This window comes from Scomber japonicus, chromosome 7 (assembly GCF_027409825.1).
Source record: "Scomber japonicus isolate fScoJap1 chromosome 7, fScoJap1.pri, whole genome shotgun sequence".
NCBI lineage: Eukaryota > Metazoa > Chordata > Actinopteri > Scombriformes > Scombridae > Scomber > Scomber japonicus.
This window is the reverse complement of record NC_070584.1, coordinates 26,736,059-26,840,206: the sequence shown is the minus strand read 5'-3', so window position 1 is coordinate 26,840,206 and position 104,148 is coordinate 26,736,059. Positions and strand designations below refer to the sequence as shown.

The window sequence follows — 104,148 nt, the reverse complement described above, 5'->3', positions numbered from 1 at the left end:
AACCTTATATATTTCCACCATTGTAGCAAATAATCAAATATTCCATATTTGACCTCTTAAGAGAAAGAAAAACATGTTATGTCGTGTCGATCACGAACAACAGTGAACAGGAATGAAGTGAAACACAACATTTTCCAATTTACTTACCAATGTCCCGCTGCAGGTTAATCAACTATTAATTGCATCCACCTGCCAGAACCAAGCACGAGCGCTGAGTTCAAATCTCTCCTTGTCTTAATTAAAATTCTTAACTTGATTTAATTGTTGTCTTAAGGCTCATGGCTGAACTAGCTACAAATCGATTTGACTTTCTATAGTGTGTGCTGTCTTGTCAGTGAACTCCTGAGACGGTTTGTGAATGGCTCAGGTAACGTTGAAAAGACAGTGTGACGTCATTTCACTGCCTAGATCCTATTGGCTGTTGAATATGTCTGTCATGCCCAGACACACCCACCCATTCTTGTAACCCATGGTAACCAAACATTCATTGGCACACAGGATTCAAAGCTACTGTGGTTTAAAGTACCGGTAAAAATTTAACATTTTCGTCTATAAAATATAGCTGTAGCGTTTAGAGACCGCAACTTCAGCACGGATGTCGATAATATTAACCTCAGATAGCTGCACCATCGATTAAAATGACTTAATAAATAAAATATTTAGCCTAAAAGTGTTCAGTGGTTAACTACTACAAGCTATTTCTGCTACATTGACTTTAGCTTACCGTAATGTCTTTTTGTCATTAGGTCAGCTTTCAGCGAACAAACCATACTTAACAACTGAACAAAGGTATGCACAATTATGTTATTATGACCAGTAACTACGAATATTTATTTAAGTACTGCACCACTAAAATGTTGAGGTGCTTTAATGTCACTAGTATTTCCATTTGTGCTACTATGACATCCACTGCACTACATGTCAGAGGGAAATATTGTTGTTTTAAGTTACGTAAAGATGAAACAAGTTGTTTCCAGCGTGGTTTTGATGTCTTACAAAAAGCAGTGTGTAGTCAGTGTCACATTTCAGATGTCTATAAGTTGTTAACAGCTTCACCAAATATTGATTTTACATTGCAAACTATTTCAGGTTAGAGAAAAAGTCCAATAACAGGAAACAGATTTGTGTATCAGAACTTTGTTTTTTCTTCTTTCCTCTCCCATTAATCATCTCATGACCCTTCAGATTTATCTGGTGAACCTTTGGAGGGCCCCTTCCCCTAGGTTGAACCACTGGACTAAACTAACTGTATATAAAGTAGTGTAAACTAGCGCCACCTCCAGCAGCTACAACAGTAACATGCTGCTCTAACACTGATGCTTCACTATTCATAATCTAATGATGTCATATATAATAAGTCAGAGGGACCAAACCACTACTTTTACTGTAATACTGCATACTACATCGAGCTAGTAATACTTACTTTTACTGTAATACTGCATACTACATCGAGCTCATAATATTTATGTACTTTTACTGTAATACTTTAACTACATTGAGCTAGTAATACTTATGTACTTTTACTTATTTCATGCAGCACTTTTACTTGTAAAGGGTTACTTTTTAATTGCTGTATTGGTACTTTTACTTAAGTACAGGATCTCAGTTCTTCTTCCACCACTGATTATAATTAGTTTTATGTATAGTTATTAGACATTATTTTGATATTGAATGTTGGAAAGTAACCAGCTTAAGATAGCCAAGTACTTTGACTCAAATACAGTTTTGAGGGGGGCTTTACTTCTTTCTTTTTTTAAAAGGAAATATTGCACTTTTCATTGTATTGGATGATTTTAACAGCTATATTTCTATTTTCTGATTATAATGTTAATAAAACATGATTGATTTTTTTTTATCTTAAATTACTCAATTGTAGTGCATAAAGTAGTTTAAATGAGGTAAAGGAAATTCTGCTTCACCACAAGATGTCGCCACTTGCATTCATAATCATTTTTGGTGCACTGTTACCAGGCACTGCACTGCATAGACCTGGTCGAGGAAATAGAAATATATGGATATGAATATGTATACCATGGTGTTTGGATTAGAGTAACAAAGCACAACATGAAACTTCCTGTTTATGGTTTATCACTGTTTCATAAGAAGGTTAGGAAAACAAGGGCATATGATTATTAATTTATTTTCATGTGCATTTGAGTTGCATATATTTGAAAATTAAAGATAAACTAAAGTGTTGTTCAAAGGGTTTGAATCTAGCTATTCTCTCTCCCTCTCATTAATGAAGCTACCATAAGAGCAAGGATGCCACCTAAGAAACCAAAGAGTGCAGTCAACAGTGCAGGCAGTAAGAAGAAAGATAAAGGTGAGTGTTTGAACACTAATTCATGCATATTAGTCTAATGGTGAGACACAGTTAATACAATGGACTCTTACTTTTTATTTAGACAAGACGGCTCCGTCACCTACACCTTCGGAAACTCCAGGTAAGAACATTATTATTATAATTATTATTAGTAGAAGTAGTAGTAGTAGTAGTAGTAATGGTGGTAGTAATAGTAGTAGTAATAGTTTTTGTAATGGTAGTAGTAGAAGTAATAGTTGTAGTAGGTATAGTAGTAGTAATAGTAGAAGTAATAGTAGTAGTAGTAATAATAGCAGTAGTAGTAGTAGTAGAAGAAGTAATAGTAGTAGTATTAGTAATAGTAGCAGCAGTAGTAGTAATAGTAGCAGCAGTAGTAGCAGTAGTAGTTGTAGTCGTAGTAGTAATAATAGTATCTATTTACCCATTAAGAAAGGGACAAAACCAAGAATAATATTTACTGTGAACTTGGAAAATTCAGATTCATATCAGCTTGTAACTTTTCCAAACTGTTTTTAGTAAGAACTGGTTGGTTAACTACGTTTAGATTTGTCTATAGGCCTGTATCAATGAAGGTATCAAATATCTTATGTTATCTATCTATGCAAATTTAGCATGACATTATCATAAGATCCATAATTGCCTTCATTTGTTTGATAGAGCAGGCAACATGCACCACGAGATACATACATATATACATTTTAAATACCTTAGGAACACATCCAGGTGGAGATACAACTCATAAAATCTAAAATATACCAAAAAAAATGATTTGTGGAAATATTTACTTATGTGCAAATGAGGTCACTAGTAACATCAAAGTAAATAAAAAGAATAATTTTCACATCTTATTTTCCATTCCTATGTATGTTTAAGAGTTAAGGAAAGACATTAAGATTTGCCTAGATAATGTAAGACATTTAAATCAATCTTACTTGCAGTCATGTAAAAGTAATGGCTGAAACTAATAATCAAAGGTGTCTTTGAGGAGTCAGGAAAACTATATGCATTCCTCTGATGTGCTCTTTAGTGTTTTGTTGCATACTAGCCTTTGGACATGCTTTCTACACAGCTGTGGATCCTATTGTCCGCAAGGTTTGGTTTACTTTCAACATACCAGCCCTGAGAGCAAGCTTTTGGTCAAATGCAGGTCACCAACATTGTATCTTTTACCACAGATTAGGTAATTGGCTTTCTTGAGGGAGATAAAAGAGTCATCACATTCAGAATGAGTCTATTTTTATACATGTATCAATTTATGTAATACATTTCCACCTTTTAAATCCAGCACTATGATGAATATTGAAATCGTAAATTATTTTTTGTCACTTCGGAGGATATTTGATACATTCCCTGGAGACTTACCCTGACGTTAACCTAAACCTGAACTTAACCTAAAACCTTAACCTTAAGGCTTGACCCTCAAATCTAATGAATTCTTTAATGGGAACCAGCTTTTTGTCGCCGTGTAGGAGTGAGTCACTGGCAGAAATATTAAAAAATTGTGCAGGTTTTCTTCACTCCTGAACAGCTTTCTCATGATATCAGTGATAGTTAATCTTATCAAGTTATACAAGTGATTAAATTCTTCACAAGTAAACAAACAGGGCCAGAATTGTGATGTACTGAGGTTAAGTATTAATATCCTACAATCATGAGTGGATTATGTAAGAATAAAGAGGCCACAATTTAAAATACCTAGTCTATAAATGGTTTAATTACATTCTTGTGGGGTTATGGAACATTGCACATTACACTCTCTCTTTGTCTCTCAAGCAAACATTTCCCATGCATTAAAAAATGCCAAAGTTGACACATAAATCTGTGAAATGAGGGGTGTGAATTTCCACTACAATGATGTGGCATGAGGCCTAAGTGGTGTGAGTGAAAAAAGGTTGACACACCCAACTGGGAAGTGGTTACTTAAGCTGTACTTGAGCATTCCCTGTGTCCCCTCAGCAACCTTGTGGGAAGACTTTGAAGACATAGACCACGAGCAGGATGAAAACTATCATTATGTGGAGCCCTGTTTACTGTACAGCATCCTGGACTGAGCCTGGCCCTCAGATATGGAGTCTGCATAGATTGTTTATTAAGAAAAAACCTGGTGGTGGTGCTGCAGTAGTAAAAATCCTGGTTATATATCTTTAACTGAGCAGTTTATGCCTTGATTTCATGCATTATTAAACTGAGTTTCTTTTTAAAAAGACACTGTTTCACTTACAAGTGTTTGGACATTGCAGGTTTCATATTCACAAGGATTTCTTTTCATCCTTCGATATTGTGGAGCGTTCCACCCTGCAGGGAGGGGCAGCCGAAGGATCAGAGGCATTGTAGTGTGTTTGATCAGAAAAAGCAGAGGCAAGAAGTCTGTGTCATGGTCTGTAGGTTGGGTTGAGTCACGAATCCATTGTGTGAATATCGCTATATTAGTGATGTTTCGGCTCTTAGATGTGGCATCTTTCCCTATACATCATCTCTGTATCTCATTTTTTTTTTAGCACTGTTTTATCTATTTCTGCAACGTTCTCTGCTCTCTGCAGTATAGTAATTCATGGCAGTCATATCTCACTATATGAACCCTGTAATATGTGTAACTCTGTCTCTTCTATTATTACTGTGTCGTTTTTTTTGTAACTTCACATGCGTCTTTGGGAAGACAATCTAATGTAAGATATATTATTTTAAATGCAGGACATAATCAATACTATCTTTTTAAATAATCTTTTGCCACCTGCTCATTTGATTGGAGGAACAAACTCTATTTCACAAGATGCAAAGATGATGACAGAAATGTGTTGTGTACAGTCTGTGGCACAGACAGAGCTCATGGGCGTGACAATTAAACACGTAGTTTATTATCACCACTGTCAACAGTGTGCAGCACCAACTCTCCTGGTATCTGACAAGGAGATAATTATGTCTCTATTTCTGGACATCGCATGTTTGATTTATGCATTGTTATCCCACTGCATATTTCTTGTTAAATTATCTCTAAGAATCATTTTTGTTTGACTAAGATTTATCTCCCCAGACATGGAACATCTCTAATTATTCAAATGGTAATCTTGCTTTTATTGTTTGAGTTTGAATTTATAAAGGAGCAAAAACACCAACCGAAATAGCCCTACAGATTAAATGGTTAGAAATGGGAGTACCTTTAATGTCCTAAAAGTGACCAAACTAAAAAAAAACAAGTTGTACCTACCAAGTATTTTGTTCAAACCAATAAAATACAAATGTAATGTGATTTATTGGCCTTTGAGCTTATAGTATGTTCATGAAATTCATCATATTAATGTATAATTTGATCTGTTTTCCATTTTTCTCATCTGCCTTGATTGCTCACCAAGGTCATCCTGAGGATATCTTCCCTATGGTCCTGACATCAGCCACCCAGGAGCTCTTTGATTGCCGGGCTGATGAGGATGTCACAGGGGACGACCCTTACAGGCTGCTGAGAAAAGACGACATAATACAGGACATGAAGACCAGAGCTGCGGTGTCCGATTTCAGCCCCGTGAAGGCGATTGTGCTGGTGAGGCTGATCCATTGTCGTACAGATCACTCAAACAATACACCCAAGACACTGTGATGATGCACAGACACCACGTTAAGAGCTGTGAGAACGCACAGAGTAAACAGTTTCACCTCAATTCCCCCCTCGCTGTCTGATCTAGATTAAATATACGGCCTGCACCATTCACGCCTATTCTATTGCAGCACATTACTCTAATGAGCCCAGAGAACGCCCTGAGGGACCCATACAGACTCTGACTGTTAAAGCCCTGAGAAATTTCAGCTCTCTACTTGAGTGACTAAGTGCCCCAAGTGACATGTGTGGTTGGCTGCCTTTTTCTTTGTTTCACGTCCAAGATCCACACCTCCCTCCATCATCCACTATTCCCAATCAAATTATCGAAGCACAGAGTTTCCCTGTGGTCGCCAGAATCAATTCGCCACTTGCACTCTAAATGAATTTTGTCGTGAAAACAACAAAAGGAAAATAAACTGTGTTATCTGATGTGAATCTGACACTGCTATCTGTTTTCCCTGTTGACAGGATTACCCAGAAGATGATATCTTGCTGGTTTATGACAGGGACTTCACCTATGGCCAAAGCTTCTACCTGGTTCTGACCCCAGAAGCAAAAGACAAAATCCTTAATGTAAGCAGACGGTCATTTTGATCATGAAGGTTTACTTTTATTTTTTCTATAACCTAATTTGTGTTTAAAAAAGTGTAACAGTAGGTTTCTGCAGTGTACTAAATATGGTCACATGGCATTTTAAGTTTTAACTAAGTCAGTATGAACTTATGAGCACCAGTACTTGCCCACATTCCTTCCAAAACTGATTGTGGTAAATATTTCTGTAGGCAGGACTGTTTTCTATTATTTATTTTCCTTTCACTGGAGGTATGTACACTATTTTATCACTTATCTCTAACAGTAATGGCTAGTATCAGGGGTTATACCATTTAAAGTCAATTTGCTTTGCTGGCTGGCATTTTTTTTAAACTTTTTGCAATTGGTTTAAATAAACGACAAAAGAAAGAATCTTCCACTGCCGCTCAGACATAATTTTCGTGACCTTGGAAAGTGTGACTGTGCAGGAGGTTGAGCTATCAAGTCACAAAGCCTTATTAACTGACTTTATTGTGTTCTCTGTTTTCTATACTGTTTTGTCTTGTAATTATTTCTGTGCTCTGCAGCCCCCAGAGCCAGAGACAGCAGAAGTGGAGGTTGTGAATGAAGTCTATAAAACCCCAGAACCAAAGGATTGGCTATCTCTTGGCAGTGAACAGGAGATAGATGAAGAATCCATCAAAGAGACAAGAGAAAAGGTACTGCAGTATGTAAAAAAAACACATAAAATATTCATATTAAATCTGACATTTTCTCCTTCACCATTGCCCTTCCACAACACCACTGAGACTATTCTGTCTCCTCTTTTTTATCAGATGTGGTACAAGTTGTCCAGAGTGCGGAGGAAGTTTGGAGCACCGGTCTCTTTTTCAGACCGCAATACTGCAGATGTTAAGGATGGCTACCTGGAGTGTGCTTCCTATCAAGACAGCCGATTCAGCATCAAGCAGATGCAGAGGGACTGCGGGATGCAGGCTGTTCCTAGGTTTCGGAGCAGCAGTGCTCAGACACAGTGGTACAGTATGCCTGCAAATGAGGACACACAAAATTGATTTGTTCTACAAGGGGGGGAAAGCAATTAACAGTCTGTCAGTGTGGTGAAATCATTCCTCCTGCTAAATGCTTTAAGATAATGAGAATGCATATTAAAAGACTTAAGACAAGTACTTGTAATTCCTGTCTATATGTATTGTACTTAAGTAATGAATATTACTCTCTTTATTGTCTCAGTTGTACAGTAACTGCATCTACTGACATATTGTGTTGTGACTCTTTCCTGTCTAATTTACAGGAAGTTTCTGAGGAATGTCTTCATGCAGTATACACCAAGAGAGTTTAATGAGGATGAAAAAGAGAACATCCTCCAGTCTGAGAGTCTGAAGAATTTTTGCAAAGCAGTGACCCCCAGGTAAAAGGAATATTTCAGTGATTGATGGTGTCTAGTTTCTGCTTCCTGAGGGAATATATTATTGTATAAAACTGAAAGCCAACTCAAACTCATACATCACTGGATCAGCCTCAGGGTACTGAAATCAATCCATTATTACCACTGAAGGAGCATGAGTGTATTCACAAGAATTGTTAGAGAGATATTTTTGTTAACCTTCCTACTGTACTGTATTTGATGTTGCTATAGTTTTATTAAATACTCAGAAGTTTGATAGTTTTAATGACTTTGTTATGTCAGACTTTTAGACCAAGACCTTTACCTTTATGTTTGTGTTCTTTTGTATCATCATTAGATATAAGAGAATATCATGAGCATTAGAGGACTTGGTAGTGGTGCTGTGGAGAGAAACAAAAGAAGAAGAATAAATGTTTTTATAAAAAAGGTTTTCCCGTTAAAGTTTTACATAAAAAATGTTTTGCAGAGTTATACTAGCCCTTCAGCAAGAAGAGATCATGAATGTGTTCTTTGATGACTGGAAGGCTCTCGGGACAGAGGCTGAAGGCAGTGACTGGTCTGGGAAGGTTTCTGAAGGCTTGATGCTTTATCAGGCCTTCACAGTTCAGAAGTACTCTAAGGACAAGAAGATCAGCAGCATGAATTGGCACCCCACCATCTATGGTACAATTCAAAATCTTACTCAAGGAGTAGATTTTTTTCATTTTCTCATCAAAAACAGTGACTAAAAGACTTTGTACCCTTCAAATCATCTGATTGTTTTCTTTCTGTTTACAGTGAATGAACATTATATGATAGCATTGATGTGATAGCAATATCACTATAGGTAGTCCATGCTCTATAAGACTACACCATGTTTTCAGTCTAAAAGCAAATGAGTTGAGTCATGATACTTTGTGCAGGTTATACTGGCTGCACACATAGAGAGGATGTAGTGTATATAAGATCATGGTCATAGGCCAATACTGACAATAAGCCAATAGTAATAATAAAGGATAGCACGGTAATCTCTAACTATCCTCTGTTGTATAATCAGTAATGCTTTGTAATGTTGCCCAGCTGTCATCACTCATAAAATAGACTTCCAACAAGATCCAGAGGGATAAGGCGAGTGTCATAACATATGATCAATGTGGATGTACTTTTTTGAAGTGGAGATCAGAGTTCATCTACCACTTCCTCAATCATCAGAGTCAAAGAGGCTTTATAAATATATTTGACATCTATTTTGTGTTTGTGTTGGTTGGATATATTGTATGATGTTTTTTTTTTCTTTTGTGATGTGTTAGGTGTGATTGCTATTGCTCTGACAGAGAAAGAGGAGGAGCGGTTGAATGAGACCTTTGCCGTCAAACCATCTCTCATTCTCTTCTACAGCTTCTCCGATCCCGCTAATCCCCAGGTATGGAAAATGTATGAGAAGGTGCCTCTAAAATAAGTGGAGAAGTCACAAAAAAGATTGTAAAGACCATATTTGTGTGTGTGTGTGTGTGTGTGTGTGTGTGACAGTTTACAAGCTAGTTCTCTCCCTTCTCACCTCGTATCTGTTTGAGACACACTTTCACAAGAAAACGTTGGAGAGGATTAGCTCTACGCTGTCATCCAAAACCATTATTTGCTCGAGCAAAATTTGAGAGGATATGTTGATTTGACCCAGACACTCAATCAATATCTGAGCTGCTCAAACAGAGCTGCTAAATCACTCAAAAGTAATGTGAGTGCTGCATGATATATGCCTTCTCTGGTGCGTGTCATGCTTGGGTTTCACTGTCTGGTGGTGCAGTGATCAAAGTAGCAAAGGATTCTGTGTAAAGGAAACCAGAGACATTATATAGTTGAAATAAATATGTGTGTTTGGTGTAGGGAGGAAAGTGCTGCAGTCCAGTCTTAAAGCTAATTTTAAACTGAACATGATGCTGAAAAATGACTTCTCTGTAATGCCACTCCTGCTCCTCCTGGGTCTTTTTTCCCCTTATGCCCGATGAAATGGAATCTATTGTATGTATTTGGTTTTGTGGTTTAAAAGTTAAACTCTGTATGGAAAGACTAGAATAAATAAATACACGGGATGGCAAACATCCAGTACATGGAAATTTCTACTTTGAAGTGTAATATTTCTGCCCTGCTTATGTGGGTTTTTGTGTTGTTTGCAGTTGCTGCTGGAGTGCCCAGACGACATTCTTGCCTTTGAGTTCTGCCCCTCTGATCCAAATATTATCGTTGGCGGCTGTGTGAATGGCCAGGTGCTGACTTGGACTCTGCTCTGCATCTCTGCTTGGCTGGCTCTGCTGTTTTTTGCCTTGTAGTTTTCAACTCTGTATCCTACTACTTCCTCGATCATCTATTTCCTCTCCCATGCCTTTATTTTAAATGAAATATGTTTAGAAAGATAAATATGTACTTATCCTGTACCGCTCCCTGTTATTCCGTTTTTTTGTTTTTTTAAACATTTGAACAGATGGATTTGGCTTTGCACCACCACACTCAGATGTTGATTTCCAGTAATTGATTTTGTGTTGCTGTTGTCTCAGGTTGTGTTATGGGACATTTCTGCTCACGTCACACGACTACAGGGAACACAGCCTGGTGGTAAAAAGCCGTCTGTCAACACCGACACATTCGTAAGTACCCATATCCTGTCTCTCATCTGCACAATATTGATACAATAATACATGGTGTTCTGTATCTCTGCTGGTGAACTACATGTGGTATCAGTTACTGAAATTCTTTTTCTAACGCTGATCTCACATTGGTTTATTCAAGTATGGGTCCTCAGTGTATCAAAGGATGAAACATGTTTTCTGTAAAGACAGGCTGTACTCTGGTGCTGTATGACAGAGTGAGATGATGATACGTTGACTACTGACTTCTCTCCTCATTCTCACCCTTTCATTAGATGGGAATGTAGTGGCCTAATGTTTCTCTTCAAGCTAGCCACAGCTGTCAAAACTAGCTCCACAAATGTACTAATGCCACAAGTAATTCCAAAAGCAAGTTTGTATCATTACATGACCCTACTGCCATAGGAAAGCAACCAATTAGAACTCATACAAACACCTCAATCTGACTGAAGTGATCTAACGGACTAAAAAGCTTCTTCTTAACACAAGACTGACACTTCAAAGAGGCTTTCTCTTTTGGCTTAAAATCATAGTAACTAATATTTTCATGGCATATCTGCCTCACTAAATGGTACTCTGTAGACTAATAAAGGAAAGGTGTAGGAAGTCAGAGGTAATGATACGTGACTGAAACTAAGCTCAGATTTAAACCACAACACAGCAAGAACATTAAATCCCCCGCAGCCTGCTTAGACATCCGGACCAAATATTAAACAAGTTCTGTCCCTTAAAGCTTAACCTCCACTGACACCTTCCACTCAGCTGCTGTATTTAAATAGACACATATGCCCCCATCATCCTACCATCCATTTACTTTGTGTGTTTTTATTGCCTCTACAGTGGAGCAGCTGTCTCCATCCCTCTCCCCACTACTTCCTTCTCTTTTGCTTTGCACTCTCCCACCTTCTGTACCTCCCTCTATTCTTTTTGTCCTTGTTTGCTCTTCATTCCCCAGAGTCAACAGCAGCGGCTCACATACTCCAGCTGTTACACAAGCGCTCCATCGTCCACACTAGTTTGTCCCCGGAGAAGATAACACACAGGCAAATCAGATCACTGCCCTCCCTTGTGTTTGCAGCGTAAACAAGGTTTTATTTGGGTGCTGTGAAAGCTGCACTACACCGGCACCTGTTGATAGCTTATCAGATAAATGAAAAATTAAAATCCACCCATGTGGATTTGTTTGCTGTTCACACCATGATACATGACAAATCTAACCACAGGTTTACCACACTGCTCACACTCAAACCTTTTAGCTCGATTATATCTTGTTGCTAGTAGGATGACAAGTAAGTGCACCATAGTCAGTATATCATCCTACATGGCAGCAGCACTGCTCTGTTCATGTTTTAGGATTACTACATATTGGAAAATGGCAGGAGCGTTTTAGGATAGATGTTCACCACTGTATAAAGTCTTTGTATTTAGATTGAATTGTCAGAGTTTACTGTACATGCTGTGCCTTTTGTGTCTGACCTCCCATCAGGACCTCGATGACAACAAAGAGAATAAAACTCCCGTTGTGCGCTACTGTGCAGTGTCTGCCTTAGAAAGCAGCCACAAAGCACCAATTACTGATGTCCAGTGGCTGCCACAAACGTTTGAGGTACAGGACACTGAAGGGCGAGGGAGGGGGTGGTGGGTGGTGGGTGGAGGTTGTAACGACTGCATGTGTGACACCAAGAAGGTAGAACAATGATGATTTGGTTTGTTATTTCTTGACATTTTCCATCAGGAGTACAATGGGTTGTAGCTGAAACCTTCCACAAGGTTAATCAATGTTTAATTTGGCCTATCTCGATTAATAAAAGGTGTTATTGTATGATTAGTGTACACAGCAATACTTTCAGCAAAACATTTGCTTGATCTCAGGGTTCTTTATCATATCTAATGTAAACACTGTTGCATAGTTTCTATCATACCAGAAGCAAACGAGAGTAGATTTGAATCCTTCACACCTGAGTCTCAAATTGATAGTAAGACATTAACCCATTAAGTGTCAGGTCTCATATTGCCCTAATGATTTTGCTATCTAATTTTGCTATATTGAGTATACCTGATTAAGGTTAAAAACCACTCGATTGTAAACAGCTCTAACAGGAAGTGAACTATTAGTTGGCACGATAAAGCTGTATAAGGTCAGAGAACAGGCAATGAAGGTGAGAATACAACCTGTTGAAGCTGTGGTGACAGGCATAAAATGAACTAACTGAATTGGCAAAGAGGGACAATGTGTGTGACACTGCCAGAAAGAACAAAAGTAATAAAAAAACATGCAGTTGGTCATAGCTCAACAACTCAACCACCACAAAAAAAATGCCTATTTATCATAGCCTCCAGATGTTTTTTGTACTTGTACTGAAAGACTTTCCTGTTCCTGACAGCTGCAGACAATCATTTCTGTGGTCCAGTTATTTCCTCCTAATAGCAGCCTTGCCCAAAATAAAATCTTTGAATGATCTGTACATATAAAAATGTATTTTGTGTGCTTATTGACCTGAAGTGATATTTGCTATGGTGATTGCCAAGGAGATTTACATTTTACAGTCCATGGCACACAGGCACGTTGCAGAGTATGTCTAAAATCTTCTTCTTCAATAAACAATGAATACATTATAATTCTGGTTTCCCAAGGGTGCCTGTCCTTTGTCGCTATAAAGCTGACTGTAATAAATCACAACCACCTCTGGCACTCATCTGGATGAGTAAAATAAGGCAATCATCAAAGTGCTCCCGGGGTACATTAACCTCTCATATATCATCACAGGAGCCTCACTCACTACTATCAGCTCTTCACAATCTTAAGCCTGTTAGAGATTTGTTGACTTTGAGACTCTCTCTCTCTCTCTCTCTGATTAGGTGACCAGGACGGGCTTACCGGTAGAGAACAAGTATAACATTTCTGTTCAGGTTGTCACCTGTTCCCCTGACTGGTAGGTCTTATACAGAAAATAGTTCAAATTACAATGTTAAATGTATTAAATGCTATCAGCTTGTACCCAATATAATCAAGTGATGGCAGATTTTGACTTACAAAGCAGACCTATTTGTTTATATGTCGACCTCTCCACTGATTGTTATAGTTGGCTCATAGACTGCCAGCTTCAGAGCTCCTGTCTCGTCCTTTTTTTATTACTCTTCCTGTTTTCTGTTGACTTCTTCTTGTCTTACTTTGGGATTTTAATTTGCACATGCACTTTTGAAGATCCTCTGTGCATGCAACCTTTGTAACCACCAGCATTAATGTCACAGAAGTTCAAAAAAAAGTCTGGAGAACTTATTTTAGTCATTTCTAAGGACGTGATAATTGGCTCTTTGTTCCACTGTTCCACTTGCTGTGACTGTGAATAGAACATCTGCCATTGCATTGAATCTGTCAGTGGACTTAATAGCGACATGAACAAAAACAGCAGACTGGTTGAAAATCAATGGGATAGACTTGTGTGTCTTACCCTGCTGAACACACTGTGCCAGGTACACATATAAAAGCTGTGAAGTCGATGAGTATTTGACTGCACTGCAGACAGAACACCTCTATTGATGTTTTTATCTCACACACAAAAACATGTTAGTGAATTCTTGTTTTATAGTCTGAAGGATTGCTTCAGTATAAGTAAAAGTATACACCAAAACATGACAGCATTTTTGATTTATGGAATTGTTTCAGCATCTATGCGAATGTAAAAACACTGCTGTGTCTGTTTTCTATGTTTGAACTGTAATTGCAGAGTGTTTTCACCTCACAGCTCATATACCAGATGTTGTCATTGTTAATGAAACCAGTGGTGTTTGATTTGGAAATGTCTGTGTTTTTTTCACTACAGTCGGCAGTCGCTGTTCCTCACTAAATATTTGAAGCACCAGTCCCTAGCAGATGCTGTGCTTCTGTAGTCATACAGGCTGCTTATTTATATATTTGGTAGTCTGGGTAATGTTATTGATTGGTGTTAAAGGAGCTGCAGATTAGAGAGAGACACCAAAGAAAAAGCTTTTAGTACCACTCTCTGTCTCTGCAATTCTTGGCAGTCACCACATTTAGAGAAGATTCTGCTTCATGTACCTTTAATTAGAACGTGACAAAGCCTGCAAGTCTACAACAGAATCTGTATCAGTCTGGTTTAAACATGAATATGTTAAGATTGAAGTTGAATTTTAATTTTTTGTTTGATGTTCATTTTTCTTTCTGTCCCTACAAAGCTCTTTAATGTTCTGGGATGTCCGTGCGCCAAAACTGTTGGGCCATTCAGCATCAGACATGAAGCAGAATGTGGATCAGAAGCCACAGATGTCAACTTACAGTGTACCTGACACTTTCAAGCACTTGGACCGGACATGGAAACCACTGTTCAGGGTACTGCAGGGATACTAAACTCGTGATTTGTGGATACTGTATAGTTATGAATGATTTTTTTTTTCTTATAGCAGTATCTGAAATATATGCTTTATTCTGTAATATTTTGATAGTTTACAGCACACCAAATGGCCATTTATAACATTATTTTCAATATTAATAGCAATTCTCTATGTACTGCAACTGCATGTATTTTTATGTAATTTAATGGGGCTCAGCTAATAATTCATCTGTGTGGTTTATTGAGCGTAACTTATTATGTGTTAATAAAAATGATGTCAAGTCTCATTCAGTTTTCCAGATGTCAAATAAGGTTTTCTTCTCTGTCATGTGTTAGGTTTCCCTGCCAAAAATCAATACTAGTGGTGAATACGCTCCTTTGAAGTTCAGCTTTGAACACTACACTTGTAATGGAAAGACAGGTACGAACACAGGTGAGGGATTTTACCCATTTCAGCTGCTTTAATTTATTTGTTTCTGTCTGTGCGACAGACAGCAAATGTATTTCACACATTTGTGTAATACATTTATGATAAAGCTATGTAGTTTTGTGACAGTTTTGTATTGTAATAAAAACAAACTCAACAATTTGTAGATTTAGAATATATAAACACACAGACAAAACTACAGCTACAGAAATATATTTTAAAACAAAGTTGTAATACTCATTTTAAGGGTGGTGTCAAAAAACTGTCAAAATTGCAGAAGCCATAACTTTCCTCGAATGTAGCTGGCTTACATAACTGCCATGCTTGGTTTTGGGTGCTTTATAAATTACAGTATGACACACAAGTGAGAGGAAAGCTTAATATTTAAGCAGATGAGACAGAAAACAATATTTGGTATCTTTCTTTGTTAGAGGAGGAACAAATTATTACATTACAAATATAACTATCTCCTGTTTGATAGTTCTGAGACTGACTTCTTTGTTTGTCTTGGATTCTTGAGTCCTGCTATGGATGGTTGAGCACAGTGATCAGTGGGGCAGTGCTCGCTCGCCCCCCCCAGGTACTCTCTTTCTCTCTGTGTTTCTACCTCTTCTCTCCTCTGGTTTCATAGCACTTTATTAAGTGATACGTCCAAAACAAGGCCCTCATAGTTGCAGAGCATTAGCCTTGGTGACTGTCAGCTCTTTGCAATATGCTGCTCAGGCTCCTGAGACCAGAAGATGATCATGTGTGTCCTGGCTGGTCAAGAAGAGGCCTGTCTTTGTCTGGCTGAATAACCACAGCTTTGGTGGTTGGCTGTTATAGAATTAATATACTAATTAGCTGAGGCAATAAATCCACTATGTTTATCAGTAGCCCTCAGGCATCCTGTTATTAGGTTTTCAAGAATCCCTGTGTGATTAATAATTTGGTGCTGCGTAAGATTGACTCATATTGATTGAGGATGCCCTCTACTGTCTGCCTCTGAGCACCTTAGTCAACATTTTGTTTTGAGACTTGTGCTAGGTCACATTTTCCACATTAGGCTTTTATAAACAATGAAGGGGAGGGGAGAATCTGTCTGCTGTCACTCCTGATCTCCTGCTCCCTGATCACTAAAAAGATCCGCTGAGTGCATGCCTCATCATGCTGGCTAGCAACAGAGGGTTAAGTTAAGTAGGTAGGCCAACGCTCTCACCATGAAGACTCTGAAACAGCAGTGACAGCAGCATTGGAGGGGCCACCAGGCTGTAAATAAAGAAGGTCCTTAGTATGGGCAAACTCAGATGCCAATACATCCACTCTAAGAGCAATGGTTCATTGCATTTCTTTTTAGGGTTGTAGTGTCACCCTATGTGTGCCTGTGGTGCTTAGAACCTGAAAAGGGGCCCGAAAGAGGAAAGCCAGACTCAACAGAAGTGTGTCTATGTTCCCACAGCCCTATGTTCCCCCATTTTAATAAAAAAAAAACTAAAGCTGAATTTCACCTGTCTTTCAAACATTTCCATAGATGAAAAACAACAACACGCTATGTGCATTAGGGAATGGCCCTACCTGTGCTTTGGGAATGTAGGCCTTAGGAAACATAGGGCCTAATTTTGATGAGCGGAACATTTCTTAGAAATGGGGGAACATAGGACTGTGGGAAAATAGGGCTGACCCCGCTTCAGCAATGCAACGAGGCAAAAGCACCTCAGCAAGCCTGGTCGGTCCAGTATAGAAACCATTAGTACAAAACAAACACATTACATAAACATGTATAGAATGTCAAGTATAAAATACCACAAGCTAATACAGCACACAATAATAAATCACCCGCAATGAGCGGGGGCGCTAAGCTAAGTATATTAAGCTAAGCAGATAAGTAAACAAGGCACACCCATTGGGGAAATAAATGTAGCTACCTATCTGGAAAAGTTCACTACTTTGTAGTTGGGGTGTAGGTGGATATGAGGACCCATTATGCAGTCTCTGGAGGACAGGACCGTAGCTCCAAACGATGGGTTACAAGGCTGCTGGGATATGTGGTTAGATCTGATGCTAGCTAATGCAAACGACATAAACGACCTGGGCGGTTAGGCGAGAAGATGAAAAGGAGATGATTGCTGGGTGCCAGGCCCCTTTATGAGGTTGCTTGCATCACCCAGGCTGACTTTGTGGATATACCGTCTGGCCTCCTGCGCTTTCATGCAATGCACGTCCAGGTATTTCATACCGTCTCCGGTGGACAGGAAGAGTGAAATCGATCTGGAATAGTGTCTACATCTGTAGCTGCTCTGTCTCATATCTTTACACACATCTTAACCTGGGGAAAGTGGATTTAGAAGATTTGTGATTGGGTAATCTGATCCAACCTTTAAGAGCTAATCTAACAGAGAATTCTAACAGGCTGAGACTTGATTGGGAGCAGCCCACTGATAAAGGGGTGTGAACGGATAGTCCTGTACTGTCCCTGACAGATAGTTGGGCTTTTGTGATGGAAAGGCCTCTTCCGTCACTACCAGCCTCTGCGTCCTTCTCCCTTTCCATCCCTTTCTCTCCTCAACCCTCAGTTTCACTTCCACCTCTTCTTCCTTTCTCTCCGACTCCCCTCATATACTACCTTACCAAGCCATTCACCTTGGCTGTACCCATCATCATCTCTCTCCCCTTTGTCCTCCTGTCTTTTTGTTCATGGTCAGATTACACAGCAGGGTGAACTAGCCTTTTGCTGAATTTTAACAATGATCTTTTTTGGGTTGTTTTTAATTAAAGTTTGTGATTTTTTTCTTTGGTAGCGAGTACTGCCAAAAGTATGTGCTAATGTATGTGTTTTTAGTGAATTATATTGATTATTATACTTGGAAGTATTAAAATTGTTTTATGTGAAAGCGTATTGTAAACTCTCATGCTTGTCACTGATGTGGATCATGCTACCTTACTTGACTTGCTAAAAAGTTCCATGTATCTGTGTCTAACCAACCTAAGCTAATTCCCCTCACCACATCCTTTCCCTTGCTATTTTCACTGGCAGAAGACGCTCAAGAACATGATGACAGCTCAAAAGTAAATCCAGACTACAGCCAGCTCCGAGCCCCCTCAGCTAAAACACTCACGCCTCTGGAAGATGTCAATACCAAGCTTTATATTGGAACAGAGGTAAAGAAACATCAAGCAGCATTTAACTTCAGTACAGTACTCAACTGCTTCAGTTATATGACTTTAGTTAGTTTTCCCTTTTTCACCACCAGCCTATAAAAGTTTTTTTCATTAGATATCAGATAATGGAAAATTCACACCTGGGAACTGTTGTTGGCATGTCTTTCAGTATCATGACTGCACTACAAACACTTGGTTTAAATAATATACAGTGCAACTATAAATGTACCAAAATATCACTTCAAAGTTAAGATACATCTTTTACATTGTGTTGTACAAACACATGAACCATTTCTCCTCCTAAAAATGTTGAACAAAGGAAAGATGTGGTCGCCAAGCTTCACTTGACCAGTGCATATATACCAGTGCATATATAACAGCACATCTATAAATAAAACTAGGGAGAAATATACAATGTGTGCAGGTTTATTCCACATTTGCTTGTATCGTGTCCATAATGTAAATATTTTACTGCCAGGATGGGGAGGTTGTTTACACTGACTGGAAACTGGAGAAAGACGATTCTGGACGGCTGCACAGTGAGTACTCTGGAGTGCCATTATCAAAGAACAGTGTTATACAGGTTGTTGCCTGTTAAACTGCATATCATGTGTGTATACTTGACTATTGATCATTTTTCAAAGCAGACCTGAATGCGGTTTGTTTTAGAACTTCAACCACAATAGCAACATTTTCATCAAAGTCTCGACAGTAATAGATTTAATCATAAAGATAATAAAGTCCAAATTATCTAAATTATTTTAATAACCAATGTCACCTTAAGTCAACCTCTTGATTTGGCAGCCATGCTACACCATAAGAAGTATAGTTTAGAGTTTGAAGTTTGTAATTTACAGTGACATTGAGTATTGTTTCTCATATTGCTTCTGTGTCCACTATCAAATACAACAGTTCACCTTCCTGTCTCTCCTCTCTCCCAGGCGCCAAGCCCCTCCACTGTTTTAGTGTCAATCACTGTTTGGTGAATACTGTGCAGAGGTCGCCCTTTTTTAAAGACATTATTTTGACTGGACCGTCGCCAGCTGGGAGGTGGAACTTTGCCATTTGGAAGGAAGGCATCATGGTAACAGCACCCGTTTATTACAGTAGCTGTCAAAAAAACATGAACTGCAATAAGTAATCTCTCACTGGGCATGACCTGTAAAGCCTAAACCTATAAAGTGAACAAATATAAAATTTAAATCACATTTTCTGTTAAGAAATGAAACTACTTTAGATTTGGACTTTAGATTTGATCATTTTACATAACAAAATATTTTACATGAGTTCTGCTGTGTGTCTAGTTGATTTGATTTGAAAAGATTAAAAAAAACAGGAAATCAAGCATATGCTAGTGTTTCAACATAATTTCAACCCATAATATTAAATAAATACCACACTAGATTTAATACTGTATCAAAGACACTATATTCATCTTCTTGTAAACTGTGACTTCCAGGACGGTCCCATCATCTTGTCACCAAACTCTGAGTACATGTACACTGCAGGATGTTGGTCTCTGTCCCGACCAGCTGTCTTCTTCATTGGGAAAGAGGACGGCAGTATTGAGGTGTGGAACCTGCTGGAAAAGACCAGTGAACCTGCTCAGGTCCACGCACACATCACAAACGCCAAGATAACCTGCATGATTCCCTGGACTGGCTCCTGTGAGTTCCTGGTATATTTAGTAGACAACAGGGCAGTAAACATACTTTATGCGTGGCTCAATAAAGCAGGAATGACTTGTTTCAACTCTCTAGTGTTTGTGTTTTATACTCAAATCAACCATATCAAAATATGTTCACCTGAAACTTCTACAACGTCTTGTAATTTCTGCCTGGACCTCCTTTTCTGTTTTATTTATATTGTCACAGCCTCAGTGATAAATTACTTTCCAAACCATGAAACTCATTTCCTGTATTTTTTTTGTGCCTACAGCCAAGCAGCACCTCCTGGCTGTGTCTGATGACCTTGGGATGGTCCGTGTTTTTGAGATCCCGAGGACACTTTACATTCCCTCCAGGAGTGAGGTGAGGCGATCCAACCGCCTCCTGTATACTCACTTTTAAAAAGGAGATAATGAGTTGTCTGTTTCCTAATTACTTTACCAAAATAAATAATAATGTAACCTTGGTCAAGGTCGAGAAATTGAGGTGTAGACACATCTTAGAGATGTAAACATATCCAGCACTGCAGCATACGAGCAATAATTACATTTTTGTGGTGGGTTTCTCATTGCTGCCTTGATATCAAGAGCGTTGATATGAAGCTGTTCCACGTATAAGGATTCCTTGTTATAGGCACGTGGTCACCAAACCTCCATCATTGTTAGAGAAATTGTGATTAGGGGTTATTGCCTTGTTCAAAAATATACCTCATACATTAGAATTGTTGACCAGACTTTCTCTTTTTGTGTGCAGAAATTGAGTACAGGGAAATACTTTGAGCTAGAAGAAGAGAGGTTGCTGGATTTTATGAAGAGGGACGAAGCGTGGGCAAAACAGAGGAGAGAAGCTGAAGAACTTGCAAAGAAAGCGGTGAGCTGTGGGTTCTGATTCTTTACAAGCTTAGTGCGGTCTTTAGAGCCACAGAAGAAGGTTTGTTTATGGAGGGTTGTTGGTTTGAATCTAGACAAGCAAAGGATTTTATAGTTAACTCTCCAACCATTGAATGAGACCTCGTGTCCTCAGTTAATCTTACTGACAGCCACCGGAGCTGGTGAACAGTCCTTTAAATATACAGTGTGACTCACAAATGGCTTTTATTGACCTAGTTAAAATGGTGTTCACCAGTCCAAAGTTGACACTGTAGAAGCTGGAATAGGCCCTCTTTCTTTCTCTTTCTTTCTACACCTCTCTCTCTCTCTCTCTTTCTCTTTCAGTCTCTCGCTTATTCTCTCTCTCTAACCTCATGTTTAATTCATTCAGAAGGGTTATTTGATCCTGGGCACCAGGGAGAGTATAGTTATTGATAGCCAATGCCTGGCAGTATCACTGTTAAGTCTTTAAATGACAAAATCATTTACTTAAATCTTAGACTGGTCATAAGAATAGATATCAGTTATGAATACAGATACTGTTTTGATTTGCTTGTTATTCTCTCCTTGCTCCTCCAAATGTCCACAGAATTCCCACATATGGTGCGGTGTTAGTTTCCAGCCACTGTCGTCATGACAAGGACAAGTCACTTCAAGAATTCAATACAAAATATTGTTTTGCTGCATTGTCTGTGTGTGTGTGTGTGTGTGTGAGCCTGTGAGTCTGTGAGTCTGAGTGTGTGGGTGGGTTTTGAGATTTGCTGTGTATCTCTTCTCTTTGTAACTACAATGAAATGAAGTGATCACAGAAAATGATCTTTTATCAAACCCTGCTTTAAGAAAAATGTTTTCCTTGGAGCAAATTTTACAATATTACAATACAGTGTTTTAATTTGTACATTTTTAGCTTAGCAGATAAAAAAAAGCAGATGCAACTGCCAAATGAACCAATGAAGAAGTCTGCTTAAATGGACAATAATTGATTTATATTTGATTGATAAGATTATAAGACCTATGCTTTTCCTGCTGCTACCAAAAGTTTCCGTACTTATTTCCTTGCTTTTTACGATATGCAGTTCATATCTGACGTTACTGTTTCAGCTTCAAAGAGGGGAAAACATCATATTTTTGGATAAGGACAAGTTTCAGAGTTGTGTCTTGTTTGCTTAGTATTGTTTTTCACTCTAATTCTTCTTTGGTTTTGTCCCCCAGGAGCTCGTCAAGCCAGAGAAAACCCCCGAGGAGAACGAGGGGGAGAACAAGAAGATGTACAATGATCACCTGACCTTGGAGGAGAGCATCCTGAAGGGCATGGGCCTGCTGTCAGCCAACACACAAGATACCTGATATCACACACACACACACATATTCATTTCACATAAAAAATGTTTATCAGTTTTATTAATACATTTGATCACCTGAACTGTTTTTTTAATGAAAATACTATCTGACATTTGTCACATTAAAGTCCCTTTAAAACAACATTTTAACATAATTTATCATAACTATGCATGATTAACTGTTTCTACTCTAATATAAAAGTTGTTAACTAGTTATATATTTAAAATGTGAAACTTGTGTTGTTATAATGAATAAAATAAAACTGGCTCTTCCATCAGTATTCAGTCCTTGGGTTGGGCCTTCAGGGTCACCAATAGATTTATTTCATCCACCCATCTGAGATCTGGTTACTGGGTAATGCCATCCATTAGCGCCCTCTTCTTCACCGCTACTCCCTGAGGATGCAGTGTGGAATACCTCAAGGATCTGACCTTGGCAGGGCGTAATTTCAGGACTCTTTAATTTCATGATATTTATCTATTGTTGTTGAAAAGCCCTTCAGTATAAAACATAAGTGTTTATGGCTAATCTCTAATGCTGCTGATAAACAAATGAAAGAAAGCACAGAGTTTACACGTCTTACCTCAGTGGTGTTACACAGACTAGAGACCCTAACCCTTTTCACAGAAGTCACCAACCGTGACGTCGAAAAACTAATAATGTACAAATCTCTGTAAATCATTAAGATGATTTTGGTCATTTTGTGAATATGTCTAGACCACATTTTTCAAAGCTGCATCGATCAAATTTCTTATACAAAAATGGCTCAAATGACTGCGTTTGTATTAAAGGGATCACTTGAGATTTATAACCCAAGTATAATCCCCCCTGCTCTGCAAATGGAACACTTTAGCCTCTTTCAGCTCATTGTTTTGGTTTTTATGGCCCATTACTCCGCTCCCATCAGCTGGCAGGCAGGTGTTTGGGGCAGAAAAGCTCAGATAAACCAACTTAACACAAGCTACTCCAAATCTCAGACAGATAAATTTAGCAACTAGCTGCTTAAGGGTCACATATTTCTATCAGAATTAAGCAGAGCGCCAAAGAGACCAAAGCTAGAAGATATGTGAATATTAGCCAGATTGCTAGAAACACAACTCCAAATGAATGATAATGTTTCACAGTACATGCTGCATTTGTAAAAAGGAGCTATTTGCGAACATGTTTAGCAACTTTATAGTATGATAATATGTCAGTGTTGTGTTAACAGCTTTTTCTGCTGCATGTGTTAGATTACCAGCTTTCCAACATGATCCCAGTAATTCTAATGAGAGGATTCTTATCTTTTTATTAGTACTAAGTTTGTTTTTGAGTCAATACCCCCACCTGTCATTGGCCATGGTTTTCACTTCACTTGTGAGATTTAGTTGGCTTGAGATTGCAAGGACTGCTACTAATCATGTGGCCTTGAAACTTTGTAAAAGAGGCTCTGAAACGGTTAGTGCCAAGAGGAACAAGGGAGCAGAGGAGGACTGAGCAATGTACCGTTCACACTGACAAGTAGCCCTGCAGCAAAAATGCAGTTTCCTCTTTAATTTCTTTTCACCACAGAGCAAAGGTTTTCATAAAGTAAACTTTGCCACATTGTTGACAACATTTATTAAAATGCTGTAACCCTTGCAGCGTCTAGCAATAAATATCCCTCCAGCTCTCTGGTCTCCATTAGTTTCGCTCCTTCATGGGGATAAAATAAGGAGGCCTCAGTGTGCCGGGCCCAACTCAGGTCAAGAGCAGCCCAGCAAACCTATAGTCAGCACTGACAGCCGGTGTCCTGCCAGAAAAGAGGCTGGAGGGACAGAGGAGGGGGGGAGGGGGGGATCATTGAATAATATAAGGGCAGCTGTCTATTGCCAAGTTTTCACACTGTGTTTGAGATGCCTCAAAAGGGAGGAGAGAGGATTGAGAGAACAGCATCACAAATGGTTGAATGTTGGGTGAGAGGGGGGGAAGGAGAGAGTGAGAAAGAAGAAAAAGAAGATGGCAAGAAATGGAAAACACTATTGAGTCCCCCTAAACAGAAGTGCGATGGGGTCGACTTCACTCTGGCCATGACTCATTCACGTGGACGGTCCTGTCACACAGCACGAGGTGCGGGGGGGGGGTTTGAAGAATGAGCTGATGTGAGGGTACACAGAAGCAGGCGTCCATATGGCCCCTGAGGCACCAACGAGGCCCAAGTGACAAAAGAGGGCCTCTGCTCTTCAGTCGTCCCCTCCTCAAAACCTCTCTGGGAATTCTGTTTTGCAGGCCCTCTCTCCTGTGCGGAGCCTCTCACTTTCTCCCAGGCCAGCTCAGGAATGTGCCTTCTGCAAACCAACACACACACACACACACACACACACACACATAGGCGGGGAGTGTCTTCACCCTTGCTGGTTAGTTATTACTGTAATGGCTGATGCAAAGAATGTTTTTCAATTGAGCAACCTCATGTGCAACGTAAACACTTGTGGCATTTGACACTGCACAGACATCTGCAGGTTCAAGCTCTGCTGCTAGGCACTCACGCTTCTTTAATGTCTCGGACAATGGACATCACAGCAGCAACAGCACGGCCATAAACCCACTGACCCCCGCTGGCATGAAGGGTATTCATGATGTCAGATTTCCCCTCAGTTGATTTCTTCATCAAAGTCCAAGAGATTTCCCAAACATAAAAAGAGAACTCTAGCTAAGAGGGGAGGGGTGGAGGGGTGTCTATACAGGATGGATTGCCTGCAGTTCAATTTTCATCACATATTCTTGAAAGTTTTCAAGCCAAATCCTGGGAAACAATGTGAGCAGGTGCTGGGCAGGAGGGGCTGTAAATCTGGCCTGGCGAATTAAGCCATTGCCTTGGCATTGTTCTGGCTGGCCTCTTAGCTGCTCCTGCTGAGGGGAGTGGGGGGTGGGGGGTGGGGGGGGGTGTTAGGTGGAGTGGGGTGGAGCGAGGGTCTGCTGCACAAGAAGGAGACTTAAATGCTAACATGGGAGCACCCGGCACATTTCACACATAGTCATTCGAGTTGGACCCCAGCTGCAGAGGGAGAGATACGAGTCACACAAACACACAACATCACAGCGTCCTGCAGGAGAGGCAGACGGATACACGGGAGAGGTGGAAGCATTAAAAGAGGAAGACAGAATCAAGTGGTTGCCAATGAAAAAAAATGGCTGCATCTAATTAAAAAAACAGGAACAGGAAGTTGTCCCAAAAATATTTCCTTTTTTTTTTTTTTTTGCATGCAAAGAATTTCATCACTTTTCCCCCTTCACCTGGAAACAGCTTGAGTTGCTAAAATGACCCCCAGTTAAATTGTTCTGCTATGTTTCAGCATCTTAAAGCTGTAAACAAAACCCTCTGAGAAGCTGGTGGCAGGTTTCATTAGTTGACCTTTGACCTCATATGAGATCAGGTGACCAGGGCACTGCTCAGGAATGTTCCCTCTTGACTCATTTTCATTTTCTAATTTCAAACCTCTCAACAGTTTGAATTCCTGTCATTTTACCAGCCCCTCTCAAAGTCTACAGGAACTCTTAGCCTACCAGCTCTGTGTGTGGGTTGTGGGGGTAGGTGGGGTAGGGGGGGGTTGGGATGCATGCACACCAGTCAATAATAGAAAACACGGAGGCCAACAAAGAGACGTGTATGCTTCACTTCATTCAGCTCATCAAAACATTAAAAACATGAGTAAAGTAGCTGTCTGAGACATAATTTGAAGTTGACAGAAAACACTAATTACCAAGACACTACACCAGGTGAAAAGTACCATCTTCTACAGAATCTCTTAGTCGACAGCCAAGCTTGCAGCTTTGTGAGGCTCTTAAGACACAGCTGAAGCTATCACAGTGCGGCTAACATACTGTTTTCCATGTATTTTGCAGGTTATAGTGTCACCACCCCATTTAAAAGGGCAGAGGTTGGTATTTAGCACTGGAAACCTTTAAAAAGATGTTTAAAAAAAGCAGATTAGCAGGCTGGAGTATGTGCCAAAAATAAGGGATACCTATTGACAAAAATATTAATGAAACAAAGACGAACTCTGGGAAACTCAGCAAAAACAAACATAAATCTAAAGCCTCACAGCAACCTGCCACTTAAACTCTTCTCAACTCCCTCCCAATGACCTTCTTAGCCTCACCTAACTGGAACGTACCATTTACTCAGTTGACCACAGGGTTAGCTAAACACCAAGCCTTCAAAAACATACAGAAGGTTTATGTAGCATTTCTGTTTCTGCTGAGAATCACAATGTCCTATAGTTACATACAATCACACACACACACACACACACACACACACACACACACACACACACACACACAGAGCTGTAAGTACACTAAATTAAACCAAATGTAATTTACCACAGAACTATTTTATCCTCCCTACCTGAACTTTACAGTGTATAGTGACTCACTGCTTAGTGCAGGTAATGATGCACACCTGTTGTCACTATCACTGATTAAGCAGAAGATCTTCTCACCATCACGAAATTCTGGTGGACAAGGTGGACCATCTGATATTGGCATCTTTAGAGTCACACAATTAATCTGGCTAAAAACACACATGTTTGCTTAGCGCTGATGAAGACCATGAGATGCAGTTGAAAGCTCCACAAAATTCTACAAAGGAGGACTTCAGACAAGATTATTTTGTCAAAATATAACCTATCCTACATAAATCTGTATTTAAAGATATTGTAGTTTTACGCATACATAAACTCCATCCACTAATGAACACTGTGATGTGATTGGGAGCCTGGAAAAAGCTAGTAAGTAGTCCTTGATTCAAGCTTTTCTTTCTAAAACATATATTTTCAATGTTAAAAGAATAAATACATTTCACACTTGATATATTAAAAATAAAATTACATACAGGAAATTCTTCTTCTTTTCTATTCTTTACATGGTTTTAAATCAGTAGTTCATAATACACTTTTCTTAAGGCTTTACATGCAAGAGACTTTTTAAGCTTTTCACAGAAATACAGATAGTTATTATTCTGAGTAAAGATTTCCTTCATCGGAGGGATTCTCACTCAACCCTACTGAGCCCGCCAGCATGAAAGGCAAATACTCTGCCATCCCTGCCACTTCAAAAGGAAGCTCCTCAGGTTGGAAATATTCACAATATTTCAACCTGAGGAATTCAACTTCAGATGCTATAATTTCAGTCCGTCAGCAACTGTGGTTGGGAAATGATCCACATTGAACATTGGGAAGTTTTTCGTGCAATGTCTTGGCTTAAATCCAGACCAGGATACTGTCCCATCAGAGCGGGATCTGTCATCTAAACTATTAGTGTATCACGGAAAACATATGGAAAACCCTTAAGGCTTTTTTCCGTTTCCTACGTCCGTGGAAACTTTGAACTTGTCTTCTTTTGACGCACCAACATCAGTGAGGTCAAAAACAGACAGACAGCGATTGAATAACAGACAGTGTGGAAACCCAAATGTTTGCTTCTTTGAAATCAGGTTTGACACTTTGGGAAATACCAAGGTGAGAAATCCACTCTCACATTTCTACAGTAACTATGAAGCCACCAACAGCAACTGGTTAGCTTAGCTTCACTCAAAGTCAAGAAATAGCAGAACGAAGCCACAAATGAGCCCAACACATAACATCCCATAAACTACAGTGCATTGCTTTCACACTTTCAGTTTTAAATAAACAAGATATAACATGTTAGTTAAAGATATCTAAAGGGTTCTTGAAGGCGGGTTTGGACAAAGCCAGGCTAGCTTCTCCCCCACGTTTCTAATCTAACTGTAGCATCATATTATTCCTACAGGCTGCTATTCCTCGAAGGAAAGAGGCCGCAGTAGCTCAGCATCAAGGAGCCATCACCTAGAGCAGCAGGCAAACTAAGTTTTACTGCTGACAGGTGGAGAGTGCTCTGCTGACAGGACGCAGGTGAAAGCGTGCACTAAAATACCAACTGTATCACTCCACTTCCTTTCTGGAGAACAAAGTTATCACCGCGCCTCATATCTCATGATGTTGGAGGGTGTGCCACCTGCAAATTTATCAAACCTCGGAGGCCCAAATCTTGTGATTTAGCCCGACTGCAGCTGCCGTCAAGGCCTCTTTTCAGTCTCACCTTTCACATTTTTCTCTCCTATCAAGCGGAGCAAACCCTCACCCTCATCCTGTCCTCATGCTGAAAGGAGATTGCTCTCTTCTGGAGGAGTGGGAGGGAGAGAGGTGATGAGCAGCTTACCTCTGGGAGGGATTAGCCTTATTAAAATGAAATAGTCTAGTCCTGAGTGACAGAGCAATGGAGGTGGAGGAGCGAAGAGGCTGGGAGGATAGAGGAGAGGGCCGACGTTGTGTGAGGCCCGGCCCTGAGGATCAGAAGCGCCGCTCCTCTGTGTTCTCCTTCCCTCTATTCTTCACTTTCACCTCTCGTTCTCTCCTCATCTTCTCCCCTCTCGGTCCCCCTTTCCTCTGGTCTGCTCTCTCATCATCACCGCGGTCCAGAACAGGCGGATCTGTCAGCGGTGCGTCAAGAGATCTGCCCCGAGGCCCTCAGATGAGCTGCCAAGTACAGGGGCTGGACTGTAGGGGAACAAAAGACCCTCAAAAAACACATCAGAAAGGCTGGGACCTTGGTAAAATGTGTTTAATAGCCCTCCTATTGAAGGGCACTGCATGTATGGAATGTCTACCCAGGGTCACTGCGTAAAGGTTCCCAGCAATTACCCAGGCTTAGCTCTCCCATGTTTAGAAGACATCGATGTATTGGAGAACATTAAACCAACCTGAGCCTCTCAGAACATGCTCAGTGAAAGATGTAAAAGGCTTTAACATGATGAGTATGACTTTGTAATTTGTACCTAATGAAATGTACAGAATGGTAATCCTCGTAAGATGCACAGAGCCACAGTCGGATCAGAAAAGCGTTTGTCTGCTTCTCGTGTTGTGAGTCAGAACATGACACTTTAATTTTTATTGGAGCATGTGGTCTTCATCAGTAGACAATAAAGAAAGTATTAAAGACTTATGCTAAATGTACTGTCCTGTTGGTCAACACATTGCTACATCCTCTTCAGTACATTCGTAACATGCTAACACGTTAGCAAAGACAGTGTTGAGTGATTTAGGGGAGTGCGTCTGTTACATCCCTGAATATGAAGATAATGGGGGATGCAGGGACTAACTATGATGTTACCTGAGGAAAGATTAAAAAAAAATTAAGGCAAACAGAGTTAAACTAACATAAATCTGGGTTTTTATTTTAACAAATAATGTTAACAATAAGTAACGTCAACAGAAATCTACTTTCTTAACCCTTACATACTGTTCAGGGTCAAATTTGACAAATGCCTGAAATGTGATATCTTCCCCTAATGTGGTCCAGAATATACAAAAAAAGGAAATATATCTGACACATATTCATCCAAAAATTTCAAGAATGTTCCTTCTTCACATTTATTATGATTTGCTGAAACATTAGACCATAGTATGTTTTTAATATAGTTATTTTTAAATCATAAAAACTAAAGAATAAACTCTCTCTGGATCAATCAGGTGCGCTCAGCCACACACATTACCATGCAGAGGAAGGGAAGGTGGAACCTAACACACCTCACTACAGCCATAACAGCATCTTTATAAAACATGAGTGACTGAGAACAGCTCTAAAGATGGCTGTATACATTATAGGTACAAAAATAGACTTCAATTGCAAAAGGATTAATTTATCTGATGTCCAAATGGTTACAAAGTATGATAAATGTTAACATTTAAGTCATAAGGCAATGTTAAAACTATTTTCACTAGTGTGGCAAAGCAGTTTTCTTTTGGTGGGAGTTGAGAGCTAAAACATTTCCTCGTTCTTTTTCTTGAACACTGTCATGGGAGACTGGTAGAGTACACACACATTACAATATAAAAACATACTATTTGAATCTAGCAGGGATAACATTCATTGTTGGTAATTAGGACACGATTACTGCAGCTGACATGTTGACAAAAAATAATCCATCAGTTTTTGAAGTTAATAACAGCAGATTCACTTTATGGTCAAGTGAATGATTTTGAACATCAACTATGATGTCTCATAAATAATAAAGATGAAGTCTCCTAAAACCTCCATCTATCTTCTCATTTAGCCTTTAACATAACACTATACTGAAAAATAACCTCTCTTGACAAAGACTGTGTGTTTGTGTGGTTGGCTGGTTGACTTGCAGCCATGATACTGACTCAAAGGTCAGCGGAGATTAAGGGAACGGAGGAGTGAAGAAGAAGGGGAGAAAAGGTCTGGTTTCACATGCAGGTGGCTGTCAAGGATGTTTACTTAAAGAGATCATCTCTCTCCCAAATTAGAAATGAACAAAAGTTCAGTTCAGTTCACTCCGACAGACGGCCCGATCTCAAATGGCGACCCTGACTATCCAAACAGGCTGGAGTGTTATTATGTCTACCTCCGTCTTCATATGGGATTTCACTCTTCTGCTTTTACTGCGACTGAGAGAACAGCGTCGCCAGCCAATCAGTAAGGATTCAAGTATTTAAAAACTGTTAAATCAGTCAGCACCTTAATCTAAATATAAAACCATTTACAGATGATATTCAAAAAGTAATAAATACTACAGGTTGAGTTAATCCTTTTTTTATTGAGTCTTTGTGAGAAAAACCCCTGAATAGCTTAAGACTGTCAGACAGGTACAATGTTCTTGTTGTTTAAAATTATATACATTTCATTACATCAAACTGTCAATGAAATACTCGGCTCCATCTCCACATAAATTCCAGTCTGGATGGTTATTGAGGCTTCGTGCAGGTAATTTTTTTTTTTTTGTCGTGACTGAGTGGGGATATAAAACAGGGCTGCAGGGTGCAGGCAGGTATGGGTACATTCTGTACCATAAAGCTTCTTCATACCTGTTCAAGGCAGCCATAAAAAACATGATATGAACCTACAGTAGTGACATCAAACAGGGCTGAAAACCATTTAGTGCTGAAAGGCCTGCGGCTGCTCTGACTTCTCATGCTAACTGCCAGAGATGTGTATCACCTCAGCTGGAGCAGCTTGAGTAAATTTCATGGCCCTGTTTGATTTTAGAGCTCATTCTTAATGTTAAAATGACATTCAACTGCTTTTGAGTCTACCTTTAGTACACATTATTCTAAGTTTAGCTTAATTGTATATATATCTCACAGCTGTAATGTTGGTTTTTTGGAGCCACAGTGAAAGTGCAGTCTTGTCTAACAGTGCATTTTACTGGATGGCTAAATGCAGCTGCATCCTGGGAATGTCCCTGAAGCTGTAAGCTCTTCTGGGAGATTCCCACAAGCCAACAAGGGCAATTCCCTCACATATTTATCTGTACTCAACTGAGGCTAGGTTACAATGCTCCCACAGCAAAGAGATGAATCTACAAAATAACAACATAGAATCCGGTTTACTGAAATAAAGGTCATAATATGACGCCGGTTTCCGATAAAACAAAGACAGACTTTAGACTGTTTTGGTAAGACGTGGCTGCAGTCTCAAGTCATTTCAACAAGTTATTACAGAGTCAAAGGCACAATACAGATGTGTTTGTATAAGTTTTTTATGAATGGATTCCTGACTTTTTTTGTGGGAGTGAGAAGAATTTACCACAGAATTTTTTTGGGTTTTTTTTGTTTAGACAGCTTTGTAAGCGAGTAAAGCTTTGGATCAATTATTGGCCATTTAAATGACAGTTACCCTCAAAGAAACATGATATTGAAACTAAAACCATAAATGCGTTCTGGAAAATTTGACTTCAAATGTAGTTAAAAAATGAGGAAATGTTTCTGAATGTCTTGGCGGGTTATCACTGAAACCAGTCATGTTTATGGAGCAAAAACACACAGGGGCCACATATGAATGTAAAATAATATACTTTATTATGACCATACATTTCTCAGGATCAATACAAAGCACTTTTTTTCTTTTTTGTTTCGTGATGCTTTCTGTGTGGCGTTTTCTCTCCAAAGGACAAAGAGGACAAGTTGAACATTTGCTGAGAGAAGAGAAGAGAAGCTGAGAGGATGATGAATCATACCGCTGATATTATTCCAATTTTTATTTTGCGTATTAATAATAATCCAAATATCTAATTGAGCAAAAAATAAAATAACAGCCAAATTGGATCTTTGAAATATATATAGCCTCTGATACACTCAATTTAGAAAGTTTTTTTTAAACCTTAAAAATAAATCTAAGCCCAGTCGATGCTTCTTGTTGGACTCTGAACTGTAACTGTAACTGTGGCCCTGGTTCTTTTAGTGTTGCTGGGGCAGACAGATGGTTTGAAAGGATCCCTGCTGAAAGTCTCTGTCACCAGACTGACAGCATGAGCCACAGCTTCACCATGAAGCAGCAGGACTGTGCACAGACAGCATGTTGGAGAGTGGAAGTGGAGGAATAATAAAAAAAAATATAGACTGCTAAATTAAATTAGAAGGAAAACCCCAGTAATGTACTTTCAAGTCTAAATTCTGCTGCCTCTCTCTTGAAAAGTACTTAAAGTGAAGTTTCTCTTGTTTCTGCATCAGAAAAATGTAGAAAATGATTCTATGAAAATGCAGATATGAGTCAAATAAAAAGGGAAATTGTCTTATTGGAATTTGTTTTAAGAAAAATCTGACATTTTAATTTGAGCTGTACATTATGGAAGTGATTCTATAGAGTTTGGTTGGATGTGTAGGAGATACATGACTGAAAACATACAATTTCAAAGTGCCTCTGTCAGATTTGTACCAAATGAAATGACTCTTTAAGTCCTCTGGAGAAACGCTTCAACAATGCAGCATACTCAGCCTATGGGAGGAACAGGGTGCCGAACGAATGAGCATACATTACAAAATAGTCTCTTTACACATAAATATCAAAGACAAAGGCAGATGAGAAATAGCCTTGTTTATGTCAGTAAAGCTTTTGACCATGCAACGTTCAATACCTTTTAAAAGAAAACAAAAAAAACAAAAAACACCAAATATCATGAACACAGCTTAGTCCACCAGAGACAAAAACAATGTCAAATATATACACAAAATAACAAAAATAACAATATCACTTTTTTCTGCAAGAGCACGATTTTATCATATATTTTACAGCTAAAGTTGTACCATTAGTCCAGCACATTAAGATGTGTACAGGTAGCTTGAAGGGAGGAAAAGCGACTATTGCTACAAGTCAACACTACGAGGTCATCGGAAGTATTTAAATACGCCATTGAAATATAAGCTGTAAAAATAATATACTCCGAATACATTTATATAATTATATACATATACATATAGGTTAAATACTGATCATTCTGAATCCCTGGATTGCTGAAAACGTCCTTTGTCGATTTAGGCAGCTAACTAAGTCGTACTAACTGAAGCTAACAGTTTCCACTGCCGCTCTGAACATTGTGCTTCACATTTGGCTGCGTCTATTTCACGTTTCTTTTTTTTTTTTTTTTGCCAAAAAGCTGGAAGAAGCAAAAAGGGTGACTGGTTGGGTTTTTTTTTTTTTTTTTTTTTAAAGGAATACTTTGACATTTTGGGTAACATGCTTATTCACTTTCTTGCCAAGAGTTAGATGAAAACATCAATATCACTCTCATATCTGTTGGTTAATATGAAGCTGGAGCCTAGGACCAGATGTGTATGGGAAAACCTTTATAATAAGCAACATTGATACAGAAACACAGATCCAAATTATGGATGAAATTTAAAAAAACATATCTATTTCATGTCTAAAACTGATCCAATAAACCATTTCTGTCTTCACACTCCTCACAGTTTATGTCACTGTCAACACAATCTGAGTGGAGTTAGCAGCTAAAGCTATTTCGGGACCCTAGCTCCCTCCTGGTTGAAAGCAAACTTGAAGCCATGTACAGTTTCTTTTACAAGGACATGTGACTGTGTGCAACATGAATGAAAGTCCCAAAATCCAGAAGGATAACACTGACCCAGGAACTGAGGTACACAATACCCAGTCTGCTGCATTTCACCATGGTACCCAAAATGTCAAACTCCTCCTTTAAGTGTAAACTGAATATGATGCCACATGAAACACATGTTCTCGCTGTTTAGTTTGCCTGCTTAAAATCAAATGTATCTCTACTGTACAGCTTTCTGTGAACATCCAATTGTGACAGGTGTGTCGTGTGTGTGTGTATGCTGTGTAGATGGGTGTCTAAACATTGAAAAACCTTACACAAAGCACAAGGTAAATGAACTGTTAAAACCCATTTTCTAATCATATTCAATCCTTAAGAGGAGGTTTCAGTGGCGGCTGTTTCTCCCTTAATCCAGTTCACAGCCAGAATATTACTGCATGAACTATAATGACAATCTACACTACTGCCTGCCTCATAAGTGCATTATTGTTGTACAACATTTAGTGTTTCATACCTCAAAAGAAAAAGCTCTCTGCTGCCTTAAAGAGGAAATACACCCCTAAAACAATGTACACATGCTTCTCCTATGATCTTGGTTTGCTTTAAAAGGATCACTCCACAGATTTTACACATGAAGTTCAGTACTGGTGCTGATCCGTTAAGGACTAGTAGTCAGGATATCTCAGTCTTTGTTGTCTTTGATTTTGACCACTGCAGGCAATTTTAAATGACAAGAGCACCTCATTTAAATAAATAGTGAATTTATAAACTAGAAACTAGACGAAACCACAAGCTAGAAATGTTCTCCATGCAACTTTAAAGACTTATGTTCTTGTCAGTAAAAGTGGAGTTCAAATGTTCTTCCACTGTTGAAATAATGAGGGGCTTTTCCTTGTCCGTAAGAGCTGGCAGAGAAGTTTTGTTTTCTTTGCATATTTTCTCATTCATTTAATTACTTAATTACATATTTTTGTTGAAAACCGATTCTTAATGCACCCCAGATTTTTTTCCTACCACAGGAAAGATGTGGAAGTGCTCCATGTCCAAATGTTGCTTCAGAGAGACACGCTAAGAAGATAATGGAGGGAATCTTGGAAAGTGGTCAATTTTATGGACTAGATATCTTTTTTTTTATCTGCACTCAACAATATAACAGTTACTGTCCATTGATATTAGAATGATTGATCAAAAAGTTGCACCAAATTCATACCGAGGTAATTTCCTGATTCGTACCTGCTATAAACAAAATATTCTAGAGCTTATTTCAATGTGAAAACAGCACAAACTTATGAAAAGCGCAGGGGTAGCATCCAACTCTTCTTCACATCAGGAAGGGTTGGTCTACTGGATTATTTAAGATCATAGGAGGGGATGCAGTATGTTTCAGGGTGTATTTACCTCTTGACGTACCACCTTCACACAATTAAGGCACCTTTTAAACCCCTGAGGGGTCAATGGGTTCTTCTAATAAGAAGAGAAGCAACAATAACAACATGGAACACAAAACTGGACCGAAACGAACCAATAACATGAAGTCAGTCAACAAAACAAAAAGGAAAATAAAAACATGAAGGAATGTCTATGGGTAAGGTACAAACACCAGAAGTGCCCAGTTAAGTTTCTTCTCATCTCATGCTTTAGCTTTTTTTTACAGCAACACCATGTGCCACACTGCCCTGTTGTCATCAAAGGATCTCCGTGGAAACATTGTAGCTGTATCTTGAAGCACCTTGATTGGCTAAGAAGGTCCCCCCCCCCCCGACCTCATCAGGCTTTGTGAGAGTGTTTGAGTAGATATGTGTGTAACAGAAGTCAGTATCCGACATTGAGCTTGTTCTTGTTGAGCTCTCTCTCCAGGTTTCCTATCAGAGTGTCGATGCTCTCCTGCAGGTCTCTCAGGTTGACCCTGTTGCTTAGCACTGGGCTGATATCCTGGATCTTCATGTAAGCCTGGTAGGTGTGCTCCTTGGGCAGCCGTGGGGGCAAGATGTGGTCACACACCCTTTCCTCCTCCTCCTCCTCCTCCTCCTCCTGCTCTTCTTCCTCCAACAACTGCCTGTTGCCTGAATCGTCACTCTCTTCTTGTTTCTCTTCTTCCTCCTCCTCATCATCCTCATCCTCCTCCTCTTTCTCTACCTGCTTTTCACTCTCTTTCACCACCTCTTCTCTCAGAGTTTGCTCCTGCTCAGTGAGATCAGACACTTTACCCTCCTCTGTACCCTCAGGCTTCTCCTGCCTCTCCTCAGATGCCTCTGTATCCTCGGAGGGCACGTCATCATAGTCCGCCTCCTCTTTGCTGGGAGGCAGCAGCATTTCACAAGGGAAGTAACTTTCTCCGCAACCACTCCAATCACCGGCGTAGCGGTTGCTAGGGCTGTCCAGGCGTCCTGGTTTGGGCCGCAGAACACCCACCATCTCCGCTTCACTGAGGTTCAGCACCTGGGGGCGCTCTTTTCTACGTCTTATAGGAGCTGACAGCAGGTCCGAGGAGGCCGCAGGGGTCGGAGAAGAAGACTGAGCATTTGGGTCTATAACTGAAGCAGCAGAAAGGAAAAGAGACAAAAGAAAGATACAGTTAATCAAGTGTAAATAAGTTATTTATACTACAATTCTTAAAGGGTCAGTTCACGCAAATTGCAACACACAAACTGTACTGGTATTGAGCCATGCAAGAATAAAAAATACAAATTTTTGACCCAAGTTTTGAGATATCAGTCTCTGAGATGTTGCTACTTTAGTACAATAAAACCTTCAGAAGATGTAACAGCAAGATTTCTTACACAAATACATACAGTTGTCATGGGGACTATTTCTTCAGTAAAAGTAAGTGTCCCTAGGTAACATGGGCAGGATGTGGGATGTCTAGAAAGACACACAACTGTTGTTGTGAGTGTCAACTTGAAATATCAAACAACATACAAACCAAAAATATCTGCAGAGTTATATAGCATTAGGGGTAAATGACAAAGTATGTTTTCTGTGTAACTTGCGTGAACCAATCCTTTAAAAGGTGATGCTAAATTCCTTTTGTGGTAACTTCATGAGACATTTAAAAACATGCTTTGACATCAGTGAGTCTTTTTATGTAACTTAACTGATTCCTTCCATTAAAAAAAAAAGCCACAGGACTTATCTGAACTTGAATGAACCTCTATCTGTCAGCAGGAAGTTCATCAAGTTGCCCTGATATGTGAAACACATCCTGCCAAAGTAACCAATATACTGTGTGAACATGCCATGCCATGCTCAAAGTCAGATAAACACATGCTGAAGTCACACCACTGCACTCTGTGACCTTGATGCCATCGGTTTTTTTTTTTTTGCACTGTTTGTTATCAACTGTTGACTGAACCAAACTTAAAAATTAACTAAACCCGAAACCCTGTTTGGACATTTTTTTGAAAAGATCATCTGACTGCGCTACAAAAAAAAAAGTGAACAGTGAGCACTCCAACACAACCAGCACAGTCCGGTTACCTGTCTCTGTCTCTGTGTACCTACACTTGTTGACACCGCTAGCTCTCCCTTACTGGATCGGAAAGGGGAAAAAAACAGTTAGGGCTACAAATCATGTATAATAATAGGTACAATATAAAAGAAAAATGACTTCTGATTTTCTTTCTTGGGTGTGTGATAATTCCAGCCATATCTTAAAATAAAAAATGATGATAAATTATGACTGCTGTCTGTTTGACACCAGTACATTCATCAGGGATGGCTGTTGCTGATACGGTATTTATGATCAGCGCTTGCATGCCCCTGCAACTATCCTGAGGCTAAAAACTCAGGCAATTATCATGTAGAACAAACAAAAATTATCCTTCGTTAAGAGACAGCATGTTATTTAATTTCAGACATGATTCACTGATGACATGATTTAATTTATTAGCTGTCAGCACAGAAAAATGACAACAAAAATATTGCACCTAGTGTTACTGTGACAAAAAGGCAAAGTGTAACTTGTGTAATGATTCTCAGAGGGTACTTTGAACGCAGCACTACTGGTAGATTTTTAAGCACACAAGCACAATAGAGCGCTCCAATCATCTTGTCACACAAACACCACAGCTTACATTGAGAATATGTATTTGCACACACACAATACTTCCTCATCCACGCATATATTCTCATGCTCTCTCACACATCCTGTAAATACTGTCAGTGTTTTTCATTTTTTCTTTTTTTTTTGTTGCTGACGGTCAGACGTCCTCAAAGACATGCACATTTGAGGTCTGAGCAACAATGTCGTGGAGGGTTGGGTGTATGCGTGAGAGGCGTGAAGAGGCGGCTGAAAATATCCCATAATGATGATTGTGAAATGTTAGGGTGAAGCTTCAGGAGCTAAGGGCCAAGGTTAAGCCTGGAATGCCTTTAATTACGGTCCAGGCATCCTACGCTATGTGCTGGAAAAGAGGGTGAAATGTAGATGTTACTGAGGGTGTAAAAAAAACCCTGAGTGACATCTCCATTTTGCCCCCCCTTTCCCAGAACATGGGTACATTTCAAATTTGATGTCAAAGAATAAAGATATACTTTTTTTTAAGCCAAGTGGAGAGACTATCACTGGTAAAAACACAACGAACTCGAAATGACATTTACAGGTGAGTCATTCCAAAATTCATGCAAAGGTAAGCACACTTAAATATTATTTTTAAGATATTATTTCATCAGTCGTTCTGAGTGTGTGTTTTTGCTAAATTTGTAACACAACACCAGCTAAGAGAAACCACCACCATCCTGTACTTATCAGAGAAGTGAATGACTCAGAGCTGCTCATCTTTGATCGTTAGTTAAAAGATTGATTGACACGTTAAAGATGATAAGAGTAAAACTTTCACTGTCCTCAAATCCAAAAAAAATGTAATGTTAAACTCTTGTTGGTGTTAACTTAATGAGAGTGTTAATGTTAAGGCATAAGATGGGAGAAAGGAGCAGTGATGTAGTATGGAGACAACCTGAAGCTGTGTGGGTGTGTACGAGTGACGAAGGAGGCTCTTATTCAACCTCACAGATACAGAAGATCCCACGATGACAATAATGAGCCAGAGTGCAAATAAAACTAGTGAATCCCAGCAGATTATTTCAACAGCTTCTTCTAAGTGCTAAAGAAAAATATACCAAGGAGGAGGAGGGCATAGCAACAAGGATTGGGCACACGGGATTACTGCTCACTGAAGATGAGGTCTTTGTAGAGTATATTTAATTATTCAGGGAAGGTAGGTCTAATGCTTATTAGTTTTATCATGTTATGGTCTTAGATAGCAAGGCCATATTCTTGTTACTTCTATTGGAGACTTGATTTCAAACTGTAATACTACTCCATAATAAACAAATAAATAGATGTTTTCTAATATTCAGTCTATAATGAATGTGTATAACATCTGTGTATAAGAAACATTTTAAATAATTCATTATGAACTTGAACTACACATGTTAAAAATCTTATGATATTTAGTCAACTCAAAGTAAAACAATTCAGCTGACTAACATATAACTTAGCCATTTTAGTCAAAAGATGATGACCACACTATGACCCTGGACTGAAAGCTATGTCAAGTTTAAACCAGATTATTACAGACACTAACTGGTAGTCAGGTGCGATCAGCTACTGAGAAGACTACAACACAGAAAAATGCATCTCTGCACATTGTATTTATCTTGTGAAATTTTAACTGTACTCCACACTCGGCTAACTGCAATTATGGGATTCAAAAATGCTGATCTATTTAGCTGCTGCACTTAGCCTAAGTCTCTCTCTGTGTTTCTTCCACAGCTGATGTGAAGGAGGGTGAAGGGGACTCGACTCCAGCGGTTAACAGAATAGGTTCAATGTGGGAGTTGGAGGATGCAGTTAAATTTAGAGGCTAGACCAGACACAGAGTCAGTTCTTCTTCAGACATCAATCAGCATTTTTGGTTAAAAGCTTCAGGTTAAAGGGAAGAACGCTTTGAATTTGTCAGGGATGAAGTCTGTCCAACAAGGTGTTAGGAAGACCTGGATTGTTTTGAAAACAGATATCAGTCTGAAAAACAGCTTTCTTTGAATTAAGATCAGTTGTCCTTGTCTTGGAGAGATGATTAACCTCAAATAACCCACATGAAAGATATGCTTTGTAACTATTGTAAAAATTATTTGGACTAATAAAAGTGTTTCATGTCTTTTTAATCTGCGTACACTCATTAGTTTGATAGATTTTAGGATGATTTTCTACAATGTCTGAGATCTCAAGTACACTACAGCAGCTGCTGAATGGTTCATGCATTAGTGAAAGATGGGGTTAACAGAAATGTTAAAAATGTAACACCTAAGGTAAAAAAAATATATCAAATTAGTGGCTATGACCAACACAGATTTTACACCGCCCGCAGATCCTTTTCATCAGTCTCGGCTCCCTCCTGAGTAATCTTTGGGTTCCTGCATATCTCACACAGAGCTGCAGCTGGCAGACAACAGCTGGGCAGGCAGACAGATGACCTGTGCTGAGAGAAGCTAGTACTGGGTATCTGTCCTTGGCTGGTGATTTATCTTAAGATGGGGAGCCACGCCTCGAAAGTTTGGTTTACATTGGGGCTTACTGGCTTGGCTCTGATTGGCTTAGTCTGCCATGATGAAGCACTCTGTGGAGAGTTTCATCTTTGAGGGGCCAACAGATGGTGGCCAATAGCTATCAAATGTTGTTTTGCCAGTGGTGGATAACCTCAACGATCAAAGCAGCCAGGCCCTCTAACAGTCCTTTGTAGAGCTCAACCACAGAGCTGGCAGCGATTTGTATGCGACCCTCAGGCAGAAGGCTGGTATATATATATAGATATATATATATATATATTTATAGATATATATGAGGGCATATCACTATACATAACCTGAATGTAAATAAGATTGGATTTCAAGCCAAAATACTTGCAGAACTGTATTTAAAATGGTGTATTCAGTAATTGAAAGAAATCCACAGAGCAAGCAATTACCTGGCCAGAGCTGCAGCAGGTAGTGCAGGACTTCAATGTGCTTTTTGAAGTGCAGTGCGCTGGCCAGTTCCTCAGAGTCGATGAAGACTCGGTTGGTGTGGCACGACGCCTCCTGACGCTGGCTGAGCAAAACCGGGCCGAAACACACCGCCAGGTTCTGACACGTCATCTTGTTCACTTCCTGGTAGGACGCCACCAACTTCAGGTGGTCAAGAAGCTTCCGCAGTGTCATCTGATATATGCACACACACACACACACACACACACACACACACACACACACACACACACACACACACACACACACACAGACACGGACAAATAAGAAGTTGTCAACAAGCTATTTAAGTTGTAAAATAAAACTACACTAGTTCTTATGAGAATGAAGAAAACATTTCACTTGTTGAAAATTAGACATAATCTTCATAGAGCAATGGAAAATAGGGACTGTCTGCCTGGAGGCCTTCAAATTATTATTCCAAGTGGGAAACTGGGCACGGTTTCTCAAAAACACAAGACTCCAAGTTAGCTACTGTCATTACAGCATGTTAATATGCTATATATATTCAACAGTATGTGTTTGACATTTCACACATTCACAGTAGTTTGACTTTTAGTATTCTAGTCTTTTAGTCTCATAAATGTGATTCACTGTCACTCCCATTACAGCTGCAACATACTGCCATTATCACTTGTATTTTCACTACAGCTAGATTCATTATATTGGTAACGTCACTTACTGTATGTCAGCCAATAAATAACAAGAAACTGCACTACACAAATGAACAAATATATTTACATATGTGTTATTTGTGCACTGTAAAATCTATTTTTTTAAAACCTGAAAATATTTAAATGAGGATGAAAAGAAAAGAAAATCATACCATGCAGGCTTGTGAAGTGTACACTAACAGTAATATCAACCAAAGTGCAAGCCTACATAACAGAGGTTAAACAGTAGTAATCTGTGACATTATCATCACAGCCATCATTATCTATTCCACAACTATCCCTTTCAAAACCACGTCTTGTCACAATATCTTAGCAGCATGATCACAGTGAGAGGCTGTTCAGTGCATCTTCCTCACCCTCTCCACCTCTGGCAGGATTTCCAGCAGGCTGACGGTGTGCTCTGAGTCGGCCTGGTCGTTCTCGCAGCCCCCTGCTCCGATACGCAAAGGCCTCACAGCCATAGACTCCAACACTGCCTCATACAGATGCTTGGTGATCAAAGGGTAGGGCAGCTCTCGTAGGTAGTCCTTCAATACCCCTGAAGAGAGAAGAAATAGAGGATGAGACAAAACTACAATGAGCTGAGTGTCAAAACAGTACATGGACGTACATGTAGAGTCAGTTAATAATCCTATAAAGCAGTTTAATGCATCGTAGTGGAGAGTTATTCCATTTTCCCGCACTTGAACTTAGAATAACCTCTTATCCTCTACACAGGCAGCTTTAATACTTGACTAATCTCTAACAATATATCATTATCAAGTGTTGTCACTGACATCAACAGCTTTTCTTTCCCCTCCCTTTGAAATGTAGCGCAGTCCCTTGGCTGCAAATTGAAGTTTCATTGTTTCCAGGGGTGATCCAGTGGCGTCTGCTGAGATGCCTGATTGGAGTCGGGTGTGACTCTGCAGTCAGAAGTGTTGTGTGGGGGGTTGGGGGTGGTCCTGGTGTCAATGACTGCGTGTTTGCACCTGTGACTTCAGCCTCTCGCAGTTCAGACAAAAGCTACAAGAAAACATGAAACCCACGCTGCCTGTCTCCACTAAGCCCCTGAAATATTGCTGCCATGTCTTTTCATCAAAGGCAATAGGAGGAGGAAAAAAAAGAGTAAATACAGGAATATTAAAAAAAAAAAAAAAAAAGCTTCCTGGCAGTGTGACAGCTCTTTGTGGTTAGTGTCTGTTCTCTTTCTCCTACTGCATGAAGCTGGATCAGTTTTCAGAGAGGGCTGGGGTGGGAGTGGTGGTGGTGGGGGGGGTTATACTCCAGAGTGATACATGCTGAAGGTTCGTCGATGAAAACTAACAAGATGAATCACTTTATAATTCACTGGTGTCACTCTCAGTAAAATGATCAAATGACCTGCGAACAAAGCGTGTTGTTCATCAAACTGTTCAGCAATGCAGAGAATGTGATCAGCTGCTTGCTGCTTTCACCGAATGTAACTGATCTTAAGTTTGTTCAAAAAGTAAAAGGTTTGATCACTGACTTGACATCTGCCAATTAACAACAGGAATGGGGCAAAAAATTAAAGGATGCCCTGAAGCAATGTCAAAAAGTGAGCTTGTACAATACCACAACACTCAAACTCACTCAAACTTAAAAATACTCTTCTCAACATTATTAATCCAACCTCACTGAATCCGTATATGGCTGATGCTCAACTGCCGACAGTTCAAATCATGTTGCTTCTGGATGACTTCGTCGAGGAATTATCGCGCTGCTGATTGTTACATAAAGTTGTTTTTCAGTCACATATCTTATCAGCAGCTGGCCTCAAACACACACTAGAAGTAAGAATAAGAAATCTCCTGCCTTGAACCATGGCGAAAAAGGTTTATTTTCCTCTGAGATGCCAGAGATCATTGCTTTTCTACACCGACTACTTGTTCTGACATGTTCATCATATGATGTCTTGGCTCCGTTGGCTTCTGTCCTTTCGAGCGATGTTTTATTGTCTGTTCATTTCTGCTCTTACGTTGTCACATATAGCCATATACAATATTGAGCGTGTCTCGTGTTAATTGTGAATTCTGTTCTTGTAGTTGCTGAGCTTATATTTTGTTGTTTAGCATATACGCATTATGATGTTTTCATGCTACTGATTTATATAGTCGTGTTCCTCTGGAGCCATTAAAGTCTTTATCTGTCTATGTTCACATGTAAACAGTCTTTGATGTGTAAAATCGGTGTGGTTCCCCTTTAAGCTTAATTATCATCTGCATATCTACGTAACATAACATTCCCGAAGAACAGACAGACTCCAACAGCATGACAGTATGTGATTTAGACATGAGTATGGTAATAATTATCTGCTCCATAGCTGACATGCCTGTTTAGATGTATCCATCTTACTGGATAATACTATATTAAAGGTACCTTGTAAGGGAAGGGTGTCAGAAAACTGTCAGAGGATGACTACAGGGAAAATCACTGTGTAACACTATAGTGAAACAAATTAGTGTTATAAAGAATAACTGTACATTTTTGGCATAAAAATAGCAAGAAAGGCAAGTGTATCTTTGTGAATGACCATTGCGTGTTTGTGGTAACTCCCACAGTAGTGATACCATCTTTCGGGCGTCTGAAACAGACTCTGATTAGGATGCTGAAAACAGAAGCTCCTACTTTATCTGTTCCACATCGCTAGATTCCCTCACTCACCCAATGTGTTTTCTGCTTTGCCTCCTCTCTTCTATTTACAGCAAACTACAATATGATTCATTGTAAATCCACCGACATCCCCTTAGGCTGAGTACTGAGAACGGAGGGCACAACTTAATACGCTCACTCTTTAATCCCAGTAAGTCCCTGCTCCGCTCTTTAAGGGAGCCTGAGGCTTAACACATTTCAGTCTGCTCCTGAAGGGCATTTTGGGTCCATCACCTGTTAATATTGATAAAAATAAAGTGGACAAAAAACAAATGCTTGACATTGAAACCTAAAACATCAGATGTGTGATGACATTCAAATTTCCAGGCATTCTTTCCAACAAATAGGCGTGCGTAAGATCCTTTGAATATAGGATTAGACAGTGAAAGTAGGATCTAAATACGTTCATTGTAACACCTCAAAGTCTCAGATTAGCACTGGGTTCAGTATCTGCTCACTCAGAACACAAACCAGACGTCAACACTCATCATTACAGTGATGTACTGTAAACATATTCAGCATTACATTTAAAGAGCAAATCCTGCATTATTCACAATACCAAGAAATATTTTATATCAATTACAAGAACTGCTAATTACATGAACGCTTGCCATCATTTAAACAAGTCTCTGTATTTCTCCACTCAATCTACTTTCTTTTAATAAACATTTCCATCAGGGATGCAAAAAATATATAGGAACAGCTGTGACTTATTTACATAAAATAGTTTCTTTGTCAATGTCATGACGTTACCTTATATAACCTGACTAAGACTCTAAAGTCATGCTGGCTACTCTGTGAGGAGACAATGTGCTAATGGGCTCAAGATAAGCAGGGGTAATGTTTGCCATGTACACTGTTCTAGTTCAGTGTGTTAGCATGCTAACATTTTCTAAACAGCACTACACACAAAGTACAACTCAGGTTAATGGGAGAGTCATTTGTTTAAAAAGTTGAAACAAAGCATTAAAAGATCGCCTAAGTGAATACTATTCATCCTGAGTGGAGCAGAACTTTGTGCATCAAGTATTATGTCAATCAATCCAACATCTACTGAAACATTTTACTCAAAACCACAAATATGAACCTCATGAGGATCAATCACAAAAATCATTAGGATTCATTCTCTGGGGAACATGAATGATTTTTCATTGAGATATTTCAGTCCAGACCAAATTAGTAGACCGACTGACATTACCATTCCTTGTGCCACAATGCTTACATGGCTAAAAATGATCTTAATGGAGGTCCACATAGTGACATTTATGGATTTTAAAAATAAGAGGGAAAAGAGAGTACCATCATAATCAGTACAACTGACAAAAAGTTGGATCAGTACACCTCTAATTTCCAGAGAACTCAAAATACATCATAATCAGTCAAAGGTGATTAGCATCTTATAAGGATTTCATTTAAATGTATCCAATTCCCTTTGCATTTAGTTTTTCTTATTGATTTGTTTACATTGTCTATAGTACACTTGTTTTTTTTGTATTGCACTGTTTCATATAAAAGGACATTAAGGGACAAACACTGAGAATTAGACTATGAATGCTATCATTTGTGGCATTAGACTGTTGGACTGTTGTTCCATGCTGTGTATCTGTCGTTAAATGAATAAAACAAAGGGATAAATAATGTACTGTGTCAAAATATGTGGTTTGTCACTGCTCCCCATCTTCACACAAAAAAAAACTGTTTTCCAGCTTTTGAAGCCCCATCAGAGCTCTTTCCTCTGAACTCAACACGAGATTCAACACGCCTGACACCATTGCGCGCACACACACACACGGGCGCACACACACACACAACACACACACACACACATTGCATTCCTGAGGCAGTTAGTGATGGTTCTGAAGAAAAACAACATGCCCAAAGAACTACATTGGCGTACTGTGTCAGCCCTCCCATCTCAGGTAAACGTGCAGAATGACAGCTGAGTCAGCTGAGTCAGCATTTAATAGGTGTTTGAGGCATTTAAAACTTCATAAATGTGCTTCATGTCCCCTGTGCCCTGTGAGCCAGTGTAGGTGATTTACAGCAGCATGTTTCCATTTTGTTTTTAGCTCTTATTCACATTCTTGAAAGCGTGTGTTATCATTTATCTTCATCAGGTTCAGAGTAAAATCTGGTATGAGCAAAATGCGATAAGGCGGCATAAACACGGGATACATTCACTCTCCTTAACGCTTTCTTAGGCATGTTGATTTCCAAAAGAGATTACACAGAAATACTGTGTGAACGTCCTCCAGCTTCCTGTTGTCAATCTTTGCTGAGACTTCACTGAGATAATAATAATCTCCTTGTTTCATCGTGGGGAAACAGATTGCCTGAAAACAGAAATGAGCCGTGTGTTTTCATCCTTATCTCGGCAAAGCAAAGACTTTTTGTTAAGTGCAAATAAAATGCGGAGGAGAGGTGCCACTCGACTTGTTTTTTTTTTCGCCCCTCAAAATGGAAACTCAAGCGTGGTAGATCCTCTGACCTTCCCTGTGCTGTGAGGCAGATCATCTAGACACAACAACAGCAGCACTGTTTCACATTAGCATCGCCTCTTGAAACAAAACATCCTTGTTACGCCTTGCATGCAGTATATGAAAAAAAACACACACACACACACACACCTTTCTATTTCCATAATTTTAAAAATACACCACTCAGTCCACCTTTGTGTACGTGCTGTGCAAATGTGCCTGTGTTTACCTGAAGTGAGGAGAATACAGCCATTCAGGTAAATCATTAGCAGGCTATGAGTCAGTGCTTGTGTTTACTTTAGTGTCTTAACCCTGTTAGTGCCACACACACACGTGCAGTGAAACATGAACACAACTACACACACACACAAACACACAAGGTCATGGGCTCAGGGGTGAACAGGTGTGCTTCCCTGCAGGTGCTTCACTTTCTTTCACAGTTTAGCTGACAAAAAACACATCCTGAGTGTCTGCTCGCTCTCGTTTTCACTGTTGCGGCTTTGGCATCGTACCAACAGAGAAAAGCACTATCCTTTTATCACCACCTACACATTATGACTGATGGAGAGTCATAAATAACAGAACAGAGAGCTGCAATCACAGCACAGCAATAAACAATGCTTTAATATCCTGCAATTATTACAGCTACTGATAAGAGCAGGTAACCTATTTTCATGTAAATATGTTTTTTTTTTCTTCTTCTTTTGAATTCAGACTATTTCAGTGCTCCAAATGTGCCACCAAACACTACAAGGCACACAATGCACTGGGGCATGGCTCTACCTTTGACCCCTTGTTCAAACAAAGCAGAAGGTCACTCCTCTTGTCAGTGCTGCAGTCAACGCCTCGCCTGGAGAACAAACAGGGGTTTGTTCTCCATACTGCCCCCTCCCTGCTGTCCTGCACGCCCCCTTAGTACTGGGGGTGTGTGGGTGGTGTGTGTGTGTGTGTTACTGCCTAGCCCAGTGGCACGGTATAGCTTCAAACTGTGGTTTCTTCAACTTTTCCATAGCCTCCTAAATCCCTCAAAAAAAGAAAAAGAGCAAAAGTCTTAATTCTAGAGCTAACACTGGTGCTCTCATGGTACGAGGATTCATCAGCGATATGACAGCAACCCTGTTTTCAACTCCCGACCTGCAGTTTAAGGAATATTCTGACACCCACACAGGGTTGGAGCTCTTTGTAAAGTGGTTGCCTGCCTCCCTGGCCTGCCCAGGGTTCAGCTAATCCCCCATGCGTGAGCCAAATACCATCTGTGTTTGTTCGGCAACAAAGGGGGCACTTGTTAATGACTTTCCATGTCTTCACTGGAGTACTGCCGAGGGTGGGGGGCAAAGTAGGGAAGTAGGCTATGGAAAAGTCGAGTCAGGCAAGGCAAATTAAAAGACCACAAACTAGGATCAATAACTGCTCTGAGCTTTCAACCGGCAGGGCCTAGTTTCATCTTCAGAGGACAGATATCTGAAATAGTTTCCCATCATTGGATCACTTCAGAAGCTCACAAAGGCTAAACAAGTTGAGCTGATGGCTTAGTCATTAGTTAATGTCACTAAACTGCCCTCTAAACCTTTTCAACAGGGATTGGGTAAAAGTTTTTCAACCTGATGATCTGTAAGTCTCTGCTCTAAATATTTAGAGGTTATACTCTTGAAATGCTGAGAGCATCTTGGCCCTCCTGTGGCCTAACAAGCCGTATAAGACTTCACTGACTGTCCTTCATGAAGCCCTTCGTGAAGCCTTCCTCTGCACGTATCAAATATCAAATTAAATCATTTATTCAGTGTGTTTTTATTGATTTAAGCAATTTGACGATATTGAGCACTACTGACGTACATCATTAATGCCACAAGTGGTTTTCAGTTCATCTTCAATTCAAAGTCACCAGCAAGTGTTTCAAAATCAAAGTTATTTCCATTTTTGTACTCTTGCATTCAATCTTAACTGAATGTATTGAATATTAGAGAGCTGAGCTGAGCTGTAGTCACACAATCCTTCAATTTTAGATTGAACTTTCTTTTTCTTTTTGTTTTGTTTTTGTAGATATTTGGATAGGTGTGTTATGCGTATGTTGTTTTATGACATAATCCAATCAAATTGTGTGTCCAGTGTGTAATATTTGGTATATTCAGCTAGAATTGAAATAACTGAGAATAAGTAGAAGCACTTTAAATGTCTGTTTAAAAAAAAAAAAAACTTGACAAATGAATTGACCCACAACCCTGGAGTCATTAAATGATTGACAGGAGTTGACAGAAGTTACGGAGCTGTGAACCCCTCTGGTCCACTTTCACATCAGCCACCATATTCCAGCTGCTCTACAGCTACACAGACTCATTCCAGAGTGTCAAACAAAGCTCAGTGAAAGAGGAAACAACTTTAACTACAGAGCAGAAAGAGTAGAAGATAATGTTGTTTGTCTTGATTTTTGACACTTTTTATGTCCTTTTGGAGTGAATTGTGATTTGAAACAAAAGACTGTGATTTGAAACAATGGAGGCCCACGCACTGAGCATGTTTTGCAAGCTTTGGATTGAACTCTGACCCCTGTATAATCCCTTTCACTACCTCCGCTTTTAAATTAGCCGTGTGACACGCCGGCTCTCTTCTCTCATCCGTTTGCTGTTCGCTTATTAGCCTCTCGTCTGACTCCACACTGCAGAGGCTCCACTTTAATACTATATTCATCTGTACTTTTATACTTTAATTATAAATTCAAATTAGAAGGCCTTTATTGAAACATGAGGGGATTACTTCAAAAAATTGTCAAGAAAAAAAAAAGTAAAATTAGGTCAATCAACTAGCAGGCTTTAATCAAATGTTTCAAGAAAGACTGTTTTAAGACTAAATCCATGATTATATCCCACATGGACATTTCTGCAGCACACACCATAAACCCCTTCATATGCCTCCCTTCCCCCCTCTCTCTCTCTCTCTCTGTCCTCTGTCCACTCACTCCGGTCCATCTGCAACAGCAACTCGCTTGGCAGAGCAAATTTAGGCAGCAAGCAAAAACCAACAATCCACGCTGGTGCTGGCCCTTTTTTTCTAACCCGCTCAACTGTTAACTGTGTTCTTTGCCCTGCCATGCAAATGCATGTGGATCAAAGCAGGCATGATAGGACGACGCCTATACGGGGCCTCCTCCCAAAACCAACAGCAGCTCCTACAATGCCCAGGGGTTTCCATGGTCTTCCTCTTTTTGTGGGAGAAAAAAAAAATCATGACCAAGTGACTTTCTACAACTTTGTACCCCCCCCCCCCCCCCCCTCACCCTCATCTGTCACACAGCAGGATTCATTACTCAATCCAGTGACACAGCTGTTTTTGTAAGCTGAAGACTCTGTGAGATGTGCTGTAATTCAATGTTTCCATTTTTAATGTCACAGCCACAGAGTAGAGAGTAGCTGAAATCTGAGTGGCATTTAAATTGAGATTAGAAACACTGAACTTTTGGGACAATCAATCTTCTTTCCACACTTCCGCTACCAACACAATCAGGCTGTATACAATTGAGAAAAAAGAAAAAAAAGTTAGGCCCTACCAAGGCTCCAGGAACTGCTCTGGGCTTTGAAGCTTATTTAACATTGTGGCCGAACCATGTAATTGCAATGTCATGTGAGGCCTTTGGGCCCCGATAGACTTACATTGTGAAAAAGATGCAAATACACTTTTTGGAGCATCGCAACCTCCACAAAATGACTTGTTTCACTATCACAATTTGATTAATTGAGTTCAATAACATTTTGAAAGTCTAGAAGAGCCACACGATTTAATCATTTTGTCCCCACTCAAGTGAGCTGCAGGGCTAAACCGGAAGTTAGTACTCTTGGCCGGTGGAAGTCTCTAGTGAGCATATTCTATAGACACATTGGGCCCATAGAGCGTGCGCAGTATGTTTTCAGAAAGTGGCTTTTTTGGCTTCATGCACCGCTGAGCAACTTTCATAGGAATGAACGGGGCCCTGCCTCTGAGGCTGTATCCAGTTCTCTTTATACAACCATGGGCTTGACTACCGAAAAGGGACAGTGGAGAGCAAGTCTCAACCGTGAGCCTGGAAGAGAAAGAATGACCTGAATGTACAGCATGGCCTGATTTGTGTGAGAGAGAGAGTGTGTGTGTGTGTGTGTGTGTGTGTGTGTGGGCCCTTCCCTCAGGCACCGCCGGTATGTTGACTGTTGGAATGCTTTTACTACAAACAGCAGACTCACACACTCACACACACACACACACACACACACACACAGTCCTTTAGACGTACACGTATGCTGACCTATCAGGCGCGGACACCAGTTCAGACACGTTTTCTAGGGCAAGGGAGCGTTTCATTCATTCACTGGATCAATACTAAATCACACTCCATCTGAGTAATGCCCCATTTGTTTTGTTATTGATGTAGATTTGATGCTCAGCATCACTGTTCTCACAGTGCTGTTCTGAAAGATATTGAGGCTTAAAAACTATTGACATAATTCAATATAATACATTTATTGTCACCTCACTCATAAAGTTGCTTAAAAAAGTATTCATAAAATGTTTAAATGGTCCCAAAACCTAATTCTTTAAACTATTGCTTCTTCCTCTTCTTCTTCTTAGTAACAAGTGAATTGAACAGGTCAAATCAATCAAGACTGATAGCTTTCACCTGTAATCACCTGCTCAGTCTGTTTCAAGGAGGCTAATGTTTTGTATACTCAGTATATTATGTAATATCCTGAGTGAAGTAGGGGCGAGAGGGTACTGAGAGAGTAAATATCCTGAAACCAGATGGACGCCAGCCATCAAGTTAAATGACCTTTTCCTAATTATACTGAGTGTGTGAGGTGATCCTGAGCTTTGTTGGCGTCTTATGTTCCACGTTACCAGCGATCAGTTTACCTGTGATGACGTTGATGTCAGGATACGTGTTTTCACACAGCTCCACGCTGTAGCTGTCTCTCTCAAATGCCTCACGTAGCTCCTTCTTTACAGCTGCGGAGCCACAAAGACGGTAAAGACCCACCACCTGAAAACACACACATACAAAAGTAGGTCAAATAAACATGCATGCCTTGACAGTCAAATAACTGACAGAGAAACAGACATTTTTACAACCCAATCGATCAAGGTCAACGTTTGCACTCAAACAATGTGCTGGATGGAAGCCAAAACCACTTTCCCAGAAAGCCCACATTTAAAAAGTGGAGTCTGTTGTATCTCTAAGAAGCAGCAGCTTATTTGAACGGTTAACATGCACATGAAGCATTGTTGTATCCATTTTGAAGTGTGGTGGTATCAGTTTTATATATTTCCAAAAGTTCCATCAGAACTCACTTTTTGCTTGGGCATATAAGGCTAAATGTGAGGCAATACTAGGCAGCTACAAGCTGCTTTAATGGAAGGATCAAAAATACAAAGGCTGACGCAATACAAAAATGAACTGTTTGAAATATTTCTCATGAATATCCCAGGTCAGATTTTCTCTCAGGAGCTTTAACGAATCCAGTAAAGTTGACTTATTACATTTAATATTGCCTTCATATTATACTTTAGGTTCTAAACTGACTTATTGATATTCATTTTTACGCCACAAATTATACACATGTAGGAGGTAACACAAAACAAATAACAAGACAAAAGAGCGTATACATTTACAATTGTCACTCTGTTTTTCCATTTTCAAATGTTACTTCTGTCTAGCTTGATGATAAGACTCAACTGTCAATTTGTTTTCACTTTATTATTCAGTCTGACGTTGTGTTCACACTAGCCACTTCCTGTCTGATAGGAGGGGGTAAATATCATAATAATATAATATCCTGATTTGTTTAACTTTATAGATAAAGCCAGCGTAATATTAATGTATGTGCTAAAACACAGTGAAACAATGTCACAAAATAAACAGCAATATCTACGTAGCCAGAAGTTAATGGTCATACCACACCATCTAAGGTTGTAGAAGAAAATCTGAGTGTTTTGAATGGGGCAAAGTGAACATAAGTTTTTATTTGTAAAGAGATTATTTGTCTTTACACTTAAAAGACTATGCATTATTTTCTAAACATACACAAGTGACAATGGCAAGTGCTACAACGCAATATAACACACACACAGTATGGCACAAATGATCAAAAGAGCCATGAAGGCAGCAAACTGACTCAAGTATGTCAGTTAGCACAACAACATCTTTAATTAAAGGTGCAGTGTGTAAAATTAGAGGCGTCTAGTGGGGAGTTAGCAGATTTCCACCTACTGAATACCCCTCCCTGTCAAGTGTGTAGGAGAACCTATGGTGGCTGTAAAACTCAGTAAACATGTGAAAGGGCCAGTGTTTGTACATTTTGGGCTACAGTAGAAACATTCTGGTGCAACATGGTGGCCTCCCTGGACGAGGACCCCCTCTTTATGTACATATAAAAGGGCTCATTCTAAGGTAGCAAAAACACAACTAATCTTATTTTTATGGGATTATACACTGACTACTTTATATATATATAATATTATATTGCATGTCTGCCAAGTCTGTACTGCTAGATGACGCTAAATTCTACACACTGCATCTTTAAGTCTGCTTGCATTAGCTAACATCAGCCGTCATAAGTTACTGGTCAAGGCTGTCACGGTAACATTCCAGAGTGGACTGAAATGAGCAATGGTGCATTTTATTGCTTGTGGATTGGTACTGTTCAATTATAAGAGGAAGATTCTGTCATGTCTTCAAAATATATATACATTCCTTACTTATCGTTTTTTAAAAGTTAGAAGTATTTCAAAGCATCTGCCAGTGCACTTTAATTCATTTGACTCTTTCAAAAAACGAACAAAGGAAAATGTGCTCTGTTGTACAAAAATTACAATCTGAAGAGTGATAAAAGTGTCACATTGATGACTGAATGGATAAACACTGCGCTCCTCTAAAAACCCAACTGACAGCGAAGCATTAAAAATGGAAGCAGTGAGTAATAAACCATATATGTTTCTTTACCTAAGCCCCTGGAGTGTGACCTAAACGAACGCTTCACTATTTCCTCGAGACGTTGACATTTGATAGTTGAAACTCGGCACCAATGGTCTCCTTGTTATGTTGGGATTAGGCCCTGGCTACAGACATACCATAATTTCTCCTACATGTGTCTGTCTGGTATGTGGCATAGCAGACCAACTGGTGTGGTTGCCCCAGCAACGTGTTAAGTCAGTGGGCTGTGAATGGCGGGTCGGGTTTGGTTCTACACAAACACACACACACACACACACACACACACACACACACACACACACACACACACACTGCTGGCCTTTCCGGGCTCCAGCGTAGGAGCATTATAATGTCTCCCCATCCCACCAGACCAACTATTTGTGAGCTCTCCACGTCGAGTTGAGCAGTGTTTTCTAAACCTCACACGAGAGGGAGAGAGGAGGACAGATTAGGCAGGGATTTGGCTTTGTGTGAGAGTAAACAGAAGTCACTGGGCACAATGAACAACAAGTCCATTCAGAAAAAAAAAGAGTCTCTCTTTGGGGGAGAGCCGAGCGCAGGCGGGGAACAGCTGTTAGCAAAAGAGGGCTTGCACTTATGCACTGTGGCTGCCGGGCAACACAACGGGCAGCACCAGCCTAGCCAAGGTCTATATGCAGAATAAGTCAAACACAATGACCGCAAAACAAAACAAGTTCCCTCTGCAGGAATGTGGATGCTGCAGTGACTGTAGGCCCAATGATGGAATCAGAGGGTTGGTTTTTTTTTTCCCCCTCTTCTGTCTGAGATCAGCTTAACGACTTCATAGAAACATCAAAGGAGCAGAAAGGAGAGAAAGAATAGTGCACTTGACTTAACCGCACTAATGCTCTTGAGTGCACGGCCAAAGTCATTCCACCCACTTGTTTACTTCCTCTGAACATGACTCACCTTTTTAATAGTTGGGATGGACACTAGCTCAGGGAATATTTGTTGTCACCTTCATGATAAAATGACAAAATGCTTCTCCTAGCTAGCATGATGCACAGATTCCCCAAACATTCACTTATCAGACTACAGAAACTCAATAACTTACCAAGAGGTAAATGTGAAAGGTGGGATGTGACTAATTCAAAATCTTGATTAATGGATAAAATATTTGGTCTTTAAAAAGTCAGAAAGTGTTGAAAAATGTCACATTTCATAACATAGTCAAACAGTCCAAAACCAAAAGATATTCAGTTAACTATCATAAAAGACAAGGAAAAAAATTAAAATCCTCCACAGTGAGGCACTTTCTGGGTCTAAAAAAAATGACAATAAATCTTCTGTTCCAAGCAATTTTGCTCACGTCAGATCAGTATATAAAAATTGTGTTTTCATTGATTTTTTCCCCCCTCATACTGCTGAACAAAGAGGAAAAAAAACCCTCAGAGAACCGCAGTAGTCATCAGACCATCAGTCTCCCTGAAGTTTCAGCTTTCACTCAACGCCAACTGCTTCCAGTCTGCAGCAAAAAGTCTTTACATGCTGTTACAGCTTGTGAGCCAAGAGAAATGAAATGAGTCACAACCTCACATCTTGTAATTTTATGATTAAGTATATAAAATATGCTTGTTGTTGGAGTGTACTATAAAATAGAATATTTTATTACATCAAATAAATACTGAAACTGATGACAAAATGTATGAGAAGCAGGAACAAGTATACCTTCCCTGTGTTCATACTTATCATTAATTAAATATTTAACAGCAAAATAAGGCTTTAAATCCTGATGCACCACTGACTACTCTTCTTTCCTCTTCTTTGATACACACTTCATGCTGTTTTCCAGCAGTGCCATCACTCCCTGATAGGTGCCAGATGACAAACATTGCAAAAGTATTACATCTCTATGTTTAACAGTCCTGTCCTGCTTGAATGAAGCTTGTTACAATGCTCAAGTAACATGATTTCTTTGTGTCTACATGTTTATCTTCCAGTGTCACCTTACCTGAGCAGGTCAAACCTTTGGGATAAGTTTAAAAAGAAATAAACCGATCTTGCACTTTTAGCTGCATAAAGAAACTTTTTTTTTTTTTAAACTAAACCATTATGTAACATTTGCATAACAAAGACCTATATCTGAAAACCTTTACCAATGCAACACAAAGATCTCGGTTCTGTCTAAAATGGTGCCTCTGTATAGCCACTCATACCATGTTACAACATCTGCGTGTTTTACTGTCATGTATGTCAGTGTGTAGGCTACTGAGATGGCTTCTTTTTTTTAAGTCTCCTTAATGGGTACAGAGTGCTCACATACATAACGCCAGTCTCTGTCACAGATCTGCAGTCTTTTCAAAACACCCACAATCATCTAACATCTTAAAAGCTTGGAGGAGCCCTAAGGACATGCAATTCAAAGAGTCTCCATCAAGGATCCACATAATCATTTGTAAAGGCACACTGCTACACGTCTGCCCCTGCGTGTTTTAGTGACACAACCTGCATATTCCTCTAGGATCTGGTATCAACCCCGTACTAACCCCTGTCTGCATGCAACCTGGGGGTACCCTTACACTTGATCTGAGTCTACTCCACATCTATGTAATGGAAGAAGGCAGCATAACAGGAGGGGGAGAGAGTGATTAGAAGAAACACTGTGAGGGACAGGAGACTAACAGTGTCAGACTGAGTGAAAAACAGAGACAGAAACAGATAGTAATCACAGCACGAGTAGACAAAGCAGAAAGAATTACGGAAACAGGAGAAATCTGAGCTAAGAGATAGAAACCTAGGGTAAGACACAGTGTAGCATGGACATCTTCTATAGAGTGATAGTCAGATGTGTGTGCTAAAGAAAAGGTAGCCTAACATCTGGGAAGAGCATTTTATAAAATATATGAGTATGGTGCTTTAATATGATTTAACCCAAGTTACAACATTATAGTTTTATGTGGTAGATACTTTTATCATTTGAAAAACCTCATACCTCCTCAACTGTTCTATCTTTCTTTTCAGGTGGGATTTGAAAGCTCTTAAAGACGTAGAGAGGATGTCATTTAAATTAAACTTGAGGAGAAATGTGATTAGACCTGAACAACTGCATGAAGTCACTATAATGACTTTTACAGGACACCTGAAAGTTGTGATGCTCAAACTGAAATGCTTGTATTTAAAAATCTAATTTTTTGCTGAAACAATTATCGTAGTTAATTTAAAAGTCATTTAAAAGACCATTTACAAATATATTGATAATCACTTCATCTGTCATCAACAACAATGCCAAAAAATGCTTAATCCAGCTTCTCAAATGTTAAAACATTCAGTTTTTCTCATTTTTATATCACTATAAATTAATTATATTTAGCTTTTAAAGTGTTGTAGACATAATATTCAGAAGTTGCTGTGGTGATTCAGTTTTGGGGTGTTTTGTTTGTTTTTCTGACAATTTTGGGGCGCGTTATAAAAAAACAAATCAATACAATTTTATAAATGTATAAAGAAATAAAACTGTTAATTCTAGAGAACAAACAATTCAAAGATCTTTTGGACTTTTCTTTCTTTTGGAAAATGTGATGCTCAGTTTTGTTATATTTAACAAATAAATATGTTAATTTATAAGCCAAAAGTTTTGATAGTTTGGTTTATAAAAGGGTCGATTAATGATGCATCAAATAAATAACCATCAGATGAATCTTATGTGCTACCACTTATGACACACAGGCTTATTATCTACTAATGAGCTAAAAATGTAACACACACTTTTAATCTGACATTAGGTAATACAATCATTTGCCTTTGAAATCAAACAAATCACTATCACTATTCTGTTAGATGTTCCCCATGCTGCACAAGTGGCTGAGGGGTCTGTTTTGACGGACAGGCTCCTTGTAGAGGCCTAATGTTTGCCTATTGGCCCCAGGCACCCGCTGCTGCTGGCATTCCCCCCTACAGTGATCAGTCAGGAGCACTGTCCAGACACTTTTACTGCCTCTGTCTCAGTTCTAATTAGACGAAAACGCCGTCGCCTCTCTCTGGACTGCGCTGCTAGGCTTCAAAGAGCCCATGAAAAAAAACAGGAGATGATCACATGATCCGGGGGAACACTCCACTCCCCCGTCGTCATCACCACAACACGAGTCTCTTAACTCTTAAGTCTTTCTCTTCTCTGAATAAAAGAACCGGTCGCCCCGGGACGGCAATGACATCATGAAGTGCAGTACAGCTCTTCTGTCTATTCTGCTCATGCCAGTCATCCAGTGTTATTACTGGCTGCAGGGCGCCTCTCACAGCATACACAGCCAAAAGTCTGCTCTGGATGTGAGCTTATTTCTCTCACTGATCTTACACTCCCATGCTAAAATACCTTATATAATTGTATCCTACCAAGTTCCAACCCTCCTATTCAAACCAATCCCTGAATGTTTTTAATGCACAGAATGCACATGCACTGTGGCCTCAAACATAAATATATGTATCATATACACCTGAAACAATTAGTCAGCTAATCTTAAGTATATTTATTATCGATTAGCCTTAAATATATAGCTATTTTTAATTGATTATTCTTTTCAATCTTTTTCTTGAGCAAAAATACCAAACATTCTTTCCTTCTAGCTTTGAAAAGGTCATGGTTTTTTCCTTTTCGATGTTTTATATCAGGTAAATCTTTCAGTATTGGAACAAGACATTTGAAGATGTCACTTTGAGCTCTATTTTTAGACAAAAATGAGACAAGAATCTGCAGATATTTTTGTTTTAGGACTATTGTAACAACTAGTACTGACATCGAGAGAGAGGGATAATGATACTTATTTAGTTGCAACTTTTGTGATCATGTTTAATTGTGAACTGCATATGATTGGGTTTTGGACTTGAAATCAAGCACTTTATATCAAAATAATTATTCAATTAAAGAGAACAACAAGAAAAACAAATAATGGAAATAACAGTTGCAATATTAATCACGACAACCAAAACCTTAAAAAAAAGTTAACCTCACCTGGCAGCCTCTCTTCTCGATCTCATTGATGCACTTGCTTATAAGCAGTGGCACCATGAGTCCAGTCTCCTCCCGCTCCACCACCCGCCACGCCTCCACACCAAACACCTGGGGCTCCCTGTCTCTATCTGGCCCCCCGTCCAGTGAGTTCTGCCACTGCTCCATCAGGCTCAGCTTGACGTAGATCAGACCCCGTGGCTCCAGCTTCACCGCCAGCTGGTGCGAACGTGTCACACGGAAGAGCGCGGGCAGGACCACCGTGCCGTGGCAGCAGACGCGGTTGCGCCTCGGCGTGGGCTCCCAGCTGAACACCACCAGCTTCAGGTGTTGGGCGTTCTCCAACTCGATGTTGAAGGTGTGGTCCATATCTAGGAAAGTAGTTCGACATGTGAGGAGAGCGGTTCGTGCTTTATTAACTGAGTCCACTTGAATGGCACAGTAGACATCACGAGAGTCAATGCGTGGCGGTTTGAGGTCCTCAGCGCCGTAAAAGTGCAGGCTCATCAGTCCGGAGATGTACTGGCTGCACTTGGGCTGCTCTGTGAAGCTGTAATGGCGGAAAGCATCAATGTCCAACTCTGTGCCACTGAGTTTGGAGCTTCCACCGCCTCCTTCTGTCTCCTTACCTTTCCCTCCCTTCCCATCTGCAGAGCTGTGCTTCCCAGATTTGGCCACCAGCTCTGGTGAGTCCCCATCACTAAGATAGCCACCTTTACTGGCGGACTTTGAGCTGCCATCACTTTTCTTCTTACTGAAGCTGTGCTGTGTGGAAACGCTGCTGTCCAGGTGGTAACGTGAGATGACGTTACGCCTTGCCTGCCCACCTCCAGAACCAGCTAATCTCTGAGGGCCCGAAGAGTGGGAATTAGCATCCGACCCACTGCCGCTGGTTCGGAAGGAGTGAGCTCTGGGCTCTAAGTGGCTGCTTCCGTTGCTGTTACTGCTGTTGCTGCTACTCGGGGTCCCCTTGACGCTGAGTTTCCGGCTAAGCTCCGGGAGCTTTTTCATCTTCATGGAAATCTTCCTGACGGTACGTGGGGACTTGATCTTGTCTGGGAAGGACCAGTTGATGGAGCTGCTCTTCTTTGCAGGGTTTGGACTGGAGGGTGGGGAGAAGCCAACGGTGTTGGGCAGATCAGGACCATCTACAGAGGAAATAACAGGGCAAGAAAACCTGATTAAAAGGATGCCTGTAACATTTTCAAATTAGATGTTTCTTTTCATTGACACTTTTTCTTCCCAAAATCTTTAGTAGTGAAAATGTTTAAAAAGCAATTTTAGAATCACTCTACGGAACAAATGGGTACTACCAGTCCCAAGTTGTTGAGCTTACGGTAATCACTGGTTTGAATAACACAATCCACCTTACTCCTGTGATTATGATTAACTTTTCAGATGTCCACTAAAGACAGACACGAAATAGATGACAAAACCCAGTGGCAAAGTATGCATTAGCCATAATTTACAGTTTCTCAGAAAAGCGCTACACCTCCGTGGCACATCATCAAGTGATTAGGTTTTCACACAGCCCAGTAATCCAGTGTTAGAGACACATCCAACAGGAACTACGTATAAACACTTCAACACTATATAATTCACTTACAGTCAACATATGTAAACCTAGACAGTGATTTAGATAATTAACCATTTAAAAGAAAAAAGCTTCCTGAAATGTGGTTGATTTAAAAAAGAGTAAAGAGTTAAAAGAGAAGCGTTTCCATGAGGCCTCTTTGTTTAAAGAGGGTTTCATTCAATCAAACTCCAGGGAAATCGAACTGGAGCGTCATTAGCAGCAGCTCGAGGAAAAACAGCGACCTATAAGCAGGCAAACGTCTGTCTAGAGAGAAACACCAAGCGCTTCAGGGCTGAGCTAAAGTTACTCAGTCATTATTCAAGTTGAAAAATAGCCATTTGGAGTGGACCTTGTAGGCAGCTCTCGCCTAACTAGATGTCTACAACAGGAAATTTTAGGTTCTAGATTTCCGTGCAGGAGTGAAAGCCTTGTTTAGTCTACAGGACTAAACTAAAGCTTTCATTATAACAGAGTTGTATCCGTGTCGTTCTCAACAGGTCACTCAACCATCAACAGCTTTTCTATGGCTGGCCTTATATGATTTAAAAGGCCAGTCAACGTTTCCTTACATTGCTCCTGATCTGTGCATACCGTGAAGTGACATAATCAGTTCTCTAGATACTTTCTTTTGTGCACAGTACATGCAGCCTCCATACGTGAATATGTGCTGACTGTAGCTAACAAAACGACAACAGATAACGATTTACCAAAGCACCTACGATACGCATGGTTAGACATTTTGACACAACAAAATTTGCACATCCTGTACATGCTATCTGCATCCCAGGTTTGAACACTATATTTTTCAAGTCTATACCGCTTCACACAATCTTTAAGAGCTGCCTTACTGACCTAGATACTACCTGTCCAGTCAATCCCTGAGATCAAAAAATGTTATCTGACAAAGAAAGAGAAAGAGCTGACACAGAGCCAGCACCGGTTTGAGTGATTAAAGTGGAATTTGTCAAATTATGGGCATCCTGCTATTTGCCCAACGGTAAGCTTAAGCTCGTCTCGACCAGAAAAACAGCAATTTTCCACATTCAGCACTCTTTTAATAAGATTTCCTCCATGGCTAACCTGGCTTTTTCTTTTTTTTTGTTACACATTAGAGGGAACCCCCTTCACTGCATGGGTTCATGGGAGATTAAACCAAGACCACATGACTCAGTCGGAAGAATTTACCTTCTGTAGGCCTTAAGACAGGCAGTAATAAGTTAAGTAGACATTAAAAGGGACATGTCATGGACATTTTCCAAAATCTATATTGTGGGGCTCTACTGGAACATATCTGCTTGATTTACAGCTAAAAAAATATATTATTTATCTGATACTGGCCTTTATTTAGCCCCTCAGTGTTCAGCCTCTGCCTGAAACATGCCGTTTTAGCTCTTGCCTCTTTAAGACCCCCCTCTGACAAGGCCAATCTGCTCTGATTAGCTCCTGGAAGATGTCCCACGGTAGATGTAAACAAACAACACTAAGAGGATTTCTTACTTTTCTAGTACTTTTCTCCAAATGGAAATGTCTTGAATACTTATAAATAATTGTAACCTTTTTTTTTTAGCCTAAATCCTCTCAGAAATATGTAAGCAGACAATGTGAACAACACTTGGAAGAACCTTAACAATAACCTTTGCAACAAAGGCTACTGAACAGATGGTCATTTGTAGGCATGTGGTAACAATACGATTTTTAAATATGTTCACATCAAGCTTTGGACCTTTGACCATTTTGACAAGACATCTGACAACATAACGGAAAATCACAGAACGCATGACTTTAAAAAAAGACACTAAATCCAGAGGCTAGTAATCTATGTTGATGTTCAATATTGTCTTTGGATTTCTCTTTTGTAGTATAAATGCATTTGTTGTTTTAATTGGCAGATTTCTTTCTCCGAATATACTTCAGAAACAAAAGAGTGGTTCTGTAAGTGAGAGAGAAAAATTCAGAGAGAGAGAGAGAGAGAGAGAGAGAGAAAGGGAGAGAGAGGGAGAGAGATATAGAGACAAAGTGGAAAGAAGAGAGGGAGAGAGTTTGACCCTGCCAACATCACCAGCTCTATTTTCAGAGGGGACCTGCTGTGCTATTCTGGGGCGAGGGCCCGCGAGTGAAAGGAGGGAGGCAGAGGAGGTTCAACAGGATGGAGAGAAGGGAAGATGGGGGGCAGGAGCAGGGCAGGGTGTAGCCAACAGATGGGGGACAAAGGCGCCCCTTGTCCAGGCACTGAGAGGTCTGGATGTTCGACTGGAAGGCTGGCAAGCCGGCTGGTGAATGTACAAATGAACACGGCTGTTCTCTCACATTCCTCATCAAACCATGTTTAGCCTCCTTTTCCCTCTGGCTGAGTAGCCTTCCCTGTCACAGCTTCCTGCCAATAATAGACACAGAGGCACACTGAGAAGGCAATGGGTGGAGGGCTCTGGAGGTGCAATTTCATCAAACAACATCTGGGGAGGGGCCGTGCATACAGAGAGCCCCGGTCAGGTCTGACACAAAGTTTTAAAGGAGTGAAATTCCTTCTACAGACTCAGTTTTGAGAATTAATGTTAGTTTCCTTACATGTTGTACAAAGTTATAGTATCAATGAGCAGGACCTGTAGACTGCTGCTCATATCATACGGTGGTTGTTATACATTTGAAAACATCACGTTTAAAGTAGCTGTAAATTACCATAGAGGACACTATTTACACTCCTGTCTAGTTTAGACTGGTAATGATTTATTTATTAACCTTTAGGCAACTGTGTATCACATTTATATGATCCTATAGCCACTGTCTTACGTGAATACTGTCCAATTAACTCAGATAACATTATAATCCTGAATTGAGGAGTTTGGGACATTTGGGGGTTTTACACAAATTACAAATTTAAGGTTTCAAAAGCTAAATGATTTTTATCAGGCAATATCTGAGCAAAGAATAAGTAAACAGGCATCAGAGTCTAACCAAGCACTCAATACCCACTTTTAATACTTACTGACAGTACTGACACATTTTAATCAGTGCTCAGAGAGTATTGTTTTTAAATACCTAAAGTCTAAAAGTCCTAAAAGTGATAGGCTGGCCTATACATAAATATCAGAAAACTATTGATTATAATGAAACTGCTCAATCCACATGTAGCTTTAAGAATAAAGTGAAGGAAACTGTTTCATCAGTGGATGATGTGAGACACAAAAAAGGCAACGTTGTCCGTCCCCAAACTGTAGTAGTAAAAAAAAAAGGATCTCATGACCTACATTAAGGCCTGTTTACTTGACAATCAAATACTCTCGTCTCACACGTAAGAGCTTTCGAGTGAGTGAGAATCAAAACAACTTCCATCAGTTTCCTTCTGTCCTATTTATTTCATTATCGACATAAACAGGAGCAATGTCCACTCAGCCTGTAGAGCAGATCTGCCCCTGACAAAGTTAATGACTGTTCAATTGTTAATGACCGTGGCTTCACACACACACACACACACACACACACACACACACACACACACACACACACACAAAGCAGTGTCCTCTGTAGCCTTTGGCCTTGTGGCAGCAGCCAGGAGAGTAACGTGACACTTGCCTAACTGAGGTTCAGGGGCAATGGTTTGACACCCTACCCTCCAGGGCCGTGTTCTGTGGGGGTCAAAGGGCAAAAAGGTCTGCATTCCACTGGTTGACACCTGAGCCGGTTAACTGTGTCCACCCCCAACACTTAAACATGCACATGCACTCACCGTATTACTGTAACACAAAAGAGAGAGCCCATGTTAATGTGTATGCATAAAGACAGACACACGCACATGCCCTCACTGACCCCACGGTCCACCTCAGGCACCCCGCCTCTGACACCTCTTAACAAAGCCCAGGAATTTATGACAAGGGCTTTTCACAATACTGGCACCAGACAGGTGCAGGAGGAGGGTGTGTGTGTGAGGGACAACCTGATCATTATAAAACACGCCTGATTTTTTTTGTTTTACAGCAAACTTGTGGTGTGAGCTGCCAGTGAGCCAAATAATCACTCTAGCCAACATCAACACCATAAATAATATCTAGATAATGTAAAATGTCTTTCAGTAAAACAATGTCAGGCGCCTGGCCTACGAGAATGTAAGGATATGGGTGTTTTTATGTGTGTGTGTGTGTGTGTGTGTGTGTGTGTGTGTCTGTGTGTGTGAGTGAGTGTGAGAAAAAGCGAGACAAACACTGAGCATACTCTGATAAGCCTGGGAGTGAGACAATAATCTGCTGTCCCTGATTACCCCTGTAAAACCACTTGTATTCACTTGAGCGTGTGCGTGTGTGTGTGTGTGTGTGTGTGTGTGTGTCCTTACAAGCAGGTCTGCCAAACATGTGAGTTAAGTGTAAAAACTGAAAAGAGCAGTGTGTGCTGACCAACAAGGGAAGTGTAAATAAACGGGTGAATGGCATACTTGTCCAGTAGTTTCTTCACTCGGTGACCGAAGCTCGGCTCTACGCTGCTTCCTGGCTCTGAATCATTCTGCGCTGGAAGGCCTTTCAGGGGCCGCGGGAGCTCGGCCGTTTCATTACAATGGTTACAAAACCCCTGCTAATATATCCAAGCATGCGGGCCTTCTCGCTAGCACAACATGGCCCCCTGCCAAAGCAGCCCTCATGTAGCCTAGCTCGCCTACTGCTGCAGGCATTCCTGCTCTGCTGTAACTCTACCAACAGAGTGGCTGCTAATTCTAGACGGCCTGCAGCCACGCCGGCCTCAGAGCACGGCCCCAACCAAGCAACACAGCACTAACAGCTACAGTATCAGACAACTGTTGATGAATGACTTTGTTATCGTGGATATCTGGAAACAAACGACAACACATTCAGCATTAAACCTCTGATCGCAATTAATTTCATTTGACACTGGCACTCTTTTGCAATAACTCAATATTGTTATATCAATTAATATAATTAATTACTTCCACAGAATTGAGTGATGGATTTATTGTATCGTATTATACTCTTACATTAAGGAAGTTATAACAAAGTGTTAGATTTGACAATTAATTTGGTGGAAAATGATCTGAATCTTTGAGAGAGACTTTAACAAAACATTCAGAGCAGTAACAGAGATTCTGCAGAGTGGAACTTATTTTCTTAATAAACATGAACATGATGAACATTAGATCTTAGTTAAATCAACAATGTCAAAAACCTAAGAAGGATGTTGGGGGCGGTGGAGGGAGCTGCATGAGTTGGCATAAGCCGAGTATCAGCCGAGTATTAGTAAGATGTGTCAGGTTGTAATGCTCTACACGTGCATGAATATGACAGGACGTTACTGATCAGCTGGTGGCCAATCAGCTGTGAATGACACAGTGATTTTGATCCATGAATGAAGAACTTGCTGACTCGCAGCGACTGCTAAAACGATTAGTCGCTCAGTGGTGAATCTGGAACTACTCTGATAATCGATTATTGTCACTTTTGAAAGAAAAATGCTCTGTGTTCACTAGTTTCAGCTGCTCATTTGCACACATTTCCTGTTTAAATGATAGTAAATTGAAGTTTAAGGCTGTTTGGTTGGACAAAAGAAGCTATTTGAAGACATAATCTCTGGCTTGAGAAAGTTGTGATGGGTATTTTTCATTATTCTTTGACATTTTATAGACCAAATGATGAATCAATAAGTAAAATAATAGTTAGTCGCTGCCCTAAATGTAAGTCTCGCATGAACCTGAACTAACTGTATGCCCCGTTCCTGAAACAGCTATGTGATAAATCACTTTTTTATTCCACAAAATCATTTGATTAACACCAAATTATTGGTTCAAATCAGAATAATTGGACAACCTCTGATCTAACAAATGGTCAGGAACTAAACGACATGTAGTATAGCGACCCTGTATCCTTGTATGATCAATTAAGTAACGATTATCTATTTGTTCACACACATAAAATCCTTTAACCTTCAAAACAGAGAGCAGAGCACTTTTCTGCAGCTATTCTGATAATGAAATGAAGAACAGACCAGAGAGAAAGAGCTATGAGTAAAACTATGTGACCCGCACTTAACATCTAGTGCCAAGCTTTGGAATCTGCTCTGGTTTCTAAAGTGCTCCTCTCACACTTTTGCTCCTATGAGTTGTTGACTTCCTCCGGACCAAACTGTGCAATCGGCAGCCTAGATTAGATTCCAGGTTTGAACTCGGAGAGGCTTGAACTCTCATGTAACTTTAGCAGCCGGGGCCAATTCTTGAACGCAGCAGCCAGCGTGACCAAAACAACCCCCAGAAATAGCTCTGATCCCATTCCGAGCGCTGGCCAAGTCAGATTCCCCAAACAGGCGCTAAAAGGGAACAAGAGATTGGGAACACACCGAGCTCACAACCCCCAAAGTCCATCAATCATTATTCTCCATACAAATAGAGCATTCAGATGGACAAAAAGTCAGTCAATAGGCAGCACACGAAGAGTCTGGAGTGTATCCGGTGAGAGAAAAAGAACCAGCCAGCCGAACAGAGGAAAACTATAGTTGCAGAGAGTCATCTACATCTGCGCTGCTTCATTAATTCAGCAGACACTCTTATTCATGCTCTATCAATGAAGAGCCTCTCCAATTTTAGCCCTTCAAATAAAGTGGAGTCTGTGTAGCCTCATATTCATGAATAATATAAAACAGAAGACACAGAAAAGACTAGATGAGAGATGAAAACGGTAGATTGCAACACTGTGGCTACACTTCTATTTTTAAGTTTAAGACTTTGTCAAAGCCTTGATCAAAAAGCCATTATTCTTAAGGAGGCGTGGGTGCATTTACAAAAATGTGGCGAGGAAACCCATGATGTGGTATCCTAAACACACATTCAGTAGACGTGGTAAAGATACAGCACGCTGCGGTGATGTTACTACTAACAAACACGTGTTTAGAGAGTTAGGTACAAGGTTACGCTATCATGAAGAATTAAAGAAATATACCAATGTTTTTGCTTGTTTCTGTATGAAAAATTTTGTAAATCTTCAGAAATTTGGGTGTTTTTTTTTTAACTTTTCCTGGCAGATGTTGCTTTCTATTATATGTCCATTATATGTGAAAATCAATTAAAAGACAATTGAAATGCAGGCTTGACATTTGCAGTGATGGATTACAGAAGTCAAAAGTCACATTTATTTTAAAATCTTAAGGAATGGAAACCAGCTGCCGGGTAGACTTATAAGCAGCAGTATAGTTTCTAAAGAAGGTAAATTGCGATGTTATAGTCTGGTATTAGTTATCACTGTCTTTTAGAATAACATTAAATGGTAATATATAATATCATCATGTATTGTGCTTTTCTTTTTGGACTAAATAATATGTGTTTCACTTATTCAGTCATTATCCACAAGCCAGAATTTGGCAAACTGGCACACTGAGCAATTATCCTCAAACCAATGCAGATACTTTATGAATTTTTGTTCTGACTCTTATTAAAAACACACAGTAACCTGTCTTGCTCATCAGCTGTCTGCTATTTCAGTCTAAATAAATCTGAAAATTATCAAGTATCACAGAAATGTTGTTTTGATAATTACCCATGTCCCCAGACAGGCCCTGTATGACCCTGTGGAAGAGATTTGGGACACTGAATGCAGGGTGGAGTGAGCAGGCCTTTTCACTCCAGCCCCCCATCCCCCATCCCTCCCTACTAGTTTAGAGTGGATGAGGAGGAGAAGGAGTGCACTGTCATTCTGCAGCCACAAAACTGAGTTAACAGCAACCACAGGATGACACACCATTTCTGAAGGAACAAGATGATTTAAGCAGATAAAGACGGAGCATAAAGCAATATTTTACCTTCCTAATCTTTCTATTTATTGAAAACCACAGTGCCTGCTGCATCAACAACACACACACACACACAAACAACAACAACCAGTAATGACTGTTTCCTCTTTGATGACACGTAGCCGGCTCATTGCTCTTTTTTGTTGCAGTGAAGTGTGGGATGGCGTCGCCAAACCCACAGGAATCAATTGCAAAGTCAACAGGCAGCAGAGAGGGAGGCAGTTCCGGAGAGGAGAGGAGGGAAAAAAGAGAAAAGGAAAAAAAAACAAAAAACAACAACACTGCTGCTCCCTCTCTCTCTCTTCTCATTTTCACAGAAACCAGTCAGACCCACGCTATCACTGGGCTGCTCCTATTATATAGAACCGTGTTGCGGGGTGTAAATGAGGCATGGGACCTTAAATGGTAGCAATCTGGTGGAAAATGAATCACAACTGAAATAAATAGAGAGCTCAGTGAACATAAAAAAAAAAGACAACAAGATTTCTTCTCTGTTAAAACTGCTGAACGCACCACTACAGTCTCCAATTATGGCCACTCATCTGCTTACCCGGCATGAAAGGCCCTAACGATACTAGCAAATTTCATCTGGACCGCAAAATAGGTCTGAAACCAATCAAATGATGCAGGCAGAAATAGCCTATATTTAATTAGCCCTGTGTGCCATGATTAGAGCCTTTCCAGGGGCAAGTACATTGAGACGCATTCAGGACCGGTTTAATCCTAATCCTATGACGAAAGTCTCTCAGGACAGAGAGTTTTGCTGAGCCACACGTGACGCAGCAGGAGCCAGGAGTCTGAAGCCAGTCAATGAGGATCAAGCAGTTTATCGGCTGTCAATCAAACTTGTGACCTTGTCGAGGGTAGACTTGTTTTAGGAGATAATGCAACAACTTGAGAATTTATGACGCTCCTCTCCTAAATCAGTACGTACACTGTAGGATAAGCTGTAACTTGATACGTGCTGATTATTATTTTGAAACATGGAGAAACTGTAGCCTGAAGTATATCTCTTTTATTTATGGGAACAAGTCTCAGTGATTTGTGGTTTCAACTTTTAAACTGGAGTATTTTTTAGGAGGGGGGGGGGGTTGCTTCTGAGCTCCTTTCAAGTCTTAATTCTGGCAGTGAAACTGTTGCTGTGAACACTAAAGCTCAAGTATTAGATTTCGCTCAGCATACCCAAACTGTTCAGCCTCGCTTTGTGCTCCTACAACAAGAAATGACTGTTGCGTGCCACAGAAAAGTGTTGTCAAAAGTTGTAATTATAGGCTCAGCTCAAGATGTGCCAATTGGTTCAAACTACCATGTTGCCACATCAGAGAGAACAAAAAGTCGGAAGTTAGAAAAAAACAGGCCGAGCTTATTAAGAGACAGGGAGCTGTGCGCTGGCTGTCATCATTATGCCGTCGCTGTACAGCAGACTTGTCAACAATTTCCAAGCACAAGAATAAATAAGACGCAGGCAAAGTGAAGAGAGAGCAATACAATACACTAACAGCGACGTTTCTTTAAGTCTGCAGGTCATAGCTCTGTGTTTTCTGTGTGTATCAGCATTAACAAATTGCATTTTTAAAGAGCCAGACTTCAAAAACAAGAGGGCAATTTAAGACAAAACCCCCCAAAAAAGAACCACCAATTTACAAAGTTCACAGCTCTCTGTTGTGAGCTGCAGTCACAAGTAAATGGATATTCTTTCTTCTCGGGAATGTCTGTCCTGAATTCCTCCTGGCTAATGTCTGTCTGAGTTTAATGAGGGACACTGATATGGAGTGATATGATTAGACAGCCACGGCTCCTGTCTACTCCCATCAAACAGAAAAGCACAAGAAAAGAGGTGAGCTAGAATGGCCATGTTGGCTGTACACTTCTGGATTTAAAGAGGGGAAACTCCATGTCTGCCTTTTGTTGCTTATCAGCTAGTAAAAATGCTTATATAGTGGGCCAAGTCATATGATCATTTGATCGGAAACATTTTCAACACTAACCGTAATTAGTGGTCAAGGTGTGCACTCTCGTAAAAATCTGTTGAGAGTGACGAGCTGAGAGACAAAACGACCAACAATAAATGGCCCTCGAGCATCAGAGCAAAGAACAGACTGAATGAGATATTCACAAGAAGCAGGAAGGGAAGTAAGAATGAGAGGAGGAGCGTGTGTGTCTCTTTTTTTGACTCACCTTTGGCTCTGCTGGTGGAAGGCCCCCCCTCCTCCTGAGGTTTGCACGCGAGCATCTGTCTGTGCAGATGTAGCGCCTCTGTGGAATGTACAGCATTCCCCTGACTCCCATCTCCTGTACTGCCACCACCACCGAGGCTTTCCCCGAGCACCTCCGGCCCGGCGCCGCCACCGCCACCCTCCAGGGTCCTCCCATTGTGACCCATATCTCCTCCCCTGTTTGGCCTCCTCTGGGGCTCAACTCGAGGTGGGACTAGCAGCCGAACTGAGGGTCTGTGGGACATATCCAGCTCATCGTCCTCTGGGATCGGGTTATACCAGATCTCTCCTTCATCGTCCGCGTCGTTCTCCTCTGCTGGGTCCACACTCCGAGGGTGAGGAGACAGCTTGGCCTGACTGACGCTAACCTAAATCAAGACAAAAGAGAAAGTTAAACATCAAAGAAAAGGTGCCACATTAACTGAAACACCCACAGCAATCACTGCGTTGGATCCTGTGTAATCACCCTTTGGAAACATTATGGGAAATACACTTTGTGGGGAGACTTAGACAAAAAAGTCAAAACCACATCTTATATCTGTACTCATACATGAAACTACACCTGGTTAGCTTAGCTTAGCATTACGACTGGAAACAGGGGGGAAAGCTAGTCTGGCTCTGTCTAAAGGTAAAGCTCTAAATGACACATTATATCTAGTTTATTTGATTAGCGTAAATAAGTCAATTTGTGGTTTAATGGAGGCTGTTATCATCACGGTTGCCAGGTAACCACTGGGAGGGAGTCTGAAGTCACTGCACCCTGTGAAACCACAACTTGTTATTTTCACATTTTGGTTCTTGTACAAATTAAACAAACAAGATAAATGTTTTAAGTAGTGAGCTTTAGAGGAGCTGCTTGGCTGATTAGCTAAACATTTGGACATGACCAGGCTAGCTATTTCCCCTTCTTTCTAGTCTTTATGCTAAGCTAAGCTAACTGACTGCTAGCTGCACAGACACAGCAATATCAGTTTTTTCATCTAACTCTCAACAAGAAAGTGAATAAGTTTCCCTAAATGTCAAAATGAATAGAGACCTTGAGGCTAACCTGAGGCAGGTGCAGGCGGACCGGCCGTGAAGGAGCTGCCCCTGGGGGTCTCAGGTGGTCTGGGGAGGGACTGGGAGGAGGAGGTGGCTGATGGGAAAACTGGCAGCCCTCCTCCTCAGCTCCCACCATTCCCTGCAGCTCGTCCTTGGTGCAGTGGTTCCTCCCAAGGGAACTCTGCTGCAGCCAATTGCGCTTCTTGGAGACAGTGATGGTGTTGAGATGCGGTCGCCATGTTGAAAGTTCATTGGCCCTGCCTGCCTCACGACTGTTAGCGCAGGGGGTTTGGACATTCTCAATGAAAGCTGAGGGAGCGATGGAAACAGAAAGAATGTGAAGGTTACAACCACCTGCCAGGAGACATTAAGGAAATATTTGGTTGGCATAAAACTACTAGCAACTAATCATGATTATCAGCACCATCATTAAAATTATGATTGAATAATGAAGGACTGAATCTAGTGTTTAATCAGAAGCTATTCATGTACTGTCAAGTTGATGAAAACATCTGTATCAAGAAACCACAGGTGAGAAAATACTGAATAACACTGTTTGGTTTTATAGTGTCTTCCACTCATTTTTTTTTCACTGTCACCTAAAAAGACGCCACTTGCTTTGTTTTATCAGATTATGATACTTTATAACTTTTGAACAGGCTTTTAACGTATTGTTTTTTTATAACCAAATTTTCACTCTAGGCACTCTGGAGCACCTCCCCTTTTCTCCTCGGGGACATCCCATTTCAGGAGTGTCAAATTCAGAAATATGTGGGCTCCGAATTCAAAAGAGATGACAGGGAGACGAAGGTATCGAGTACACATAACTTCCATCACAGCAACTTGGAAAGTTGAGTGAGAAACTACTGGCATTACAGCTGTGAAAATAGAACACAGAGAGGAGGGTGTGTGTGTGTGTATGTGCGTGTGTGTGTGTGCATGTCCATGTAAGGGGGTGGACGATAAGTACAGCCAGTGGTGATACGTGCGCAGTGAAAAGGGACGAATAATAGAGATGGTGACGTGGTCCCTTAATGTCCCAGAGAAAGCAACAAAAGATTGCCTGCATTGCTTTTAGTGTGTGTGTGTGTGTGTGTGTGTGTGCATGTGTGTACGTATGTTTTGCTCATTAGAGATTAGTAATATTTGTTTTCCTTGAAATCAAAAAAAGTATCTCTGCAAGTCTGACATGCTTCTATTTTCATAAGGGTTGATGGGCAGATGCAGTCAGAGAAAAACAAGCTCTGTGCATGTGTGAGTGTGTGTGTGTGTGTGTGTGTGTGTGTGTGTGTGTGTGTGTGTGTGTGTGTGTGTGTGTGTGTGTGAGAGAGAGAGACGGGGAGAGAGAGGTGCTGAGGGCAGGGTCTTGCTCTAACTTGTACAGCAGGCTCGTGTAAAAGACTGTTTTGATCCTCGGCTCCCAGACGAGCCCCTCCACATGCTTTAATGACAACTTCTCCTTTCCTCAAGGAAATGCATTTTCACGCACACCAGTCTACATCCACCAAATTATAGACTTGGGAATATTTTCACTCTATCCAATCGAAATTTAACCCAGGGCATCTTGTGTGTGCATGCAAAACTGTACTATGAAGAATAGTCAATGAGTAACCACAAGTTTTTTTTCCTTAATAAGCCACAGCAGTCTAGCAAAAGAGAACTGAAGTACATTAAAAAATCACATGGTTTCATATTGCATAACTTCTACATTGTAGATTAAGGGAGTTTTTTGCTTGGTCGCATTTATTGACAAAGGCCTGAAAGTGGCATACAGAGAGAGCAGAGGACTCTACTGGGATTTATTTCTCCCTGGAAGTCAACCAGCCCCTCTGAACAGCCTCTCTCTGCTCTCTTGTGATCTACAAGGCAACTTTATTAACACTTCAACAAAGAAACTGTTGACTTGCAATAACTGCTGCCATCGCCAGTGCCCCAAAATCCCATAAACATCAACTTTGGAGTCCCTCTCACCACAACAAAACAAGTCATGCATTTTATTTCTCTACTCAGTGCTAAACTTTTTGCCACTTCAGAAATACGAAAATTATGACACAAAGTGGGATGGATTGTTTCTGTTTGGGATGCCATTCCTCTGCATTCCAGCTGATTATATAAGACGCCGCTGAGTATATAAAACAGCTTTCAGTGGCTGGAACAGAGGCCACTTTTAAGGCATTCCTTATCTCCACAGTGGGAAAAAAAGACAACTCAACGCAGCCTCTCAGTCATCCACTTCATTTTAATTCAACTAGACCACCACGCAGCAAAGGATCCGAAGAAAATCTTTAAATATTTCTTCCTTTCTACTTTGTTTAATTTACAAAAGGTTTCCAGCCAGAAACGTGTTTGCATGACATGAACCAGCAATGTGTTTGCATTAGCCTGGATTAGGGGCTGATGCTGTGTTTGAGGGCCGGGAGCTCAGCAGTTTAGCATGTGCTGACTACTGAGTGAAGGGGAAATGTACAGTATGTTTCTGGCGCTTTACTGAACCCCATGAGCTGATGTGTAGGCATGCTGTACTGTAATAATCTGCTATGGTTTGTTTTCAACTGTACCGGCCTAAAGTCCCTTGTGACCCTTTAAACTCTGTTTAAAAGCAGTGTTGCTACTCACATTCAAATCTGCATCTGAGGGACATTAATGGGATATGTTATGATTAAAACAGTAACAGCATATTTTCTGTAAACTAACCGCAGACTCTGCCCCCAACGCCAGACTAAAGAGATCAGATGCTTGTGTATGGAGTTGTTGTCAGCATGCCATCTTCTTTAAGGGGTCTTTCATAACTGGAAGAGGATGCGTGTTCTGACACGAACAGCATTCCAGACCACAGCTTTAGATTTACAGCCTTCCCGCTGTCTCGTTCCACTGTCACACTCCTTCAGAGGAGCAACTCCTTCCCAGAGCAGCTGCACACCACTGGTTTGACTTAATAAGTGAAAATTAAGATATTTACACTGCTATCAAATATCAAACCATGTCAGTGTCTTCAGCTTGTCTCTGTTTCTTACATCGGCTTGTCAGTATTTCCACCTACATTTTGTTGTTATGAAAAAGTACTTATTATTCAGCATGATGAAAACAAACTGCTTTTACACAATAAGCTCAACGCAAAGAATACAAAACATTGTTAAGAAATCAACAGCTCATGCTAGTTTCAGAAAGTTTTTCTTTAATACCAGCTCCATTCCCCTTTGGTTGTTATTTGGCATGATGACCTTCAACTATAAACACAATACAAAGCAAATAAGAAGACTGTTGACCCTGTCGATTACAATTCCCATAATGGAGCTACGACAGCCTGGCTCCCTGTGTGCCCTGTTGGCGTGAAGATGATGTGTTCAGGGCTCGGAAATCTCACACCCCTGACCTGAAGGTAACAGATGGCCAAAGCACATAATACAAGGATGCACATCTACGGGAGAAAATAAAGAGAAGAGGAGGTGGTGCATGGATGGGGAGGAGTGTCATGGGTTTGTCTGAGGTGCTGAAAGGAATGCAAACTTACAAAGAAAAAAAACCTTATTTCCTGGATGTGCTGGTATGAACCTGTGCCATGTGAGCCTGACAGTAAAACCACACTCCAATTATATTCCTGATCCACATCTTCTAAGTGACTGGATCTTTTTCTCCTTGCAAACACTAAGACAAAACACTTGATCCACTTTCCCATACGCTTTTCCCCTTTATTTTCTGAATTTCTTTTTCTTCATAGAGGCTCCTCTTTTGATAAGTGCAAAACACACACCAGCTAGTTTTCTTGTCCATACAGACAACACTTTGTTGTGTATACAGAGTTTCGGGCTCCCCCCTTCAGAGGGAATCTTTTGCTCTGTGCCATACATTCCGGTTGACACAAATTCATATGGTAATGAGGATTCTCCGAGTAGATTTTTTCTTTTTACACCAGGGCAAAGCTGAGATCGTCCAGGGTTACATCACATGTCAACACTTGCATCCCGCTGAGGCGTCCTGGCAGAGCAGCCTGCTAATGCAAATACCACTTCCTCCTCAATATGTTGGCTTGAAACCCAAATTATTTTTAATGTTGGAGCTTTTCCAGTCACTCTCCTGTGCTGCCTGTTATATCTGCTTTAAAATGGGATAAAAATATTACAGGAGTAGGACTATAAAACCTTTAAAAAATATACATTTGCTCCCAGTGTGACCCACAACACTGGTAATAATGAGAACGGTAATTTTAAAAAAACTGATAATCACTTAAAATTGCAAAACAAAAGGCTAGCATTTGCTCCATCATGTGACTCATGCAACTCATAAAACCATCCTTATGAACCCGGGTGCCTCAAGTTTCCCCTCTATCACCTGATCTGTCTTTAGCGCTACCATCACCTATAAATCTGTCCAAGTACAGACGCAGCAGAAAAGACCATTTATTGTACCTCCACTATCAAGCCGTGGGTGTTTGTGTGAGAGAGAAAAAAAAAACAACTCCTCTGCAGCTCAGTAACAAGGTTTTTTGGCACGGTGCAGAAACCAAATGCCGCATCGTTCTGACATGACATGACAACAGTTGAGTGGGTTTATATTATACCTGCGTTCTCATCTTATAGCTACATTGAATCCACTGAGCAGGCAGGATTGATTCATTGAATAACAATGCACTTTAAGCATTATCCACAGCATATTTGTTATTAAAAAATTAAGTTATCATCTTTAAAAGGAAAAGTTCAACATATTGGAAACTTATTTGCTTGGTGGCAGATAGTTAGATAAGGAAATACCACTTTCATGTCTGCATGCTAAATATACTGAATATGAAGCTACAGCCAGCAGCCTGTTAGCTTAGCCTAGCATAAAGACTGACAACAGGGGAAAACAGCTAGCCTGGCTCTGTCCGAAGGTAAGAATACAAACCTACACCACCTACAAACACTCTAAAGCCCACTAATTAACAAATGAGAGATCATTAGTTCAACTCTAAAAAATAACACTTTATCATGTGTCGGACTAATTCTTGGCCAGGGTCGCTTACCAGGCAACAAGTGGAGACTCCAACAAGATACTGCTCCCAACCAACAAATAGTTACACTTAATCCCCACTTCTTAAAACCACAACTTTCTCATGTTTACTGTCCTTTTTCTGTGCAGATTAAACAAACAAGAAGATGTTAATTAGCTAGCTTTAGACGTGTATTTGGACTTTTGGCATAACCAGGCTAGCAGTATCCTCTTTTTTCCATTCCTTATGCTAAACTAAGCTAACCCAGCTACAAATGTGATGGCCAGATATGCGAGTGGTATTGATTCTCTCATCTCCCTCTCTGCAGCAAAAGCAAATAAGTGTATTCTTTTAAAAGCTGTTGACAGAGAGATAGAAAAATCAATTTCACAATTTTCCCTTGAACGCTGCTCTGTTCCTATAGCTAGGGCAGTGGTGGACTGGCTGTTGGGTGTACCAGGACAAATCCAAATGGGCCATCGCATCAGTCAAAAAATCAAAGTCACACTCTCTGTGTGTCATACAGGACGGTCATGAGAGCGGGCAGCGTCCACGTTCTGGGACTGGACTCACTGGCCAATCACAACCAAGTTATACACTGTATAATCAATCCTCAACGACCTGACCTCCATCAGCACCATCTGGTTTGACTGATACACCACTCCTGAGTTCAGGTCTGGCCAAAACATGATGCCTGGATACTGCCTGCCCGCCGGCACCCCACAACACAGCACAACAAAACTATAAATCCTCTCATTGCAAACACAAAACACGTATGTGCCAACAGGAGATGTGCATATGCATGCTCTTGTGCACAATAACCCACATCCACACATTTAAATATAAGGAACTCAGCTATGTGTAATAATTGGCATGATATTTTATATAGTAATTAAAGGACAAGTCAGAACAGAACTAAATTAGCTCCAGTCCAATTAAGCAAATGCTTCTGGCGTGAAATATTTTGTCCCATGACTTCATGGTGTGGATTAATTTCCAAGTAACACTCAAGGGGAGGAAAAGGCTGTATTTATAGTAAATGTTTGCATAAATTAAAAGTTGAGCCATAAACTCAATGAAAACTTTCAAGCCAAGACAAGAAATTCACTGGAGCTTTTGAAAGCTTTTTTTTTTTTTTTTTAAATTGCTCTTTGTGAGGCGCTGAGAGGCCCACAGGGGCAAGATAAGCCCGGGGCTGACCTTAATAAATACTTAATCGCCCTTCATTTTGTTCATTCATGGCAAGGAATTAAGTGACACAACGCAAACAAGTTAAACAACAGGAATGGCATCCTAAATATTCAACCCCAAGTCTCTTTAAAATGCAAGTTACCATGGAGCTGTCCAGTGCAAACGACTGGGGAGGAAGGCAACATGACAGCCCAGCCCAGCCCCCCCTACGCTCAAACACTCAAACACACACACATACACAAAAACCACTACCACAGAACAACTGCAGTGGCTTCTCTCCTGCTTTGGATTCCTCTGGCCACAGCTGTGGAAAAGTTCAGCGGGGACAGAGAGAGTAGAGAGCTCAGCAAAATGGAGAAAAAATGAGAATCGAGGGGAGGGAAGAGACTTTGGTAACTAATATCAAGAAGAGTCCTGTCTTTATATTAATAAAGCGAATGGGGAAGTAAGCTCAAGATGTAAAGTTGGAGCTATGCTGAGCCAACAGCAGCTGGAAGTCAAACACATAGGCATCTTTCCCACTGCAGCCTCAGAGAAAGATCACACTCTATTTCTAGCAGCACAGCAGCAGCGACAGTCAACAACAGCCTGCACACATGGCAGGTCATCTATTTGCTCTCGAAAAGACTGTCGGAACAGCTAACACGCTGAGATACACACACTAATGCACGGATACATAGAAAACTATTACAGGAAGCAAAAAAATGAGCAGTAGAGTAAAAAGAAGCAGTGAAATGTTTTAGATCCATTCAAAACAAACCAATTTCCACATCCTATAAAGGTCAATACAAAGTTTTCCACACAGACAGTTTCCAGATCAGATGATTAAATTGGCTAACTGCCTTGTTTGCAGTCAGTTCAGGTCAGCGTGGATGAAAAGCACATTTCATTTGGTAAAACTATTCCCAGTGAAATGGTACCTGAATAAATATGCAATGTGTGCACCCAGTATAGATTTAGAGGAGGTCATTATGACTGCAAGGTGCAAGTGCTATTAAAAGTGGGAAAATGGAGCTTGAGGTAAGATTGTTTTGTTTCCATGGTGAATGTGAAATTTGAACATCTACTCCAACTTCTGAGGAAGATCGATTGATATGATGATCAAAAGTTTCAACCACTAAATTAACCCTGCGGTGCGACTGTTTTACCAACAAGATAAAAGTAGTTAAGACCACTTTGCATCCCACTTAAACCCCATGTATCTAAGTATTTAATTATCGCTGTATTAATTACATATTTAGAGTCACGTTGTCATGTATCTCTTGTTGCTGTGGCTGGCTTGATGATACAGATGCTTTCATGTTTTTTTTCACCTCATCACAAACAGATCATTGGAGTACAATCAGACAATTATTCAGAGTTGTGTACATAATCAAATGCATTTAGACACACACACACATACAAACATACACATAACCCCACCACCAAAACCACAAAAAAACACTAGCAAAGAAGAGTTAGTTGTTACTGAACTATACTGTGAGTGAGTGATCCGACCTACAACCTAAAGTACTATTAATTCAGTGTTAAAATGCACCTAAATTAGTGTGAAGGAGAGAACCCGCCACCGGTTAGAGAATCTTAAAAAGAAAGCAAAGAGGTCTGAGGTGTCTCGTCCCTTTGCTTTGCATCCAGAAGAGGAGGAGTGCAGGATGGACCGCCACCAGACGGAGTTTTACTATGAGTGGAGGAGGATGACAATAATCAGACGGGAGGAAGGAGGGTGAGAGTTCCCTGATTTTAGAGGATCCACGGGAGCTGAGGCCACTCCGTGTAGCCTTCCTACCTGGCTGCTGCTGCTGCCGTGGTGACTTGACTGTAGGTGACTTCGCCTTGACAGATTTAACCCCTCGGTTGGATGTGTGGACCCCTGGTTTACACCCCCCGAGGTTAGCTTGGTCCTGGTTTTGGCCTCCACCGCGGGGCAAAGACGGTGACGAGCCTTCAATGCGTTGCTTCATCTCGGAAGACAACAACCGCCCCTTGTGCATCCACTCTTGCATCTTGTTGACGGTGACGCCGTGCCCCTTGTTGACCGAGTTGGCCCCCTGCGCTCGGACTCCACCGCTCAGCTCCTGCTTGTTGTCGTGACCCTGATGCGACGAGGCCTCTGCGTTGCTGTCCGAGGAGCCTGTGAGGCTGTTGACTGAGCTGCTGCTCTCGTTGAGCTGCCCGCCACGGTCCTCCTCACAGCCGGCGTCTTGTAGCAGCTCCTCACTGCTGGTGGCATTGTAAAGAACTGGAGGATCTGACAGCTCACCTACTCCTGTGATTTTAGCCCCTTCACCCTGTTTAGCTGATTTTACCTCTGCAGCCCCAGTATCACTACAGCTTTCTGGACTCTGTGTTCCAGGAGCTTTAATACACAGTAACGGTCCACCTGGATGATACCTGATAGCTCCATCACTAGCAGAGCGCAATAATGTGGGTCTTATCTTGGCCATGGACAGATTCAACATGCTTTTACTGTTCAGTCTACCTTTAAGGCCTGACTCAATGTTTCCACTGAGGCAAACCAGCAATGAGTCAGTGTCAGACACTTGCTGTGGGCTGTGGTCACCTCCTGAGGACCAGGAGTCACTGTCCATGTTTTTGGCAGACAACCTTGAGCACAGACTATCCCTGGAGTGGCTACTACAGGAGGAGGTGGCCTGCTGTTCTGTTAAACCACCACTAATCTGCTGCACATCCAGGTTGATATCATTCATAGCATTGATGAGGAGGTAATAAGCTTCTTTCAGCTGGTTTCTAAGCCTGTCTGTTTCCTGAGCACTGTTACTCTCATCAGTCTGTCCTTTATCATGACCTGACTGTGGCAGCTCTGCAACCTCTGCTCTGTCACCAGCACTTTTTGCTCGAATAGTTTCATAAAAAGGCAGAATTTCGTTATCATAGTAATCCTCATCTTCACTGTCTAAAGGGTATCTAAGCGACCCCTCTGTGGCGCACATGGATGCCATGTTAATGTCGCATATGTCTAGCTCTGTGGGGAAAAAAGTCGGGCTCTGCAGACAACCTACTGTCCCCCTGATGTCCCCTGTATACTCAGGCTCATAGCTCTCAATATTTCTGATTAAAATGTTTTCTTCTGTGTTGCCAGAGATGCAGTTTGGGTTCACAAGTGCTGCGCAAACTGGTGAGATTGTCTCCAAAGTTTGGTTGTTGTCAAAACTCCAGTTGGCGTTGTGTACATTTACAGCCACTACAGTCCCTGCCATGTGCCGGGGCAGTTCTCTGTCCAGAGGCTCGCTATCAGCGGTAGTAACCCGGCCCTCTGGAGGCTTACAGACCTCGGTGTGCGGCTCTACCCGTACGCAGGACAAAACGTGATTTGAATTGTCCCCAAACCCGATTGAATCCCCGACCGAGACGGAGTGTTTCCTCTGGACATGCGGTCCTCCGAGTGGTACCCCCGCCGATAACGTGATACTGTCAGCGGATCTGGGCCCCTGGTGGCTCCTATCTGCTCCCCTAACATCTCCCCCAAACTGCGCTGTCTCTCTTTGAAGTGAGACCCCCAGGAGCTCCTCATTAACCCGACCCCTACCCCCGCTGCTGCTCGGCTCCTGGGGACGTGCGCCGGCCACCTCCGCTGCACGGCTCCCCCGGACTATTATAACCCCCCCAGTTTGCACCATCGCCCCGTCAACACAATTCTCGTACGTACTCATTCTCTCTGTCGTGCAATCCAGCTCTGAGATCAAGACTACCGGACGAGCCTCGTCGGAGTCTCGCTGCAAAACTTTTTCTTTACCTTCTCGGCCCCCATTCACCGCAGCGGAGCCGTATCCACCACCGACAGTCGCTCCTTTCTTGGATTTCTTCCCCCGGAGTTTCGCTAGTAAAGTCCTCCGCAGAGGATCAGCCATTCCTTTCCTTTTCCCCCCCAGGTAATTCCTCCCCGGTTTCTTTCAGCACGCTGGCTCCTGAAGGAAAGAGCCGAGCCGGGCGGACGAGCTCCTCTCCATTCTCCGCCGTCACCTCCGCACTGTCGGCTCACTCACTCCTGGCTCACTTTACTCAGCTGCACCACCTCTCTCTCTCTCCCTCCCTCCCTCTCTTTTCTCGCTCTCTCTCTCTTTCCTCCACACACACACACACACACACGTACACACACACTTTACCGCCCTCTTTCTTTCTCTCTAGCGCCTCACCTCACCTTCTCCTCGTGTTTGCAGCTCATACATTTGTCATATTTTTTCTGGCTCAAAGTTCAGGGATCTTGGACATAAATTATTCAGGGCCAAAATTTGCATGAAACTTTATTTTAAAACTAAGCTATTCAGTTGGAGAAAATTAATTTATGGAATGACTCAGTGCCTTTAAAATCAATGCATAATACACGAATGCTTTATCAATTATACGCTTTGTATATGTTTGCCTTAAGTGTTAATGGGTTTTAATTAAGTACATTCTGCAGTTAGAATTGTTAATAAAGTAAATGGTAATGAGTTTGAGTGCTTTCTAATATACACCCACAAGTCTGAAATTATAAATGTTAATCAGCCGTTACTAAAATGTGCTAGGCATTTTTTTAAATAAATCATAAATTCTTAAGTCTCAAAGATTAATAATAATGTATAATGAATTGCTTACAAAAGCTCTACTTGAACTGCAGTTGTAAATTTTAATATTAAGCTGTTAATAAATTAGGTTTGGTCCAGATGCTGTGCAGCTTTTCTTGAAGGTCAGAGGTCAAACAGGAGTCAGGAGTCTCCCTGATGAATTAAAGAAAAAAAGAAAAGAAAGAGAAATGGATTTGTCTGGAGGAGGATAAACATCACCCCTGACAACCAAACAGATGGTCTTACTTCAGATTTATATATATATTTATAAAGCCATTAGTTACAACTTTAATACAAAACTATTAGTTTAAGTGGTACTATGTTATTTTACAATGAAAATAAGGCAATTAAACACTGGGGGTAATACACAACAACAACTCATCTCATTTGTAAATAAAAGTATGACAATTAATTTAACTAATTAAGTTTTTCTTTGATTATGGAAGCATGCTGATAACTTTTACTTAAGTAAAAGTACTAATACTACAATATAGAAATACTCCATTACAAGTAAAGTCTAGTGATAAAACTTGTGTTTATGTAAAACTACAGAAGTACAGTAAAGTATTATCAGATAAATGTACTTAAAGTATCAAAAGTAAAACTACCCATTAGACAAAATGCTGGGTTGCAACTTACCTCTATGGGGACTAAATGTTACTAAATGTTAAAATGCGTAGTAATAACACGTGAAATGACTTAAGAAACTGCATGTTATTTATATGCCATTTGATGAGACCAGGCTGGTGACGTTATCTATAACAATGCATCTTATTTTAGAAGCTAATCTTATGATTTGGGTCAATCTGAAACTGAAAGAAACAGTTGTCAGATAAATGTAGTGAAGTATCTCTTATCTCTTTAAGTGTCTCAAAAAGTACAGTAAATACTTTGTTACATTCCACCACTGTATTCAACATTTTAATACATTAGTGTGTAATACTTATAAATGTTGAGATTACCTTCTGATACCGTCCAATGATCTGTAATACAGGTTTGTAAAATAAAATTTAATGAGCCCCATGAAAAGACTGTAAGTATAGGTTTGTGTGATGGTATTTGAATTGCAGCTCCTGCAGCTCCAGCCTATTGAAATTCAAGACATATTTGTCCCTGAAATGTGAATTAAATTCAGCTGGGGAGCAGCGAGCAAGGACTTCAAATTGCCACCTTCGCTGGTAACTGTGAAAGCATTTCAGCAAACAGCAGGGAAAACAACTTTCATCCCAGAGGGGAAAAACGTGCCTGACCCTCTGCAGAGAGAAAGAGAAAAGTGCCAGCAAGTAACATTAAAGAGATGATGAAAACCTACCAGATGTGAACCCGTTTACAAATGAGCAGGATTGTGTCTGTCATGAGGTATTTGTCTTATTTTATGAGTTCATCTTCATTATTACACACATATGAAGGTCATTTTTTCCCCTTCAAATGAAATCACCACCCCAAAAAGCGTGACGTGCCACATCATGGATCACTGACAATTATTGGACTGACACTTTTATCTGAAGTGTATCTTGAGTAATCCTCTCTTCCTTTGACCTTACATCTAACCCCTGTCCTTGCACACACCACAACCTGGGGCTTTAAGAGTGGCAGAGACAGCAGAGAAAGGAATGAAACATACTTCACTTGAACCTTAAGCCATTTGTTTGCTGTTGCCTTTACTTGGAATGTGCAAGAGGATGAGCTGCTGAAAAGCTGCAGTGGGCGTATGAGTGCACATGCGCTCTCTCTTTAAGGCACACACACACATACACACACATACACACGCACACACACTTTTTTGACTGAATGTGAATCCATTACAGCCCTCTCCTCGCATAACTGTGCCTCTACTTTCCAACGTCTACTCATGATTGAGGGCATTATTGTCAGCGCCATTCACTGACAGGGCCCCAACGTCCCACATTCACCCCTCTTCCCCCCCCCCCTCACCACCACCACTGCCCTCAGTAAAACATGATAAGCATCTGTTATTGCTCTGCAGGAGCCGTGTAGGCCCTGACGCCTCAGCCTGCCTTCCCGACTGACTGACTAGACCCTGTCTGGGCAGTTATTTACAGGTCAAAACCTGCAGGCTGCATAGTGTGTGTTTGTGTGTGAAAGAGAGAGCGAGGGGGAGAGACGGGGGTGTTATCGGGAGAGGAGGCTACATCGTGCACAAGGAGAGGAAGGACACAAACCTTTGGACCGAACAGAAGTGTTGCAATTGTTCAACACACTCACTGCAGGGCATGAGCCATCTTTTTTGTGATAAATAACGTCTATTAGTGCAATTTTCATGCTGGAAATGTTTAGCATACCTGGAAATGTGATCTTATATTGAGATATCTCTTAGTACCTGGGGGGGGGTTATGGAGCAGTATATGTAGTGATGACCTACTGTATGTATGGGGGAAAAAAAGAGGTGGCAGTATTGAAGAAAGTACATTTATCCAGATGTTGTACTTTTGAGGTACTTGTATTTTAATAGTAGTAGGTAGTAGTGTAATAGCAATAGTTGTTGGGTTTTTTACATCCAAACACTCCAAATCTTCAATTTTCTATCAGACAGGTAACAGCAGATATTCACATAGTGGCTTAATTTCTGCTTAAAAATCACTTAATTAAAGGATTACCAAAATCTAATTATATTTAAATATATAAATGAGCTCCTCCTTGACCAGCTGCAAATCAAAATGTGCTTATACTGCAATCATCACTAATACTTGTCCAATTACTTATAATAACAATAACATGCCAGTGGCTACTCTCTATTCTGCTGAATAAGTACTTCTACTTTAAAGTAACATACACACTTAGTACACTTTGCTGATCATAGTTGCAAATTTTTACTTGTAAAAGATAGGCCCTACTGATGTTTTACAGCGTTTACCGAAACAAAGGATGTGAATACTTTCCTCTGATTACCCCTTGTTTCAGTGTAATCTTTTGACCAGACTTCTTGGATACACCTCTTAAATCTAGTGCCAGGATACTGCTAAACAAGGCTCAGTAAAAACAAAATTGGCATAAAAAATACACACGATGAGTTAACAAAGATTTAAAGGAACACAAAATAAGCACTTGTCAAAAGTTGCTCTGCATGCTGACTCAACAGCACTGGAGAAACCAGGAAGTTTGTCTTTTCTGTCTTCTTTTTTTTTTTCCTCCATTGGTCACTTGTACCCTTTGTGAAAGCAGTGGCAGAACATCTGCTTAGCTGGCCCCCTTTCAGATGGGCTGGCCACAGAGTGTATGAGGGAGAAAACTGAGTGTGTGTGTATGTGTGTGACGGAGAGTGAGAAAAAGGAAAGTGATGAGAGAGAGAGAGAGAATATATGTGTAGGTGGGTGCATGTTTGCGTGTGCATGTGAGTGTGTGTTGGGATACAGGGCTCTGCAGCTGTTGGGTCTCCCCTCCTGATGGTTACCCATTGTTCCCAACTCTCTGTGTCTGGCTCTCCCTCTCTGTCCCGGCTGGTTTATGGGCCTTCCCCTTTTCTTAGCGCACACCGCAACTAAATTTATGTCCTTGGACACAAGCCTTTCTCAGGGTATAAATTAGGCTGGATGATCGCTGTCAGAGTGGCGTTGCTAAGAGCCTGCAGCTTTACGTTCCAGAGAGTCACATTATTGTCATAGCCATTCACTCATATTTTACTACTGAAAAGAAAATCTACACTGGACCCTTTGAGCCTCACTGTGAATATGAACACCAGTGTCTTGTTAAGATTGTAGATGAGTAAACCAGGTTTTTAACATTTTGAGACAAACGTTAAAATTGAAATTTGACCATTAAACAAAATAGAGAGTCCATGTTAAATTAACCTACCTATGTACAAAAGATACTGTAATTAAATGATTATGAAAACAAACTGCCCAGTAGTGTTTTCATGCAGTTGTGGGCAACCTTTAAACAATAAAAAGCCCCAGTATCAGTGAACTGACATATATATGCATCATTTCCTCTTGTTGGGTATCCAGATAAGCTCTTATCTCCTGACTGAAAGAGCTTGGATATTGACCTGTGCGGGTAACCTAAATATTCTGCTTGCTCATGCAGGCTGAATTATTTTGAGTGTCGTATACAGATGTTTAGTAGAAATAGAAACCAAATATGGCCTCAGCTGTAGCATCTGGTGTTCTTCTACAGCACATGCAGTTACTCATGGATATTAAATTAAACTGTCTGACTCAGGAAAACAATATTTTTATCCATCCTTGGCTTTAATATGTTATTGAAACTGTCTTCTGAAGTCTTTTCACTTCTTCACTTCTGCAAGACTTAAAGTGAAATGCTTGATGCCAGGAAGGATGGTGATTAAAACCAGCTATTCTGGCTAGAACAGGATTAATAAAAAAAGGGTTGCAAGGATTCTGGTTGTTTTCATTATCTATTTATCTGTTGTTTTTTTCTCCCCCAGTAACTGCTAACTATAAAATGTCAGAAAACAGAAAAAAAATAGCCCTTTGAAATTTCCGAGTCATACTTTAAAGACAAAGATATTCAATTTACAATATAAAATAGACAGAAGCAGCAAATCTTCAAACAAGAGAAGTGATAACCTTCAAATGTTTGGCATTCTATGGTTGAGAAATGACTTCAAAACAATGATTTGATCATCAAGTAATCATCATAGTCAATCTACTGATCTGTCAAAAAATGTTTTCAAGCACGATATGTTGTCTTACAGGCACTCAGATCTTCACTAAGGAGAGAAAAAACTGAGAATATGTGTGCAGCATTACAAAACTCACTGCACCCATTTAAGCCTGATTGGGCAAAGCACAGGACAAGGGTCAAACTAACAGAATTCACATAGATAGTATCTCCTCCATTTCTGACCGGCAGCCAGGTTAGCTGACCGCCACCGGCTGACTTAGACTTCTCTGACACACACATACACACACCCACACCCTTGGCTGTCTTTACGTCTGCCCCATTTCGTTATCAACAGACGACCTCTGACATGTTTATCATGACAAGAGGTCAGACTGCTTGTCTCTTGCTACTGTTGTCTATAGTACGTTCCTTTCTCTGAGTGCATTCATCATGTGATCAGGTGTAAAACGTTCAGCTTTAAAACTCTATCTTCAAGTTCGTAGTGTCTGTGTGAGATTTACTATCGCTGTACTAATAGTATCTCACTTGCAAGTTTAAACTAGGGTTAGCCACCTCTGAACACTTCCATTATAAAGAAAAAAAAAGAAATCTCTGGATCCCGACAGTATTTCTTAAACCTTAAAACTTGATTTTTAGTCTTTAGCAGCAGCCATTCAATATATTCAGATTGGAGCAGCTGCAACTAATGATTATTTTTCATTATGGGTTAGTCTGATGCTTATTTTCTCAATAAATTGATAAGCTGTTGGGTCTAGAAAATGACTATACCTCAAATCTCATTTCCTCCAGCAGCTGTCATATTCCTTTCACTATCATAGAAAACTTTTTCATAATGAATGACTCCAAACTGATAAGTAATGATAATCAAACTAGTCACTGAGTAATTGTCTGCTGATTGAGTAAATGATTCATCATTGCAGCTCTAATTGTTGTTTATATTCTTGTTTATGTAACTGCAAGGTGAAATAATTAAAGCAGCAGAGACATTAGCAACAATAAAGTGTGTGATAAGAAACCATTTAGTTGTTGCTCAGACTATGTTTATAACCCTGTCCACACGATTTCCTGTCCACACCTGGTGAGTAAATTTCACGAGATGAAATCAAGTCTGACCACGCATTCATAAAAATGATGTAATTTTTATGCCCAACAGGAACAATATAGTTAACTGTAGGATGAAGGAAACACCAAATCCAATACACACATATGCAGTTTGTTGAGGGGTTTTTTTCAGTTTCATTAATGAAAATGATTAATTCAATATTTAATTACCAATTATTTGGAGCTCTAATTCAGATGATATAATTTAGTGCTAGTTCATGCAGGCAGGACTGTAAACATGGCAAATAGACTATCACTTTCCAAAATATATGAGTCATTTCATAACAGAAATGAATCACCATAGGTTACAGGAAATTAAAAACTGCAAAAGTGTGATTTCTTTCAGATTTGAATCTTGAGTTTATGGAAAATTTGGTATCTTTACTCCTCTGTTCTGTATTTTTCTATGTAGGATTGGATGTCTGGAAGTATAGTATGGAGACATGGAAATGTTACGTCAACTTCAAGGGGCTACCTTTGGAAATATTCGGCTGCAATCAGTGGCCGGTACCACATTATTACTGCAAATTATAATATTACGTTACCGTCTGACCATGATTTGGAAACTTCTGTTTTAAGCTCAATATGAAACCAAGAAAGAAGAACCCGTGGTTTATAGTTAGTAGCCTGCTCTGAGTCATGCAGTCATTTTTATCTTTTTGTAATTTCAACACAATACCGTAATTCACAGATATCCTCTTAATATCCTTCTTATCTGAAATGAAAGCTAACACGAATGGTTAGAGCTCTCTGTTTGTCTGCAGCTCCAGAGAGGTTTACTTTTCTGCTGAACATCTGTTTCACACGATGGGGCAGATCAGCCGGCGTGAAAAGCAACTATTTGCTTCAAGAAAACATCTGAGAATGAGATTTAGGAGAAGATAACAAGTCAGTGTGTTGACATGGAACTAGCATTCTACACTGAGGAGAGGGTACACAACAAGATACATTCATATACTAAGATTTTACCTTTTTTATCAGAAGAAAAAAAACCCTATCATGTTGATGGCCAAAACTTCATTTACATACAGGCTGCTGCATTGTGCTGACTGTGTGAAAATGTCATAAGTCAGATAGTAGCAGCTGTAGGCAGACAGTTCACTGAAGGTCCCTGAATACTCAATGGCCATCATGAGGTCTTGACCTTCCAGTAAATGTGTCACAGTGATAAACGGTTAGTGTGACGGACACTTTTCAGAGCCGGTGCAGAGTTATTGGAAAAATCCTTCAATCTCACTAACAACTCACTATCTTTTCGACGCAATCTGAACATTATGATGTTATTCAGACATCAAAGTTATGATAACAAAACATTCATCTAAATGTTTTTTGGCCATCGGTGACTGATGTGTGTACTACGTGTAACATAAGAGCTGGATGTTGGATGTTAGATGTTGATAACTTGATGGTAAGATCAGCCATGTGATAACTTGATCTCTGTATCACAAACAGGCTGCAGCTCAGGAATACTGTGGATATCATTTCAAAAGATAACAATTCAACACTATAGAAAACTTTTGCTTTTGATATTTACACTGCTCTCTAACTTTCATTCTGTCTTTTTTATATTGGCTTTTGTTGTTTTTACATTCTTAAAGCTTGCTTTGAATTGAAAGAATTCCCTTGTTGTTGAAATGTGCCTTTCAAATAAACTTTGCCTTATTTTTCTACACAACTCTAAGAATTGCATATTTCAAAACATCCCATTTCTGGGAAATTTCCAGTGGCAAGACTGAGTGCGATGAGTAATTGTGAAACACTGATGGATGTGACCTAGCTGGTCATACAGTCTGTACGGAAAGGGGAGTTATTTGTTCGTAAATATGGCTGATAAAATCAGTCTGCTGCTGTTGTGCAGGACCAGGTACGAATTTCAGACAAGGCCAGGCACATACCTGGAAGCTGGAATTTTATCAGAAGCATATTTACCACTATTTCATGTCAACCCATGATGACAGATAGGCCTGGAATTCCTCTGATCACTAAACTGTTGCAAAGTGGAAACTTTTTTTAAATTCTTAGCTCTAAAAAACATTATATTTGCACCGCTGGTCACAAAAATTTAAGGAATGAATTTGGGAATGTAAAGACCATGACATACATTTTTAAGACTGCTTTTAGTGAATCTTGAAATGAAGTTTAACAGTACACATTGTCTCATGAATCTAAATTCAAATGACTGACAGCACAACTTTCTCCAGTAAAATATAAGTGGTTTTATGAGGAATAATAATCTCATTGAGAACAAACTATAAAATCATCCGTATACAACTGTTCATACTAATCAATGTTTGAGTCCATAAAACAGTACAGTGTTCCAAATATCTTTTTGTAAAACAGTTGTAGGAAGTTGATAAAGTAAGTTCTTTATATTCTTACATTATTCAGCACAGATGTCAAGTGTTGTGTAATACCAGACACATGAGACTCGACAGTCTGTATGCATCGAGTATCTCAAGAGAACTGAGATGAGACAAACTTCCAAATTGAAGATCAATGTTCCCTTCCTGAGAAAACACTACATATATATATATACAGGCTCAGGTTGTTTGGTTGTGAAGTTCAACAGACTTCCCTAAAAACATGAAATGGGTGTATTCTAGTATTGCTTAGGGGCGCCATCTAGTGCCAATAAGCAGGGACATCATGCAAATGTTTAAATAGTAATTTCAACAGATTTACAGTCATTCTGAACACATTTTCAAAAAAAAAGTCACTGTTTTAACACAAAACAAGCACAGGCAAACGTCAGAGGTGAATACATATTGGGTATAATACAAGACTAATCACAAACACATACCGCCACAGCCAGGTGTCACTGTTATTTCAGCTAAATAAATAAAAATATTCAAGAGGTAAAAGCCAACTGACCACACTTTATGTTTAATATGTCACGGCTGGACGGGTAGGTTGCTGAACCATTATTTAAAGCAAAAAAAGCAGTTTTTTTTTTAGAACCCTGCGATGTATTTCTTTGTAGTTTTGGCCTCCATTCTTAATGGTTATGATGATATTTGTTCACCAGCTTCAATACAAGAACCCAGAAATGCAGGGACATAGTATCAGATGGCTTGTTTGGTAATGCCCTGTGCACATTTTCAAGTCCACACATCTCTTTGCTCTGGAGACAGCTGGTGAGTAAAAACCAAGAAGGATGAAGGCTAAAATTATGAAAAGACCCAGAATGTAAAACACCAGAATTACACCATCGATGTCCATTGATGTTCGCATTACACCACCTACCTGGCCGATGTGTTAATGTCATTATATGTTCTTAGCTGACATTAAATGTTTAAATTAGAAACCAATTTCTTGTTGGAGGCGATGTAGGCCTCACTCTATCTTCTGTCTAAGGATCCTTTTCTCCTCCTCGACAAAATTTTTGTCAGAGGTGGCTTGTCCCATGTCCCTCTTCCTCTTCTCCTTCTGCTGGAAGGTCTCCACACGACGTCTCTTGGCAGAGTCCAGCTTGTCATCATCGTCATCTAACCAGCAGAGGGGTCACAGTGGTTGGTTGGTTGGTTGGTTTAGGGATTTGATGAGGGGTGGAGGGTGATTGAAAAATAATGATTTGGAATTAATCAACAAGGTACCATTCAAACATCACTATGGATTTTTACTCAACCATTCACAATTGATTTTCCACCTCAACCGGTGAAGTGATGCAGCTGTACCCTTTTATGTATGTTCGGCTCTGTTTTGTGTTTTTCAATTTGATGTGATTTTTCTATTTATCACACACAAATCATTAGGATTAGAACAGAGTCTGTACTGGTCTACATTATTGGATGTTCCTGATCATCTGCAGCTGCTTGTAGGTTCAGTTTAGTAAATCTAAACAGTCTTCATAATGCAAAATTAACTGTATACTCCATCTGCTGGCTGTCTGTTTGAATTTTCTGCATTTCTGCACAACGTAAATATTCCAACATGGCACCAGTTTCTAAAAATAAAAATCAGTATAAAACCTTGAGGGATTTTCTTTAGACAAAACAAATGAACTACTCCTCATACGTTACATACCAGGAATAAGGATGCATGCTCAGAACGTGAACTGGGCTTCATCACAGATCTCAAGACATTGCTCTTAAATTAAAAAATATGTATGTAGATGTAATCAAAATATTATTTCCTGTTGTGTTCTTTTGAGCTGTAAGTGTTTATGTATTTGCAGAAAATGCATTATTGTTAAGTGGACAATCACTGTCCGTTAATGTATGTCCATCTGACAAAACATAGACTCCCCCTATATTAAAGCCACTTCAGTCACTCTGCGCCTACCAGACTACTTTTATTAGACTACACAGAGAATTAAGAAAAGTGAGTGAGTGTTTCTAGATATTCTTCTCACAGGGTTCATCTCATGTCTCTTAATTGATGTTTCCTTGATCCTCGATCTCTGAGGAGCAATGAACGATTATATTATATTATTGATTGGCCGCTACAGCTGATCGGACTGATCTGATACATCATTGTGATTTGACACAGACATGGAGACAGATTACAGAATGAATTCAAGTGTGTACCTCCAAAGTTTTATATTTTGTTTTCTAAATTTAGTTTCCAATCTGTTAATTGTCCGTCTAATCAACAAAAGAACCATAAACAACTTTCTTTATTTATTATATAAAAGATTTTTCTTTTCATGATATGTTATTTCCCCCATTAGCTGTTATCATGGTTGGATATTACATATTATTATGGATAAAAGTATTGTCAGGGAGTGTCTGTTTGTCAGCAAGACACACATTTTAAACATTTATATTTTACATAATTTGTTGTCATTTCTATGTGAGGCGGAAAATTCCTGAAACATTTAGCCTGATAAACAATTTTAAGTCTTAAAAAAGCCCCCTGATCATATCCTGAGTTCAAAAGTCGCTACAGCCGTTAAAGCTGAATGACAGCTGATCCAGCTGTGATCATCACTTCATGTCACGTTCATAGGAAACTTTAACTACCTCTGATATCCCCACTGGACTAACCTGATTCAGAGGGTTGCTCCTCTGCAGGAAGGAAACGGGCGTTGCCGGTGTAAGCCTGTGGAGCATCTTCCCCGTTGTCCTCATACACATTGGACCACTTTATAGCCATGTCCATGCCAGGAGGGGGTCCCTTCTTCTTCTCTGGCTCTGAGGTGTAGCTCTCAGGAGGTGGTACAGCATTCGTCTTCCATGGCTTAAACACCTTGGGAGGCTGCAAGAAGAAAGTGTCAGTGAGTAAGAGGTGTAGGATGAGTAATAAAGAGTGAGACAGGAAATGCAAATACAAGACATTAAAGAACAGGTTCACAATGTTTCAAGTCTGTCTTGACACATTTAAAATAAAACAAAAATTAATTAAAGACTCCCTTTAAGATGGGCTTTCAGTGTAAGTGACACAGTGACAGCAATAGTTGATCTGAAGCTTATATGATTCTTCAGCAGTCTGATTTAGTCATATAAAGTGGATATCTGCCACATTTACAGTCTTCTTAGCATCAAATTCACTCTTTGACTCATTTGGACATCTGAAGCTGCATTATGAAGACGTCCTCTAACAGCTAGTCTGAACAGGAGGAATGATTACAGCAAGAAAGCCCTATTTAAACATTTCTGTAGGCACCTAAATATGTTTTAAAACTGTGAAAGCTGTCATTTAAATATTGAGAAACAGAGAAACCATTTTAAATTTCACATGCTTCGATGTGAAATAGTTTTCTGGGTAGAAATAGACAGATTGAAATTATTAAACAAAAGCTTCATAAAGATGTAATTTATGGTTTGTTGTTCTGGACTGTAGTACATTGTACAAACATAGGCGAGAACGAGGTTGGTTGTCACATTCACCAGATTTCAGCCCCTAAAAGGCCACATTTGAAAATTGTTGGTACTGATACTTTTTCAGAGTGTGGGTGAGATGTTATTTCCAATTTCATTTCTAGAATAAACCACTTGACATTGAAATGAGACTACGTTTATTGTTTTTCATGTGAAAATGTAAATATCCAGCTCTGTGGTGTTTCTCTTCTAGGCTTTTAAAAAATGGGTTATAAAACAATGGTTACCATTAACAAGTATGTAGAGAGAGTGATAGTTTAGATTTGGGTTTTTTCTTATCTACACTACAACATGTGAAGCAAAAAATCCCAGTTGGAGATGCTCATCACATTCTCTTCGGGGTTGGTTGTCACTTGTTGGTATATACATATGATGTAATATATTGGATCCTTTCTTTCTCTTTAGATAATAAAATTAGCAGGAATTTAGTCAGGAGGACAAACTAGAACTAGCCTCCTCCAGATGTGATGCTCAGAGAAGTCAGGGAGTTATGTTTCCTGTTTATTTCCTGTGTGTGACTACCAAACCTGTGATGGAGATGGTTGTATCAAGTGCAAAAAATATATTTCACATCCATATTTTTATGGACAACAGAATCAGCTAAAGGAGAATAAGACCACTTTATTCCTACCTGGCACATTAAAGGGGGATCTATTTAGGATACTGTTTAGGAGGAAAGGAAAATAAAAAGACTCCCAACCAACCCTATTCTCTCTTAGGTTATATAAACTGTAACTCATATGCTGAGAGTATTTGTAACTGTGGCGACAGCACTGATAATAAAAGATTTAATAGCGTTATCACCCTAACATATCCCTGAATCCATCTGAAATTAATTATTTTGAGATGCCCGTCTAATGCACAAGAAGCGATGTAACGTGGATGTATTGTGTAACGGGGAAAGTGTACTAAAAAACATAAAATAAACAATGAATGAGACAAAATAGGATACAATAAATAAATAAAATACTATACAGTAAACTGGATATTTGTGTAAATAATACAATATCAAATCTGGGCTATATGTGCAATGTTCCTGGGATTAACACAGTAAATAAATGTGCAATATACAATTACAAACAGTAAAAAAATTAATATGTAATGTACATAAAATCTGAGCTATGCAATGTTCCGAGGGGTAAACACAGTAAGGTAAAAACATTTCCTTTTCTCTTTTGTTTTACCTCTTCGGGAGCTTTCACCGCCAAGCTGTCCCAGTCTATCTCTTTGTTCAGAGGGTTGTAGAGAAAAGCAGGTTTGGACACCGAGTTGAAGAGCTCGTCGGGTCCAGGTAGAGGAGCTCCGGACCGGGAGGACTGAGCGTCGCCTCCCGGAGCTTCTGCTGCAGGTTTCTGGCTCGTCTTCTTCCGACTTTGAGCCTCATCGTCGGAGTCGCTGCTGTCGCTCAAATCGTCGTAGCTCGAGAAGAAACCTAAAGAACCGGGTTTAGTCTCGTCGGTCATTATGCTGAGGCTAGTGGGTTTCTTATGTGTGACAGCTGGCTCGATTTAAGACAGCGAAAATATAAATATATCGTTAAATTATCGCTATATGTTCACACAACCTCTGCTCTGTTTTAAATCAGCCTCCAAAACAGTAGTAAAGCAGATAAGTAGTGTCGTGACTACTGTCGTAAAAGCGATGTCATTAAAGGAGCAGTCCACAGAAAAAAGGAGCATTACACTGCTGGTGATGCATTTTCTTTTTCTTTGCATTGCATACAGTAATGTTAAAGACTCTTTTTATTTCTGTGGATCCTGAGGATATGAAAGAGCAAGAATTTGACCAAATTTTGCATGTGAGTGTGTGTTAGGAACGATAAGAGAAATGGACGACTTTTAATAAAATCTTTCCTTGGTTGAGAGCAGGTTATAGACAGAGATCTCCTCCACATATGAAAATCGTTTTTAACTGCATTATGTGTTTAACGGTTTAATAAGAGTTACGAAGGGTTTATTATTGAGTTCATCATGGATGTATTGAACATTACAAACATAGGCCTACATGTTCAGACTGTCAACTGTTGGAAGTTGATATGGGAATTCAATTTCAATCCATATGTTCAATTTCAATATGTGAAAAGGCAGATAATCACATGAAATTTAATGTCATGTATTATCATCATACTTATTAATAAGCGAAGCATAGTCTCGCGATACTACACGAAGGTAACGCAGAGCCCTGGGTAAACTTCGGGTAGTATCGCGAGAGTTGATAACTTTTTTTCTAAACTTTATTAGCATATTGAAGACAAAATCAAACAACATTGAACAACAGGGATGTACATGGAGAATTAAGAAAATGTACAAAAAACACAAAAACAAAACAAAAAACATATGTAATGTAACAAACTATATAAAAACTACATAAGAAAAAAAATTAGCAGCAGCAGCAATATTTTATCTGGGATGCTACACAATATTTTTCAGTAAACTGGATTTTTTTTTAGGTACTTTACAGACAGCATCATAAAAAGTATTATGTTGAACATAAAACAAAGTTTCATTTGGAACAAATTCCAAAAATCTGGCTTTATGAATATATTTACCCAACAGACACAGCAATTTTATCACATTAATTTCCTTATTATTAGATTCAGCACTCAAAAATAACCCTAACCATACCTTCTGTAGTAGTGGCCAAGACCTTATGAGACTCCCAGATTAATAAAGACATTTGAGTCCAAAAGTGAGTAGAATGGGGGAATCCATAAAATAAATGAGAAAAAGACTCAACCTCTTCTTTGCAGAAGGAACATAGAGGGGACACATTGGGTCTAAACTTGTTAAGGAATTCATTGTAGGGATAGTAGGCTATCTATGTAAGAGTTTAATATGAACTTCTTTAACTTTACTGGGGACAAATCTGATAAATTCAGTCCAGACATTTCTAGGACCCCCTCGAAAACAAGATGGTTAATCTCAAGGGGAGACGTTCCACCAAGCCACTGTGCAGGAATCATTCCTGAGAAAGGGTTATACAGAAAAGACACTTTAAGTAATTTTCGCCCCCAAAACAAAATCAGTGACATTTTATCAAATAAATCTGCGTAATTTAAAATGTCTATAGAACAAGAGGAATATTGTTAGAAATGTGCCTGTTTGTGTTACAGAAATAATCTCTTCTAAATTTAAATTAAGCAAAGTTATATGTCACCAATTATCAAGATAAAGCAGATCTTTACTTGGTTTAGGAATGAGAGATATTAAGCCTTACTTCATTGAAACAGTTAACTATTTTTGGCACATTCAACAAAAACTTCCAATAACATGTGTTTTAAATGTTCCCAAAATGTTACATAGAATTCATAAGGTAACCCATCTGGACCGGGACATTTTTGTAATAATAGACTGTAGGCCTAATTCTTCTATTGTAATTGAACGTTCACAAAGCTCACAGTTTTTCTGAGGATCAAATGAGGAAGTGTATAACATCTGATAGAAGTTAGAGATAAAAGAAGATATTTACTTCCTATCATTTTCAATACATAAAGCAGAGATTTTTCTTTGCTTCACCGTGTTTTTTCTCCAAATTAAAAAAGAAAGACCAATTTTTTCTCCATGTTCCCACCATCTGGCTGGAGATCTTATGAATGCTCCCTTTGCTTTTGTTTGGTAAAAAAGATATAATTTTTCCCTTAATGAATGTTATCTCATTTTTTCATTACTTGGAACAGGACTATTTAATATATCATTCAACTCTATTATACTATCAGCCTTGTTTTGATCGTTTGATTGTTGCATTCCAAATCGTATTGAAAAACTTTGACATTCAAATTTGAGTAACTCCAGTGTTTCTCACACATTCATTTATTTGTGGCGGCCCGAATAGATTTTTCGGTTTTTGGCTCGCTCGACCTCGCTCATAAAAGCATGATAATGGATGTAGCTTGTCGTTACAATTCCGGTGCAGTAGGTGGCGGTACTATGCAGTCACTCCGGCAATAAAACCAAAGAAGACGCACTTAATGCACCTGGTCGGCCAGAAGAAGAAGAAGAAGAAGAAGAAGAAACGGATTTCATATTTCACACATTTCACAAGAATGGATACTTGGCGAGCTGTACAAAAAATCCTGTGTCATAAGATGGTCGTTGTGGATAAAGGGAAGACTTTGAAGGTATGTAGCATTATAGCTGTTCTTATTTTAGCTGAGTGGCTAGCCGAGCTAACCGCTAATACTATTACGGCTGTGAGCAACCATATAATTCGTGAGTGGTTTTGAATGAATCAGGGAAATCTAAGCTTTCTAACAATGTATACAACAATATATATATTTAAGGGTTGGTGTTTAAAACATTCAGAAGAACTTGTGGCAACCTCCCAACCTCTGACCCGTCCCGTAGGCGGAACAGCGTGTTTTAAGTGTCTGCAGTTCCGATCCTTCATGTGGGCTGAAACAGACAAGTCACCCTCAAACATGCTGAAAACCATATTGATGTTTGGCCTGAAGTTAGTCTTCCCCATAATGTTTGTGTGGCTTTGAGGATGTTCCTCACGTTGCATGTGACAAACTGTGAGCTCATTTTCTCAGTTGGGGAGAATCAAAAATGAGCTGAGAACAAGCATGAAACAAAAACGCCTGAAGTCCTTATCATTACTGGCAATAGAGTCTGAACTTGTCAGAGACCTGGACTTTAGCGATGTTGTGGAGGAAAGGTCAGGAAAAAGGTCATTGCATAAGGGAGCTACTCTAATGTGTGTGTGTGTGTGTGTATTCTTGCCTCCCAAGTGTTGTTAATGTGCATTGTTTTTTTATGACTAGGAAAACATTTGTTGTTGGGATGTTTGATATTGTGGAGAATATAAAAACAACTTTTGATTGTTGCATTCCAAATCATATTGAAAAACTTTGACATTCAAATTTGAGTAACTTACTCCCACTTTAACATAGGTTTAATTTCAGACATTGATTAGAATTACGACGTTGTACCGGAAACATAACTTAAATGAACTAATGAACGAACTATATGAACCGATTCTTCCTGCTGAACTGACCGACAGGAACTGAAACTCGTCAATGAATTATGAAATCCATCAATATAGAATTTACAGAAGAGAAAGTTAGAACATTTGATGTGGATACTTCTCAATTCTCTTAAATTGCATCCACGTTTCACTTATTTGCGTCTTGTCCTTGTGTCAAACATGGATGCAGGAAACCACTTGAGGAGAGAGGAGAAATGAGGCTGTGTTCGAAACCGCATACTACATTCTGCATGCTACATACTATATACTTCCAGCCTACACACACTAAACGACTGTTTACACTGTAGTAAACTACACGATAACCCACAATGCATTTCGTCCCTACCCTAGCTGAAATCATCAGGCTCAAGCTGAGCTCATTTTAGCTCTAACTCTGTAAATATACCATTTAATCGACATTTTTAACCTTTTTAGGCCAGAAAGTAGCCCTTTAGATCCACAATGTGATGCTAATTTGTGCATATAATAAATAACACCTGTTTAAAGTTTTGTTCCTGCGATTTCGGAGCCACTCAAGTTAGCCTTAGCGAGTAACACACTTCTGGTAATTTTCACAAAATGAAACACCCGTTACCTTTTTATTATTAAGAAAACCATAAAGATAGAATTGGTGCTTTTATTTTTTTTTATAAAGGTTTGTGGTCTTAACATTGCTGTGGCTTCTCTCTTTACCCACGCAGTCATCTTCTGCAGGCTGAATCAAAATTTCTTTCAGGCTCATTTATTGTTGGACAGGATTTTACTGAAGAGCCACAGATGCTTCCTGATAAATCAATCATCCAGTAATCACTTGCAGATGTCTATCTCTAATGGGTGATTTATGTTTCCCTCTTCTAAAAACATTTGAGGACCGGAAACACTTCATTTGTCAGGATAGTGGACAGTTTGACACACAGTAATTGTCAGAGACAAGAGTGCACACTATTGCATTTTTTTAAGTTGGCAACAGCATTCATTACGTAATGTAACTAGCACATAACCTCAGGTTTGAGTATAGGCCATGGATGATACAGGTAGCTGCTGTATTTCACTGTGTGTTCAGTCTGTATTTGCTTGTAATAAAAGATCCTCTAAGCAGTCGACTATTCAGTTTTTCCAGTACGTACATTTTGTTTTAATTGGTTGTAAGTCTGTTTTAGTGATAATTAGCATTACCATTAGCATTATAAGAGTTAACCATAGACTGTAAACACACAGCACTAACCAAGCTAGCAGCCAGAGCTTGGATCAGCTACATCTTCTCATAAAAAGTATGGTTACTCGTGGCTCCGAAACTGAAAGAAGGTGACGGTCAAATGGCTAAACTTGAGACTTCAGAATGGCTGTCCACAAACCGATGGGTGACTTCACAGTGACTACATCCATGTTCTTTTGTTGTTGTTGTTGCACATGTAACCTATAATAAAGCCAATAATGAACACAGATCTTCTAAAAAAAGTAGGCAATAACAGAACAGAGAGGAAGATCTCCAATGAAGCCATTAACAGGGTTAGTCAGGTATCACCTGCAATAAGGTCTAAAAATGTAATAACAACATCTAGTATACATTTAGCTCATGATTATGTTCCTCCTCAGCCTGAATGTGTTTTAAAAAACATTTTGTCTGTAAAAAGTGCATCATACCATATTAGTAGTGCACAATTTCACACAACAAGGTACACTGAGCCACATTCAGATGAAACCTACTCTCACTATTGATAAATTAATAATTATATATGACAGCAAAGGGTACTTAAAGTATCAGTTAAAATGTGTCATAATTAATACTTTATTTCATGAATTAGTACTAACAGAAATTTATAACCTTTAGTAATTTTTAAGAATTTAATTTATGCCCCAGATTATGACGTACAATAACTTACATTAACCTGTCCTTTTTCTTTAAAGCACTTAACCTTATTTAAGATGTATTCTATTTGATGTCTTTGTATGTTAATGTGTGTTTGAGTGAATAGATACACTTTTATGAGAGAAAGCACATTTTAGAAATTGTGCTTATATCTTTTGGCCACTAGAGTGCAGTATAGTCATAGCAATGGAACAAAGATGCCCTGACAAAGGAATGAAATTAAACAAGATTGGCCACCCATTGTTTGAACTACAGTATACTTTATAAAACAAGTCATTTTAAAGGCTTGACTATGGGAACATGGAATTTCACAGCAAATAAACAGTCTTTAATGCAGCCTCTTAAAGACTCACCCAGAGTAAAGATTATTTGTATGTTTAGTTAAATGCTTCAGAGGCTCACCACATCTCCCATACGTCTCCTTGACACCTCACTTCATGTGATGATTAAGAGAAGTTAAAAAAGCTAAACATTAAACTCCTGTCTTGGTTCTTTAAAGTCTGCTAGACTGTGAGGGGCCAGGCTTTGCCCTCGTGCACAGGTCAAACAGTCACCAAAATGCACAGTATAGACAAGGAAACATAAATCTAACAGATATACTGCCCACAATTTCTCTCTCCCTTCCTCCGTCTCTTTCTTCCCCTCCCTCCGTCCCTCCCTCCTATGCTCAATAATAACAATGCAGATGCTTCAAATGAAGTGTTTTGCATTTTTAGGTGAGCTGTGTGAGTGCAGGTCAGATCTGGACCAAGATTTACTGGAAGTCCAGTCCCAACAGATCCTGAAGGTGCAAGCGCCTTTACAGGAAAATATGTGCCTTTTTGCGCTATGGGGCTTAAAAAGTCTGCTTGAACTTACTTGTCTTTTTTTGTTCCATTATTGCCTCGTGGTGATTGATTGTTTGGCTTTATCTTCACCTTCTCTTTTTCTTTTTTTCTGAGTGACAGTAGTTATTGTAATTGCAGGAACCCCAGTAGTAATAGCAGTAAAATGAATACCTTTTGAGTCATTTTGTAGCAGCATAAGTACCAGGTAATAGAATAAATAGTTCAGAGTATAACTATAAATTCGAAGTGGCTGCAGTGTCAGAAAGCCTTTTTTTGTTCTTCAGAAAAGATGCCTGGTAACATAAATGAGAGTAAAACAGGGATAGGTGTGACTGTCAGGACATATTTCATGGCATTACAACCCCTATTTATTCCCACTGGTGTTTTTACACTGATCACTATGTTTGTTTGGAGCTAATGACACCGTGTCAAGTTGTAACTTCTAAACAAGCACATATATCCAGTTCTCAGCTGGAATCAGGAGACAGTAGTTGAACTTTACACATTAATTTAGCTTTTCTCCTGAGATTCATGCATAATAACATTTCTCTTTAAGCCCATTGCCACTGACTAAAGAAACCCTTTGTAGACTTATAAAAGTCTGTTCTATAAATCCATCTTAATAAACTGGTTATTGATGTGACTACAAACTTCCAGAGGGCAAAACGAAACTTTCTATCCTCACTATTCAGCTGCACTTCAAGAAACCAAGTAAATATTTATAAGTTTGTTCTCTGCTTCAACATTTGAGATTTATCTTTTTGAAAACAAGAGAGAAATTCTGCCAGTATGATGAGATAATTTCACTAGTTCTCAGTAGTTTCCCCACAGAATGTGGAGAAAATAAGACGTAATTCTCAAAACAAGTTAGCGTTTTGCCTCTGTCAATTATTCTATCAGACTACTGGATAGACTGTGTTCACTATGCTATGCTGGTACAGTGTGGGATGCTGTTTCCTCCCATATGTGCTGGTGATTTTCTGGTATATGCATGTAGTTTCTCTATCATATTCTTGTGTTTTTTAACTATAAGGGCTTGGACGCAGGTACTATATCATGCAACTGGTTAGTGGCATAAAGTAGGTAAAAATGACCCTTCCTCTGGCTTACTTTTTTCCTTCAATCTCCACAGAGCCTGACCTCATTGTGAGAAATTCCCCATGGAGGTGAAAAGCCACACCTCTTCATGTCTCTGTTTAATCTAGCCATTCATAATTTCCTCAATGTCTTTATTTTATCCATTGGCTCAGTTCAAGTCAGAGCACATCTGTGACAGCATATCAGAAGATGGTTTGCAGTTTTTAGCAAAGATAAATGTGGGCTGGTTCTCTCTCTCTCTCTCTCTCTCTCTCTCTCTCTCTCTCTCTCTCTCTCTCTCTCTCTCTCTCTCTCTCTCTCTCTCTCTCTGCCGCTATGTCTCTGTTTCTCACTTTTTTTTTTACACTTTTCTGTAATTAATAAGAGAAATATGCATAATAATGTGAGCTAGATTAGATTAGAGTTTAATTAATTCCTACCAGGTGATACAAAACATCTGATGGCATTTCCCCAGATGTTAAACATGTGTGTTTTCTCATTGCTCCTGAAGACACTATGGGTGTTTCTGAACATTTAAAAAAAAAGAAATCTTATTGTAGTAGTCCTGTTTGTATTTTAGCTAATTAAACCGACAATCACCATCTTAAAGTTGACAAAGAACACATGAAGAATGACGGAAGTGGTTTGATGATGCACTCATAAAATGCAGATGTAACTTTTCACTCCTTATTTGTATTGAGTGTACAAAACACAAAGGACATCTTCCTTTATGATGTTTTTCAGTCCACTTTCTGACAGTTCAGCTGTTATCTCCTTGTTTCTCTTTCCTTCTTTGTGATTAGCATAGATGTGCGGAAATTCTCCTCACATTAATTTGAAAAAGAGCCTTTACTGCTTTTAATCGACTGTTAAAGTAGTTGCAACCCAGTCAATCTGTTGCTGATGCCACTGAGGTGACCGTTGACCTCAGGCAGCTCTGTTGTTGTAGTGCGGTGACACAGGAGGTAGAATTAGTCACTTTATAATGATTAATGACACATCAAGGCAAGTCATATTCTCTAGTTACCCAACATTGCTATTTTCTTACAACCCACAAGAATTTCATCTGTAACATATTAGACAAAATATCTACTGTGGTGGCAAAAAATGGGAGAGCCACATTAAACTAGATGAGTGCTTGTACTGATAAACTACAATTTGGTGAGAAAATACATGAATTGTGTTGCATTAATTCTGTCAAAAAATATCACCTATTTATTTCAGGGTAGTTCACATATACAGACCATGATTTAATGTTCCAGCATGGCCTAATTACATTAAGAACCTGCCTTTCACAGTATAAACAGAGATTATTCTGTACATATGATAAACTGTAGTTTTTGTGTACTGTATGTGCTGGACACTATTACTAATGCAAATGTTATAGATTGAACCTTCTCCTAATTGTCTTTCTTGCTCAAAAAAAGGATTTAAAAAAAATTAACCCGTAAGCCTCTTAAGATCTATTACATATCAATACATTTACAGAATTTACATATAGCACAATGAGAAAAGACCTGAGAGATACCAAAGAGGGAACCTTAACCTTTCAAAAATGTATTTGTTATGAAGCATGTTTTAAATGTGGTGTTGGAATACAAGCCAAGTGATGTTTATTTGATCTGTTTCTGTTCTGTGTTTTTATTTCAATATAATTATGCTTCAACTCAT

At 39.8% G+C, this 104,148-nt stretch overlaps 3 protein-coding genes across 3 annotated transcripts; 1 reads left to right on the top strand and 2 right to left on the bottom strand.

Moving 5' to 3' along the window:
- Positions 1-5,239: 5,239 nt before the first annotated feature.
- On the top strand, positions 5,240-22,293 carry dnai3 (dynein axonemal intermediate chain 3). The gene is made up of 21 exons (XM_053323015.1): positions 5,240-5,264; positions 5,674-5,858; positions 6,384-6,488; positions 7,034-7,165; positions 7,283-7,482; positions 7,759-7,875; positions 8,339-8,535; positions 9,162-9,274; positions 10,026-10,115; positions 10,404-10,493; positions 11,980-12,099; positions 13,353-13,426; positions 14,691-14,844; positions 15,182-15,278; positions 18,286-18,410; positions 18,889-18,949; positions 19,352-19,494; positions 19,870-20,077; positions 20,349-20,440; positions 20,831-20,923; positions 22,162-22,293. The coding sequence occupies exons 1-21, from the start codon at positions 5,240-5,242 to the stop codon at positions 22,291-22,293; spliced, it is 2,553 nt and encodes an 850-aa protein (XP_053178990.1).
- An 11,402-nt stretch (positions 22,294-33,695) lies between these two features.
- On the bottom strand, positions 33,696-81,628 carry syde2 (synapse defective 1, Rho GTPase, homolog 2 (C. elegans)). The gene is made up of 8 exons (XM_053323188.1): positions 79,435-81,628; positions 71,499-71,800; positions 70,413-70,818; positions 58,886-60,030; positions 51,843-51,969; positions 42,195-42,376; positions 41,107-41,338; positions 33,696-36,675 (listed from the first exon to the last, which is right to left on the bottom strand). The coding sequence occupies exons 1-8, from the start codon at positions 81,515-81,517 to the stop codon at positions 35,954-35,956; spliced, it is 5,199 nt and encodes a 1,732-aa protein (XP_053179163.1). The 5' UTR covers positions 81,518-81,628; the 3' UTR covers positions 33,696-35,953.
- An 8,455-nt stretch (positions 81,629-90,083) lies between these two features.
- On the bottom strand, positions 90,084-95,313 carry c7h1orf52 (chromosome 7 C1orf52 homolog). The gene is made up of 3 exons (XM_053322185.1): positions 94,923-95,313; positions 92,905-93,115; positions 90,084-91,404 (listed from the first exon to the last, which is right to left on the bottom strand). Exons 1-3 carry the CDS (start codon positions 95,199-95,201, stop codon positions 91,253-91,255), a joined length of 642 nt encoding a protein of 213 aa, XP_053178160.1. The 5' UTR covers positions 95,202-95,313; the 3' UTR covers positions 90,084-91,252.
- Between the last annotated feature and the right edge of the window lie 8,835 nt (positions 95,314-104,148).

Excerpts from the sequence above, each read along its gene's own strand:
- dnai3 (XM_053323015.1), top strand. The coding sequence starts at position 5,240 with ATGTCTCTATTTCTGGACATCGCAT. Across the intron at positions 10,494-11,979 it reads CTGTCAACACCGACACATTC|GACCTCGATGACAACAAAGA; the intron begins GTAAGTACCCAT and ends ACCTCCCATCAG. Across the intron at positions 18,411-18,888 it reads AGCTTTATATTGGAACAGAG|GATGGGGAGGTTGTTTACAC; the intron begins GTAAAGAAACAT and ends TTTTACTGCCAG.
- syde2 (XM_053323188.1), bottom strand. The coding sequence starts at position 81,517 with ATGGCTGATCCTCTGCGGAGGACTTTACTAGCGAAACTCCGGGGGAAG. Across the intron at positions 60,031-70,412 it reads TTCCACCAGCAGAGCCAAAG|ATGGTCCTGATCTGCCCAAC; the intron begins GTGAGTCAAAAA and ends TTTCCTCTGTAG. Across the intron at positions 42,377-51,842 it reads TGACATCAACGTCATCACAG|GGGTATTGAAGGACTACCTA; the intron begins GTAAACTGATCG and ends TTCTCTCTTCAG.
- c7h1orf52 (XM_053322185.1), bottom strand. The coding sequence starts at position 95,201 with ATGACCGACGAGACTAAACCCGGTTCTTTAGGTTTCTTCTCGAGCTAC. Across the intron at positions 93,116-94,922 it reads CGGTGAAAGCTCCCGAAGAG|CCTCCCAAGGTGTTTAAGCC; the intron begins GTAAAACAAAAG and ends TTCTTCTTGCAG. Across the intron at positions 91,405-92,904 it reads GGAGCAACCCTCTGAATCAG|ATGACGATGATGACAAGCTG; the intron begins GTTAGTCCAGTG and ends TCTGCTGGTTAG.